We start from the raw sequence: 144,179 nt of genomic DNA on the forward strand, positions 1-144,179 counted from the left end.
TTCTTTCAATATAATGCAGGATTCTAATATTTGGTGACAACAGCTTGAAACGTGATTCAGACTTCTATAGTGAACCAACACAAAATGCCAAAAAGACATTAATAACCCTTTTTAGCTAATGCTCCTTTGGAGTAATAGTAATAATAATAATAATAATAAATAAAAGAAAAATAATATAAAGAAGTAATAAAGTAAAGAAAACTAATTAAATTAAATTGAGAATAAAAGTTCGAAAACCAGAAATTATCTCTTTAGTCCGAAGAAGTTCAGAAAAAAGCGCTGCCGAAGATACAAATAAAATCTGTTGAAAACTGATCAACATTTATTCTGTGAAATTGTAGGAAAAAACTTTTGGTCCGTTGTGCTTCTCCATTTCTACTTTGTATTCTCAGATATACTGTGTATAGCACAGAAAACTATCCCTTATCAGCCAAAGCCTTCAGGAAACATTTGATGTTATAATATATGAGGTGCAAGAAGTGCTATGATAAATGACTCCTGCTCAGGGAACAAGGCGAATTTCATCAATCAGGACTGGTGACAAAAGAAATAAATTGCTTTTGTGATCTACTCTCCTTTTGTGATTAGTTTCAGTTGTTATCAAACTAATCTTTTGAAAATTAGTTTTGCTTCTAAATTATACAAATAGCATAAACATTAGCGGAAGAGAAATGCAATGATGTGCAATGTTCACCGAAGGTTCATCAATAGATTTTTGGGTTAATATAATAATAACGTGTTCACCATACAATAATAATATCCAAATAGAAATGGAAAGAATAATGTAGTTATCATGTGTCATGTAATGAATTATATATTAGAATGGTCTCACAGACACAAGAATAAGGAGCTCCATAGTAGTTACTGACAATCTTAAACCCGCAGTCCCATTTCGATAGAAAGAATTTCATTGCTACCAATTTTCAGAGGAATATACCTGGAAAACACCAATCAACAACAACAATATTAACTATTAACATTGAAATGCCAGACTTGTGATGAATTTCTGCTGCTGTTCATGAGTATGAAATAAGATACATCAGTACTGTCATACTGTATGGAACAGAGCTGGTACGTTGTCATTTACGCTTGCTGAATATTTATCAAAAATGCATAAACTATAGTAATAATATTGCAAAGAGAAAAGAAATTCAAATTTATATTTATTTTTTATCGAAAGTCTGATGTCTGTTACCTGCAATTTTGTTGGTTACACTTTATTATTCAAATTTACTGATAGCTAAACATTAGATTTTCAGATTGAAATTTTTGAAAATAGTTTTAACATCCTAGAGACATTAGGTTATTTTGGAAGCAGGAGAGAGGAAGAATGAGCAATGACCTCGCCAGAACTCGAGCCACGAACTTCTCGAATATGCGCCTAGCGTGCTGATCACTACACCACGAAGGCATACTAAGAAGGCGGGAGAAATACCCTATAACATGCGTGATTAATTATTGAATAATTTACTTTTATTTAAACTCAAAATAAATAAATTAAGAAAACTTTTAATTTTCCGGAAAACAGCTTTCCAAATGGAACAAAGCTTGAGTGTAAATAATGATAAAGTAGTCTCTTTGCCTTATTAAATATCTTTGTCTTTGAGGCATAAATAAAGATACATTTATGTGTACGTAAATGGTTAAAATGTTTTTATTTCTTACTACACATGACACTTACCTGGCTTCGATTCTGATAAAGCTGAAAATCTTGGCTAGGCCTTACTAGAAATTATCTTCTTTTTGAATTACAGAAGCCCCTCGGTCTTTCTCTAATTATTTATTAATTTAAGCTTATATATTTTTTAATAAATACCATTAAAAGTTAACAAAATATTTCTAAAAGATTTATATCAGAATGTAAATTAATTAGCTCACTTTATGGATTTTCTGCTGCAGTATTCATATTATTTTTAAATGATTATGAAAATAATGCCATTTCGGACTTTCAAGCAACTAAAATCTTGAAATCTTTGCAACATCGTGTTTGTAACAAATACATGTAATTGAAATACATTTACGAACCTCATAAACGTGCTTCTGGGGCCGCTAATTTTAAGCTGCTGTTATTCACAGAGCCTTATAACCACATTAGTTCTGTCTCAAAATATAGGGTGTTAAAAGGTTTTTTAAATGATTTGAAGGTAGTTTGAAACGCAAAAATTTATTATTTAAATGATCGGTTTCATCGATGTTTTTCCAGAATATGAATCGCCGTCGGGATTTCCACGGCAGAAAAGCTTTTATTTAAATTTTCATGTGTAATTGCTTTCAGTTTCTCTTTAAATACTTTACAGAATCCTTCAGTTGCTAATAAGCTTACGTTTGGCCGGACCAAAATCAAAATATATCGTAAGTAAAATATCAGAAAGCTTCGCAGGAATGTGTTGGAAAGGTTATACATAGAGGTTGTTCGCACATTGTTTAGACAAATTTCATTGAATTTACAGAAATATTTTGAGTAAACGTTTGTGCTTTAAATGTTCTGTTTTATAACACTTGCTTTTCATTATCTTTCTACGCCGTAATTTCCAAGACAATTAGCCCTCTGTAGTATCGGAAAAGGTATTTAATACCATTCCTCTTGAACAGCTTTCCAAAGTCCAAGAAGGATTGTAGGTTGACGTTTCAACAATCCGCTTTTTAAAAGTCCGAAAGAGCAAATTCCCTGGGTGATACATCAAGAGATTTAGCAGGGATATGAGTGAATGTCTTGGTACCCGTTTCTTGCGCCATTTTTTTCCAAAGTCCAAGAAGAACAGCTTTCCAAAGTCCAAGAAGGGTTGTAGGTCTACGTTTCGACAATCCGCTTTTTAAAAGACCGAAAGAGCAAATTCCATGTGTCATTCCATGGCCATAAGCAAATTCCATCAGGAGATTAAGCAGGGATATGAGTGAAGGTCTTGGTACCCGTTTCTTGCGCCATTTTTTTCCAAAGTCCAAGAAGGGTTCCAATCCGCTTTTTTAAAGTCCGAAAGAGCAAATTCCATAGGTCATTCCATGGGCCATGAGCAAATTCCATCACGAGATTTAGCAGGGATATGAGTGAAGGTCTTGAAACCGGTTTCTTGCGCCATTTTTTTCCAGGAAATTAACAGCGGATTTTAACGTGTGGCTGCTTGCTTTGTCTTGATGCAGTTCTACTGATTGATGGTACTGTGGGTAAGGAGAAGTTATTTCATATTTGAAAACTGGGCATGAAATATGTTATTGATAATATGCAGAGTTGGTCTTAATATTCTCTCCACTCTCTTTATTTTTAATTTGCAGTATCGGAATAAAAGCATTTCTCTTCGGAAAAGAAAAAATATGTTTCATCTGTAGCTTATTTACATGCAGTATTTAAGAAAAATAAATTTCAAGGTAGGAGACGATATGGTTTTCATTTTAAATCATAAGTTGTTGCCAGACGTTCTTATTTCACAATATTTACAATTAATTAATATGTTATCGGAAAGTTTTCTAAAAATGAGTTAACATTCTCTACATTCCCCAGATTCGAAATTCATTTCTTCTTAATGTAACAAAGTTATTAAAAGAATATCATATTATAAGATTTCAACATGTGTCCCAAAATCAACTACCAATCCCAAGTTAATTTCGTGGTACTTCAGTTTAAAACTGCGAAGATAATATTTGGCATGACTGTACAACTGAATAAAGTAAATTGATATTTAATGTGCAGGAATGATTTGTAAAATTTATCGGAAACAAGTGAATATTCTTCATACCTTATATAAATCTTGATCTCTTCACTTATTCAAAGAGTAGATAGGTCGACTTATAGGTGACAGGCAGGTGATTCATATGTAATAGATAAGTGATTTGCAGGTCTACTCAATCCAGTTTCTGAAAATTTTTCTGCAAATATAATTTGATCGTTATTTTAATACATTAAGTATTCGTTATCTGTAAGAAGTTAATAAAAGTTAACTTCCTTTCTTTTCTACAACAGAGAACTGTTAATAGACAGGGTGTTTCTTATTGAATGGGACAAAAAGAAAGCATGCGTTTGAAAGCTGCCATTATTTTCTCTTGACAAATCTGGAGAGGAAAGCCGCTCAAAGCGCCTCTTGGCAAATGCCACTGCTAATCCATTTTTCAAAGATGAAAAAAGGACCAAAATCACTGCTGTTAGAAATATCTCAGAAAAACGTTTACTTTTGGAGACTCACGTTCATGTTCCATGACACCATGTGGACTTTTTACGTCCCCAAATTATAATTTATGGTGATTAACTTTGTCAGAAACGTGAAACGTGGCTTCATCCGTTAAACACAAGCCTGTCTTCGAAACCACCTAACCTTCGGCTTATTTTACAGAAAGTTTCACTCAACGGTTTTCGAAATATTGTAACGCCTGAAACCATCTGAAAAGTATATGGCCGGAAGTGTAGACGATTCCGTAACACATGCCAGCTGTTACATGAGGCACAATGAGTTTAAAACTCGCACGACGTGTTTTGTGAGACTTCGTAAATATCTTTCACGAACTTTTTCCAACCACTTCAGTTTTGTCTTTTGTTTATCCTGGGCTGGTTTTCTTACACAAGTAGCCCCGTGTCCTGAAGCTGATTCACCCACTGTTCGATGTTGTCAGGATATGGTGGTACTTTACTAAATTTTGTACGTAAACTTCTTTGAACTACAATAAACGAACTACAGTAAACGAAAATGTCTTTGGCGACAATTTTGGCGTAAACTTAGTACGCTTTCTCGTGCATGAGTCACGCCATTTTGATTAAATGTGCCTTTATCTGCGATTTGGTAACCGAATTTTTGCTGTTGCTAAGTAAAACGTATATGATTATAGTTTCAGAACTAATTTGTATCGGCTTACTGAATCAATTACAGAATTTGTACTATGCTATTGGTTTTGTCCTATTCAATATGAAACATCCTGTATATCTGCCTCTTCGATTGCAGGGCAGAGGGCTGTTTGCATACGCGTTTTCGTGAATTTCCACATATGTAATGTGTATATGGGCCAGTTTACATTGAAACTTCACCCATGAACGCATCCTTGCCCTTAGGAAGATAGCTCTAGTGTTCTTTGTCATAATCAAATAACCCGAACAAAACGGTTATGGAAAGCATCGAAAACACGGCTACTGACTACCCAATATTTATAAGATGGTATCACTTTGAAATGAAGGAAGTTTCTTAGCAGATAAAATAAAAACAAATTGCATTTTATGTTATGAAGTTTTTAAATTTTGAATAATTTCACGGAATTATTCAAATATTTTACTAAATGAATGCATAGACGAATTGATATGCTGCAGTTGTGATTACAGCTGCTGACTTACAGCCAACAGCCATAATCCATTTTATAACCGGATGACAATTGAGATGTAGATTTTTATTGTAGAGTTATAACAACATTTCAGTAAATGCAGGAAACGAGCTATAAAATGGAGTACAATGTAGCAATGATATTTACTGTAATATTTCGGTCATTGCAGAGGTAACACATGTGCAGAATAGACATAGGCAAAACCGCTCTTTTATAGGATCACATCAGAACCGTTAGGTCATTGATCTGGATCAATTTCATTTTATGACTTAGCGCTCACTAATAATAACCTTGATGGGAAGGATCGGGAAGGAGGAGTGAATGAAGAGCGGTTACCAAGGATGAAGTGAACAGAGGAAAGGGAGGAAGAACCAGTGAGATCGAGAACGATTAGCCACTTTGTAGTGAAGATCGAAAAAAAATCGAACGTGATCAGAAGAATCAATGCAATTGTAACAGCTTTAAATAGTATTAAAACCTTGTAGTTTAAATAATTTAAATAGATGAACATTAAGGTATTTGTGAATGGCAATATTTGAAACCAGACTCGAGTGCCACATGCGACTCTCGCACGAAGAATGTAATTTATTTTTAAATGTTAGAATTCTTTTTTTCCTTGTTTTGTATCTCGCCATTTGAGTGCTAAATAAAGTTCTTTTCTGTGTTCCATCATTGGAGTTGCTTCATTTGCTAAAGAAGTATCACAGTCATATTGTTTTGGAGGCACCGACCGAGATCGAATATTCGTGCGTATTTTTATTTTAATAGTTCATCACTGAACATAATATTAGTGATACATAATATTGAATTGCTTTATTTTATTAGTTCATCACTGAACGCAATATTAGCGATACCAGATTATTACCTCCTGTTAATATTGAATTGCTTTATGTTATTAGTTCATCATTGAACGCAATATTAGCGATACCAGATTATTACTTCCTGTTAATATTGAATTGTCTTATTTTATTACCGTATTCGATATTATTTTTAATATTCATTTTAGTTGTCCAGACGGTAGATATATATATTGCTCTATGTTGTTTTTCTTATTTTATTCATAATTAATGTGGTAGAGAGAATGAACTTCATATAATTTAAATACTATTTCACTTTTTGAAGTACACGTATTTAACAGATAGCATTTAATTTCGTGATTCTTGACTGCATTAATTAATTAAAGTAATTCAATTGAGCTATTTTGAGGAACAGTATTCGTTAATTTTAAACATAGAAACAATGTCTTACTTAGGAGGAGCTCGTAAGGAAGATTTGCAAAATCTCGTGGCTGAACTGGGAGTTCATGTGGTTGCAGATTTGAAAATAGTCGATTTAAAACAGAAAATTGTTGAAAGTAGAGATTATGATGAAGTAGTCGTCAATACCAGATTATTACCTCCTGTTAATATTGAATTGCTTTATGTTATTAGTTCATCATTGAACGCAATATTAGCGATACCAGATTATTACTTCCTGTTAATATTGAATTGTCTTATTTTATTACCGTATTCGATATTATTTTTAATATTCATTTTAGTTGTCCAGACGGTAGATATATATATTGCTCTATGTTGTTTTTCTTATTTTATTCACAATTAATGTGGTAGAGAGAATGAACTTCATATAATTTAAATACGATTTCACTTTTTGAAGTACACGTATTTAACAGATAGCATTTAATTCCGTGATTCTTGACTGCATTAATTAATTAAAGTAATTCAATTGAGCTATTTTGAGGAACAGTATTCGTTAATTTTAAACATAGAAACAATGTCTTACTTAGGAGGAGCTCGTAAGGAAGATTTGCAAAATCTCGTGGCTGAACTGGGAGTTCATGTGGTTGCAGATTTGAAAATAGTCGATTTAAAACAGAAAATTGTTGAAAGTAGAGATTATGATGAAGTAGTCGTCAAAGGAGTCTTAGACACAATAATAGAAGAACGGAAAGAGAGGAAGGAAAGAGAAGAATGTAGAAGACAGGAAGAAGCGGAAGGGCGGAGAAGGAAAAAAACAGTATGAATTAGAGAGATTAATACTTGAAGCAGAGACAAAGTCTCAAAATACCGGACAGATCCGGCCGAAAACGGAGCTGCGTCACCTTATGCAGAAATTCGATGACAAGAAAGGAGATATCAGTCTATATTTGCTATTGTTTGAAAGGCAAGCAGAATGGGCTAAAATTGATAAAGAAGAATTTGTATCTCATTTACTAGGACTACTTCCTTTCGAAGTAACCCAGTTAATAGCTAGAGAACCCTCCGACAAAGCTACAGACTATGAACACGTGAAGAATTTATTGTTAAGACGGTTTAAACTAAGCCCGGAAAAGTTTAGGCAGAAATTTATGAAACATCAAAAGAGTACCGAATCCACATGGGTGGATTTCAATTATGAAATAGAAAATTATTGCAAGGAATGGGTGACTGGTCTAGGAGTTAAGACTTTTGATCAGTTGCTAGATTTGATGGTGATTGACCAACTTAAGCGTCGAGTTCCTCCTGAAATTCGAGATCATTTTCTTGATGAGTGGGTAGAGATGATTTCATCTAAAAAATTAACTGAAAAACTTGATGCCTATGAAAACGTTTGCGGAAACTTTAAAAAAAAGCCTGTAGTGGATCGGCAGAAAGAAAGGTACAATGCACTAACTCAAGGTAAATTGAGTTCAGATAATAAAAATAAAACAAAAAAAAAATTGTCATCAGGACTTAATTCGCAAAGCTGGTTTCATAGACCTAGACGTCCACGTGCAGATGATAAATATGAAAAACGAAAGACACCACAATGCTATCAGTGTGGATCCTATCAACATTTAGGACCCCAATGTCCAAAACTTAAGAATAGTACTGAATCTCCTGCTAATCTTAACAGAATTAGTGCAAAACCAGAGGATAAATTTCTATTACCTTTTCTAGTATGGGTTACGTAAATGGTCATAAAATTCCTATATTAAGGGATTCAGGTGCTAGTATTGATATAGTTTGTCGCAAATACATCACGCCGGAAATGCTGACAGGTGAAAATGTGTGGGTGCAACAGCCATTAGATTTGAATCCAACATATTAACAATTAGCTGAGGTCGAAGTAAATTGCGATCTTGGGCGAGTAGTAACTAAAGCTGCAATTATTAGAAATGAACTCGGCAAATGAAGGTATTTATTAGGCAATCTAACTTTTGCACTGTTGAATAAACAAAGAAAGGAACCTGATAGTCATCCTCACCAGCGTCCAACAAGAACTCCTAGTAAACTGTAAAAGAGTCACCAGTCCATTTTCTGGAATCAACTATTCTATCTTATAGTAAAGTAATCGGTTCTTTGAATCAGTTCCGGAGTGTGTCTTCCAAATGCAATGCAGAGCACAAAGCGTAACCTAAAACAATTCTTACTTGAGGTATTATGTATGTTACATAAAACAATAATGATGCTGTCAGAGAACAACATACCAGAAATTACAACAAAACCTGTTTATTTTTCAATAAGTTTCATTTCATAGATAAGTACTTAAGATTTACTATCACACTGCATGTCGCAAAATGGAACCTTTAACGATGATAGGTTTAAAAACAGCTTTCAGCAAAACAACAGCAACAAAAATACTTGGAGGCATTATGACCCACATGAAATGTGAAGAAAGGAGCAAAAATACTCCCTCGAGTCTTACAATATTGGGTTTAAAGTAGGTTCCCTTAACTTGTGATCAAATTTCAGGATAGATAACAGGCATTTTATCTCTCAATTCGTACGTGCGATAAAGACTTAAATGTCCTAATAATACACTCACTACAAAATCCCTCCAGGTTCTTTATCTTCAGTTTTTTAACGAAGGATAAAAGTGTCATTCAGCGTCCCTGTGGAATATCCAGGCACTGAAGAAGTAGGATTCTTATCTCCCTCTCACTTGTCTCGGATATCGAAAGCACAGGAAAAAAATACTTCACCCAAACAAAAACTAAATGCTTCAGCTGATCCATCCAGCTATTCTTCCCCGTATACATTTAATTCCCCACAACATGGCCTGCCCCTCCCCGCTATCTTTCATATTACCTTCTTCCTTCTTCCGCAGACAAAGGACGGCTTTCAATCTTTTGTCTGGAGCAGAGACGAGGAAGAGTAAAAAAGGATAAAAACAAAAGTTTTTCTTTTTCTTTTTTTACGGAAAGCAAGGAATCGGAACTAATTGGGTTAGAGCGCAGGCGTCCGAGAAAACAGAAGGGATTCTGTTTGCAACTAAATCTCTCTGCTCATTAGGCCATCCATCGCTTATTTCCCACTTCTGTAGTAGCGTTATCGTAAAAAAAGCTGAATAAATGTTGTAACAGCTTTGAAGGTAAATATATTTTTGAGATGACTGAAAATTGCAGTTTAAAATGCAAGCAAACCAGCAGAAATGTCTTTGCCTTTTTAGGTTAGAAATTATTATTTTCTATAAAATGAATAATGTATCATGTTTACTGTATTTCCTAGTATAATTTCCTCCACGTATATCCCCCCACTAGCTTTTTAGCGTCAGGTTCTGAAAATGTTTTAAAATACTTGCATAATTATCCTTTTCTTCAGTGTGTGGAAAGAGAAAGCTCCGTTAAGTTTTAAAATGGATTCGTGCACGTATGTTTGTTTTTGTCATACTAATGAATAAAAACTGTCGCAAACTGCATGCGAAGGTGACACCGAAGCTTTCCTGTCAAACTATTTTAACTTTATGCTATTCTAATACAAGAACAGACACATCACAGCGAAGCGAACACAAACTGACATTTGTTCTATGATTTTGCTTATCTGGTTGCACACTTATCTTCTCTAATTATTTATGGATAAATTAAGGCACAAAGAGTAGAAGAAACGAAAGCAAGAACGTACAAGATTCGAGTTATGGAGAAATAGAAATAAAGATATCTTATTAGATACTGTAGCATTAATATTATTACGCAGTGTTACTGGAATTTTTATTTTCCAATAAGAATAAAAACTTTCCATTTTTGCAAACATTTGCTGATATTCCTATTGGAATGTTAATATTATTGTACATTATTATTGGAGATTTCTTTTTAAAGAAAAATATTATTATAATTATGTGTAGTTTATCCATGACAACGTTTCATTTGTATGTTCATCGAAAATTAAATTATTGGCCTAATTTTCCCCTTCCGAGTTTCGTACGACAAACTTAGTGAAAAAAAAAGGTTAAAAAAAGCGAAGAAATAGAGTATTTAATATTGTTAATCGTTTTAAACTAGAATATGTTTTCCCACTTTGAATTCTTAAATGCATATGCAATCATTGTTAAAATTGCGCAAAATAATGAAGATAGGGGAATAAACTTTATTGACAGGTATAAACATAATTTCTTAGCGTTTTTGTTAGTAGTGTTTCCAAGAGGCTCACCGATGTTCGTTTTTTGCGCTGCAGAAGATGGACTCTTTCAGCATATTTCCACCCTAACATCAAAAGGCATTAATCCAAACTTAAATTGTGTTTCTGACTTTTAATTATAGAAAGAATAAGCCTATACATTATAGAAAAGGAACGGAGACGTTTATCACAGTTTGTTTACATTTTAATCGCCTGCGAATGATCAGTTCAGTTCAGTTCCTTTGAGAAAGTCCTCAACTCGCTTTATTTCGTGGCTGAGACATTTATTTATTACTAATCATTTATGTGGCTAGCTGTCTAAAATACCTATCATAAAAAGACAAATATGTATAATAATTTTAATAAGTTCAAATAATGCAATATCAAGGTCTAGTTAATTAATAATAATGCTTATGAGAAACTGATTTTAAATCACTTAGATCAAACGTTCTAAAACTTTATTGTCGCCTAGACACTTGCCGATTTTCCTCTATCTGTCGTAAACCCCTTTCTAGGGATCGTTCCCAAACCTGTTAGGCATTTTAAACTACAAACTTACTTATAATCGAGCGTTCCAAACAGAGTGAAACCCTGAGTAAATTTTCACAAAAGATAGTCTAAACATTCAGGTGAAAGCAAAACACACGGCACGTGCCCAGTGCGAAATTTACCTAACAGGGTGAAAACTTACCTGACAGTGACAGCTGTCAGACTTTGTCAAGGGCTGAAATTTTACACCAAGTGGTTTGGAAACGCAGCCCTAATACTGAATTTTTTAAATTTCGTCAACTTCAAACGCATTTTTGACAGCTGACACAGATCAACTCTCTTTGATAAGGTTTAATGTAGAAAGAATTCAATATTTAAAAATTAAAAAACTTGCAAAAATTTTATTCATACACTGCTCGACATTGAAAATGCAACACCAAGAAGGAGTGGCCAGAAAGTGATGAAATTTGGAAAAAAGACAGAGACAGCAAGCAGCAATAAGTGATCTTTATTTCAAAATGATAGTCAGAATACAGAGCGAGAACGGCGTCGGCTCAGTAGGATTCCATTCCATTGACGGAAGACGCGAGCACTGTACCTTTACCATAGGGTGAATCAGTTCAGCACCGCGCCCCCCTAAGATCTAGAGCAGCCAAAGAGGCCACACGTGAGACGCGCACAGAGAGACCAAGCCCAACGCCGGACCACCGCAGACAGCGATGCAAGATGAAACATGTCTAGGCATAGAGTCAATAAGAGTGCGGATGGTGTCCTGAGGGATGGCTCTCCATTCCCTTTCAAGCATTTGCCAGAGTTCGTCTTCTGAACGAGGCAGGGGCAGAGTCTGCAAACGGCGTCCAATAACATCCCACACATGTTCGATTGGTGACAGATCAGGAGAGTACGGTGGCCAGGGAAACATCTGTATACCTTGCAGAGCATGTTGGCAGATGCGAGCACAGTGCGGTCGGGCTTTATCCTGGTGAAAAATTGCATTAGGCAGCCCGAAGGTAAAGGATTGGCCACCGGCCACAGTACATTATCCAAGTATCGTTGGGCTGTCATAGTGCCCTGAATACAAACTAGAGGTGACCTGGAATCGTAAGCAATAGCGCCCCAAACCATTATGCCACGTTGTCGCGCAGTGGCGCGTTCCACAGTTACTGCCGGATTAGATCTGCCTCCATGTCGAAGCCACACACGTATGTGGTGACTGTCACTGGATAAACAGAAGCGTGACTCATCTGAGAACACGACGTTTTGCCATTCTGTTATCCACATCGCTCCAGTCCGGCACCATTCTAAACGTTGGCGTCTTTGCTGTGGGGTCAATGGCAGTCTTCTTAACGGATGCTGTGAGTGCAACGAATCGACCAGAAATGGTTCCGGTCGACACGGGAACATCCAGGCTATCTTGCACATGCTGCAGAATCGCGGTACAAGTGACTTGCGGGACCGATATGCGTACTGAAGTCACTCTGGCTGCACCTGCACTCCTCCTTCTTCTCACATTTCCTTGTTCCAACCATGTTCGCCATAGCCGATGCACCGTGCTCGCATCCATGTGGGTATCAGCTGCGATTTGACGTAAGAACAAACCCGCCCTTCTTCCGATCACCATACCCCTCGTAAAATCGTATATCTGATGGAAGTGCCTTCGTTGATGGCGGCCTGGCATTCTCTCCTATTACACGTATTCTCCGGGACAAAAATCAACTATCTTCGATAATTCTTCTGGCAGAAATAAAGACACGAATATTGCCCATTCTGCACGTTCCTTGCCTTATATCTTACTTCACGTGCATCGGAGAGCTGCGCCTTTTACATCATTCGCATAACTCAGTGACGTGCGTCTACTCTAAAATTTGCATAAATTTCTGACCACTCCTTCTTGGTGTTGCATTTTCAATCTCTAGCAGTGTATACCTTTATTAACCTAAACGGCACAAAAGGCAAAACTAGTAATATTCTTACATAAAATAAGTACACAAAAGTAATCAGTTCTTTGAATGGGAGCAATGAACCAGATGCTTGAATCGCAAATTTTTAAATACTTGGCTTCAAATTAATCAGGCTTAACCTTAAATCCCCTCGGCGAGTGATTTCCAATCTCTTTCTCTTCTTCGTAAGGTGACTGGCAACCATCTGATACCCCTTTCTACGAGGTACAATGACGAAAAAGCTATAAAAAACGTTTCTGCGATAGTTTATAATGCAAGATAACTTACAGTTATGCTTCTCTGAAGTCAGAACTGCTGATATTTCTTTTTAACATGCAACTAAGTTCTTCGTTAGAAGAACTTACTCCAGTCAGCTCTTGTAACATGACATCCGATTATTCATTGTCACCGTATGGATTGATAATCCGCTGTGGTATTCCCAAAGTAAAACAAATGTCTGAGTAAAGGACATTTGACCGTAGGCAGAAACGTCATCATCCTAACTGTTCGATTGTTGTAACGAATTGGGAAACTAAGAAAATTCCTGCCCTCCAGTGTTTTGCTTCATTAGGTTAATTCTGACAAGACTGCAATAGCAGACTTGGTTTTTATTAAATTTAGGTTGTTATCTTATAACTGCAAACTAACTTTATTATATTTAGTCAACAAATAGGTTAAATAAGCGATGTCTGGATTCGATTTCATTAAGCTTTCTTTAAAAATGAGATATTTATGATTCAAAAATTCTAAAAGAGTACCAAATATGGTTTAAAAGATCTTGTCCAAAATAAACCTTTTTACAGCCAATATACTTCAGTATGAAGAAGTACTCGGCGAAAGTTCTCGTTGTTGTCTTCATACAACTGCGTAAATAAACAAGAATTCGATGCGTTGTTCCGAATTTTGTTTCGCGGAATTTTATTTACTGCTTTTAGGAGATTGATGAAGAAATAAAGATGGAGATTGATTTGAAGAGATTGATGTCACACAGATTTTTAGCAACTAAATGTTGTAGCAGTGAATTTCAAACACTCGGATACATTTTGTTTTAAATGGCTTATAAGCTACGAGAGTTCACAAACATGGCAGGTGCTCCCTCTGCTGCTGCTAACATCACATTTGATGAACAGATCGCTTTTTCCATAGAATGATCTCTCAAAATACTAAATATTGATTCGCCTTTAGTGTCTGTTGCCGAAATTCATGGATTTCTTGATCTGCAACATCACGAACATATGCTTTGCAGGCATTTCAGGAGCATTTAAGCATTCCAGGATTCACAGTAGCTATCTCTTTAGTGAACAGAGTTTCAATTCTTCGATGCTGCGAATATCTGCAGCATAAAGTCAGTTCTTCAGGTATCCCCCCAAAAAAAAGAAGACGAGTGGTTTTACGCCCTGAGAACGGGGTACGTCTACTAATCCAAAAATCTGGGAATGTTTCATCAAGGAAATGACTCACATGTATAGCCCATTAACAGGAAGTCTCATCCTGTTGAGAAAAAAAATTGTTGGTTAAGTTCCTTCCGAACGACTCGATCCTTAAGTTTGGCTTGTTGAGAAATCTTAAATTATTCAGAGTCATTTATACCGTACATGAACAACTTAATGAACAGTCGACCTGAGAACCCCTGTTTGCAACCTGGTTAGCGAAAGGATATACTGGGACTGAGCATAAACTCATTTCGAACAGTGTACATATTTTTCTCACCGACACTTCTGTTGTACTGATCTTTGATCAAAAATAGATGTTAAGTTGAAGTTGTGCAGTAAAATGTGTAACTATCCAAAATCAATTAAGTATCAAATTCCAGAGTGTGCCCAATAAACAAATGTTCCTTAAACAGAAATTAATACATTTCGAAGTGTTTAGCGAATAAGCAAATTTTAAATTCGAAAGAAAAAAAATCCTTTTCAACACTTATTGTTATAAAACTGAAAGAAAATTATACTAATTCTGTATAGTGTCACAATAAAAAAGTACCATTTTCACATGTGGTTATTTTATTTTTCTAGTAGCTACTGATATATTCTGGATTATGTAAACGAACTTAACAAGGTAAACGCGTTTCACCATTACTACTGGAATTCATGATCTCCGACGGACACTCATGTCAGCACTCAACAATCTTTAACCATCCACACGAATAACTTTTTCATCAAATAATAATCTAGGCAACATTTGTTGCGATGACACAACTTTGCTTAAACGCTGTTTATTTTTGGTAAGTATGGAGAAAACACGACACTCATATTGAAGCTTGATAGACAACAACAAGAGACAAAGGTTACCAGAACGGCAAGGTGCATTTTCTTGAATGAAAACGTTATTCGGAGAACACACTCACAGGCTTGCTGAGGATTACTTGAGCTCATGAAGTATGTCGAATTTCAGGCTTATTCTTGATGGACGGAAAAATGACATGATGCTTTCTTTACTTGCTTGCACCACGTACTATTACACCATTCCAGTTACGTGCATGAAAAGTTTATTTGCGAAACAAAATCACATGAATACATATTAAAGTTTACTTGCTCTTATGGTGTTATTTATTTTTCTACATTTAGAAGTAGACACCACGATAATTAGCGAGATAATCCAACGCGAAAAGAGCGAGACCGAAGCCCCATCTCACGTAGTAGCGTCTGTCTAAATTAGAGCAAAAGAAATTCTTTGAACTGAAGATTATATCGATATAAATTATTAAATTATGTCCGATTACTTCGGCAAATTACGCTTCAGTTTAATTTTGTTACTCCATGATTAAATTATGGGCACATTGTGTATATTGCATAATCGTATTCAGTTGTTTGATTAACGCAGGCGCATTTTAGTAGCGTTGTTTTGCAACCATGGAAAATGCGAAGAGCAATCATTTTCCTTTCGTGGAAAGAGGATGAGAAACTTCAGTATCTACGAAAAATTTTATATTCCCACATCAGTTCCCAAATTTGAAAAAACTTGATAGGGTATTATGCTTGAGGATTTAATCATGCCATAAATAGGTGGATTGGGCAGACACCAAAACGGTTCTTTGAGGAAGACGAAAAAAATAGTATTGGAATAAGTGTATTCAATTAAATGGGAATTATATTGAAAACTGCATTGTAATATTGATGAAACTTGAAAGAAATAGAAAACTTATACCTAAATTACTAGAACTTTAGAAACACCCTACGTGTGCAGGCATATATTTGTTATCTTAGTGCTATGATTTAGTTTTTAAGGAGAAATGTGTTTGAAAAGGAATATGATTGGACAGAAAAAAAAAAAAAACTCAATCTAAAAATTGCGACCAGATTTTGTTTTCTGAATGCAAAAGAAGTTTAACTTCAAAGAAACTAATTCGGAATCTCAAGCTCAGATAACTAAAGATGAACGAAAAAGAAAAAAAAAAGACATGTTACTAGTCAGTATGCGGAAAGGATTTGGGTTGGTTTGGTTTATTTGATTATGGTAAAGCATTCGAGATCAGTATGCAGAAATCTTGAGAGAAAATATCGAATTATCTGATAAAATAGCAGCTATTAGTAGAGAGAAGATATATCAAGGCCTTCTCAGGTATATTTTGAAAACCAAAATAACAGCAATCATGATACAGAAAATGTTAAGTTCGAAATTTACGACCAGGTTTTGTAAATGATGAATTTAAATCATTATGGATAGAAATTTTACCTACCGATAAATGTTTATAGCAAGTCATTTCCTACAATATATTATTTTAAAGCGATATCAAATATTTCAAACCAAAATTGAAGCTCTAAGTTTGCATAGTTTACAGGGAAGCTCAAAATTCATTATTTATTTTTGTTCCATATCGTTTTTCTTTTTAATTTGAGATAAATCTTTTTGGTATGTATAACTGGTTTTAGTATTTAGTAATATTTCATATCTAATTTTAAACATGGACCTTCGGTTCGCCATATTACTCCCTTTACCGCTTATCGAAGATTACTAAAGAGACTTAATTTGCATTCCATTATTAATGAAACCCATAATACTAATGCAACTACAGGTGACAGGTGACGGAGGACGGGGACGCCTGATGTTTAACAGAGGTAAACAGGCATATGTCCCGCGCCCTCCCCTATCTAGTGGCAGCAACTCCCAGGAGCCTCATGAGGCCACCTTGGGAGTTTATTGAAGAATTTTACGTAATTGTACATGGCCATACAGATTCGTCTTAGGAATACATTAGTTTTGATCGATAGGCGGATGATTTGTTACATCTTGGTTTTTAGACACTGTTAGACACTAATTACAGCATATACATACACATACAAGTACATACAATTGCACATATAAAGATACATACAAAACACTTGTAAAACACATATAAAAGCACATATATAACACATATAAAACATGTAAGCACATTATATAAAAATAGAAATTAGATACTAGTTTGCACACACTTATACAAGTAAAACACATACTTATAATGAAACATATTTAAGCTAATATATAGTATACACTTACACTAAAGACACATTTAGATCATTTAGACACATTTAGATCACATATCACATGTAAAATGCGCAAATAAACATACATAAAGCATGCAGGCACACTGTAGAATATTAAATTTTGTTATTAGATGATATAGTAATTACAGATGAAACTTTACTCTGGAGAATACATTATGCAATACATTATATCAGGTACACAATACTTATTTAATTTGAATAGATATGCAGCGCTTTTATATACATAATGCTTACAGAATTGATACACAATGTAAAAACAGATACACTATGCTTGTAAAGCATTAGATATTAGAATTTATACTGCGCACAATTGTACAAACGAAATAAAACACTATACTACTATATACAACACAGTTATGGTGTACAATTATGCAAACACAATTATACTAACGTATTAAAACGCAGATTAAATATGCACCTCATTCTGCACTGAATTTGTCAAATTCTGCACAGTATCTGCTGTATATAAAGCATATAATTACTATGCAACTATCTACATTGCGTGTGCATTACCTGCAATACCTTACAACCTGTTGTGTATCTGACTTTGCACTGTGCATTTGTTCTGTGAGCAATGTGTATATAAAAAGTACTGTGTACCTACTTTAATCCAATAAACACTGTGCATCTAATATAATATAAAATAAGCTCAGCGCATTCTATAACATAGTGTCTCCACTACAGTTATTGCCTGCACATCATATCTGTATTACTCAAACTATCTGTATTATATCTGCACTGTATCTGACATATGCATAATGTATAATTCATCTATATCTATCAATATTGTATCTGAATTACCTGTATAATCTCATAGCTTCGCATAGAAATATATAGTTTGGCAACATAGCATGCATGGTGCTGCGTACTATAATTGTGTGTATACAATAGTATAGATTTTTTTTTAATGTGTAAGTATAATGCAACTGCAGAAACAATCCCTAATTAGGTTGTTGGTTTGGTTTGGTTTCGTTTATTTAATTACGGCAAAGCCCTCGAAGGGCTTAGCTGCCTAAGCGGATGCCTTCGTGGAGTATTTTCTAACGGATACTGGCTAGTGTGTACTTTACACATCGGGAAAAACCACTATAGAAATGAAATTAAAAGTTCAAACACCTTTTTTCACATAAATCTCAATATGAAATTATTGAGACATAAAACAATAAAAACCTTCATGAAGTTAACGTTGACATAAAAACAGTTATTTATATTTTATAGTACAGAAAAGGATCGTACACTCTGAAAATAAAGGGAGGGGTCAGTTATATATCTCCCATTCTAATGAGCGAGTGACGAAATTTAACTGGCGTTTTTCCTGTCTCGAAAGCTCTACTTAGGATATATATTAGATTTATACATAGCACCATTCTAACATAGGTATTCTGACACAAAATTGGACTTTTTCTGAAATGATATGCCAATTTTTTTTCAATATTTCGATTTTTCGACTCAAATTATGCCCAAATATTAAATTTTGTAAAATTTGGTGAGAAGTTTACGGAGAAATTCAAAAGTTTATCTTGGCGTATTTTTCTCAGTTTTCGCCAAGAAAAATTTACTTGGTAAACTTCTTAATTTATAGCAACCTATTTACCTTTTCTCCTTTTCACTGTAGACGAGGGGAAAAAGTCATCGTTCATACTTTCAAATAAATTTAACAAAGTGCGTAAATCACATTTGGCATTATTATCACTAAAAAAAAAGATGACAAATTTCAAAACGCTTGAATATGTAAATTCATGTATATCTTAGAAAATGTTGAATAAAACACTAATTTTCTGCAGGTGTGCCTACAAATACGTCTACTTTAAGACGATATTAAGAATTTCATAGGTTATATAATACAAAACGTTTTTCGAAAACTTTATAAAAAATATTAAAAAATACAAATTTTAAAAATAAATCACAAAATATGTGCGAATTAAATCTAAATTTCGAATTCTGGAAGAAGGAATCAAGTAAGTTTAATAAAAAAAGAGATATTAATATATATGTATATCAAATTCAATTAACATTGAAGAGCTAAAATTTTGAGAACTAACTTTTCAAAAAATACTCGTGCGGTTTTTATAAAAGCAAAGATTTATAGAGCAGGCAGTTTAGAGTCGAAGAATCGTATAATGGAAAAATTTTGGCATGTCATTTCAGAAAGAGTCCGATTTTGTGTCAAAATACCTATATTAGAACAACGTTATATTTAAATCTAATACGTATCCTAAGTCGCGCTTTCGAGACATGAAGAACGCAAGTTGAATTTACTCAGTCGGCTCAGTAGAACAGGAGACATAGGATCTGTTACATTTTTTTCCTTTTTGCGCAGTGTACCATCATGGGATTTTGGGCTTCTGGTCCCTTAAAAAAACGTATTTTCTAAACTTCGAACTAAAACCCTCCTTTAGACTTTGGAAAACTGTTCAAGAGGAATAGGATAAAGTACCTCATCCAATACTATAAAAGGTCTTGGAAATTACGGTGTAAAAAGTTATTGAAGAATAAGGGTTATTAAATGGAAAATTTAAAGTGCAAAAAGTTTAGGTAAAATATTTTTGTAAATACAATGAAAATCGTCTAAAAGGTGTGCAAACAGCTGTGTACTTATCGCATATCTGGCTACCTCTAATTGGAAGTAAGGACTTCTTACCGCATATCAGGTTACCTCTAATTGGAAGTAATGACTTTTTACTGTATATCTGACTACCTCTAATTGAAATAATAACTTCTTGGTGTATTGTGATGAATGCTGAATGCTTTTTCCTTTTCTCTCTATAATTTTGTTTATAAATAGGAGAGCAAAATAAAGATATCACTTGGGTCGTACAGAAATAACCTCTTCCTGCTCTATGAACTGAACCAAAAGAAACAGTCACTCAATGGCCATATAGTGTTTGGCTTAGTAACTTGGTAACATTAAGATAGCTGCAGATGCATTTGGCAGTGTTCCAGTGATAGATATTTTGGATTTAAGCGATTAAGATTGGAGATGAAGTGTAACATATTTTAAACTAACTCGATTTGATTACCACTATCAGTTCAGTTTGTTTGGAATGATTAAAGAAGCCTTCATTTCTTATCGTTAGAGGCTTAAGTCTAGAAGGTTCACTGTTGGATGAGTATCTACTATCGATACATTTATTTTACTGTTGGATCATGTGGGATGAGATTAAAGTTTCGTGACATCAGTAAGCCTAGTATCATGTAGAGTGCGATTATGACCATGCCATTACCCAGAAACAATAACCATCTTTTGTTCGACAGTTTGATTAGATGGCTTTATATCTGTGGCGTTTAAAATCCTACTCCAGTAGACCACTTTTTGAATTAATTTGTAACTAAAGCCCTGCTGCACACCATTATTGGTAAATGATTATCTTTTGTAATACCAACATTCTTTCTTATCTGCCTCTGAGTTGGATGTCGGAATGGATAGCTATAGTGAAATACTTAATCTTAACTTGCGAAAGTGTGTAATTAATTTTAATCTTTCATTTTAACTAACACATTAACAGTTTTTTATTTGTACCACTTTGTTTATGAAAAAAATACCTTTTTGCTTTAATAAAATGCAAAACAAAATATTATTTTATCATTAACGACAAAATGTAACTGAAAATAAATAATGTATTTAAATGTGTTAAAGAAAAGTTACGTACCATTTGGCTTTGCTTGCATAATGATCGTCTGACAATAAAGAATGCACATGCCTTAGCAAGCATTTGTTCAAAATTGCAGCTCATACGGCATTTTACTAATGACACGGTTTTTGTGCGGTTTTAATAAAATTTCTAAATGAATCTATCGCAATTATCGTGTTTTGCTCAATTTTTAAAACTCCTTCACATAAAGAATCATTTCAGAGTTTTTCGTGCAACCATGTTCTAACACTTTTCAAATTCACCGTTATTTGTACCAAAGATATTAGTATCTAAACTGTAGTAAGTTAACGACACATTACATTCAATATATATGGGATTAAAAATTATTATTTCTTTTCCCTTTCCATTCTTTTTGGCATTTATAAGCAGTTCTTTCTAATTTGATTTCTACAATGTTCCTGTGTCATGAACAATTTGCATTTTCCTTTTGTTCTAGAAAATACGTAAACTTTGTTTCATCTGAGTGGTTTAATTGAATTTTATGAAACAATTCATAAAGTAAAATACTTCCCTTATGAAGTTTAAAAATATGCATTAATTTAGATGTTTATAGAATTTATACAGCATTACATATGCCTTTTAAATATAAGTTTCTCTTGAAATTTGTTACAGTAACTCGGCCCATATTTAACATAAAATATCTTCATAATCATTCTGTATGCTGCTTATCATTTTCTTGCTAATTAAATTATTACAAAACTTCTAGTTCCCGAGAAATTCTTAAATTATTTTCATAGTAAATTATCATTCATAATATGATCCCATATTTATAAACTTTATTTATATTGACGTTTATTTATATTAACGTTTTAGAATAGAGGCTCTCAACCAGAGAGAAATTTCATAGTTTCAGGTGGAAATGCGGTCAGCCTTTCATCTATCTGTTAAATATTTTTTAGTTAATAAATATAAAAAATCTGATGTGTTTACCACATGACCTTCCTTGTTCGGCCTATTAAATTATGCACATTATTTGCTGCATTTCATTTAAACATATTTCCCCGAATTTCAATACACATATATTTCTCATTCAATCAATTCAGTCACTTCGCAGCAAGGAAAAACAACATAGAAACGCAAAACATCTTCATTAAAAATTTTAAAATACAGAAAAACCTAAAACACTAAATAGAGTTTAAAAAATTAAAATTAAAATTACAGTTTAAATTAGTTAAAATTAGGAAGAAAGACAGATTTTTTGGAAGAAAGACAGAACGTTTGGCCACCAGTCGGCAAAAAGACACTGAAGCTGGTGTAAAAATTGACTTAATTCACTATGCTACTAAGATTCAAATTTAAACAAATGGCGGCATCGTTAAGCTCAGCAGAACTTAAACAATTTTTAAATTGTTGATAAATCTACAACTATTGAATGCAGGTTAACTAAAGGCATAAAAACCTCAACCGGAATATAAGAACAATATAATTCAATCACGTTTAAAGCAAAAAATGCATAATTTACCAACATATAAGAATAAAAACTTTATCTCATCGAGCCGGGTAACAGAGTGGATATATATATATTAGGTGGATTCGAAGATCATTGTGCCTTTCCCCTGAAGATTAAGGAGATTCGAATTAGGTTAATTTACGATTTACCGCTTCTTTGTATTTTTACTTGTGTCTTAAATAACTTTTGTTTTTATGTTAAAATGTTTTAGGATTGTTTAAACTTTAATCAACATATTTTAACATTCAAATTTGATTTGAGTTTTACATTCACTTTTTATTTGTCAGTTTTCTTGTTATAATTTCATTCTTTTGTATTAAACTTTTAATTGCAATTTCTTTTAACTTATTAAATCCACAAAAAAAGTAAAAAATTATCCACGGGAATCCCAGTATCACATTTGCTTTAAAGCAATAGCATGAAGAATTTCCTTTTTACCTTAATTTCTAATTTTGCAGCTCAATGCGCAAAATTCTTGACCGCACAGGTCTTTTTTAGTTTGTTCTCCTTTCTTAAATTATATATATATATATATATATATATATATATATATATATTGTAATCGCAAAAAATTCGGGATATGCAATTACCTACATATATTTATATACTTTTAATGCGGCCGCAATCAAAAAGGAGTTATGCGAAATATATGTATATATACGTACGTACAGACGTCACCAAAACGTCTCTTTGGAATCTATTTTAAATCTATTTCACAATCCGTCTTGTGAAAACGTGTCCTTTATTCTGTCCGTAAGTACAGATGTAACGCAAAAACATCGTTCAAGCAGAATCGAGAAGGGTCAAAATGAAGATTTTCGTTGAAATACGATACCCGAATTTTTCGCGATTACAATACATCCTTTACTTGGTACAAGGAAATAGAAACTACCTAGGTATTTAACAAATTTTGGTATTTATCATCATTTTCTATATTTTTGTCGTCTAATTTATAAAACACGTCAAGAAAAAATCTAAACAATTGTACATGTATTTTTCGAGTTTTGAGGGAAAAAAGGGGAGAGAAGGCTCTTCTACCAATGGTAGAAGGGGTGCATGGAGCAAAAAGGCTGATAACCACTGTTTTAGAATAATTATTACTTTAATAATATTGTGTTTAGTGTAATTATTATTTAATTGTAATAGTAATTAAGCAATAATTATAAGCTATTGCTATGACTACTTTTACTAGTAATTCACCATTTTAGTCGCTCATATGCTATTTCAGTTCCGAACGTATTTTAACAACGTTTATTCACAAAAATACGTTTCCATTCTTATAAATGATCAATTATTTTATTTATTTAGTTTGTTAAGTCATGGGTAAATGACTGTATGTTTTGTTCGTCTAACTGTTGCACTAAGCTGTGCACCTTTATTTCACTGGCCATCTATATTCATATATAAAGTGCTATTCAGGCTATATATTTTCATATAACTATACCCTTAAATCTCTCTTCGGGGAATCATTACAGTCCCTATTGCTTCATCATTGGAATGGGAGGTACTTTCACTAGCTAGACCAGTCATTACATTCTTATCCTATTTCCCAGTCTGATTATTTGAGACATCTATTCCGATCAGCACAATTTATTTGCCCCATTACACTTCTTAAATCTGAGTACGTCTTTCTTCAGCAAATTAGTGGATCTAAAAGTATAAGGGCATAATGCGCAGATGTCAGTGGAATTCATGCCAAGGAAGATATTAAATTTAACACAGTGTGATGACTTTAAGCATGGTTCTCTCATATTAGGAGTGTTTTTACGATTTTCAGTTATAAAATATTTCTTTATATTTAACGACGTATTTGTTTGATTTCTTACACTCGTAAGGTAAAGGAAGTAAAGGTATAATTCATTAGCTTTTCTTATATATATATATATATATATATATATATACAGAGAGTAATTAGTTTTTTCCAGTTTTAGGCATTATGTTGTTGTCGTGTTCAGGGCAAGAACTAAAGAGAGATAGAGAGAAGTGGGGACATATGGAGAAGTAGGAAGTCAAATAAGGGCCAAAGGCATGAAGCTCTGCCCTGGTCACATCCTCGACTCTGTCCGTGAAAAGAATGTCTCTGTTTCAGTTTGGGGGTGTTTTTGGTCACTATTGTGGGAGTGACTCTCAGGTTACCCTGTGTTGAGTGGCTACAGGTAACGTATCTGACTCCTTATAATGATTGGGTAAAGTTGCGAAGTTGCGTATTCCTACTGCATTTAAACTGAAATATATTTATTATTATTACCAGAACTCTTTACACACATATACAGAAGCTGTTCGCACATTTTTTAGACGATTTTGGTAAGCGGCAATAAAAATTCGTTTGCTGCAAAAGAAGTAATTGCAATTGTACTATGTTTTCAAAAGTCAAAATTATCGTCTGTGGCTTGAAAGTTTTGTTTTTATTCAAAATGGAGAATTTAAAAAGCAGTGGTTCGAAAGCTACATTTACGTTCTTTCCGAAGAGAAATATGTATACTCCGTTATCCGAAATCATGGTTTTGTGATATCTCAAGCGTCGATAGGTAATATCATCAACAAGAAAGAAAAAAACGTCAAATTGGAGCCTCAAGTGAGACAAAAATTCCAAACAAGTATCCAAGGATAAAACGGACATCTTCGACTATTGCAAAGGTACGTTGTTTAATGTTAAAAGAAAATCCCCCTAGTTGCAAAATCATTAAAATGCTCAGTGTCCACTGTAAGAAAAATTATAAACGTTGATTTAAATCTTAAGAAAGCGAAAAAACTCAATGTGCATCGTCTTCTTCCAAAGCATATTGCTCAACGCAGGACACGCTGCAGAATTCTATATGAGAAATACTTATCCAAAGCAAAATGGAAAACAATTGTCACAATAGATGAAGCATGGGTGTATTTAAATGATTGTAACAAAAAAGAGCCATTTATTATCATAAAAGGGGAGAAAAAATTTAAGTACATGGTTCAAAGAATCGAAAGAAAGTTTTTCTAAGGGATTCATGATTGTTGCTGGTTTTTCTTATAATCGCAAGTTAAAAATAAAGAGACTGCAAACAAATGTCAAGATTAACTCCAAATACTATCGGGAACATATTTTATCGCCAATGTTTCTGAATGAAATACCATCGCTTTACTCACAGTGCTATCCATCTGTGAGACTTCAGGACAAAGCTAGCAGTCACACATCAAAATCCACTGTAAATTTCCTAAAAGAAATGGAACAAAAAACTGGTATCCCTACTAAATCTCCCGATGTGTCACATATGGATTTTTGTACTTTCGGGCTTTTAAAAACTGCATTGTCCAAACATTGTCCAAAAACCCTAACAGGACTCTGGAAAGCTGTTCGGGAGGAATGGGATAGGACTTCAAAAGGCATTATTATCCTGGAAATTGCGGTGTCGGAAGGTAGTTCAGAATAAGGGATGTCAAATAGAACATTTAAAACACAAGAATTTTATGTAATTTAGTTTTGTGAATACAATATACATCGTCTAAAAAATGTGGGAACAGCCTCTGTATATATAACTCATAGATAGCATAGATAGGTATTATACATGAATTATAGTCCTCGTAGTGTGAAGAGTCTGCTAACGAAGTTCTCTCTAGTCGAGAGCTCAAGAGCATTGTAGGTCTCTCTAGTCGAGAGTTCAGGAGCGTTCTTCTGATGTTACTCCAATGGTTACTCCAACCTTCAGACTGAATCAGCCCCGCCTCCTTAATTTTACAGTAGCATTTTACATCCTCTGATTCGTTATATCTGGAACGATATCAGAGGAAAAATCAGATCATTGGTTCGTCGCCCCTCCTAAAACCGAGAGGCTTTGACGACAGATACGGTGCAGAACGTTAAAATCTCCTGACACTAGGCATGAAGTTATGTCTCTGCGGTGACAAAAACATGTCGTGTGGCACATCGTAAAGACTGAGAGCAGTGATTTGCAGGGACCTCACACACAATTTACTTATCTCTGTGTGATCCGCCGCAAGTCATTGTCAATTTGGAAGAGGGCCACTGCGACGACAGAACAGGCTAGGAGATGTCCAGGGTCCAAATGCCTTTTCGGGCAGGGCATACAATCCGTGCATATGCTGGTGCCATCAGGTAAGATCTTTATGCCCCTCAAGTGCGACGTTCTTATTCTTGCGATTGTGGTTGCGACATCTCGGGTGTATGGTAAATTTTCAGTACCTGAGTTAAACTGACTGAAAATTTTGGCCAGGGATGCGCAGAAAGCTTCCGCGTCAGAAAGCGGAGGCAGAAAGCCTCCGTTTTCTGATCTCCCGAATTTTGGAGATCAGAAAGTGTGGTGGACAGGATGGCGAGTGCGACTGTTCTGCCTTCCTTGGCGAGAGAGTCATCTTGCTTATTCCAGTCGATTTTCACGTGGTCTGGGATCCATCGAAGTGTGCATGATTTTTTATCCGCAATTGAGTACACTATTGCACAAATAACGCAAAAAACAACGCTTGTTTCTCTAAAAATCTGTATTTTCCCTCTCGCTGTGCATCCCGCGATTTTCACTGGCAACATAATAGTAGCAAAACTTGCGAAACCCGCGATTTCCGCGGGGATGAATTTTTGCCGTCTATTTAACTGTGCAACCCGCTCTTTCCCCGTTCGCGTAATGGCAGACCGCACATTGAGTTGAACAATGTTAAGCAAATTTCGCTTACTGCGCATGCTTGATGGTGTACCTTTGGCGCGGGGAGAAATATTGGCGACTAAGCAACCCTACGCTAGCTTATTCGTGATCATCATGGCTGTCGAGTGTGTTCGAATGATGTTTACAACTGTAATGTTGTGGAACTTTGCTTATTAGTTATTTTTAACGTCCATACTGATTGCACTTGCTTATTTTTCTAATATATATTTCATTGTAATTTGTCAATAACACTGCATTTAATATTTGTTAACATATGTTCGTAATAATTCGTTATTTAAATGTAATTTGTTTACATGTTATAATTCAGTAATTGTAAACTGGTGTATCTCGCTTAGTTTGTTAGCGTATATTTGCGCTTTTATTTTCTCATTTCAAAGAATTTAATTACTAGCATTAAGGAATTGTAAAATTTCTTCAGTGTTATTTGCAAGCACTTGTTATATTCCTCAGTGTTTCTTTATGTATGTACGAATGGAACGTATGGTAAATCCTAAATTGTTTTATTGCTTAAAAGTATAATGAATAAATTTTCAACTAATATATCCTAAATTTCAGTCTTTTTCTGAACGAAAATTTGTACAGTTCCAAAGGAATGTGCAGAATTTCATAGGTATTATATTTTACATTTTGAATGAAAACACTGCTTCACATTACTTCGCAATAATTTCAGCTTTCTAGTTGTTTGAGCAGTACAGCAAAAAATAGTATTTTAACCCAGTGATTAATTTACATTTACATTATACTCTACGAAGATTTAAACGCCAAATTTGTTTACAAACAGATGGCGGTACATCTACCATATACCGTATTTATCTTCTTTTCAAATCGCGCCAACATAGTAATTACGCCAAATTGTTTTCTGGGCATGCGCAGTATGCGACATTCGTTTAACACTGTTTAACTCAATGTGCGGTCTCCATTACGCTCCCCGTTCAAGGTTTCCTTTCGGCTTTCCTGTGATGTTTAATTCTTTATTTAGATGAGGGCTAACAGATGGCGTTAGTTGTCCACAGTTCTGCCAAATATACAAGAATACGTAATGTAGCATTTTACGTGCGCTTTTCAGAGCTCCGACATGTCTGGCAGGAAGCGAAGCGATTCGCGAGTGATATAACTTGTATTACTGACGATATTTCCGACACTGATAGTAGTTCTGACTCTGTTTTCAAGTATATTTAAGATAGTTATAGCGAAATTGGTGAAACTTTCTCGGATTCCTCTGCAGATAATGCTGAATCTGAAAATTCAGTTTTTATTGAAAACGTTCGACAGTGGTGCAAAATTGATATGCAAAATATTACATTGTGCAAATATTTTCATTAATATATATGTTTTACCTTTGTATTTTAGGAAATAAATCGTAAGTTAACCAATATTAATTTTCAAAATTTTCCTTTTATATCATTTTTCTTCAATTTCAGTATTCTGACAACGTTTTTCTATGATCTAATTCTACATTGAAAAAAAATTCTTAAAAAAATTTTTTTTGTGTATTTTAACTCTAAAATATATGTAGATTTGAAATATATACAAAAATACGGAATTTTTTAACCTATTTTGGTAAAAAATAGTACGTAGTGAGGGGGTTATCAGTAGAACTGGAAGAAGTGAAACAAATGTAGTATAGCTATTATGAGCGTTTTACTTCCTTGTACAAAGTAAAGAACGTATTGTAATCAAATACAAATTTCCGATATCATTTCAGTGGAAATATAAATTTTGACAGTTACCAAATTCATTTTCACTATTTGGTTTTAGCTATATCTGTACATACGGACAGAAAAAAGGACTCTTTTTTTTTTTTTCCAAAACGCATTGCAAAACAAATTAAAAATAGCTTAAAATGGGATTTTTTTGTCACGTCTGTACGTACGATGACGTACAGTGGACAGTTTGTATATACGTACAGACTTTAAATACATATGTTTCTCGCATTAATCAAAAGTTAGTAACCGTAGAAATTTCAAAATTTGTATATGGGACTGCTACAACATCCAGTTATGCACCTCCCGTTTTCATTTCAGTAGGTATATATACATGTGTACAATGTGTCCCTTAAACATTTTAAAATCTTTACCTGGTCTTTATATTCTCAATCCTTAATCGCAGTCACATACTTCTAATTACAGAAATGCTTTAATTGACAAAAATGCTTTTGTTTTGTCAATGTTAAATTTTACAAAAGAAATTGATTTTAGACAAATATCAAAATTTAACTTTTAAGGCGATCTTCCGGGTCCTATAATTATATTAAGAAAAGCTTTATACTCGTAATGAAAAAATAAAATTACAAAGGCTTTTCGCACATTTTTTTATTCATTTCTTAAATAGAAACCATGTAGCATCAATCAACCATTCATGGCAAGTTGAGTCCGCAAAATAATCGGAATAGATTTCTTAATATTTAAAATAATAAAAGTGTTATTTAACACTAGAATTGTAAAATGTAACTGACGTAACAATAAATGATACTTACAAAAATTTATTAAAAGCTGAAATATGAGGTACTAACTAAAAAAGAAATGCAATAAAGCGAATATTTTAAAAGCTGCGTTTATGAAGCAAAATTCAAAGTATTATTGAAGGAAAACGTCTGCACTTCCAAATAATAAAGAGGCATCAAATTCAAAGGAAAATGGAAGGAAATGAGAGCAAATTCCCAAAACCATATGGCAGATACAGTCGAAAACTACTCGAGAGCTATCTAAAACCTACCAAAAGATGAAATCGTAAATCTGATAAAATAAAGCCACTTGAAACATTAATAGGATCTCATTTCTTCCAATTTTTATTGCCAAAAAATAAATCTTAACTTTCTTTAACGTTTTTAATCATTTTAATACTGAAATTACTGTCATGTAAAAATGTGTTTTGATTACTTTTATGTATGATAAAACATATTCTACGTCTTCTATCTCATGATATCGAATTTACAAAGAAATTTAGTAAATATATAAATATATTTCGTGATGTTCTTAGTAATCGTAACTTAATGTACATCCAAACTGAAGAAGCTAACTTTTGATATAGAATTTCAATAGTCCTCTGCAAAGCAAAGTCAGTAAATTAACCTCCATTTAATAAATAAAATAAATATTTGATTCAAAAACTGCACAATAAATTCCCTTGGCATAGAATTTAAGTTTAATTTGAGAAGGACCTATTGTAAGTTACTTTTGATCGTTTGCTTCGCCGAGAAATGGAGAAAGGAAAAAATAACTTCTTTCGAATTGTGAAACTACTTCGAATTGTTTTCTGAATCACAGTTATTTTATTCGATCGCCATTGCTTTGAAACAAGAGATAAATGTTTGTAAGGAAAAAATACTTCTCGTCATGATCGTTGACGTAATCTTTCAGCTGAACACATAATATAAATATTATTATGTTCTGTTTTCTACTTAAAAACACTAACTAGATAAAAAAAGCATATTTCATTCCATTTTATCAAGTACATTTTTCAGAAGCACTGGATTTTGCTTCCTGGATTATATGATTGGGAAAAACGGTGCAGTATGCAGTACAGTAATGCATTTTTCCCTGTTGTAAAATTGTTTTATGAGCTAGCGCTGTGAAACAGTTAAAGAAGATTTTTGGAGACCTAAGTGTAATGGGTTGACATAATGTAAATTTTATTTATGTTTTCATTGCTCAGAACTCTCAATATTTTGTAAAAATAGATACAAGTATTAGATAATGCATTTATAATTTCACAATATATTTGCGATCAACGGGTTCATGGATTTGGAAAAATTAATGATAACATTTGATGAAGAATTAAAGACGGTTTATTCTTTAGTATTACACAGGAAAGTTTCAAAGACACGTTTATTGTCTTCGAAAAACTATGATAAACATCCTGAATCAATCAGCAACATAAACTTCAGGTTGTAGCATTAAAGAGAGCTTCATGGCAAAGCACTAAAACGCAACTCCCGACTCGTTCGATCACTCTCAAGCTAATCTGTGAACTCAAGTCACTTCACACTACTACTACTTTCTCGCAGGACAGGCATGGTATATATGTCTTTAATCTAACTTGGAAAATATTCTTGAGGAAACTGCTAAGAATGTGTTATAGAATGTTTTGGTTCCGTCTATGGCATATCGCCATTTTTTAGCTTAAAATATCGCGAAATTGGCGATTTCGCGCCAAATCTGGCAACCTTGCCTTTTCCTGCCGATTTCTAGCAACCTTAAACTCCGCTTTGCAGGGACGCTATCTTACCGCAGCTGGGCATTTCGTAACAATATGTAATTCATTTCTATGTTAGAATAACACGGCGAATAACAATTGTTGGAAATGCTAAGGCAACAAGAATCAGCGTAATATTCACAAATAAGCAATTTAGACTAGTTTCAAAGGTTTAAATGTAGAGAAGTTTTCTTCAGTTACAGAAGTAAAGAAGAAGTTTTCTTTTATAAAGCACTATGCTGATACTTGCCTTATCACCTCTAATGAAAGTCGGTTCTTATTTCCCTCAACACCACAGTGGGAGAATACCCACTGGAAAGACGCTTTACACTGAATTCTCTCAAGCAGAGATCTACACTGCCGGACGCAAAGGCTTTCATTCTCCTGATTAGATAATAAAGCCTGAAGAAGCAGATGTTGAGTCGAAGAGGATCACAGCCCCTTTCCAAGGAATTCAGACGAACAGAAAGTTGCCGAAGCGTTACATAGATTGGTTCTAGCTCACCATCAAAATGGACGGTGAAATTTCCATTTGGCAGATGAAAATAAAAGTGCTCACAAAAGGGCGAGCCCCAGATCCTTGAATAAAATCCGGACGGGAAACAACTTAGATAAGAAGCTACTCATGAGTAGGATAGCGATCGTGGATAGTTTTCAGAGCATTCGCACAGATTTCTTCAAGATAGTAGCCTGACTTTTTTATTTTCTCTATTTAGGTCCAATCTTTCATCAGGGTCCATGCAGTCCAAGGGATTAACAAGAGAAAGTAATTCAACTAATGTATTGTTAAAATTCCTTTGAGTTTCAGGTTAAGTTCTTGATTGTGATTGTAGTCTCCCCAAAACGACTTATTAGAGAACCTAATTAACCTGTTGTAGAGAATTAGTTTCATCATTTTTAATCCCATTACTAAAATTTTTGAAAAGTCTCGAAGCCATTACCATCTCAGAAGCAAAAACCAGAAATTCATTACAATAGTTCAGGACCAGTTGAATATACATTTTGTAAGTTGTATTTAAAGTTTCTCTGTTACAGCCCCATTTAACCCGACTAGTCGTTTAAGAGTAAGAAGTCTTTTTTTCTGCTTTTAAGATAACATGTTCAGCATGTCCCCTCCAAGTGATCGTGTTACCAAAGATGCAGCCGAAGTAAGCTAAAAAATCATTAAGTTGTGCATGTCTAAGCAATGTTGTCTATAAAAGTTGTATATGTCAATGCAATGCTTTAATTATTAAAAATACTCCGTTCTGTGGTAATAAGCTTATGTATTCAAATTTAATGGAACCATTGTTAGGAAAAAAGAAAGTGTTCTCGCAAAGATTATATCAGATGCTTAGCTCAGTTACTAATAAAGGAGAATGTAATTATTGTTAATCAATATTCTATTACAACATAGTTAAATAATTAAGAGATATAATACGCCTATATATAGAAAAAATTTGTGTTTTCAGCTTTTGAAACGGGAGACTAAGGTGTCTAAAGAGCCTTATAAAATTGTTACGAAATGTCCAGGCGCGGTAAGATAGCTTCTCCGCAAAGCAATTTTAGGGTTACCATGAAATGGCAAAGGAAGGCAGGGTTGCCACATTTGGCGAGAAATCGCCCATTTGGAGATATTTGGCGTCAAAATTGGCGATATGCCATGGACGAATGGAGAAACTTCTGGAACGAATTCTTACCGGTTTAGCCCAGAATGTTCTCGAACACAAGCCAAAAACTATATAAACCCTGCTGGTACGCGAAGTGCGAGTCAGTATGTCTCGAATTAGTCAGTCCGCGCGGAGTTGCTCTACTTGACAGCCGGGCAGCGAGTGCCGAGTCGGTCGTCGAGTGCATCGAAGAGTCTCTTAGTGAATCGCGGTTAGTGCCTTGTCGAGAGAGTGTGTTAAGCTCCGGAAACGACTGAACCGAAGAGTCGGGAGCTGTGGTATGTGTGTCGTCGAATGTATCGCGAGTTGTAGCGTGGAGAGTATCGAGAGTACGTGGAGTTCCGAGAAAGACCGAGCAGAGTCAAGAGCTGTACTCTGGTGCTTTGCAGTGAAGCTGTTTCCACCGTTATTGCCTGACAGTGTGAAGGCTGGTGTCAGAAAACTAACGTAACAATATGTCATTTTTCAAAAGCTATAATTCAAGAAGATTAAGAAAGGAATTAAGAGACAGGTAGTTCTTATTAATTTGGCGAAATTAATGAATGATTTTTGAATGAAGTTCATACGTCGCGTAATGTGTATTTTTTATCAATATTTATATCTTGAATAGCTTATCTCCACCCGCACACAGCATCATTCATTAAAAAATACAGTTATCATTATTCACAAAATTTGCAGGTTATTTAAAAATGGATAATTAAGCTCCATTTCTCGTAGGAAAGCGAACAACATTTGAGAATGAAACATGAATAAATTTTAAAAAATAAAGTTTAATTTGAAATATCCTGTTTATGACATGAAGCAGTTATGTAGTAGCAGGCAACATCGAACTAAAAGGTTTTAAGATAACTTTAAACTCTTGACCCTTTGTGAAAAATAAAAAATTCCACGCATAATGAGTTAGACCCACCAGCGGCCGAGCAGTAAAGTCGCTGAACACTGGTAGTTCGAATCCCGCGAACGGGCTCGCTGCATGGGCGTTTTCGTGGTTTTCCCCATGTGTAACGTGTATACGAGTCAGTTTCCCTTAGAAAATCTCCATGAAGGCATCCCTACTCTTAGGCAGATAGCCATCGAGGCTTTGTCATAATCGCACACACACACACACTTAATGAGTTAATTTATCCTTAATGGCTATTAGTAATTTTAATGTGAAACAATTTTGTGTTTTAGCCCTCAGAAAAGTGTTTGGAAAATCGCTTATAAAACCGCATTAAAATTTTCTTTAAATTTTACAGTGGATGGACAAAAATATGGAAACACCTTGTGAAATGCATGTTTGAAAAGAAAGATTGATTTTAATGAAATATGTATGTGGCGCTGGCGTTTTTGACTACTGACGCCACCTATACAACTTCGTAAATCTGCTAAACAGTTCAGTTGTTGTCGGAGTACTGTTATGTGAGGTTGTCGTTGCAATATATCAGAGTTAGCAGACTTCGAACGGGGGCAAATTGTTGGAGCACGTATGGTAGGTGCTTCCGTAAGCAAGGTAGCCGAGGTGTTTAATGTTTCAAGAGGTACTGTATCGAAGATTTATTCCGCATATTTGAAAAGCGGAAAAACATCATCTGCTAAATCACAGCGCGGACGAAAGTGTGTCCTGAGTGATCGTGACAGACGATCATTAAGGGCAATTGTGACGAAAAATAAAAAGACCACAGCTGCAAAAGTTACTGTTGAAATGAATATTGTGTTACCGAACCCTGTGAGTACCAAAGCAATTAGAAGGGAGTTTCATAAACAGGGAATTGCTAGCAGTACTGCAATTGAGAAGCCACTCATCAGTGATGCTAATGCCCGTAACAGGAAAAGGTGGTGTTTAAGTCATAAATCCTGGACTATAGAGCAGTGGAAGCGAGTAATATGGTCTGACGAGTCTTCTTTCACATTGTTTCCCACTTCTGGCCGAGTTTACGTCTGGAGAACGCCACCTCAAGCCTATAATACAGACTGCTTGTTGCCAAGAGTGAAACATGGCGGGGGTTCTGCTATGGTTTGGGCAGCCATATCGTGGTTCTCTGTTAGCCATGATAACTGTGTCAGGGCACATGACTGCCATGACTTATGTGAACATTTTGGCCGATCAAGTTCATCCCATGGTATAAACTTTGTTCCCCGATGGTGATGGTGTCTTCCAAGACGACAAAGCCCCTGTTCACACAGCTCACATTGTCCAGGACTGGTTTTCTGAGCACGAGGATGAGCTGTCCCATCTCCCCTGGCCCTCACAGTCACCAGACCTGAATATTATCGAACCTTTGTGGTCTACATTGGAACGGAAAGTGCACTCTCGTTATCCACCGCCAACATCGTTATCTGAACTTGCCACCGTTTTGCAGGAAGAATGGTATAATATTCCCTTGGCAAACATACAGGAACTGTATTTATCCATTCCGAGAAGACTGCAAGCTGTTTTGGATGCCAACGGGTTTCCTACACCATATTAAGCAAAGAAACATGTTTTTTTAAAGTTGTTTCCATATTTTTGTCCAACCCCTGTATTTAAGAATTTAGGTATGCAAACATACTATTTTTGACAATGACAATAGAAACTAATACCTGTGATTCTATAAGTTACATGATATGATACATAATTATGGCATTCTTCTCTTAGATTATCTTCACTTTAAAGGGCTTCAATTGTTGTAGAGACATTAGGTATGTTTTGGAAGTAGGCAAGATGAAAAATTAGCAACGCCTTCGCTAGGAATCGAACCGCAGACCTCTCAACTACGCGCTGAGCGTGCAGACCACTATACCACGAAGGCTCGCTAAGAAGGCGGGAGAAATACCTTATACAATGATGCACTTCTTCAGATTTTCATAAAAAGGTTTTCTAGAGCTTAGGCTATAACTAGTAAGCCTTCGATTCAAATAAGCGAATTCGAATTACCTAATGCATGAAACTCGTTACGGTATGAATTACATGAGATGAAGAATTAAATTGTAGAGAATAAATCCAACTTTTAAGTTGTATATACACTGAGACACTTGGCGATAAGATTAAAAGAACTTAACAGTAAATAACGAATATTGTAACCAATCCCTTAACATAAACTGTTAGCCTAACTGTGACAACAAGGCTGTCCTCTGGTGAGTAGCCAGAGAAGTACTTCAGTAAAAGCCAAGCGTTCCACTTGATAAGTTGTATCAGACTCTTGCTCTGTAATTTTCTTAAAGTTAAATGTAATGTCCGTGAGTAACTTAAACCTGTTAATAAATACTTGTTACACTATACAGGACTCTTCTATGACCCTATCTACAACGACCCCCACACAATATTAAATGAATATTAAACGAAGGTAGATGAATTATTTTATTGTTTTATATTGTAGCATAACCCAAAGTTTGCATAACAATATGCAGGAAAGTTAAATAAATAAATCAACTCCTGAAATAAATCAAAAACACAGATATGTATCCATATTCGAAGGCTTTTCCAAAACAGCAGCAAATAAAGCATTCTTTTGGAGTGAGGGTTTACTTTCCTAGAGTGTCTTGTACCTTGTGAATGATAAAATAAAATAATTTCCTTATTTTAATTAAGCAGTGTAAATTTATAACAAAAGAATTCTACTTCGCGGGTAAAGAGGCTTTGTAAGGCCTCTTTACAAAGGGCTATTAAATGTAGAAAGTATTTATCCAAAACATTTGCTCAGCTCAAAATGTATGAAGACTTAAAACGCAATAACCCTTTGAAGGCTTCACATTCCATAAAAAAAGTGTCAACCACTAAATTTGCAGAGTTAGAGGATTTTACAAATTTATTATTTCGGGATTTATGAAGTATTTTGTAGGTTGTTCAGACTCCCTAACAGACGTGAAACAAATTATGGCTATGTCCGAAATAACTACAAATCTGGAGAAGATTTAAATAATCTTTTTATTTAACACTTTGACTGCCCATTTACCTGCATTCGAATAACGGCAAACATTTCGATTAGACCGCGTCCCCCGTTATTATTAAGGTGATAATTCTTTGATTACTTACAAGATAAAATAATTACATGAGAAAATTATTGTTGATTGTTGAAAGAGAGAAGCGAAAAGGATTGTTTTCGGCAGCTTAACTCCTTCCGTTTATTAAACTGAATTGTGCTTTCGTCGGTATCAACTTTCCTCTCTTCCTGAACAACCATTCTTGTAAAATATGATCAGTAGTATCATTTATTATCATTGCATTTATCAAGATTCGAATCAGAATCTTAAGATGTAATTTTGTTTATAAAAATTTCTTAAACATCTCAACTATTCCTCATCGTTACTATTCGAAATTTTGTTAGCCTCGCAACAGGTTGCTTCTTCACTGCTGTATGATTCACTTCAAAAATTACTCTTTCATTTTCCTTTTATACTTTGCAAGAAGTTGCGGGTAGCAGTTTTAACCCCAAAATTTTCAACCATTTGTCATTACAGAAAAATATTTGGAAAAGAGAAATAATTTTCGAATCTAGCACCCTTTCCTATAGATACTTCGTTCTTGAAGAAATATTTTAAACTGAATGCATTTTCCAAAATGTTCCAGTCTAGAGATTCTAAACTCTTACGATCGGAAACAATTGACGCATGGTGTAACAGACCTCGTGTTCTAAATGTGGTTTTCTTATAAACTCGCGTGGCAGTCAAAGTGTTAAACAAAATTTAGGTCAGCCCAAGCCCACGAAACTCCTCGTGGTAAGGAGCGCAAGATACGCTTGTCTTTGGGAACACCCTTGAGCAACTTACAAGTGCGTAGCTCAGTTTCGCCACAAATTTTAATGAGGGTCTCCCAGCCTTATTCTCCTACCATCAACCTCTCGAGAGGTCTTTCGGCACGATGCATATTTAGAGTACCGCCATGCCACACGGAAACTATACAGTTACAAACTTACATGCCTTCTCCGGGAAACCCGGGCCCTTCGGCACGGCAGTCAGCGACGCTAACCACTATATCGGTTGGGAGGCCAATGACTCTATTGTACTAACAATATTAACAACAATTTGTGGCAAAACTATGAGTAGCAGCCAAAGACTACACAATTTAATATTATACGGAGCTGTTTCATTACTTCTAACAGATAATAAAAATAAAAGTTTTGGCAGTGCAACAACGCAAGGCCGAATAATGTGTTACAAATCTATTAGAGCTAGCAGGAACTAAACGTAGCGTGCACATGCAACCCGGACACCCTCTGCCTTTAAAACTCCAAAACGTCACTCAAAATATTGCCTAATCATTTGCGTTCTGGTGAGGAAAACAAAAAGGAGAAGTTGTAGTAAAGACCGAAATTATATATAACTCGTTAATTTAAATAATTATCATGATGCAATTAATTTTGCCAACATTTCATCGTAGGTTTGGTATTAATGGAGATTTTTCTGACGTGTAAGAGATTGCGTGGAAATTCCTTGATGTGTCATACAAATACAAGCCAATTACTTCCGAGAATCCTTCGCAGAAACAACTATCTAAATATCTAACTCTCACCTACTTTGTCATAATAAATTACTTAACTCTCTTTTATTTAAAAGAACTGCTGGCTTCGTGCCATATTTTAAATTGACTTGAAGATAACAGAAGTGAAAGCAATTTAAAAAAGCTTTAAAAATTAATTTTAAAAATGTGAGGGTACTACTCAAAAATTCTGTTTTCGAAATTGCGTAGTTTTTCTTTCCAAGCCATTTCAGCACTTTCAAAGCAAATAAAGCATTATGATAGTAGTTCAGCAGAAAGATTACACGCTTGAGGAAGGTATCCCACATTGTGCTTGTATTAAAATTAAACGAATCTGGGCTGTAGAAATATAAATAATACGGGAAAAGATTGTAAGATAAAAATATTATATTTAATCTCCGAGAAGAATTTTGTAAAACTGATGTATTGCTGAAAACTATAACTGAATTATTATTTTATTTTCTAAGAAAATTTTATTTGAATTTTAAATAAAAAATAAATGCTATTTCTGAATACAGTATTATCAAATCAAAATAGCCATTTTAAGTTATGATGTAAATTTAATACACCCTAGCAGTATAAAGTTTCTAATGGCAATTTCTTTGAAAAATTTGCATTCTTTGCCGCTCGAAAACATTTACTTCTTATCCCCATTCATCTAAACATGATATCAATATACTTTGATGTTTTATATTGTTGTGTTTCTGTACGAGTTTGTGCATTTGGAGTGATTAACGACAATACTTGATGAAGAATATAGACAGAATTTATTAGCCGGTATTACTCAAGACAGCTCCAAAAACACTTTTAGAGTCGTTGAAGAACTACGACAAGCACGCTGAAATAATCAGGCTATCAGGCTATAACGGTGAAGACAGCTTCACATCAAAGCACTATAGTACAGCTCCCGACTCGGTTCGCACATTCTCGGAGCCCAACACACTCAAAATAAAACTCGACGAGGCACTAACTCGCGATCAAATCGATAGACTCGCGATCGACAACGAGACACTGGATAGACTCAGAGACTCTGGTGAGACACACGAGACTGACGATCAACTCGCTAGACTAAGCACTGACTGACTTTCCACGTACCGGAAGGGTTTATGTAGCTTTTGGTTCGCGTTCGAGAACATTCTGGGCCAAATCGGTGAGAATTCGTTCCAGAAGGCTCTCCATCCGTCTATAGCATAGCGCCAATTTTGTCGCCAAAGGGGCTATTTCGTATAAAACATGGCAACCTTGCTTTTTCTTGCCATTTTCTGGCAACCCTAAACACGCTTTGTGGGGAAGCTATCTTACCGCGGTTGGGCATTTCTTAACGATATCTTTCTATTTTTATTTCAAATTAAACTTTGAATGTTCAATTAAATTGTTAGTTACAGTTTCTCATTAGTATGTATGTGCCTAAACGTTTAATATTTTCCAGTGATTACATCTTAGTGGATAGTTATTAGTAAGTACAGAGAAACAAGAGAAAATGTTCGTAAACCGAAATACTTTTCCAATGGAATTAATGTAAAAATGACTAATTCATTCTTTGATTCTGTATTTAAATTTGACAAAAACAAGCCAATAGCACTCTGGGTAGAAATTCATAAACCAAAATCGCGGAAAATAATTAAGTATAAAAAAAAGTATTAAACAAATAAAATAGAAGAAAAGAAATTTTAATTTTACTATATTTTACGGAACCACTCGGACAGATTACTGACGAAATAGGGTGAACGAATATAAATCATGTAGTAGGGATTTTTTTCTGTTATGATTTCCCAGTTTATTTTTATTGCGTTCAAACACCACAGTTTAAGGAGGCAGAAAATTACGTTTATATGATCTAATATGTTAATCATCATCCGTAATTAACTGCTTGGTTACATCGTGTTTAATTTTGTGCATTTAGGCATTTATTTATAAATTGGAAAAATACGAATGTTTTGGAAGCTTAATTTTGCTCATATATCCTAATTTTATGATAAAGTGTAATAAATAAATATTATTGTATAATAATTGTTATTATAATTATTTAAATACTATATTTTATTCTATAATTTGCATTATAACAAGTTCTAACATAATAATTATTATAAATGATATAATAATTTTGCGAAAATAAATAATTATTAGAATAATACTAAAATTAATAATAATTATGTGCCCTTTTTATCTTTGACGTAAAATATATATACACCGATATGCGCTGAAAAAAAATTCTTAATAATTAGTTATAATAATTACAGCATAATAAATTATTATTACAGTTATATAATTTATTATAATAATTATAATAAATATTAATATAATAATTATAATAAATTTTTATTGTTAGTCCAAAGGGGCTGTGTCCCTGAAGGACTATTGTTTACGTTTTGTGATTTTGCCTTGAATCACTATAAATGTCTGTTTCACTTTTCAAACTGTAGCCACCGAATGTTGGAGTCCTGCATTCTATTTGAAGAAATTAAATAATGAAAAATCTGCGTAAAAGTATGTATATTTTTCGCATTGTGATAAAACAAAGGTACCTAGACCCATCTATTTTTGAATAACGTAACGTTTCCACTCAAATATGGGCATCTGGCAGCCGAATTTGGAATTTGTTTTATTATTTATTTCATAATTTGTAACACTCTAACGAATTTTTGATTATCAAGCTCAACGATTTCAAAGCAAGCAATGGCAACACTGTACGTTTTTTTTTTTTTTTTTTTTAAATACATTTTTATCTCCAACGCGCGAGACTGTGTTATTTAAATTTTAAAGTTATGCTCATTTTGAAATTATTTTGCGACATTGCTATTGAACTGGATTTTATGGTTTAAGTGCAAAGAACATGATATTTAATAAATAAAGATAACACAGAAAACGTTAAAAAATTTAGACCCTTTAGACGTAATTTAAAATCTGAAACCTTTCAGATTCTTTTCTTTTCTGTTTTATTTCATTTTTGATTTTTGTGCTAAAAACCTATATGTATCAACTATTACATAGTTGAAGTGGGGCTAAAAAAACCAAATTTGTTTGAGAAAAAAGAACTAAAATAACTATTGCATAAAAGATCACAATATTGGCATACGGACACATTACATCAGCTGCGATCAGGGAAGGACCCGCTCAAATGAGGTAGCCACCTGTTGACATTTTTTTAATTATGCAAAGAATGTTTCTGTTAAACAAGTAATATAAAAAATTCAATTCGATTCCTACTTAGGTTAGCAAAGCAACATTTTATTTTAGTTACTTTTTGCTATCATTAGTAACTATTTTTCGTTTAGGCTACATAATGGGACAATACATCCGCTTCACCCAACTCTATAAAACTACAATTCTTTAATTCCATACACTTTAAAAATCTTTAGAACTCTGTCTTACTATTGCCACTTATTTTTGTTGACTATTAGAATCCCATTTATCACAGTCATGTACTTTTATTTATAAGTTGTTCTAAAATTAATTTTTACAGCACCTGAGAATTCCTAATAAACGGTCATTATTTGTAAGTCTCATAATATAGTATTTGATAAAAACAGCATACCTTTAGTTCCGACAAACAGGAATAAATAAGTAGGAATTGACTTTTATATGTGAAAAAACTGTATTAACATCAAGTGTCATCTATTATAAGTTTAAAAAAATGTATTTGAATTTGAGTGGATGAACAAAAGGTATTTTATTAACGATTGAAAATTTTAACAAGATATAGAGAGAGTGTGAGCTAATAGTAGGAATTTTAAAAAGTATAGTTCTATTATTTTAGGAATCTTGTTTTTAAAAGTAAGCAATGAAATATGCATTGTTTACTTAAAATTCATATGTTATGTAAAAATGATGTTCAATATTTTTGGCTTCCGACGTCGCACATCAGTGCGAAACTTTGAGTTTAATTTACAAAATATGAACAACTGACAAAAACTACAATTGACGACAGGATGACATGATGACAAAGAGACTTTCCTCGTTCAGTAGTAAATTCCCTCTTTACGGAGAAGAGCGAACACTCGTGTGACCTCCTCATCCTGCGGCAAGTAATTAACATCCCTTCTGGACAGAAGCGGAACTATATTCACTTATAAGTGCATATAAAAAGAATATAAAAATTGTTATTATAGTATCAGTTGTTTAAAACAGGATACCTTACTTTAACTACACATTCTTAACTGATGCTCAAGAACATTAAGAAAGCGATTTAGATGGTCACAGTCAATTAAAGATCCATCTTTTTACTACTACATTTTTTTAAATAATTACCACCGAATGAACTATTATTTTCTGCCAGTTTTCAAATTTTTATTGTTACATTCAGAATCAGCATAACGAATGTTTCAAAGACAGGAATTTTACTAATATATCAAAAGAAATTAAATTAGGCAAAATAGCAAACTTAGAATGGTACAGAATTTTAAGTGGAACTCTAACGATTTCGAGAGAGTTCTGATGTGAGTCTCGCTTCTACAAAAGCAAAGCTTTTATCAATTAGCTCTCGAAGTGAATATAGTTTTATGGAAAATGTATACCTAGACTATTTTTGTATTTTTGCCAAATTTCCGATTTTGCTTTTCCCTGTTTTTATTCTTTTCTAATTACACCGAAAATTTTGTTGTGTATTATTAAAAGCACTGCTCAAAATTATGAAATTTTCATAATGAAATGCGAGATGTTTTCTTAAATTTAATGAACGAATATGTGAAGGTTAACATTTCGATAAGAAACATCTTGCATAAGAATATATGTGTGGATAAGAAACATTTTCATGCAAAGAATTATTTGAAAAGAATTTAAATATAAATACAGGTTATCATTCTATAAATAACTAACTGTTAATTCTTTCAAAAAGTAACAGTTCGGAAAGAAGTGAATCTATGTATTAATGAACAACATACAATAATTCATTTTTGTAAATTTTCAAACGTAAAATTATGTCATTCTCCCCAATTTAGCGATCAATAATACTCAAGCTTACATGGTGTACTCAACTCCTATAAGGTGATTTATAAGCCTAAGCCCTTAGGTAATATGCCTCAATAGTAATATTTAAAGCATTCCCATTGCGTTAATTTACGTAAACACGTAAAGAGCACTTCTGGGGCCAAATGCCAAAGTGGCTAAATTTTAAAACCGTCAAAATGAACCCGGAAATAGTGTAGTTGTAATTTATGACTGTCTGAGATTAAATTCAATTTGAAGGACCATTTCCACATTTAGGTTCCTTAAATTCTGAGGTGTTAATGTTTTAGTGTGAAACAGATTTCATTACGTTTAAGTATTTCATCCTAAAAGCAAGTACACTGGAATTTAAAATTGCCTTTACAAATATAGAACTAATGATATTTCGTGAAGTAACCAATTAACTGGACTTACATTTTCGTGAAATTAAATATAAAATGACTAAACCACAACCCATGTATCATAACACACTCCACTTTTGCCAAACTCTTTGGGATATTATAAAGTATTTTCTCCCTTCTTTCTGTATGCCTTCGTGGTGTATTGGTCAACACACTCGGCGCGTATTCGAGAGGTCCAGATTCCAGTCTCGGCAAGGGCATTGCTCATTTTTCATGTCTCCTACTTCAAAAATTCTAATGGCTCAAAGTGGCTCCCGAACTAAAGGCGGTAGGTTGGTAGGTGACGGAGGGCGGAGACGCCTGATGTATAACATAGGTAAACAGGCATGTGTCCCGCGTGAGACTCGCATGAGAAGTTTACATATTTATTTTAGGAACTTATGTTTTTGAGATTTATATGCATATATTTTACATTCAATATTAAAATATGGATTCAAATGTTTTCTACTATTTTTTCTCTATTTTAAGAAGCAATTGTTAAGAATAAATACTCTCCATCTTTGCAATAAAATAATTTCTTCGAAAAATGTTCATCAATAGCTCACAGAATACTTCGGAATTCGGACACTCGACATTTTTTAGATGCTTTGGAGGGCAATTTTTTCAGCCATTGTTCTTTTGTCTTTTTTTAAATAAAACTACATCCTAAAAATTACCGTCTTCGTTTGGAAATTACTAATTATTTAACAAAATATTTTAACAGATCCATATCCGAAGTGAATATGGCAAGACACTACAATTGAATGGCAATTTTGTTTTGAAATTTAACATCTTGCGTCTTTAAAAATGATAAAAATATTCAAAATACTCAAAACATCCTTGTTGCAAAGCGTTTCAACTACCTTTAATGTATTAAAACGACGTAAATTGCGGGGAACTTCCAAAAGGCACTAAAGTCTGGATCAGATTCTAAGCTAATACGAGAGAATCGGAGATTTACCCTACGAAAAATTCAGCAAAAGACAAAAATTAGTGCCATAAAACCTTGCAGCCAATGTAGAAGAACGGCTTGCAATAAAAGCTAACCCTGAAACTGTTAGAAGAGTCATTAGAACACATGGATGCAATTGGCGACCAGCAGAAGAAAATTCTTCGCGAAGCAAGAAAACATCTGAAAATACGCCTGGTATTTGCAAAATCCATAATAAGTAAAGATTTGTCATATTGAAGTAATGTTACATTTGATGCAAAAGCCAAATGAAGACTTGAATTCGAAATACTTTTGCTTATAGTTAAACATAATGGTTAGGGTATGTTTCGTTGCCTCTGAGAGGGGAAATTTACATTTTATTGAAAATAATATGGAATGGTATAAATATAAGTATTCTTAACAAAAACTTTAAAATATCTGTAAGAAATCTTGTAATGTAAAATACATTAAAGTTCTATGAGAATAACATATAGCCCTAAATGTTCGATTTGGGCTATTATCCAGTTTTCCTAAAGTTATCAGAACTCCTCCAGATTCTTCAGACTTAAATACTATGGAACATGTATGGAGCTTGAGAAAAGATTACGTAAACCTGAAATTTGTTCTAAAGCACTATTAAAAGTAATTCTTATGGAGGAATGGAGCAAAATGGAACATTTGTATTTGAAAATTATCAGTTTAATCTAAGCCAAAGAGTATTAAAAATATAATTTTAGCTAAAGACTATTTAACTAAGTATTGGATGTTCCATTGTTTTCATGTTTTACTTTTTATTTCATATTTTACCAAATATAAATTTGCTTGATCAAAGTGCCTGAATACTTTGAACAAGTTCATTTTCAGGAATTTCTGAATGAACTATTTTTAAATCCTAAAATGTTTCGAATAACTTTTCAAGAATAAGATTTTAAAAAAGATGAACAATAGAACATTTGTAAACATACATGTTACCGTGAAAGACCGAAATTAGAGAATGTTGACTTTTACTGGAGAATGTCAACATTCACCAAATACGTCGGTGAAAGATCGAATATTGCATTACATTCTTGTACATTCGGACCCTCACCGGTGCATGTCGACAGTCACCGATATGCTCTGGTGTAGGTCGAAAAGAGAGGAGTATATATACACGCTTGTCATAGCAAAAGGAAGTGTTCCACAAATAAATGCAGTTGTAAAAGCAAGGGCCTCTTGTGAAATTCAAAGTATCATAATAGTAGTTTACGTTGTTGCAATAAATAAGATTTGAATCACGTAATTTAGTAAGCTTTTAAATTCTGTTATTTTCCTTTCTCATTTTGAATGTACTGTGTGTTTTAAGTTCTTATATTCGTAAGTTTTTATTTTAAGTCTCAAGTACATTTTCTCGTGACTGAATGACGGAGAAGAAAATATAATACTATTTATATGTTCAACAGTTACTATTAGTACATGGTGAATGTCGACAATTACTGGTGTAAGTACGAAATAAGAGTATTTGGAAAATATTTCGGACATACACCAAACGACTATGTGAATGCTGACATTCACCGGTGAAAGTCGACATTCTCCAGATATCGGTGTTTCACCGTAACATACATCAATGAAAGAAAAATAGTCATTTCGATAATATATAGTAATTAATATTTGAAAATAATGGACACTGTGCGAAAACAACCTTAAATCCCTCTGTGTTTTGTACACTTGAAAGTGAAAAAATATATAAAATGCTTCTCTAAAAGTATTTAAGAGTTTTAATTAAATATATGATTAATTTATTGCATTTTTAATTAAATCAATCAGATTAAAAAGTAAAAAAATAATATTCTTAAGAACTATATATTGCGTTTTAAATAGCTTAGTTTCAGTATTGTTACGAATTTGGTATTTAAAAAGCTAATATTAGTTCAATTATAAATTAATTGGTTTTATTTCTCGCGCAGTGCAGCGCGTGACGAATATTAAAAGAAAGCTAAGCCGAAAAATTGAAAATACAAGAGCGCGTGCATTAAATAAATAAATATCTCTTTTTGATTTCGAGAAAGTACTGGAAAATTCTAGCGCGTGATTTTAAAATCTTATAAAAGGAGGAAAACATCTCAGTTTGTGGCAGTTGCTTAGTTTGTTGTTATTTAGAAAACTGCTCTTGTTGATTGTAGCGAATTCGCGGATTAGCGTTCTGTAGCTGTTTTGAATTACGTTCTATTGGACATTTGAGTAGTTAAAAGATAACTACTGTGAGATATTGTAATACTGCATGATAATTTGAGAAAATTTAAGCATTTTTGTTGTGATAATAATAAATTTTTGTTCATTTTTCATCGGACTTGTGCATTCATTTCATAACGAACCCGTACGCACGCAACAATTTTTGGTGTCAGAAGTGGGATTTGAATGCCAATAACAAGAGCGATGGAAGAGCAATTAAGGCAGTTAATATCAGCCTTTGCCTCATTTAAAGAAGAAATGAAATTGGGCCAGGAATCCGTTAAGGACGAAATGAAAGCCGTTCAAGCTGGTCAAGAAAAGATTGAAGCATGTCAAGAAGAAATGAAAAGAGAAATTACCTGCATAATAGAAAATAAATTTGAAGCTATGGAAGGCAGAATTGACACAGTTGAAAATAAAGTTGGACAAAGTGAAGAAAAAATTTCTTTCGTAAGAGATCAATTTGAAGAAAGAGTTTCTTCGGTGAAAGAAGAAATAGAAAAAAAAGTTTCTTCTGTAAAAGAACATATAGAAGGGAGAGTTTCGGCTGTGGAGGAACGAATTAAAGGAAGAGTTTGTGCCGTCCAACACCACGTCGAACAACAAATTGATGAGAGAGTTTCTGCAGTTGCCAAAGAAATGGAAACTTTAAAGAAATTCGTAGCGACGGCAGGGAGCAAGAATGATGATTTTAAATTCTTACCGATGCCTGCTCGTCCATTTCTGAAGCTATCCGCATATGATGGGAAGACATCCTGGCAAGTGTACAAGACCCAGTTTTCTATCGTTGCGGATGCGAATGGATGGGATTCCCAAGCTAAGGCCTGTCATCTCGCCGCTTCTTTAAGAGCCGACGCAGCGGATATCCTTCAGACTCTTCCCGAAAACAAAAGGTTAGATTTGAAAGCTCTGTCCGGCGCTTTGGAGCTGCGCTTTGGCGAGAAATGTTTAAAAGACTACAGCAGGCTTCAATTAAAATCCCGTCAACAGAAGCCCACTGAATCACTTCAGGAGCTCGCCACGGATGTTGAAAGGCTGTCACATCACGCCTTTTCGGAGTGCCCGACAGAAACAAGGGAAATCCTGTCCCTGCAATATTTCATCGATGGCATCCGGGATACTGAAATACAAAAAGCTCTACGAATGGCGGATGTAAAAGATTTAAAAAGCGCTCTAGTGTACGCCAGGAAATTCGAGGCAGCCCAGCAAGCCACTCGTCGAGACCGCCACCCAGTCAGAGCTGCTCAAGTCCAGGAGCCAGGGGATCAAGTCACCGCTCGTCTAGACGATTTAACTAGACAACTGAACGCCTTGAGACGGAATATTGGTGAGAAGAAACCGACCGTTAAGTGCTGGAACTGCGGTGCTGAAGGACACATACGACGAAACTGCAGAATACCCCAGGGTACGGATGTTAAGACCGCTTCTAACAAGCAGCAGGGAAACTAATTAGTGGCCATCTCGCGGGGCGAAGGTTGCCAGATAATGAAAAGCCCCAGTTTAAAGCGCTTCAGATTTCTGCAGTGAGAGGCGGCAGTAATGGACTTTTCATAATAGGACATATTAACGGAGTCCCCTGCAATATGACGATAGACACAGGAGCCAACGTTACCATCATCCGAAAAGATTTAGCTCAACAACTGGAAAGCAAACTTATCTGGACGCCGCCCTGCGTTACCCTACAGACTGTGTCCGGTGAGAAGATCGACATCAATGGGAAAGTAAATGTTAACATCACGTTTGGAAGTGCCGCTTACCATCACACGGCATATGTAGCAGAGATCACTGATTCTTGCATACTCGGATTGGACTTTCTAAGGAAATACAATTTTTCCTTGGACTTTAAAAATAACGAATTGCATTCTGCGTCTGAGGACATGACGTTGTTTGGAATTAATAATGAAGAAGTTAAATCTGTCCACAGAATCATAGCACAAGACAATATCACAATACCGGCAAGAACAGAAATTTTACTCCCTGGATCTATAGCCGAAAACAGAGATTTCCGCTACGGCATCATAGAATATCCCAATAACTGTAATAGCCCGAAAGGAGTACTAGTAGCCTCAACACTCGTCGACCTATCGAGAATGGTTATCCCGGTGAGAGTTGCCAATGTAACTGAGAAGGCGAGAGTTATTAAGAAAGGCGACGTGGTTGCAGCATGTACTCCAGTAACCAGCGTTGAAAGAAAGAGCAATATTCAAGAATCCGTGTCCTCATCAGAGAGCATTACATCGGAGTTATTGCAGAATGCGCAATTGAACGATGAAGAGAAGAATGCTGCCGATCGCGTCATCAAAGATCTTCAAGTTGTTTTCTCCCGCTCGTCTTCTGACGTGGGTCGAACTAGTTTGACACAACATAGAATAGATACCGGCGATCATCCCCCGATCAAGCAACATCCAAGACGTCTACCGTTTGCTAAACAGGAAGAGGTGCGAACACTGTTAAAAGATATGGAAGAAGGCGATGTCATCGAGCCTTCAGCGAGTCCATGGGCATCTCCCATCGTTCTCGTCAGAAAGAAAGACGGCTCAACAAGATTTTGCGTTGACTATCGCCGGTTGAATGAGGTTACGAAGAAAGACAGTTACCCTCTTCCTAGAATTGACGACATTCTAGACACTCTTTCTGGAAGCAAGTGGTTCTCAACACTTGATTTAAAGAGTGGGTATTGGCAGGTAGAAATACAGCCTGAAGACCGAGAAAAGACGGCATTTACTACGGGACAAGGGCTTTGGCAATTCAAGGTGATGCCGTTTGGACTGTGTAATGCGCCGGCAACATTCGAACGTCTTATGGAGACTGTTTTGAAAGGTCTTTCCTACGAAGCCTGCCTGATATACCTGGACGACATCATCATCGTCGGAAAGAGTTTTGAAGAACATTTAGAAAATCTTAGGAAGGTGCTTCAGAAACTGAAAGAAGCCAATCTGAAGCTGAGTCCCGCTAAATGCGAATTGTTCCGAAAGGAAGTGACTTACCTGGGACATGTCATCTCTGCAGAAGGTGTGATCACGGATCCTGAAAATGTATCAGCGGTTAAATCCTGGAAACGTCCTGAAAATGTCCATCAGCTGAGAAGCTTCCTAGGGCTTTGCACCTACTATAGGAGATTCGTGAAGGACTTATCTTCCATCGCAAGACCCCTTCACAAGCTGACAGAGAGCAAGCAAAGATTCTTGTGGACAAAAGAATGCGAGGATGCATTTAACAACTTAAAGGAGGCTTTAACATCTGCTCCAATCCTGACGTATCCTCAGCTCGACCGACCATTTATTCTTGACACCGACGCGAGCAATGAAAGTGTCGGTGCAGTTTTGTCCCAAGAAATAGACGGCCAAGAACGTGTAGTGGCGTACTGGAGCAAGTGCCTGTCTAAACCGGAGAGGAATTATTGTGTCACCAGGAAGGAGTTGCTCGCCATAGTCAAAGCCGTAGAACAGTTCCATCACTATCTATATGGCAGAAAATTCCTGCTCCGCACCGATCATGCATCATTGACCTGGCTTTTAAATTTCAAGAATCCTGAGGGTCAAATAGCCAGGTGGATACAGAGACTCCAAGAATACGACATCACTATCCGTCATCGTAAGGGATCATCACACGGAAACTCCGACGCCCTGTCTAGAAGACCTTGCCAAGAAAGCTGCCGATATTGTTCCAGGGTGGAAGCGAAATACGAGCTGCTGACTCCGGTCGCAAGACAAATTACAACATCAACATCGGCTGATCGAGAACCGTGGAGTGATGATGAAGTCAGGAAAGACCAGCTGGAAGACCGCGACATTAAACCGATAATTGATTTAATGGAGTCATCAACCAGAAAACCTGCCTGGCAGGACATTTCTATCTGTAGTCCTACAACCAAACAGTATTGGGCACTCTGGGATTCACTTCACATTCGAAACGGCGTCTTATACCGGAAATTTGAATCGGATGATGGGAAGACGTTCCGATGGCAGCTGATACTTCCAAGATCCCGCATTCCTGATGTCCTTAAAGAACTACATAACAGCCCTACGGGAGGTCACTTTGGAATAATGAAGACTTTACAGAGAGTTCGTGAGCGCTTTTACTGGAATAATGCAAAGGATGACGTGCAAAAGTGGTGCCGATCCTGCGATGCCTGTGCGGGTCGGAAAGGACCGAAGAGACGCAGCCGAGGCAAGCTGCAACGTTACAACGTAGGGGCGCCTTTTGAACGTATCGCCTTTGACATCTTAGGACCTCTGCCACGAACTGCTGATGGCAACAAATACATACTCGTTGTCATTGATTACTTCACCAAGTGGCCTGAAGCGTACCCTGTTCCTGATCAAGAGGCTGTCACAGTAGCTGAGGTAATGATACAGCACTGGATTTCCAGGTTCGGAGTGCCTCTTCAGTTACATTCCGATCAGGGAAGGAATTTTGCCTCGGCAGTAATTAAAGAACTATGCAAACTACTCGGCATTGACAAAACTCAAACGACGCCTTTGCATCCCCAGTCGGACGGCATGGTAGAGAGGTTCAATCGAACCATCCTTAATAACCTCTCATTAGTGGTTTCCAGAAACCAACAGGACTGGGACAAGAAATTACCACTCTTTTTACTGGCTTACCGCAATGCTGTCCACGAGACTACCGGCTATTCTCCATCACAAATGCTCTTCGGTCGTGATCTTCGTCTGCCTTGTGATCTATTGTTTGGCCGCCCTCCGGATGCCCCTTCATCGTCTGAGGAATATATTCAAGATCTCCAGGCCCGGTTTGAAGTGATGCACAACTTTGCACGAGAGCGAGTCAACTTGGCGACGGAGAAGATGAAGACCCGATACGACACAAGAGCTACTGAACATCAATTCCACGAAGGAGACAAGGTGTGGTTGTGGAATCCGACTCGACGGAAAGGACTTTGTCCGAAATTACAGTCACATTGGGATGGCCCGTACACAGTCCTAAACAGGCTGAATGACGTCGTGGTTCGGATTCGTAAGTCTTCGGACTCTAAACCTTAAGTCGTTCATTACGACAGGTTAGCACATTACTATGGCCATAGTACATAATGTAAATAATTGTAAATAGTATAAGACCATGGTCCATTTTGTTTTTAAATGTGTCTTTGATTTGATTTGTATTTAGTATTTGATTTGCATTTAGTATTTGATTTGAATTTGATAGCATTTGATTTGTTTTATGTATTGCATTTATTGTTCATGTTGTTTATTATTGTAATGTAATGCTTATTAATGCATTTATGCCACAGTTGTAAATTTAGCTTCCTGTCCAGGGATTGTAGTGCCCGGGACGTGCAGTCCTTGGGAAGGGGGCAGTGTTACGAATTTGGTATTTAAAAAGCTAATATTAGTTCAATTATAAATTAATTGGTTTTATTTCTCGCGCAGTGCAGCGCGTGACGAATATTAAAAGAAAGCTAAGCCGAAAAATTGAAAATACAAGAGCGCGTGCATTAAATAAATAAATATCTCTTTTTGATTTCGAGAAAGTACTGGAAAATTCTAGCGCGTGATTTTAAAATCTTATAAAAGGAGGAAAACATCTCAGTTTGTGGCAGTTGCTTAGTTTGTTGTTATTTAGAAAACTGCTCTTGTTGATTGTAGCGAATTCGCGGATTAGCGTTCTGTAGCTGTTTTGAATTACGTTCTATTGGACATTTGAGTAGTTAAAAGATAACTACTGTGAGATATTGTAATACTGCATGATAATTTGAGAAAATTTAAGCATTTTTGTTGTGATAATAATAAATTTTTGTTCATTTTTCATCGGACTTGTGCATTCATTTCATAACGAACCCGTACGCACGCAACAGTATTAATAATAGAGAGATTAAGTCAGAAAGATAAACATGCGAAATGGCAACTTACTTGGAAGAAAAGTGAAACAATGCTTATAAAGTGGACGCCATTTAAAAGGATTCAAAGCAAAATCGTGTTTCGAGACTAGTTGCCCTTTTAGCCAAAAAACATTAATGGGAACACACTTTAATGAAAATTCTAAACACATGTTGCTATTAAAAATTTCGTAATTTCGCTGCTGAATTTTGTGTAGGATAAGCGTTAATATAGTTGTGTTTAATAATAAAGTTGAAAAGACAAAAAAAAAAAAAAAAGTGCAGGTCATCTTGTTAAGAACAATGAACATTGACAACATGAACTGAGAAAAATAAAAAAAGTCCAGTAACACTATTGGAAATCTTAAAAATATGCTAATTTTAAAACGTTTGGGATTTTACTATTACATTTTATGTGGTGTAAATGCAAAAACTGTGATGCAATAAAGTTAAAATGACAAGAAAAGTTAATTCAAGAATGATAGATAAGCTGCGAATCGAAATCCTAAAAAACATCTGATTCAACGTAAAAATCTTAATTTTGCAGATTTTCTTTTCTTTTTTTTTTTTTTTTTTTCTATATTTTGTTTATTTCCTTCTTAATTATTATTATATTTGTCTGGTGTGAAGCCGGAGCCCTTACGAATAACAGGCATTGGTCATTTATCCGTTGGTTAAGCCGTCGGGGCATACAATGAATCGTCTTCAAGATGACGCTGACGATTCGGGAGGATTTAGGATACGATGAAAATGGTCGTCTTAAAGACGTGATGTTTAATATTTTTAGCCCAAAGGTCGTTAGTCCAGAAGGGCTAATAATTTCGTTTTAGCATTTTGCGTCAAATCACTATAAACGGCAAATAGTTGCCACCAAATAGTATCCCCCTGTATTATAAGTAATGAAGAATCTGCATAAATTTATATAGATTTCTCGAACTATGATAAAACAACGGTATCTACAACCACCAAATTTTGAATAACATAATCCACCACCTGAATATGAGCATCTGGGAGCCCAAACTTGGAATTTGGTATCTGTTTTATTACCTATTTCATATTTTATAAAGCATTTATGAGTTTTTGATTAAGTAACTGAACGATTTCAAAGTGAGCAATGGCAACACTGTACGGAAAAATAAAAATAAAGAAATGAAGTAATGAACTATGTAAGTATTAATGAGAAGTGTGCCTTAGTTTCGTTGTCACGTGACGAAGCATTGCAGAATTTTTTAAAAATATTTTTTAGAAAAAGATTCTGTTTGCGAATTAAGGAATAATATAACAGTGTTTGCTTAAAATTCACAATTTTAAATATATAAAAAGTAACATCTTACCTCTTTTTCAAATAATACTTATATAACAGTGTCTGCTGGAATATGTTAAAATAAAAAGCTTATAATTGACACTAATTTAACATAAATAATGACTGAACGAATTTCGAGAGTGATAAAGGACCTCTCTACCTAATAAAACTAATTATATGTACTTCATTATAATTTATCGCAGTTTAACTCTGTCTTATTTGTTTACGTTTGGCTTCGTATCTACGTCCTCGTGTATACGTTAACCATAAACACAGAGAATCATTATTTATGACAATTACGTGTGCTTTGACTCTTTGAAACGAGGAGTTTCCATCTCATCAAAGATTAGTCACTTTATAATATAATTAATCGAACGTAAATTATAACGTAAACAATTTAAAACTGACACTATTTTTGAATTTTCTGAAGATACTGCAGTCAAAGTAGGCATAGGAATTCAAGCGTATTTAAAAACAAAAAGATTATTTTCATCAATGAATTAATTATAAAACATCTTATTCTTTTATCTTTTATAAACTGCATTTCCCTTCTATAAAATTTCTTGAATGATGGCTTCTCAACATGGTTTGATTTGGTTTATAATAAATCGAATAAGCGAATGTGTGAAGTTCTTCCAAAATGCTGATGTCACTTCTAACGCTGGAACTAAGGTAACAGTAAGCAGACGTAGAGATTTATTTTGCTTTACTAATAGTTAATTTTTAGTTAAAGTAACTTCCCTTTCAGTCTCGTTTTCACCCACGCTTTCTTGCCAGAATGTTAATAAGTTAGCGTGCGTGCATTCAAATGAGGTAGAAAGAAGTGCTATTTAATGGAAGGTGATTTCAGAGTGTGTTATGCCTGCTTGAAGGCCACATTGCTATTTTGAGTTTCTAGAGATTAGATTGTTGTGGCATTGAGTGCTTCTAGCCATTAAGCTTGTTTCCGCCGACTTCTTGAAGTCAGAGCCTTCCTGCTCGTTAAATTATCCTGTGAGTCGTTAGGTTAAATTGATTACATTCTATTTTACGTTCGTGGTTACCTGCTTGAGTTAGGCCAGATGTGTTGGCTTTGTGTACGCCCAAGTTGGGCCATCTGGGTAATTATATTGAGTGACTAAAGCTTTCTTAGCACTTTTCTGACTTTCTGCTATTATTAAGACCTAGGGCTAATTCCTTACAGCTTGTTGGTTTATGCTTCAAAAGAGAATAAGATACTATACATTGGCTAAATCATACGATAACTAAAGGTAGGCAGCTGATGTCTTAGAGCTCATTCATCTGGTAGTATCTTAAAGCTAACATCAAAACAGTTCACAGAATGCAAATCGTAAAATAAGATCATGATAATAGAACTTATAACATCCTGTTGATTGAACTACTGAAATCTTAAAATTCACAATATATAAAAAGTAACATCTTACCTCTTTTTCAGATAATACTTATAAGGTTTATTTTACTTTACCTAACCAGCTATTCAAATCTGTACTATCATTTCTCGCTTTGCGTTTTTCCGCCAGAATGGAAATTAGTTGGAGTATTTAAGTCAGACTTTGAAATTACTCAGACAGAGCGTGTTCTGCCCTATGAAGACCACGTTACTAGTTTGCTATTCTCCTATAAGACAGCTTTTCTTCGGAGTTATTTTACTTTTGCCGATAGTGCTTTTACGTGAGAATGAACTTAAGACCCAACTTTAGTTAGTTTACTTTGTGTAGCCTTTGGCTATTGGATATTTAGATTTAATCTTAAATTTACTTAGGATTCCATTTTAAATTGCTTTATAAATAGTTACCATTCTCAGCTTAAAGCATTTAAACTTTCCAGTGTTTTCAAATATTGAGTTAATATTTTTTCATGTTAATAATCTTATAAATGTTTTAAGTAAACATGCCAGATGAGGGGAAAAAAACCCATAAATTTTTAACCTTTTTTTTTTTTTTTTTTTTTTTTTCAATTTCAAGCAACAGCAATTGGTAGATTGTCGAAAGTAGCCTAAGAAGAATGAAAATCAATACTCTTGGATATTTTATGAAATTGCTTTGTATAATGGAAATCGAGGAGCACACTTATAGTCCAGAAAATAGGCTATCATGTCAAAAATTTTAAAAATACCCTTCACCTTTTAAAATGAATAAAATGGTCCCCAAATAGTTCTAAAAATGTGTACACATTGTCTGCTGTAGGGTCTGAAGGACAATGAAATAATGTTCTAGATATAGCAGAAACCTGCAATTAAATCAAAGATATACTCTATCGGACTTTAAACATAGCATTTCGTGGTGAGTAACTCGTTAAAAGAAACAGCCATCTTATATATATGGCGTTTAAGTGTTTGTCGCCGATAGTTTAATGATTGCTTGCGTAACTGTAAATTGTTTTATTCCCCGTGCAGTGCAGCGCGTGACGAATATTATGAGAAAGCTAAGCCGGAAAATTAAAAATACAAGAGCACGTGCATTTAATATTTAATAAATAAATTTAACATCTATATAATAGAATTCGGAAATATACAACCGGCAGCGATGAAAAAACAAATAAAATGAAATAAATAAATATCTTTATTATATGCGGCTTAAGTGTCTGTTTGTCGCCGATAGTTTATTGGTTGCTTGCGTAACTGTACTAGCCAATGGGATGAAATTGCCACGGCACAGGGTTGCCGTTTCAATTGAGACGTACACAATTTCCTGTAAAACTTGCCTTTGCTATGACCATCAATAAGTCTCAGGGCTAAACGTTTAAGCATGTTAGCATTTTTTTACCTGAGCTTGCATTTGGACACGGTCAACTTTATGTTGCCTGTTCAAGAGTCCGTGAAAGAACGGACGTAAAATTAAAAATAATGGATGGTCCTCTGCAAGGCGAGCTTAAAAATGATGGAAAGATCTAGGCAAGAAATGTTGTGTACAAAGAGATCTTTGAATTAACATTTTATTATTTAAATCACCTTTATTTATTGAGCTAGCGGTGGCTCTTAAGAAATGTAAGAAATGTACCGCCAGTGGTTTCCTTGATTGCACTCTATTTTAAGCAATTAAGAAAGTAGAAAAAGAAACCCCGTGAGGCAGTAAGCAAAGGGTCGTCCTTGCCGCCTGCTCTGGGTAATTCAGTTTGAATAAGAAAACGCCTTTGCACAAATCATTTTAATTACAATTTATAATATCTAGAACAGCGGTCATTTCGTATGACCGCCGGGCTTTCTACTATTTTTATATTCGGTACCAGCACAACGCAGCAGCGAAGGTGCATAGCCATTTTGATTTCGGTTTGACGCTGAGGGAACACGCCAAAACGAAACCCTGCCGAGCGGTGTAGGTTTAACTGAGAAATATCAAAACAACTCCCAAATAACATAATATTATTTTCTAACACTTCTCCTGTCCTATAGGCATTTCTTTCTTGTATTTTCCGAAGACAAATTTTTGTTACCCTAAGACTTAGTGACAAGTCGTTTCATCTCTCCGCAATAATTTTTTTTTCTTTTCACGCAAAGTACGGTTAATAAGCAGTTCTGTTATTCCTAACCCAAGTAATCAAGAGTTAAATAATAAAGGTGATTTCTTTAACATGAATTCATCTTCATTCATTCAGATCTAAAATGCTATCTGTTATCATAAAAAGCTACAAATTAAAACAAAAACTCGCTTGCTTTCTGCCGCTACCTGTAAATGTGATAATATTTGTAATATTTATCTGCTTTCAGATGCATATATCGCGGCAAAAATTTCGTGGACAAAAACGTCGCAGAGAAAACAAATTAAGAGGAAAACGTCGTCGTGCAAAACATAGTGGATAAAAAAAATAAGAGGTAAACATCGCGGTAAATGATTAAGCGATGCAAAATCTTCACAATTTTAAATCATCGTCTTTCTCTATATTTCATATTTTAATAGTAACTAATAAATGTTTCCTGAAAAACTAAGAAAGAATTTTAAACATAAGTAAAATTTAATGCTACATTTCGAAATTATTTTTGAAATTTGAAACTTATGTTGTTAACAGTTAAAAGTAATTATTTAATTAACTTCTCCTATTAAGTTGTATTAGTAGATTTTCACGAAAAAAAATGTAGTGTAAAAAATTGACGGGAATTTCTCTCTTTTAGTTTAAAAAACCGTTTGTGTCTCATGCGTGGGATTACAGTCGGAAATGTGAGCATGTGATAGAAAAAATAAAACAAACAAAAGACTTTACATACACATATATTTTATATTTTATTAGTCCAAAGCGGCTTTTTCCCTGAAGGACTATTGTTTTCGTTTTGCGATTTTGCGTTGAATCACTATAAATATCCGTTTGACTTTTCAAACTGTTTCCACCCAATGTTAGAGTCCTGCATTATATTTTAAAAAGTTAAATAAGGAAAACTTTGCATAAATGTACGCATATAACTCGCATTGTGATAAAACAACGGTACATAGAACCATCGAATTTTGAATGACGTAATCCTCCTACGAATATGGACATGTGGAAGCCCAAATTTGAAATTTGGAATTTGTTTTATTATCGATTTTATATTTTGTGAAACTTTAACAAATTTTTGATTAACAAACTCAAGAATTTCAAAGCGAGCAATGGCAACACTCTACGGCGGAGGAAAAAACTTTCTATCTCCATCGGGCGCGGAACTGTATATCGGAAATTCTAAAGATATGCTCATTTTAAAATTTGTTTTGCAACATTGCTATTGAACTGAATTTTATGTTTTAAGTGCAATGAACATGATATTTAGTAAATAAAATTAACACACAAAACGCTAAAAAAAAGTCCCCTTTGGACGTAATTTAAAATCTGAAACCTTTCAGATTTTTTAATTTATTACATTTATTCATTCAAAATGATCCTGTGTAAAACTGGTCGATAATATGAGAAATATGAAGCATAATTTAAGATGTCTGCAGTTATATTCCTAGTAAATTTTGAATCTATACATGAATTGCCAAGTGAACTTGGATAGTTACTTGGCACCATACTGAGATTAAAATGATGTTTCATAAAATCAAATGTCTTTTCATTCACTTATGACTCATTCACTCACGACCTTGCCACCCACTCACTCGCACATGCAGACGGAACTTTGACGCCACCAAAATTTCGCTATTTTTGACACCTTCTGTGCGTTTACCCTTCTTTCAATTTTGTTTTAAAAATATTTTGTCATACTAACGTGCTCTTCCATATATCTAATGATGTGTTTAAATTGATTGTAAGATTTGTGGTTTGGAAGATATAAGTATTCGTGTACATCTCAAATATCACTTTAATTTTTGCTTTCCCATCAGGTTATTAAGAAAGGAAAATAATCCTACCTTAACATGATTAAATTGAGAAAGAATGAAGAATGTATTATAAGTATATATATCTATTAACTCTATTCATAGCATTAATTTTATTGATTAATATGAAAATACGGTAGCTAGAGGTAAAATTGTTGCATAGTTCTTCCTACGTTCATAAATCAACATGCAAAAATTTACTTCAATTTTTTTTTTCAGTCAGAGAAAACACATGTCTGCGAAGTTATCTTCATATAACAGTTCATAAAACATCTACAAACTGAAATATGAAGTATATAATAAATCTTCATATTTCAGTTTGCAGATGTTTTATTTCATTATCGCATTTACAATATAGGTAGAAGGGGCGGGGCACCAGACGTTCATCAGTAGTCTTACGTAACACAGGTCGTGGACCATTCCCAGTATACCTGGACAGATTCAGACTTAGGGATACTCCTTTCCTGTGAATGCGGAGAGGAAGGCGACACGGACCATTATTACTTCCATTGCGTACATACAAGAACCTGGCACTTGAAGAAACCAGAGGACTGTGCTTGGACAATGTGGACGTCTAACACACTCAAAAACAGAGTAGCCCTTGGTAAAATAGAGAAAATCTCAAGACACTGCCTAAGCAGAAACAACCGTGAATAATATTATGTTTCAAATGTTCAGAACCTAAAGCAGATAACCAGAATAACGCTTAGTGCCTCCAGTTATCAAACTGTAAACACTGTTATTAATATGTAATTTTCAATTTTGCTACTTTGGAATCTTCCCCGCTGTGATGGTATATAATTCCGTTTGATTCATGTACGTGGTCGGAAGCCATTATAGCGGTACACTCACCAGTAGTCTTACAAATCTGCAGCCGATGACTCCAGTAGATTGGAAAACCCAGTAAGTGTTCCGTAGTCCTATTTAAGAAAATCACGCTCAATAGCCTTTTACAAGAATGGCAGAAAAGAAGGGAGAGGGAAAGCACAGGGATGAAAACCTTCCCGAAAGTTACATGCTCGTGAATGTGGTGCGGTACATGATGCAGCTCACTTCCTCTTCAACTGCCCACAAACCGATAAACTACATTTAAAAATGCCAAGCAGTGAATACTGACCGCAATGGGCGGAGAATACCTGTGGCAACAAGCAGACGAAAAGTAAAATAGAGGAGGTGATCAGGCTATGCTCAGCAAGGTACTAAGAAATTCTCCACCTCCTTTGAGAATTGCATCTTCGCAGCATAATTTTAATAGCAATTCAAAATACTACAACAACTTAAAATCAACACTAGAAAAAGAGCTCACCCCGTAGAATAGTATCAGGACTGTAAGAGCAAAACTATTGTAATGTAAGCATATTATTATCCAGTTTGTATGTTACTTGATAAAAATAATATTGTAAAGCAGTTTAAATGATATTGAAATCCAGTCAATGTGTAAATAAATTAGAAGTTTACTTTGATTATCTCAGTAAAAGTATTGTAAATATGAATTCAGATAATGTTTGAATGTACACATAGCTGTCATGAATTTATGTAACTATCATATGTAACTTGTACAAGACAATGTTTGTAATCAACATATCTATGATTATGCACAGGCCTTGTATGCCCATGTAATATTTATATTTATATTTTTACAAGGAGCAATTATTCCTTTCTGCCAGGATGACTAGTAACACTGTAAGGCTTTTACAACAAAGTCAGGTCAGTGGTTATCTCAGGCGGCGCTCAGTAGTCTTACAAATATTATCGAGCCGCACTAGCATTTTTTCGCTCCAATTTTGAGGGCAACATAAGATCTCTCATGCCTTTTCCCTAATCTCTGGAAGAGGACTTTCTGCTCGCCGTATATTTTGAGTGCGCCTTGCCGCACAGAAATTATACGCTTATCAACATCTACGCTTTTTCCGGGATTCGAATCGGGGTAATAGGTATGGCAGTTAGCTTCACTAACCACTATATCGGCTGGGAGGCAATTTTGTTAACTACAGTATTTTGTAGGACGATGTTTCAAAACTGCGAAGTTTTTTCCTCGCTTTATTTTACACTACGATGTTTTTGTTAAGATGTTTTCTCTGGACACTGTTTGATACTTCTGTAAACTTCAAAAATAAAATTTCGAGGGAATTTTTTTTTTTGATTGTTATCAGAGCTGCGTCTGTACAATATCGCTCATTTTTTTATAAATGCAAGCAAATAATTATGTAATATTAAATTATTTTGTAAATTTTAAGAAACCAGGCAGACATTGTAAGTCGTCTGCTTTGCGTTTAATGTTCTCTAAACGTCTGAAGCAATAATAAATCAATTAACTTTTTTAACGTTATAACATTACTTATTTATACATCAGCCTAAAATTTTATGCACAGTATAATTCTCATAAAAAGAGATAGAGGGGGAAAAAGCAATTTCAATTTAGATACATTTAAACATGAGACGAAGTAAAAACATATGTAATGTACAGAAATGTCTGTTCAGCTGCATTCGCAATTTTGATTGCGTTACCATGGTGCTTCCTACAGTACAAAATGATCCAGGAAGCAATTGCACGTGGCGTGCCGTAAAGCAATAAATTATCCACTTCTCACTACTGATTCAGATCTGTGGCGTCGCACATTCTGCAAGAATCATTTGTTAAAGACTTTCGTGTTTTACAAATTACCTTGATAAAATGTTTCACATAAATTCCAAGGTTTTATTTCGGAAAGACTAATAAAACATATTGACATCGCCTTAAATTAAATTCCAAAATTATGTCTGTTAAAAATAATTTGAATTATTTACCCTTAAATAATGAGCTGTAATTAATTATATATTTCTTTTATTTGAAGTTGTATCTTAATAAATATTCATTTATATGGATATATGTTTCCTTTATTTGAAGTTATAGCTTATATTTGACTATTATTTGTTGTTTTATTTCATTTTTATGAGTTATTATTTCATATCTGTTGCAAGAAAGCAATTTCGGCTTTTCAGTGTAAAATAAAATTCAAGTATTTCTTTATAAAACATGAATTTTAAACAGTTAAATAGCTACCATTTAGTTCGCTGATCTTTTGCCATCTTTCGGATAACTTTGCGTTTGTACGCTTATAGAACTTCTGGTCTTTATCAGCAAAAACCTCAACTAAGTACGATTTTAGGTCATCGATATTACAGAAAATTTTACCAATTAAGAGGTTTAATAAACTTTGAATTAAATGAGAATCCGATAGTGCAAGGTCGAGACTATATGGGGGATGCGACATCACTTCCCAATCAAACTCCGGTAATTTCGTATACTAATAATGCTAATAATGTGTAAGGCCTCGCATTGTCGTGGTGGAACCTGACTCCTTTGTGATTTGCCAATCCTGGCCTTTTCGATTTGATTGCTTCTACTAGTTTCATAATTTGTTGCCAGTGAACATCTGCGTTGATAGTTTGATTGCTTGGAAGCAGCTCAAAATACACAATATCTTTGTAATCCTGCCAAATTGACAACACGATCTTTTACTGATAGAACTCAGCTTTCGATATGATTTGTGTTGATTCATCCTACTTGGACCATTAAGGTTTTTGATGAATGTAATTGTAGACGTACATGAACATTTGTTAACTTTCATTCTGTTGTGTCTTCAGCCTTCTGATGTGTCTATTTCTTCTGCTGCGTTTTTCATTTTCGCCCCAGTGTTCGAATTGTTCTTCTGGATTTCTTTCTCCGGTTGGATAATTAAGATATTTGCTTGCTTAGTGTGCAGAAGAGCAGCTCTTCATAACAGTGCACCGAAACTTCTAGAAGTTCTGGCTGCAATTCTACGACTGCAAACGGAACGTCAGACAGTTATGTTATCGACACAGTTGTTAAAACAGGTTGTCATTGACTAATGCTCATTTGTCTGACTTCATAGTCAGCCCAAGCCCACGAAATTCCTAGTTACAAGCAGCGCAAGATTACGTCTGTCTTTGGCAACAGCTGTGAGCACCTTACAGGTGACATTACGATTTAGCTCAGTTCCGCCCCCAATTTTGATGGAGAGCACCTCGGAGGGACGGGTCCGAGGGTCTCCCAGCCCTTTTCTCCTAGCTTCAAGTTTTCGAGAGGCCTTTCGTGTCCCCGCATATTTAAAGTGTCCCCATGCCGCACGGACAATATACATTTACAAACAACCATGCCTTCTCGGGGATTCGAAACACGGCCTATGGCACGGCAGTCAGGAATGCTAACTACTGTAGTTAAGGCAGTTAAGAGTAAATGAATGAATTTAGTTCGATTATTAGGTTATGGAAAAGCACACAGAGCTATTTGCCTAAACGAAAGGATGCCTTCGCTGAGAAGTTTCTAAAGGGAACTATGTCGTATTCCCGTTAGATGTGGGAAACACCACGAAAACGTTCACGCAGCCAGCACTTCGTTCGAGATTTGAGCCTAGAGCGAATTACCAGTCTTTACTGGTCTTACGCACAGTCGCAGATGATCTGTCAGGTAAGTTGGCTTAAAGTTGAGGAAAAGGAAAAATATATGTTATAAAAGATAAAAGTCTTCACTTAATCTGGGTTTTAAAAAACCCATTTATTTAGTAAAAGCTAGAAGATTAGCCAGTTAATAAATTTACAAAATAGTAAAATGATATTATAAAGAATAATTGAAAGGGAAAAGGAACAAGATCATTATATATAATTACATTAAATTTCTTATCATAGTCATCCAAATATTACCTCCTCTTAAGGTTAAAGTAACAATTATCATATCACTTTAGATGAGAACTTTAAAAAAGGAAGTTAATACCAGCTTTCTTTAGAGTTATATAAACTTTGAACAGAAGTGTATTATTCTCTAAGAGAATTTTGACTACGTTAATGATTTCTTCTTGTAGGTATTCGACTTTGTTGGAAATATTTTTCATTCTAATGAGTATGTAAGGTATTAAGCATTACTCGTTTGGAGATATTGGAGTGCCAATGGGTAAGTTTTGTCGTAGGGAAATCAAACTCTCGTTTTTGTCGTAAATTTTGACATTTTTAAAATTGATTATTTGCAAATCTAGGTAATTAATATCTCTTTGTTAAAAGTTAATTTTATTGAGTTTCAGGCGTGAAGGATAAATGCGATCGTATTCTATTTTACTGAAATTGTTTATTGAAAGAAATATCATCCATGTATTTGTAAGAGTAGTATGAACGTTGTAACTTAAGATAATAGTTGTTGGAAAAGAAATTCCCTGGTGAAATAGTATAAATTACAAATCGCTGAACTCATGCTAGTGCCCTTTGGGATACCGTTGATTTGTTTAGAAAAAAACATTATTAAATGCAATGTAATTATTAAAAGGAATACTTTTTAAATAATAAAGCTGTCATTCATCTTTGGAAATAACCGTAATAATATGTGGAAATAAATCAGGTAGAGTAAGAAAACTGTCAAAGAATTCTTGTAACGGAAGAGCCGTGTATAAATTCTCAAAGTCGTAACAGAAAATATTTTTAATTTTTAAAATGCGAAGGGCTTCAAGTATTGGTACATTATTACTTTTTATCCAGTTGAAATTGTGGTTTTGCATCTATGCATCTTTAATCAAGTAGAGAACGTTTTCAAGGATTTTAGTAAAACAGTACTCTATATCTTTCATATAATTTCTAGTCCCGTTAGCTACGAATCTAAATTTGACAAGCGTTTTATGAAATTTAGGCAATGCATAATGATTGGAAAATTTATTGTAATATAAATTTATATTTATTTTAAGTCATCGATGAATTGCAGTGAAACGTCTTTGCAGGATATTCGCCGTAGTTTTAATTTTTTGATAAGTAACTGCGATATGGAGTTCTTTTTTTAATCGGATTATAATAGAACGCCTTTGAAATGATACTTACTGGCTTTGTCTATTGTCGTAATCGTGAAAAGATCCTTTAATATTTTAGATTTCTTGTCTAAATCTTGCTTATTAATGTGTGCCATTTAGTACGTGTTCTTTGATACATCTTTGAAGTTGCTCAGCATTTCTTCTTTCCATTCTAGGTACGTCGTAGTGGGTAGGTTAGTCTTGTAGCTGGAGCATACTATGAAAGTTTCTAGATCTTTTTCGAATTGTTGGATGCAGAATTTTTTACCGACTTTGAAAGTGGGTCGAAATTTGGGCCCGAGATTGATTAATTTCCTTAAATGTCCGTCTTCTATAATTTCTAAATTTCCCGTAATAATATATTGGTGAGTTGATCTACATAAGGGCTATATTCTAGTAGTTTGTTGTTGCAGGTATCTCGAAAATCTTCGATCTCATGGTGGTTAATTAATAAGCTACCTAATGTTCTTTCATATCGATAACTCGGTATTGCTTGTACTTTGTCAGGAGACAGATACTGGTGTAGTTTAAAGATCTTATTTTTAATTGGTCTTAAACGGGATTGTTGAAGCGAATAGTACAGAGATGTTTACTTTCAAATGATTTGTTTCTATGTAGTTTCTACTTACAAAAACGTCTATTAAAATGTATTTTAATAGTTGGAGGCCATCATACTTAAATTTTCAATTTAAGTATATTTTATAGCTCTCTATAATAGTGTATAGCAATTGCTTAGGGATTTTGTGTTTGAAGGAGTGGAGTAAATTGATAGTGCTTTTGGTGAAAAAATGTTTTTGAAAAAAATTATGAAATTTAGTAATAAATTTTTCGAAATCTAAAGCCAAAAAATGTCTTTTTCTATCTCCTCCTCTTGTTTCTCGTACTGATTTTGTACAACATCTTCCAAATTGACTATAAACTGAATTGTCTTCATCACTTAAATTATTCTGTAGATAAGAATTGAGTCCGTAAGGGTACAGAGTTTTATTTTGTAATATGAAATTGGATTCCTTAAAATACCTTGTTTTGGTGTTGGGAATAATATCCAAAATAGAAATACGTATTTGTTCAAAATCGTGCTTTTGAAAAATGTTCAAGAATCTCAGTATTGTTATCAGCATCTTTCTTTTGCTTATGAGGAAAAAAGTTTTAATTTTTTAATGTGAGCTCGGTGGTTATTAAACCTAATGTTGCATTTGCTCTTATTTTGTCCAGTATAGCTTAAGTTACATTTATTTCAAGTGATTACATATATATATATATTATAAGAAAAGTTGTGAGAACAATACAAAAAAGACCAATTTTGGTCAAAATTGTTTTGCGCAATGTGCTGCAAAATTAAGGAAATGAGAAGATAAATTGTTGTAATCTCGCCAAAAAGTTACCAAAAGCTGTGGCTCCAAGAAAACTCTAACATAAGCATATTCAGTAGTTATGAATAGTGTGAAAAGGAAAAAAAATCATATTTACAAGTTCGAATAAAAAACTATATGCTAAATATTTTCGGAAATTTTAACACAGTATAACGTTGCGCGCCTCCAACTTGCACGCAACCAAGAGGTGACTGTGAAAACTTGTATAAAAGATAGAGCCTTGTGAAGGGTTTAAGTCCCTTTTTATTCAACGTAATAAATTACAATTGCGCTCACAGACTGTGCCAACCTGGCAGTCAAATAAAAATAATAACCTGAAAAGAAAGTAAAGACAAGATTCTAACTACGAGGCTCTCTAAAATAACTAACTCACCGCGTTTTACAATACCGCTGCTAATTCAGCAGACTTGAAGCTCACTGGAACGATTACCACTACTTCCCGCCAAGCACATAGGCCGCAACGCGGGGTTCTTCAATTCTCGCTAACTACCTCCGCGCTCGTGCAGTAAGAATATCACACACCGAACTTGTTTCCTCTCTATTTAAATCATACTACTTCCGCTGATAATTTGAATCCTTGCGCGTTCTACTCAAATTTACATATTCTGGCATTGGCAGTTCCAGGGGAAAGTAAGGCTTGACAGGAAAGATAGTTTAAACTTAAAATAAATGTTAGTTAAAATAAATATAAACCCTACATTTGCCGCTGCCAGAATTTGGAAAACTTGGAAGCAGGTCCTACAAACGACCTGTTGTAAGTTTCTCTAATTCTGAACTAATTGGCGAGAACTTCGTTTACACAAAAAAATCTTATGTAACAAATTGTATTCTGTTGCTCGTTTTAACTCTCTCTTCTTACAGCAAATTTTCCTGGACTTCATCAATCAATCTTGGTCTTTCCTTCCAGCATCTGGAAGGAATAAGTATCAGTATCTTTCTAAATACATTATAATTTACACTTTCTTGACACAATAAATTTTTGTTTTTAAACGATTCGTTTTTCTTAGTTATTGCTTACTTCACATTCATTCAATTTTTCAAGCATTAATTTAACTTTACCCTGGCTCTCCACCGTGTGTGGTGTCAAACGGGAATAGTCGTGTTTTAGTCTTACAACACTTACCCTAACCACCATGATTTGTTAGAATTCAACGACCAAATAGACACACCTTACTCGACATTCTACAACTCAATGAGCTACTTTAATAGTCTTAAAAATTCAAATGTAGGTGGAGAACCCTACAAAACACATTCATTCTAACTTCCCGCTCATTCATCTTTAAACATGCAGGCTTTCGCTCTAAAGCATGACTTTACAGTTTAATACTTAAATTTTGACTTCATTGCTTTTAAGCATTCACTTTTAGCATCTACAATTTTATGCTTCTAGACTAAATTCTACTTTTACATAACCTTCAAGTATTTACATACATTTACAAAAGTTTACTACATATGCTTTTTACAATTTACCATAAAATGAATAAGAGAAAATAAATTTTTACTTTACTCATTCTTCGCCAAGCTGGCGGCACTGAAACTAAAATTCTTATTAGTACAAGAATACGAAGTTATTTTTATCTCCGGCCAAATTTTGGCTTTAACATAACAGAATTAGTCTTTCGACCAACAGAAAATGCTTGTTTTTAGCTTTTACACTTAAAGAAAATAATACTTTTGCCTTAGCTAAATAAAGTAAAACAAAACTAAGTCTCAACCGAGACATATTGACTTTCGTCAAAACATAGAACTTCGTACTTATGCATAACATTTCGGAACAAAAGAGAAAAAAAAAATTATAGAAGGTTTTAACTTATCTTTGAGTTTTCGATGCTTGAAACTCCGTCATTCGTTTTTGGCAGAATTGGTCCCAAGTTAGAGGTGTCATGGATGTCAATCTTCTCCTTGTTGATCTCCGCGTGTCGTCCCCGTTGATCTTTCCTTTGCGTCCTCTACATGCTGGCCTCTTGACGGAGTAATCGTCTGGTTGTTGTCCTTTGCATTTCTGCCTGGGACGGCTGGTCTTGACGTCCTCCGGTCTGGAGTCCTTCTTGAATTTCTTCTGTTCCTCGTATTTTGTGCCTCCTGTTGGCGTTTCAGTTTCCGGAACGGCGGCCTTGCTGGCACCTGACTCTGTGGCCGTGTGCGCGTTCTCCTTGATGTGTAATTTCTCCTGCTATCCTTTGTAGGTGGTAGTTTTCTCTTTACCATGGTTTCTTTACCCGGTGCATCTGTATTTTTGTTTTTCTTAAACGCTGGAGTTTGAAAATTATTTTTTCTTTTTGATACCGACGTCCGGGTTGTAGAAGTGCTAGGTCTCTCTTCAGTTCTCTGTTGCTTGGGTGTTGGAATAGTTATTGTAGTCTCTGGACCTTCTATTTCGTTTAGCCTTGAGTCCTGCAAGAAATTTTAAGGATTTCAAAATCATTTGGATTATAGTATTTTTTCACCTGGTCGGGACATGCTTTACAGATTTCCCCTCTCTCGTTCTTAAGATATAAGACTACTCCTTTGATTTCCTGAATTACATAGGGGACTTCAAATTTTGGAGCTAGCTTTGCCATAAAATTGTCTGGGGCACTTGATAAAGAAAATTTCCGCTTCAATACTTTATCCCCAACTTTAAAATCTGCTTCACGGCGTTTTCTATCGTAATATAGTTTCTGCCTATTTCTTGCCGTATCCGAGGTTTTAAGCGCCTGATCAATGAGCTTTTGCACATCTTTTTGTTTAAACTCCTATTCTCTTTGTTGCACAAAGAATAATTTATCTAAAGGCGTAATTAATTTTCGGCCTAAGAATAATTCTGCTGGAGTTTTTCCCGTAGTATCATGATGTGCCGTTCTTAAAGCATAAGCTAATTCATTTATGTAGCCATCCCAGCGCTTGTGATGTGTGCTCACGTAACTGCGAATTATTTTTACAATGTTTTTATTAACTCTTTCTGCTATGTTAGCCTGTGGTCTATACAGAACCTTTTTGATATGGCGTATGCCAAGTTCATTGCATATGTTTTCAAATATTTGACTAATGAATTGTTTTCCGTTATCGCTAATGACTTTTATCGGTGCACCGTATTTTAAAATGTATCTGTGTAAGAATGCATCTGCGACTGTTTTGGCTGACGCGCGTTTAAGTGGAACAATTTCTATCCATTTTGAAAAATGATCTACTATTACTAAAAGAAAACGATTTTTATTTAACTCGCTCTGGGGGAAGGGACCAAGAAGATCTATGCCTAAAATTTCATTCGGAAATGTAGCGCGAATGCTATTTAAGTACCCGGCCGGGCTGTAATTAATATCATTTATTAACTGACATTGATTGCAGGACCTAACATATGCCGTTACTATTTTGTATAATTGCAGGAAATATACCGCCTCGCGTACCGTTTTTAAAGTCTTTCTGACCCCGAGGTGGCCCGCTCTTTTTTCTTCGTGCAACTCCTTCAAAATGCTTAATCGAAGCGAGGCTGGGATGACTGGCTTATACTCAAGATTTTCGTTTGTTGTTTTCGTTTAAAATAATAAATTATCTATTATTTCATAGTTTTGTGCTCTATTTCTTATCGCATCGATATCTGTATGCTCAAAGCTTTCGGGGTCTTTCAAATAAGCATAGATATTTCCAAATTCAGGATCAGCTTTCAGTTCAGTAATAACCGTATCTCTAGAATCTAAAATTTTTGAAGTCAACACAGCGCATTTGAGTTCATTTCCTTCATAGTCCAATTTTATACGAGAAAGTGCGTCAGCTACATTGTTTTCCTTACCCGGTTTATATTTTATTGTGATATTATATTCTTGGAGTTTTAAAGCCCATCTTATTAACCTGGGCGTTAGGTTTTTTCCCGAGTAAAGTCTACCAACAGCCGCATGATCCGAAAAACTGTTACTGGCGATTTGCCGAAATAAACTCGAAATTTGTGTACAGCCATTAATACGGCTAATGTTTCTCTTTCTGTAGCTGTATAATTCCTTTGTGTCTGATTCAACGTTTTACTAAAAAATGCCAGCGGATGGTTATTTTGCATAAGAATCGCACCCACCGCATAGTCTGACGCATCTGCCGCAATTTCCAGGTTTTCGTCCCCCTCAGGGAATTTTAAAACAGGGGCATTAATAAGCGCTTCTTTTAATCTTTCAAAAGCTGTGTTAGCTTCCGCTGTCCACGTAAACTTAGCCCTTTTTCTTTTGATTACTAAGAGTGGTTCAACAATATTAGCGAAATCTTTTATGAAAGATCGATAGTAAGAACATAATCCAAGGATAAGCGCTTCTTTTAATCTTTCAAAAGCTGTGTTAGCTTCCGCTGTCCACGTAAACTTAGCCCTTTTTCTTTTGATTACTAAGAGTGGTTCAACAATATTAGCGAAATCTTTTATGAAAGATCGATAGTAAGAACATAATCCAAGGAAAGATGAAAGTTTCTTGGCGGTGTTGGGCGGTGGAAAATTCTTAATAGCTTTTATTTTTGAATCTTGCGCTTCTATACCCTTTTGCGAAATTTTATAACCGAGATATTTAAGTTCTTTAGTTGAGAACTTGCATTTTGAGGCGTTAATTGTAAGACCGGCCTCTTTTAATAATTTAAAAACTTGTTCGAGGTCATTAATGTGTTGTTCCAACGTACTACTCGTTATAATTATATCATCTAGATAAATTAAAGTTGATTTTCCTAGGACAGGCTTTAGAACAATGTCCATAGCTCTCTGGAATGTTGATGGGGCCCCACACAACCCAAAGGGCATGCGTAAAAATGCATAAGTGCCCGATTTTGTTATAAACGCGGTTTTATGTATATCTTCGGGTCTCATAGCTATTTGATAGTAGCCAGACGTTAAGTCCAAAGTAGACATATATCTTGTCGATTTGATCTGTCTAATGATCTCATGTATAACCGGCAAAGGGTAAACTGGAAATTTAGTAATACTATTTAGTTTTCTGTAATCGATAGCACACCTCCAAGCCCTTTTATCCGAAGGAGGAAACTCGTTCTTTTTCCTACATAGTACGACTGGACTCGCGTACTCACTATTTATGGGCGTTATTATTTTATTCTTTAACATCTCCTGAATATGTTCTTCGATGATTAGGTCTTTTTGTTTATCATAACGATACGGTTTAGTCCTACAAGGTTTTTCGGCATTTAATTGAATCTTGTGAGTTACTATCTGGCAGTTTCCTGGTTTTTCTGAAAACAAATGAGAAAAATTACTCACCACTTGCTGTATTGCTTTACTTTCATGGTCATTCAGATGGCTAAGGTCCACTTCAGGTGTCTCCACAGGTTCCACCACACTCTGGTCCATCTCCAACACCACGGAACTATCTTGAAAATTTAATTTGGCCCTCGCGGCCCTTAGAAAGTCCATACCTAAAATTAGAGAGTGTTGCAGGTCTTTCACCACAAAAATTAATACTTTGAGATTTTCCTCTTTTACCTGTAAGTTTAATGATAATTTCCCGATGCAGTGACATGTTTTTCCTTGCGCCGCTATAATTTCCGTATTTCTGGTTTTAAATAATCGTATCCTATAAAAATTCTTTTTGAAGAAATTTTCACTCATAAAATTTCCTTCTGCTCCTGTATCGATGAGGGCTTCTACTGGTACATCGCCAACCAGGACTTGTATAATTGGTAGCTGTGAGTTTTTTACGATGACCGTGTTTAAATGTGTATTTGAGGGTTTTTTTAAAACTTCCGGGGTCTGGACCCTCCCTTTCACAGGCCCATCTACTCGTTTAAAGCTTTCCTTTCAATCTGTGTCTTCTGGGTACGCGGATGTTTATTTTCAAATTTTCTTTTTGGGCCTTGACCTTCGAGTTTCGATGCGTTAGCTTGATAGTTCTTTCCCCCATAAGAGCGATTTCCATTTCTGGTTTCCTCCTTCTTTCGTGTACTTTGAGAATATGTTTCCCCTCTCGCTTTTTCCGCTATTCTGCGATTTTTAAACTTCACCGCCAATTCGAAAAGTTCCTGCAATGTGCTTGGGTTTCTAATTTCAAAGTAGTCTTGGACAGCGGGTAACAATCTTGGTAATAATTTTTCAATAATCTCCGCATCGGGTTTCTTTCCATACAGCATATCCGTTAGCTTGATTTTTCGTAGAATAAAGTCCGTCAATTGTGCTGTATCCCGTTGATAGAAACTATATAGCTCGGCTTCCAGCCGTGCGCGATCTTTCACTATGGGGAAGGCCTTTACTAACGATTTTTTGAAATTTTCAAAAGTATACGTCGGGCTTCCAAATTCACCTAGAAGAAATTTGCCTATATTTTTCCACCATAGCGCGGCCTGTCCTCTTAGTGCTGATGTGGCAATAGCAACTTTTTGTCTTTCAGGCACAGGATAGAGCTGAAAGTGGTTTTCTATACCTTCGAGAAATACCGCCACCGAATTTTTTCCGTCGAAATAGACGTTTGGCTTGATTGATGCTCTCAAAGTCTGGACCAGGTATCCAAATCCTTCTAACTGAGTTGTCATTTCTTGGTGTTGTCCAGCGGCTTCCATCCAGTTTTCGGCCATTTCAGTTCGATAAGTGTTCGGGCGCCAATATAACGTTGCGCGCCTCCAACTTGCACGCAACCAAGAGGTGACTGTGAAAACTTGTATAAAAGATAGCGCCTTGTGAAGGGTTTAAGTCCCTTTTTATTCAACGTAATAAATTACAATTGCGTGCTCTTGACGCTCACAGACTGTGCCAACTTGGCAGTCAAATAAAAATAATAACCTGAAAAGAAAGTAAAGACAAGATTCTAACTACGAGGCTCTCTAAAATAACTAACTCACCGCGTTTTACAATACCGCTGCTAATTCAGCAGACTTGAAGCTCACTGGAACGATTAACACTACTTCCCGCCAAGCACATAGGCCGCAACGCGGGGTTCTTCAATTCTCGCTAACTACCTCCGCGCTCGTGCAGTAAGAATATCACACACCGAACTTGTTTCCTCTCTATTTAAATCATACTACTTCCGCTGATAATTTGAATCCTTGCGCGTTCTACTCAAATTTACATATTCTGGCATTGGCAGTTCCAGCGGAAAGTAAGGCTTGACAGGAAAGATAGTTTAAACTTAAAATAAATGTTAGTTAAAATAAATATAAACCCTACAACAGTATTAAAAATAAATCAATTGAATGAGGTAATATATTAGGCTATATGCAATATATATATATATATATATATTAACGTTTAATATATACGTATATAATATATACATATATTTTCAGTGTAACGGATTGCAATCAAAAACAGAGATGCACAACTACATGTTATAGCAGTTCCATATCCAAAATTTCAACGTCCCGAGGCTACTTATTTCAGAGTTATGCGAGACATATGTACGTATAGATGTCTCGTAAAAATTCTCTTCCGAGTCCATTTTTTTGCAATCCGTTTTGGAAAAAGGTGTCGTTTATTCTGTCCAAACGTTCAAATGCCACTTAAAAACATCGTTCATGTGGATTTAAAAGCGATCAAAATTGATATTTTTGTTAAAATAAAATATGATACTCGAAATTTTTCGGATTACAATACTTCTTTTACTTCGTGCATGGAAGTAAAAAAGGAGTGTTTATGATTAACACTCAATCTTAAAATTTGCAAACAAATTAAATTTTATATACACACGATCAACCGAAAGTGATAGTTTACTTCACGCTAATTGCTATTCCTTAATTCCATGTCTTCATATACTAGCCATATCAGATTTTTAATTATGTAAGCAAAATAACTAAAATTTATTTAGCATCTACAGTGTGAGATTACTTTTACTCATTGAGACTGACGAAATTAAGGAGATAAATTAAGAGCTAACTCTAATAATGTAAATAAAGTTAATTTTAATTACGAACTTTAATTAAGCAGTATTAAATGCATAAAGTAATAAACAAAAGTCAGACATGCATTTAGAAATATATACATTAAAAATAAATAAAAAAGATCCTTAAGTACATAAAAACATGTAGCTAATATAAAAAATAACTTGTAAAAGATGAAAATTAAGATCATTCTGTCTGTCACTATTCCGGATTTAAATACACGCTTTGATATAGTTACGAGTAAAATTTAAGATATAAGCATTTACCTATACATAGTTTAGTTTAAAAGCGGATTTGTTACTGACGTGGAAAATCTCTGAAGCAATTTCTTTAATCAAGCGCTTCAAGCGAAGATAACGTGGATGCACTTCATTAAGAAAATTTGTCACGGGAATAAATAGTTTAAGCAAATATTGTGAGTTCTAAACATTTTAATTGAGTTCTCGCATTACAATCTAAATTATTTATTTTGCTTGCCTATATTTCTTCGTTTTAAACTGCAGTAAATTAATAACATTTCGAACAGACATTTTAACATGCGAGTATTAAAGTTGCATTCTGATTAAATTTTTGAAAAATCTTCTTTTTTCAATATCTATGTTCTTTCGGAAAGACTACCAGCTACCAAATGTATCAATTACTTGACTTTTAAAGTGACATAACGTAAAAACACTGATTTTACTAGCACATTTTAAAATTAGAATATCATAAGAACACAACTACTTGTTACTAAAAGGATTAATTTTAGTAACAAGTAGTTGTGTTCTTATGATATCCTCGATAATCCCTCGAGTCCTTTTAGACTCGAGGGAGTATTTTTCGAGGTATCTATTGTTTTCAATTGGCAAATTTCGTATTCTAAATAGAAAGAAAGGGAGAAACAATAAGCCGCCCAACCGGGAGAGTGGTTAGTGACTCTGACTACTGTACCAAAGGGCCTCGTTCGAATTCACGGAGAAGGCATGGATGTGTGTAAAATGTCTCTCCGGCATGGGGACACGCAAAAGATGCGGCGAGCCGAAAGCCCTCTCCAAAGGTTGCTGGCAGGGTAAGAGGGGTGAAAGACCCTCGGACACGTGTCACGAGGAACTAAGCAACATCGTACTGTTACTTGTATTGTGCCAAAGGTGAAGGCGCAAACTTACCTTCTTGCCACGACGAATTCCGTGGGCGTGCTCTGATATCAGACAAGTGAGATTAATCACAACTACAATAAGCAGAATGGAAATATTTGTTGCCAGCTTCGTGCACTAGCAATGAGGAGATATACATGCACGGATACCACTTGAATAACTAAAACTTTTCCTAATTAAATAAATGTATAAATGTCATATTTTAGGAATTTGAGGTAGAACAATATTGAGTCATTCCAAAATTCTGCTGTTTTCAAATCGGAGCTCTTTTTTTCTAGTTATTTTGATATTGTCGATACGAAATGATCTAGACGAAGCAAATGTTTAAATAGGGTCTTTTTTGATCATGTTCCATGATTCTAGCATGGGATCTGATATAATTTCTGTTTTAAGACAGTACTAAGAACAGAATATTTATATTCGTCTTATTATCTCTTTTTGTTTCCTTAAAAAAAGAAAAAAAAAAGAAAAGAAGAAGAAGGGGAGAATGTGCTAGTCAGACTAGTTTGTAAAATTTGCGCTATATTTGGGTTTTTGGTTTGGTAGATTATAGCAAAGACATTAGAACTATCTGCCTAAGGGAAGGAATGCCTTCGTGGAGGACTTTTTAAAGAAAACAGCCTTGTATACACGTTACACATGAGGGGGGGAACTGCGGAAGTGTTCATGCAGCCAGCCCATTCATCTGTAATCGAACCCAGATTGGATCAAGCGGTAAATTCGAAGACGACTTTACCGCTTGGCCGCTGGTGGGTGCTATATTTGGGCAAAGTATTGTTTCTGATAGCGCAGTTTTAAGAAGGTTTGAGGATTAGTTTGAAAGTTTCAGCCTCAAGAATGATGCCCGCTTTGGAGAATTAGGACCTCAACTATCAGACACAATTCTTATTTAAAAAAAAAAGATACAGTATATGAACATTTGAAGACGATTGAGTATTTAAGATGTCACGATGTATGAATATCATACATTTAACAGGAAGGAATATGATCGTTTGAGTTACTATGTGACTTTCTGCTGGATAAATATAAAGAAGCTCCTTTTTTGAAACGGACCACTACTAGAAATGCAAATTGGTTGTTAATGTTACAACAAAAAGACCACGAGGTAAGCCGAAGATCTTTCTTTAGTAACATCAAGAAGTGGCTGCATCCCTGTAAAATAATGCTTTGTGTAGAGTGGACTACAAAGGAATTGTATGCTATGAATTGTTGCCAACAAATCAGACAATAAATTTGAATAACTACTATTCCCAAACGGCAGTTTTAAAAGCTAAAATCGAAGCAAAGCGCCCAGAACTGATCTGTATTCTAAATGTTGTTTTGCATCTTGATTATGCTCGGCCACATTTCGATGAATGGCAGACAAAAAGTCATTGAGTAAAGTTGACATACTTTGTGTCTCCTTCCATATTCACTACACTTAGATTTCTTGCTTTCTCGGATTTTAATCTCTTCAGGTAACTTCAAAATTCTCGAAATGTCTTGGAGTTGACTTTTGTGGAAACTGTCAAACAGTACGTCGATAACATTCTTACGAATATACCTAAGGACTTTCTTAAAAAAGAAACTTCCTGAGAGATGGTAAAAAGGTCACAGAATAAAATGGCACTTATATGCAATTCGATATTATACATCTTATATTGTTACCAAATGCCCAACTACGGTACGATAACTTCCCCTCGCCCATTTCGCGACAAAATTTCCGATATTCTATAGTCAAAGCGAGAACTTTCTAGAAAGAATTCTTAGCGGTTTGCCCTAGAATGTTCTCGAAAGCACGTCAAAAGCTATATAAACCCTGCCTGTACCCGGAAAAGTAGTGTATCGGGCAGTGTACCTTGAGAGTGTGGAGCTCCGATTGCAAACGACCAAGTCGTGTATTTAGTGGCCGAGCGGTATTTTAGCGGCCGAGTGGTAAAGTCACTGAACACTGGTAGTTCGGCCCGAGGTTCGAATCCCGCGAACGGGCTGTCTGCATGGGTGTTTTCGTGGTTTTCCCCATGTGTAACGTATATGCGAGCCAGTTTCCCTTAGAAAGTCCTCCACGAAGGCATCCCTCCCCTTAGGCAGATAGCTCTAGTGTGCTTTGCCATAATTAAATACATCAACATCAACATCAACCTGCTTTCAAAAAAAAAAAATACTTAATGTCTCTACAGTGGCGCCCGAACTAAAAAAGTGGTGGATGATGTTTCTTCCCACCCAGGATTTGGCGATTGTCCCTTAAAAACCCCAGTCGCCTTTTAAAAGGGGGAGTATATAAGGTATTTCTCCCGCCTTCTTGGCATGCCTTCGTGATGTGGTGGTCTCTACGCTGAGCGTGTATTCCAGAAGTCCGTGGTTCGATTCCTCCCGGCGAGGGCGATGCTCATTTTTCATCTTTCCTGCTTTCAAAAAAAGAAAAAAAAGGAAACCTAATGTATCTACAGGCTAATCGTAAATATTTAATTTAAAATCTTTTAAGGTGCTATACTGAAATTTGTATAGTTGATTGTTTTGTGCTAAACTGAAACATACAATTTCTTTTTAATCTTATGATTTTTACGACAGTTCAATAAAAATCGTAAGATTAAAAAGAAAGTGTAGGATACAGATAAATTAATATTTATTGTAACAGAAATTAATTTATATACATTTATGGAGAGTAATGCCCCAAAAGGCGACCAAATGGACAAAGACAAAATAAAAATAAAAAAAAATACGTTTAAAAACGGTGTAATTAAAAGCGGAAATGATTCTGCTGGAAAGAAAAATTGAAAATTGTTTTTACTTTGTGCAATTGCAAAACTAATTCAATAAACATGAAAGTTGAAAAAATAATTAGTTACTTTAGAAAAACTTCGAAAAATAAAACTGTTGTGAAGAATTGAACTGGAGTGTACTAGGGTTGAAACAATAACAGTAAATAAATAAAGAGAGAAAACAAAACAAAACTGGGATTTTTTTTATTGCTGAAGCGGTTAAAATGGAACAGTTTTCTCCTATTTTAATTTATTTGTCCGCTGAAGGAAATTTTCAGCTGCACTATAATTAGCTTTATATAAATGGGACTTCTTCTGCGATTATTTTCTTGTAAAATGATTATTATTTGGTAGTTAAATCATGCAGGATTCCAGGAAAGGACCAATGTTGGTGCCCATACTGTGTTCACTTCTGTTACAGTAAATGTTTTTTGAAATTTTCCAGGCCCCACCATCGGCCGAGTGGTAAAGTCGCTGAATACTGGTAGTTCCGACCTGGGTTCGCATTAAGCGAAAGGGCTGGTTGCATAGGTATTTTTGTGATTTTCTAAGTGTTTAACGTGTATACGAGCTAGTTTCTCATGAAGACATCTCTCATTTTAAGCAGATAGCCCTTGCGTGCTTTGTCATAATTAAACAAAACAAAAAAATATCCGTGATTGTTTAGCATATTTGCTTCACAAAAACTTCTTTTAATTTATCCTTACACTTTTTTTTTTCAAGTTAGGTTATTGGAATATGGGTAGGAAAGCAAATTAGGGCCTTCGTGCAGACTTAGGAACCTGGAAGGAAGCTTTCGGAAAGGACTTTCTAAGGAAACCTGAATGGTATTCGTGTTACACGCGAGTAAAACTGCAGAACCTAATTACGCAGCTACCTCACCTGGATTCGAGCAAGGATCGAACTACTAGTATGTAGTAATTTTACTGCTAAGGATCGAACTACTAGTATGCAGCAGCTTTAAAATTGCTTGGCTATTGGTGAAATACATTTTTTCACAGAATCGCCTTTTTGTGATTTTTATAATATTTATTTACTTTAAGTTATATCCTTGCACAAGGTTTTCAAATACCTTTTTTCATACGTCTAAATTTTCAATGCATCTAACTACATGTATTTAATTATTGTAAAAATTTCAATTTTGTCAAACCATATCGAAATTTTAGTTACGAATTGGCCATATACACATTGTTTTTCTTATTCAGAATCATAAAATTTGATTTTGTAAGGTTTATTTTTTTTATAGTATGGTTGTAATGTCGTTTTCGAATTATTTAAATTCTGGGTGGGGCGATTGTCGGGTTTTATAGTTAGTTAACTCAGTTATCTTATTATCTCCGTTTTATTGTAACTTCTTTCAACAAAACCCAGCAGAAGGCAAATTCTTTAAAGTACATATAAAAAAACAAGATTTAAAACACGCCTCTTGGTAAACTTTGCTGATCGTTCCACTTAGTACGCCTCCCTCCTTGAAATGATTTCGTTTAAGCTGTTTTTGCTTTGTGAATATTTTTAGGGCAGAGTTAGAAAAATTAATTTTTTTAATTTGAAATTTTTAAAACATGGATATTTTCGTCATTTAAAAGATTTCTGTAACTAGAAGTGTAAATCTGTGATTAACCCATTGTGAAAACAAAAGCCGGCTTTACTTCCTTTACTTTACTTCGGCTTTACTTTAAGGAAGTAAAAATTATTCCCAGAGTTTATTGCTTGGATTCGGATCGTTAGCTTAATTTATCGTTAGTTTTGGCTAGAATTTTAGAATTATATAATGGAAATTTAGAATGTAATGAAATATGTACTTCACAGAAACAAATTAGCTATAAAGAATTGTTATAGAAACTAATCCTTGTGACGCTGAGTCTAATGATGCGACACAATATTACTGCTGCTAGAAGGTTAGCTTAAATGACACTGAATCTAAGAAATCACATTAATTATTTAGTTGAAGAAGGAATGTGGTTGAGAAAAAGAACTCACGGATTTTAAAATCTTTCTAAAGTAATCAAACAATATATTAACTGGTAAATAATTCCTGTTAATTTACATTCTCAAACCCAGAATATTCTAGATGTTTTAAAAAGCAACTATATAGGTTGATAGGTTTGATAATCCATTGCAAGTTCTGTTAGATTTAGAAGTTCTATGCGAAGACTTGTTTGCAGTTCATAAATGATAGCTGATTCTTAGTAAACTTGTGAGATTTCAGCCAAGACTCTTATAATCAAGTATATTACTTTTTTATATATTTTATCCCTTGAGGAATATTCAACATTTTCTAATTACCTCTTATTTATCCAAGAAAAACAAGAAGCCTTAAAGCTAACGCCGTTGAATTGTAGTAGTTTTTTCTCCGACTCATTCTTCGGTTAGCTACAGGGAGGATTTCGTGATATTTCCATGAGTAATGTAAATATGTAAATATTTCCTAACAAAAAGATTACGAAAAAGCGCAAAAATGCATGATTTTTCTAAATAGATAATTCTTGCATGCTTTACGATGACTGCTAAATAAATAATAAGCTAAATTTGCATATCTAAACGTCGCTTTACCACACTATATGATCTCTTCTTTTTAATTTTTAAGGAACTAAATATTAGAAGAAATGCATTGTTAACATGTACACTGCTAAAAAAATATGGAACAGTTCTATATCTTCCGTCCTACTGGACCGATTCACGAAATTCAACTTTCGTTTTTCATGTATCGAAAGCGAGACTTAGGATATGTATTAGATTTATGTATAGAATTGTTCTAATATAGTTATTTTGACACAAAATCGAATTTGTTCTGAAATGACATGCCATTTTTTTCCATATTTCGGTTCTACTACTCCATTTATGTCAAACTACAAAGTTTTGTAAAAATCGCACGAGTAGTTTTTAAAAATTAGCCTTCAAAACTTTAGCTTCTCAATAGCTTTAGCTTCTCTTAAAGTGAGGGTAAGTCTCCACAGGGGTTAGACCGAAATTACATCCTCAAAAGGATTTAACTACAGATGTCTAAGCTTTCTTGGATATTTGATTCTAGGCCCAATGACATGAAAGCTGTATCTGGTAATCACAATATCAATCAGAAATCACAATGAAATAAAACGAGCGTTATTTAGAGGTAGACAAAAAAGCAACCTTTATTTAATATATGTGTCGCTTCTGCTTACAATGAAAAAATATTTTGCAAAACTGGGTAAAGCGACGACAATTTTATACGTAATCAACAGACATAACTAACTGAAAATAACGTAATGTCATCTCTCGAGAAAAATAGCAAAGAAACATGTCTGGAAGTCTTCAAAGAGATCCATTTCGCAATCTGAAGAAGTTTTACGGATATTATTGAGAAACCAATGTCAGATTATTTTGACGATTTAAGAAAAATTTTGAATGGATGGAATTTTATTAGATTCTACACTTGTATTAGTACATTAGGTAGTTTTTGGGACAGGAAGAAGTATAAAATGAGCAACTCGATGAATCGATCCACGAACGTCTGGAATACGTGCCCAGTGTGCAGACCACTACACTACGAAGCCATGCTAAGAAGGCAGGAGAAATACCTTACATACTCCGCCTTTTAAAGGGTGAAACTGGTTTTTAGAGGACCCAGTCGCCAAATCCTGGGTGAGGAGAATCATCGTCCACCACTCTTTTAGTTCGGGCACCACTTGTAGAGACATTAAGTATCTTTTGGAAGCAGGAGTCATGAAAAATTAGCAACGTCTTCGCAGAGAATCGAACCACGGACCTCTGGAATACGCGCCCAGCGTACAGACCACCACATCACGAAGGCATGCCAAGAAGGCGGGAGAAATACCTTATAAATTCACTTGGCGAAATTAATTTATGCTAACCAACTTTCCTTTCCCTTTCATTATGTGCATGCGGAAAAAAAGATGTGTTGTTCATTCTTATAAACAATTTTTATATTTTATTTTTTAATCATAGCTGTTCTTGGATCCTTAAAACACATTTGGTGCTGTTATTGCTTAAAACAAAGATGATAAATTTCAAAACCCACCAATATGTAAATTCACGTATATCTTAGGAAATATTCAAGAAAAAACCTCTACTTTTTGCAGGTATGCTTGGGACTACATCTACTTCCGGTTATAGTTAAAAACATTTTTCGAAAAATTTATAAAAATTACTAAAAAATACAAGTTTTAAAAATAAATCAGAAAATATCAGGGAATTTTATTTAGATTGAACGTAAATTTTGAATGCTTAAAGAAACTATGTACGTTTAATAACAAATAGATATTAATAAATTTCTACCGAGTTAAATTAGCAGTGAGCAGTTAATATTTTGAGAAATAGTTTTTAAAAACTGCTCATGCAATTTTTACAAAACTTGGCATTTTGTAATAGTTTGAGTCGTAGAATAGAAATATCGAAAGCGATTGGCAGGTCATTTCAGAGAAAGCCCAATTTTGTTTCAAAATATCTATGTTAGAACAATGCTGTATATGAATCCAATAGAAATCGTAAGGATTGCTTTTGAGACAAATGTAAATTAAATTTCGTGGACAGGCCCAGTAGAACGGGAGATTTAGAACTGTCCCATTTTATTTTTTGTGCAGAGTGTATATAAATGTGAATATTTCTTGTTATGCCCGTGGAGTTAGAAGTTAATAAATTTTTAGTTTTCAATCAAAAACACATTTTGAAAGAAACTTAGCGATATAATTCTGTGTAATTACAGAATATGGTATGCATTTGCTTGCATATCTTCTTAGATTTACAACTTAGTTTGTAAACTACTCGTATAAACCTGAGAATATCATTGGGAGTGCTATGTCACAAGATTTAGTTATGATTAATCTCTTCGTGACGTAATTCTCTCGTAACATACGGATCACATCCAAACAGTGAGGATTTCCTACCATTCAATTAGAAGCTACTGATTAAATTTCTCATTAATTTATATACCACATTTGGAAACGCTGGATAAGCTTATCTTATCAAATATCTGATAGAGATATGTCATAAGAATGTCATTTATTAAATTTTGTAATAAGTTCAATCACTCGGCAGCAACGGCCTTAGGCGAGATAGCCCTCGAGGCTTTGCTGGAAATTAAATTAACCTAACCTAATAAAATAAAAATAAAAAAAAAAAAAAAATCAGAAATGTTTCAGATTTTAAATTACGTCCAAAGGGACCTTTTTTTAATGTTTTGTATGTTAACTTTATTTATTAAATATCATGTTCTTTGCACTTAAAACATAAAATTTAGTTCAATAGCAATGTAGCAAAATAATTTTAAAATGAGCCTATCTTTAGAATTTCCGATACACAGCTCCGCGCGGCTGGAGATAAAAAGGCTTTCTTTCCCCGTAGAGTTTTGCCATTGCTCGCTTTGAAATACTTGAGTTGTTACTCAAGAATTCGTTAAGTTTTACAAAATATGAAATCGATAATAAAACAAATTCCAAATTTCAAATTTGATCTTCCACATGCACATATTCGTAGGAGGATTACCTCATTCAAAATTCGATGGCTCTATGTGCCGTTGTTTTATCACAATGCGAGAAATATGCGTACTTTATGCAGATTTTTCATTATTTAATTTCTTCAAATATAATGCAGGACTCTAACATTGGGTGGCAACAGTTTGAAAAGTGAAACGGACATTTATAGTGATTCAACGCAAAATGGCAAAACGAAAACAATAGTCTTTCAGGGACAAAGCCCCTTTGGATTAAAAAGTTAACTACAGATATTTTATATTTTTCTTATGAATCGTTACGATACTCCTGACCTATCTCCATAAAATTTTTAAGGTTTTATAAAAATTAAATAACATTAAAAGTTAATTTTAAAATATCTGATGTGGACACCATGTGACTTCCTTGTATGGGCTATTAAACTATGCACATTTTTTCCTGCATTTTATTTAAACACATTTCCTCGAATTTCATTAGTGATATATTTCTCATTCAATTAATTCAGTTCTCACTTCACGACAAGACAAAAATACATAAAAACTCAAAATATCTTCATTAAAAATTAAAAGATATAGAAAAACATGAAACACCAAGTGTAGTTAAAACAGTTAAAAATACAAGTTTTACAATTAAAATTACAGTTTCTACGAAAAAACAAGCAATTTGGCCAGCAGACAGATTTTGCAATGCACAAAACTAAAAGTTTCCTTCCACTCGGCAAAAAGACACTGACGGTGCAGATAGACTTAATTCACTATTCTGCTAATTTCAAATGCAAACAAATATGGTTGCTATGGTAAACAAAATTAGGCTTAGCCACACTTAAATAACTCTTAAAGTGTTGAAAATTCTACAACTAGTGCATGCAGATTAACTAAAGGCATAAAAACCTTAACCGGAAAATAAGAATAATATAATTCAATCATTTTTAAAGATGTTAAAAATGCACTGTTTACCAACATATAAGAATAAAAAACTCAGTTCACTGCGTAGTATTTTACTCTGCAGAACAACTTCATAAAAAACATTTATTACGCATAACAAAATTACAATGAAATAAGCAATATTAATTATCCTAATAAATAAATTAACCAACTTCCCTTTGCAAAATCTTAAGAACTCGAATGGTATAAAGGAGGTTAAGAACTTCGTTTCCTAAAAAAATCACTCAAAATTTTTCAATATCTTAAAAACAGTGAAATGAGCAAATAAATAACATAAAATAATACAAAAAACAAAAAATTCTGAAAAGCAAAGTATAATTAATGATATTTTATCTTATATTTTCAAGAGAAAAAAGTTACAATGAAATAACCTATATCCCTTAATACAAATATTAATTATCCTAATAAAAAATGAACCAACTTTCCTTTGAAGAAAAAAAAAATGATGCAAAACTTTTCAATATCTTACAAACAGTGAAATAAGCAAAAAATAACACGAAAGCAACTCAAAAACCGTAAAATTCCGCACAGAATTTTACTCTGCAGAACAACTTTATTAAAAAAAATCAATAAAAATGTATTATATAAATGTAAAAATGACAATGAAATTATACCAATCTCTTAAAAACAGTGACATAAGAAACACGATGAAACATTGTTGCCAAACCCATATTTCTAAAAGAATAAAACTATTGAAAATAATGCGATCTCATCAAAAATCTATCAACAACAATAAGATAGGAAAATTATCGCCAAAATCACATTTTTAAAGATGTGAGAAGTGTACTCGGAAGCTCCATTTAAAAAAAATTTTAAAAATACAAAATATTATCATTTTTCCAAAATTCTTTTTGTAAAAGCAGTCGCAAGAATGAAAGTTTAACGTGTCCAAAAAATCAAAGAAAAATAAACTGTACATTTTTAAAAATAAACTTTTTTAGAAGAAACCCCGTTGAAAAGGTGTTAAGATCCCTTTGTTAAATAAATTCGTATTCAATCGATTTATTGAAACACGAAATTTATTTTTTAAGTACGTAAAATAGCTAAGTGCCTACGTTTCGTGACGATGTGAAAATCTATCAACAACAATAAGAGAGGAAAATTGTTGCCAAAATCACATTTTTAAAGATGTGAGATGCGAGAAGTGTACTCGGAAGCTTCATTAAATTCTTTTTTTTGTTTTAAAAAAATACAAAATATTATCATTTTTCCAAATTTTTTTTTTTGTAAAAGCAGTCGCAAGGATAAAAGTTTAACGTGTCCAAAAATCAAAGAAAAATGAACTGTACATTTTTAAAAATAACATTTTTAGAAAAAATCCCGTTGAGAAGGTGTTAAGCTCCCTTTGTTAAATAAATTTGTATTTAATCGATTTATTGAAACACGAAATTTATTTTAAGCTCGTAAAATAGCTAAGTGCCTACGTTTCATGACGATGTGAAAATGGAGTGCGTAGAGTAAAATCTCGCTTTCCTATAGCCCATTATGTCTCAAAATGACGCGATTTCGTCACAAAACATAAAATAAAAAAAATTCGAATTCGAATTTTGAAAAAAATCGCTTCGAGGTGCACTGGCTTTTTTCTAGATGCACCTATGTACCAAATTTCGTAGCCGTAGGTCTATTAGCTTATGCGCAGCGCGAACAAAAGACACACACACACCATCAGACTCTTTCTTTTATTATATGTAGAGATTTCAATGTTCTGAAGAGCTATTCGTTTTTGAGTTATGCGAGATACTTACATAGGAGCATACCTACAGACGCCACGAAAAATTCTCTTTTGAATCCATTTTAAATCAGTTTTATAATTCATTTGGGGAAAAAGAATCCTTTATTCTGTCCTTATGTACAATATCACTCAAAAACATCGTTAAATTGCATTCGATAGCGGTCAAAATGGATATTTTCGTTAAAATATGATACCCGGAATTTTTCGGGATTACAATACTTCGTACAAGGAAGTATAAATCGGTAACCTTAAAGGCAAACAAATAGCTAGTTTTTGCGTGTTCATATTAGAAATAAAGCATATTTTTCTTCTTGAATTCTAGCAATGTTTAAACCTTATTTTCAAGACAATATATTAACTGTTCTTCATAGACATTTTTATCAACTTGTAGAGCTATTGGGTATTTTTTGAAAGCAAAAGAGAGGAAAGATGAGCAACGCCCTCGCCGGGAATCGAACCACGAAGGCGGAAGAAATACCTTATATACTTCCCTTTTTAAAGGGAGACAGCGGTTTCAGGGGACCCAATCGCCAAATCCTGGGTGTGGAGAATCATCATCCACCAACCTTTTAGTTCGGGCGCCACTGTAGAGCTATTAGGTATTTTATCGAAAGCAGGAGAGATGAAAAATGAGCAACGCCTTAGCCGGGAAGCGAAACACGAACCTCTGGAATACGCGCTCAGCGTGTTGACCACTACACTACAAAGGCATGCTAAGAAGGCGGGAGAAATACCTTATAAAATCTTAGAAAATATGAAAGAAAATTGACAGCGCAAGAGCGAATTAAAGCCCTTAACAATAAAGAAAACTTTGTTTCCATATCATGCAATCTTGAAAAATCAGTAATAAGTTTCGGACATAATTCAATGTTAAGAAGATTTTTATCTGCTTAATATCTTAACTTGTTTTAAATATTAAACTTGTCCTTTTTCTGTGTTCCCGTTGATACATTTTATGACTTACTAGCATAATGATTCATTTCTTGTTCCTTGAAGGATAAATCCAAAAGCCTAATTTAAATTTTTACATGCAGATTATGTGCGAAACCCATGCAATTCACGTCCATAAGCACAGAAAGAATTCTTAAGTAGGTAATTTTTCAAGTAAAACACTTTGGAGATAATTTTGACGTGTTACCTCTAGGATTAGTTACACAAAGCGTGTTAGGATTAAGGTAACTTGTTACAATTACGCGAAACTAGAATTATAATTATATTTATTCTTCTTAACCAAATTTTGGTTTTTAATAATTTCCAGATACCTGCTTAAATTTCAAGTGCTGTCTTAGTTCCATTTTATAAACGAAGAAAAGATTCTAATACTCGAATTGATTAAAATATAGTTTGATTTCACGCAATATTTGTCTTTAATTTCATATTCGAGAAGTAATTCTATTAGTTTCTATTAGCGCTATTATTAATTCTATTAGCGCTTTTCATTAATATTTAATTACGTTTTATCTTAGAATGTTAATATAACAATCATCCTTGATAATCGTGATTTTAAGTATTTATATTAAATATTACATAGTATTAAGCAGAACATAGTATAATGCATTTCTGATTGCGTAGCTACTAATTTAACAAAAGCAGAAGTAGAAAATAATCTTCCGAGTTACATAAGTAGTACGCTCCGTAAATCCTTACCTAAATCGAATTTGTAATCTGTAGTATGTATTAAATAGTATGCATTGATCTATAGGCCTTTATTATAGTACGTATGAATTATAGTACACCAGTATATATTTACACAGTATTGTTTTATATATAAAACATCATGCAGTACTATGGAGTCGGATATAGGCCCACCAGCGACCAAGCGGTAAAGTCGCTGAACACTAGTAGTTCAGTCCGAGGTTCGAACCCTGCGAACGGAATGGTTGCGTGGGACTTTTTGTGTTTTTTTCTATGTGTAAAGTATATTTGAGCCAGTTCTCTTAGAACGTCCTCCACGAAGGCATGAGTCCTTGAGGCATCAGCTCATGAGACTTTGCCGTAATCAAATAAATCAAACTAGTCTAGTTCAAAACATAAAGTTATGAAAAAATCCAAAATAATATGAAAACAGATTGATATAACACTTTTATTTTAAAAGTGTTTTGACTATTAATTTGGTTCCGGCTTTAGTGGAAGAACTGGTGCTGGAAGGGGAAGTTATGAAGAGAACTGTTATTCACTGGCGTTTTTCTACTACTTTATTTGGTGAAGTCTTTAGGTCTTCGGTGTCGCTTACGTTGCCATCTTTGTGTTGGTGTGAGTTGCATCTCGTCAATACGTCTAAAATCCATTATGTGGTGCCATGCCTTTTTTGCTCTTTGGCCTTTTAGTTAGACTTATCAGAATGGATAAGTTGCTAATATTCTTGAATCGCTAACTCTTCTGATGCTTGCCTTCTCTTCTAGTTCTTTATGTAAAGACCTAGCCTTATTCACTTCTGTATCATATCCTCTAACCAGTGGAACAGCAAATTTCCGATTTCTTAAATCAGGCCCAGCCTCTTCCATTGGTAATGTTTGTGTATGTCAACGTTATCGCACCTTTCCTGCTTTCAGCAATGTGACGTTTACTTTTCACTGTCATATTCTTATAATATGAGTTATTGTTGATATAAGTTTCCGTCTTCAAACATCTAAGTTGTTTTTTGCAACTTAAGCAGAGACTTCCAACATTTTCTCTCTCGCGTACTCCTTAATAAGACTGTATAATACCACCGATTTCAGTTTGGAGGAGAACTTAGCGACAAGAGAGAGAATCCATTAACGGAAGTACAACAACGATAACATCACATAGGTGATGGACAGATTTCGTGAACGTTTCGTAATGGGTCACCAAGTCGTCAGATACTGACCACGTGGGAGAAGAAAGCTTTTCTTTTGGGAAGTGTTTTGTATACCCCATTCTCGCTCTGGTCATTGACCAAACCGAAAAGAAACACATGCTGAAGTTAGTGCATCAATGTTGCATTCACCTCTCTAGTCGACCAGAAAGCGTTCTGAGGAGCTTGGAATTAAAAGGAGCACAATGAAAGTCCACATGAAATGAACTTAGGCCTGCAAACACACCGGCCAGTGGCCATCAACGAGCTAACGGACGACGGCATAAACCGCCGGCAGGGAGCATATAGCATCCTGTTGGAGGAATTTCTCACCATTCCAGCTCGGAAGGGCATTCTTTTTTCTTATGAGTGCGCTATTTATCTGGATTTGAGGGATATGAAATCTTCATACGGACAAAAGAAAATCCATATCCTTACCAGGAAATTGAAAATAATCCTCCGTACGTCATGCTTTGGACGGGGATGACGGAAAAATGCATTTTTGGTCCGTACCTCTTTGAGAGTTTTGATATAAGGTATTTATTCTCTCTCTTTCTAGAATGTGTTCGTTGTGTAACGGTAGCACACTCGGCGCGTATTCGAAAGTTCCAGATGCTAATCCTGGCGAGAACACAGCATATTTTTCACCTTCCCTGCTTCAAAAAAATCCTATTGTCTTTCCAAATTCCTCTCAAACTAAAAATGTAGTTGACAATAATTCATAATCACTAGGATTTGGTAGCGGGCTTCCCTAATCCCTAGTTGATTAGGGAAGTAATCCTCGTTATTAGTAGTTATCGTTAAAAGGTGGAGTACATATGGTATTTTCCTCCTGTTTTCTAGCATGCCTTCGTGATGTAACGATAGCGCACTCGGCGCGTATTCGAGAGGTGCAGAGTTCGAATCCCAACGAGGGAACATCACATTTTTTACCTCTCCTGCTTCAAAAAAACTTATACACGAGATCCAGGTTACTTATCTGGAGATGTTGAATGACTGGCTTTTTCCACAGCTACAAAATTTGAGCATCAACGGCACGGTTATTTATGAACGCGACAAAGCTCCCGTGCACCTCTCCCTTCCTGTTCGTGAACACCTGAATGAACTAGTCCCTGGCCGGTGGATAGGACGTGGGTCCCCAAATTCATCAGTCCTTTATCCTTGGACGCCTTATGACAAACATAACTCTGAAACTTATGACAAAACACAAGTTCTGTGGGAAACTATCAAGTCATGTCAGGAAGAAAAGCCACATGGACAATGATGCCTTATGAGCAAGTGGTGCCGGAAGCCTTCCAGCGTATGACACCGCAGCTGCTAAATTAAATGAATAGGATGCCATTCATTGGTACGTAACTGTGTAGGGATGAGGATGGTGCACATGGACAAATATCTGTATGTTTGGGACAAATATCTGTAAGTGTTATTAAAGTTACAATGAAATAATTGCTCTTGTAAAGGGATTTCTTGCCCACCCTGTACAGCACCCCTAATCTCCCTTTCAAAACTATGACTTCGCCCCAACATGTTAGAATATTCTCATAATATACATAACTACCGTATAATTTTATTACTATAAAATTATTAGATTGCAGTCAATGAGTTCAGAAAAATATAATAAAACAAAGACTGATTATTACATTTTTACTTCGTTGTATGAAGTAAAAAGGAAGTATTGTAATCGCGAAAAATTTCAGGTATCACATTTCAGCGAAAATATCCATTTTGACCTCTATCGAATGCAATTTAACGATGTTGTTCAGTGACATCAGTAGGTAAGGACAGAATAAAAGACTCTGTTCCACCAAAAACATTATAAAACTGATTTTAATTGAATTGTAAAGAGAACTTTGCGTGGCGTCTGTGCGTACGTACGTACGTACCTCGCATACCTCAAAAACGAGTAGACTCAGAACGTTGAAATTTTGTATATAGGACTGCTATAACATGTAGATGTGCATCTCGTATTTTGGTTGCAATCGGCCGCACCAAAAGTATATAAATACATATATCCATTCTGCTACTCGGCTCAGTGAGTTCAGTTCCTTTATTCTTATATGTTTGTAAATTGTGCATTTTTTGCTTTATTAATGATTGATTTTAATCTTATCTTCCGTTTAAGGTTTTTATGCCTGTAGTAAATTTTATAAGGTATTTCTCCCGCCTTCTTAGCGTTCTTTCGTGGTGTAGTGGTCTGCACGTTCGACGTGTATCCGACAGATCCTTGGTTCGATTCCCGGCTAAGGTGTTATTCATTTTTCATCCTTTCTGCTTTAAAAATAATCCTAGTGTCCCTACATTCTGTATGAGATATTTATAGAATTATCAACAAATTCAAAGTTGTTTAAGTGCCGCTACGCCTAATTATTTTTGCCATGGCAGCCATGTTTGTTTACATTTGAAACTTAGCAGAATAGTATAGTATATTAGTTGCCAATCTAGAGAACGTATGCTTCGCAACAACAAAGATAACGCCTTCTTTTATTATTGTGAATTAAATCATGTTTAATCCATTCTGGAATTTTTTCGAGGAAGTAAGTGTTTAAGATTTACTTCGTAATTAGATATTTTAAGTTTTTATGTATTTTTACCTTGTCGCGAAGCGAGAACTGAATAAATTGAATGAGAAGAGAAATGCAGAATCGCCTGTGATTTTTTTTTTTTTTTTTTTTTTGCTTAATTTGTTTTATACATCGTTTTAGGTTTATTGCAATATTTTAAAAGAACATGTGGCAACGATAACTCTTCAGATGATATAAATTTTGGCATTCTGAGTTATAAAATGAATGAAATGTAACGGCGTTAAATGAAACTAGCTCCAGAGTGTCACTATGATAAACAAATATAATGCATTTTAAAGAGTGTATTTATTCTGTTGCGATTTATGCGAAGAAGTACAAGTTAATATTCCATACAAGAAAGTCATGTGGTGTACTCATCAGATTTTTTATTTCAAATGAACCCGATGACAACGCATAACCAATTTATGTTATGAATGTATCATAATGATTTTGAATGAAAATTGTTTTAAATGGAAATGATAAAGTAAGTGTATGAGTATAGAACCGTTCTTTTAAACCTTCATGTGTTACATTACTTTAAGTTGATTTCAGTAATAAATTATGTTTTTGTTGAAGTTCTAGGTGTTTCCTAAAAAGATTCGAAGTCAATACTAATACGTTTTAAGAAGTTAAAATAAGAAGACAAATCTCAAAAGTTAACAGTCATAAATTTGACATTATTAATTAAAGTATGTTAAATAAAATACATTTATTAATTAAATTGAATAAATGTATATTTATAGTATATCAATTGTAATTCATATTAATATTTGCAGCCTTTTTGGAATGAATAAAAGATGTTTGTAATACCATATTCAAGTAAGTGAAATTGAAAATTTCTTAAAATTTAAGATCCTTTGGAGTATTAATATTTAAAAAATATTTTGCTGTTTCTAAGGACAAGTTCTTCTTTGAGGTTAAATTTAAGCATGATTACAACTTTCTAGTTTAATATTGCATACGAGTAATTTTCATGCATTGAATGTCATTTTTTCCCTAAAATTTACTCTATTATTATGCAGTTTTATTTACTCAAATGGTAAATTATTAGATCAGAATCTTATTATATAACAGCAAATTATTAGATTAGAATATTTCGCAAAATTTAATTTTCATTTGAATATACCAGTCATACACAACTTAGAGCCTTTAAAATTATGGAATATAATGGCCTTAAACATTATGTTCAGTATATAGCGTCATTTAAAATCATTATTTTATTATCTGCAGACTTCCGATAAACAAAGTTAAATTTTATCCAGATCATAATTTAATTCAAAACAATTATAAAGTGAAGGTACTCTTCCTCAACTTCAAACTTTTTTTTACCATTTTTCCTAAAAGCTTCGATCTTTGAGAGTCGGAAATTTTTTTCATAAACTTAATTTTACGGAAAAGATTCTAAAGATTTCTTAAGAAAATCTTCTTTGGAAGTTCTTCCGATATTCGACTGAAGAGCTTCGACCTCTTCAGTATGATAAGTTTTGAAAGATTAAGAATTTTTTTCGCAGTTATAAAGTAGAATTTTCCAAGACTTATCTTTCAACATTAATCTTGAAAAAAAAAATGTATTTGATCTTTTTCTGTACGGGAGCGTTTCCGCAATTTTTGCGTACTTATGCACTATATTTTCATTTTTGCACTCAGTATTGCTTCATATATTCGTAGCAAAATTTTAAATCACCATCTCTCGAAGTAGAATATAATTTTGAAACTCGAGTTTTCAACTGCTTAAATTTTTTCAAAAACAAGTACTCTATAAAAATGAGATTTGGTAAATTAGTAAATGGTAATAATGCGTAGATTGAATATAGTGTATTAATTTCTAAAGTTGGAAGCGATGTATTTTAAATATGTGTACGTCATTCGCGCTTTATATATTTATCTCATTAAAATACAGGTGGGACTTTGATGAACAACGTACTTGCTACAACGATTTGGTACTAAGCAAAAATGTTGAGCGACGACGCAGGCATTGCTTTATGACTCATCGTCGACTGATGGTGGATTTCACTAAAATATAAAGGAAAATACTCGATTATTGGCCTAAACGGCAGATAGGTTTTGAGAAAAATCACATTTAATTTCGTAAAGTATTTCTTCTACGTCCCCCAATTTATTTTTTTACACACAATTTGTATAAATGGTATGCATTCCCATTAACTGAATCCAATATTTATTTCATTTTATTTCAATACTGTCAGCTTCTTTGGTTTTGGAGAAAATTAACGCAATTACGGAAGATATTAGGGAGCACCTTACAGTGTGCAGGGTCAAATCGAGGCTTAAGATTACAGATCACGAGAAATTACAGGATTTTATTCGTGAGATCCTGAATTTAGCCTCACAGCGTAGCTAACCAAGAGGGACAAATTCTGGAACTAACAGGACATTTAAATTTGCAACGACAGTCTTCAGCATCGGTAGCAGCAACTTCACCAAAACTTCACCAGCAGGGGAGAGGCAGCTGCAGGAAGAAGCATCAGCACGAAGGCTTTACCATTGTGGTTAATAGACGCAGAAGACTAAAACAAGTTTCTCCAGCACAAAGCTTCCTCACCACGTACTCCTTATTAAAAGTAAAGACACGAATCGTACTACTGAAAGCGTTCAAAAGTGCTAGTCAGTAGTATTAAGCCTAACAAAGTGGGGATTAACATCGTCCAAGTAATGCGTACGCACTCGCAGGAACTACTCATCAGATGTAGAGAGGAGACAGATCTGGACAATCTCAGGACCGCCGTCAGTGAAATTCCGTAATTAGATAACTCATTAAGTGTAAGAGTGCCCAGACCACCTAGGCGTACTATAATAGTCTTTGGTGTGCCGAAAGGACAGTACAACTGCAGATATCACCAAGGCTTTCTCCAACTTGTTCCCAAGTAACACGAGAGAGTTTATATAGTTTATATTCCCTATTATTTCCTACCCAAAGGAGGATAACACCTGCCATTGGCTAGTGGGTGTTGCAAGGGATCGGGCTGATCAGTTATTAGAAAAGAAAAGAATCTACATTAAACTTTGCGCCTGCAATTTTAAAGAATATCTCCAAGTAAAACGGTGTTACAACTGCCAATAATGTGGGCACTATAGACGTTACTGCAAGACGGATACAGCTAGCTCAAGTGTGGCAAAGGACCCCTGATAGAAAAGTGAGACTCAATTACTGCCAACTGTGTCAAATGCAGCCTCTCGAACGAGAAGACAGGTAGCACCTTTGACACACAACATCTAGCAAGCGCATCGAAATGTCCATGTTACAGACAAGAATTGGCGAGAATGAGCTCAGCCAGGGAGTCCACTCAATTACAGAGAAAGTTTACAGCAGAGATTGGTCCAACATCAAAATTTTACAGTGCAATCTCCAAAGGGCAAAACCAGCCGCACTCAATTTCATGGAGGTTATGTTCTCCAGTACAGCAGACCTGGCACTCTTACAAGAACCTAACTTCAAGGAAGCCAGACTTCTTGGCCAACCTTCAACAAGTAAATCCTACGTCCCCAGTACGGGAAGGGCAGCCATTTTGTATAACGGCCCTCTAGGTCCATTGCTTCTGGATACGGCAGATTACACAGTAATAATCTTGATTGAATCCTCCAACATAAAAATAACAATCACTTGCGTTTACTTTCTCTCAAACATACAAATTGAATGCCTGCTGCAGGAATTAAATACATACACAGTCCAGTGCGCTGGAGATAATTTAAATTTTTTTTTCCCGTACAGTGTTGCCATTGTTCACGTTGAGTTTGTAAATCAAAAATTCTTTAAATCTTTACAAATTTGAAATAGATAACAAAACAAATTCAAAATTCAAAATTTGGGCTTCCAAGTGCTCATTTGCGTTATTCTACGTTATTCAAAACTTGATGGCTCTAGGTACCGTTGCTTTTTCAAAGTGCGAGAAACATGCATGCAGATTCTTGATTATTTAATTCCTTTAAACATAATACATGGCGATAATATTTGATATCAACAGTCTGAAAAGTGAACCAAAGCAGAAAGTGAAATGACGCAAAATACCATTTCGAGACTAATAGCCCTTTGGGCTAAAAATTAAAAAATTGTAATTTTTAAAAATTCTGCTTACACAGTAAACTATTATTCAGGCAATAAATCTCGCGGTAACGTCAGAATTTATTTAAAAAATTTCCTTTTCCAAGCCATTCTCAGCCACATTCTCAGCCACATTCTCAGCCAAACTCTGGAAATGCATTAAATGCTGTTATAAAATTTTGTAAATATTTATGTTTATGTTTTAACCTCCCACCGATCTATATATACATTAATAGGGAAGATAACGCTTTAGACCTCAACATCCGATAGTGAGCTTTCTGTGAATAAGCCCTAATTAGAGTTCCCCTCGTCACGTTTTGACCAGTGTTACAATGTTGTTTGCGTGTCTGGGCGAACAACGAGTGTTTTGTACACCGACTATCAATAAGTATTTGGACACCTATGCAAATGACGATATCTGCGGTCCTAAGGTACGTCACGGACTCCGTCGGTATATATCGTGTAGGAAACAGCATCGGCTTTAGTTGCATGCAAGATGTCTCGCAGTTCGGAGCTCACTGATTTCGAGAAAGGTATAATTATCGGGTATCACAAATGTGGCCGATCCTTAAGGGACATATCTAGCCATCTGAAGTACCCAAAATCGACAGTGGCTTATGTGATTAAGAAGTGGAAGGTGAGCGGTGATTGTCGAAATGTGCCCCGAGTCGGCAGACCAACAAAACTGGGAGATAGAGACCGACGAGTGCTGTCCAGAGAAATTCGGAAGAACCGCACCCAACCGATGGCCCTCATCCGCGAGGAGTTTCAACAGGCATCCGGGAGTATCGTTCAATGAATACCATCCGTAAGGAAGCACATCTGCTTGGTTTTCATAGTCGTGCTGCTGCCAATAAGCCTTTGATCACAAATTCCAACCGCGCTGCTCTGTTAATGTGGTGCAAAGCAAATCGAAATTGGACAGTAGAGATCAGTGGAAACGGGTTCTTTGGAGTGACGAATCAAGGTTCATCCTTTATCATTCGGATGGCAGCGTCTGGGTCTGGCGTCTACCTGGAAAACGTCTCCTGCCAGAATGCATTGTGCCAACAGTCAAGTTCGGCGGAGGTGGAATTATGGTCTGGGGGTGTTTCTCCTGGTATGGGCTGGGACCCTTGGTCCCCATTCATGGTAAGGTCAACTCAGATACCTACTGCACTATTTTGGATGACAATGTGCTTCCTACGTTTTGGCAGTTTTACGGGTTGGACAACTGTTACTTTCAGGACGACAATGCCAGTTGTCATGTTTCGACGTTAACCAAGGCTTGGTATGAGGCCAATGGAGTTCATCGAATGGACTGGCCTGCCCAGAGTCCAGACCTGAACCCTATCGAGAACCTCTGGGACGAGTTGCATCCCCGAATTCAGGGGTGCACTACCCGTGCAAAATCGGTGAAGGAACTTTTATGTCTTCTCCAAGCCGAGTGGAAGCAAATACCACTAGCCGTCATAGAAAGACTTGTGGAAAGTATGCCCCGGAGGGTCCACGCTGTAATTACCTCTCGTGGAGGCTGTACCAACTATTGATTTTGAATAAAGTTAGTTTTTCTTTTCTATCACAGGTGTCCAAATACTTATTGGTAGTCAGTGTATAGCAAAGTGTTAATATGCAATGTAGTTAGGAGAATGTATAATTATAAAGCTTTTTTTGTGTGTGTATTCAAAGTATGGTGAAATGTATAGGATAATGAGCTTTTAGCATAATGGTCTTCAATCGGAAGTAATATGGAATGTATGTCCATAACCTGAAAACTGCCAGATTCAAAATTGTATTAAATATTTTGATAATATCCCTTTTTCTGTCGTGCCTTTTTCCTATTGAATACATAGCGCCCAGTTACGCCTCTCATTTAAAAGCTGCTGTTTAGAAAAGATACTTTATAGTGTTAGAAACTGTTTTGTTCGAAGAACTTTCTGGTATTTATCTTTTAAAGGAAATAGTTTTAAAGGAAAACCCATCCAATTCTGAGAACTGTATATGAAATAAGCTTTTGAAAGATCTTTTATCAGTTCCAATAATGCTATAAATGTTCTTAAAATTATCGATTCGGAATACTATTATAAGGTAAATGTGTTTTCAATTATATTAATCAAATAATTTAGATACTGCAAAAAGAAGACTTTAAGACTTTTCTAATTGTTTTCAGATTTTAAGGCATTTTATTTTGCTTATGACGTGCTCCTACCTTAGGCGCTACAAGGGAAGGGAGGGATTACGTGGACGTCTTTTTAAGGGCTAGTGGCTTGTATCCACGTTACACAAGGTGAAAATCCCAAAAACGCCCATGCAGCCAAGCCCGTTCGCCGGGACGCCTATTGGCAAACCGCACATTGACCGCACATTGAATTGATCAATGTTATGGAATTTCGCTTTTTGCGCATGCTCAGTGGTGTACCGTTGTAGCGGTACAAAAGTCGAAATTGTGCCAAATTCTTTCTGGGCATGCGCAGTATGAGAAATTCTTTAACATTGATTAACTGAATGTGCAGTTTGCCATTACGCCGCCGGGACTCGAATCCTGGACCGAACTACCAGTGTTCAGCGCCATTTACCTCTCAGCCGCTGGTGGTCCTTAACAAATGTTTAAATAAAGTTTTATGACCTAAAGAAGGAATGATGAGTATTTTTAATTAACTAATCAGCACATAAAAGAAACGTTAGCATTCAAAAACTGAAAATGATTAGAAAATTAATGCTAAGTACATTAATTAACAGTTAAATGTCATCATTTGATTAATCTCTTTTGTAAAGTTGAATTACTTGTAATCTTGGATTGGTAATGCAAAATGGAATTCCACTCCAGGGAACCGCCTTCCCGGTTTCTCGGGAAATCGTAAGATTTTCATAATGTTTTATATTCTCAAGCATTATACTTAATACCCGAGAACACATGGTAGATAACTCGAAATTATGACCCGTAATAAAATTAAATGATTATATATCTTTAAAAGTTCTAGTGATGTTGTAAAACTTATTTCTGATCACATAAATGAAATTTCATCAACGTTAAATGCAGGTTGACGTTTGATGAGTATACATTGTTTAAAAAGATATTTAAGATAAAGATATAAGATTTAAGATAAAGGTATACATTGTTAAAAGATATATTTAAGATATAAGATTTAAGATTATGATTTAAGATGTGTTTCAAAATGCAAAAGAGCGTAAAAGTCACGATTATTGCATTTCGAAGAAAGTTATATTTCAAAGGCGAAAAGTCATTCATTAGTTCAGTTCAGTGATGTCAATTCATTAAAGTCATGCGGACACCACATCATTTCCTTGTATGGCCTATAAAATTATACACTGTTTTGCTTCATTTCATTTAAGTTTAATTCCTTGAATTATTGTAAAATTAACGGATGTTCAATGCAAGTTCAAAACGACATCAAAAATTGCAAATTTTTAAATTAAATATCCGATTAATTTTTATGCTACGGGAGTCAAAATTATTTTTATTTTTTCGTAATGAATATAAAATATTCCCAAATATAAGTATAGGAATCGAAAAAAGGCGTTAAAAGTTAGATTCTGTTATTTGGCTATTTGTTTCCGAATTTGATCTCTTTCAAACAATATTATTTTTGTCATTAAAAATACTTCTGTTAACTACAAGCAATGACTACGACAAACGATTGTGAAACTAAAGCCTGGGTAAAGATTCGTAAGCCATGTAAGGCTGAATATTATAAGGTTCCCACCTTCTCGGCGTGCCTTCGTGGTGTGATAATCTGCACACTGGGGCGGTATTACAGAGGTCTGTAGGTCGAGTCCCGGAGAAGGCTTTGTTAATTTTTCATCTTTCCAAAAAATACCTAATGTCTCTACAGTGGCGCCCGAACTATAAAAGGGTTTTGGATGATGATTTTCCTCACCCATGATTTGGCGATTGGGTACCCTAAAAACCCTAGTCGCTCTTTAAAAGGGGGAATATATAAGGTATTTCTCACACCTTCTTGGCATGCCTTCGTGGTGTGGTGGTCTGCACACTGGGCCGGTATTCCAGACGTCCGTAGTTCGATTCCCTGCAAAGGTGTTGTTAATTTTTCAACTTTCCTGCTTCCAATTATACCTAATGTCTCTACAAAATAAAGCTTATATATACGGTTGGCTCTGCGGATTACTCTAAGAAAGAGATGTGCACATTTAGATCGTACGACAGTCCCATATACAAAACTTCAACGTTCTACGGCTAACCGTATTTGAGTTATGCGAGATACGTAGTTACATACATACGTACGTACGTAGAGATATTAGGAGAAAATCCCTTTTCAATCCATTATTAATAAATTTTATAATTCGTTTCGGAAAAAAGACAGTCGTTTTCTTTTTTGCCCATACATATGAGCATCATTCAAAATAATCGTCGAAATGAATTCGTGAAAGATCAAAATGAATACTTTTTTTTGAAATGTGATACCCGAATTTTTTTGCGATTACAATTTTTCCTTTAATTGCAAAGAAATAAAAATGACCAACCCAACGCATCCTCAGACTTTTCGAAAGCGATTAATTATAAAGTCTCTGATTCTAAGAGAAAATTCAATGACTTTAAGATCCATTGGATCCGAGTTAGAAATATCTTCTGGCACTGTAAGTAAAATCATTTACAAAAATTAGAAAACTAAATATGTTTAAACCTGAAATTCAACTCTTTTGCTAAAACATATTGCAGAAAGAAAAACAAAATGTAGAAAATTATATGAAAATCGTTTAGCTGCTCAAAATGGAAATTTGTTTTAATACTGGATGAGGCATGGGTATACTTAAGTGAAGGTAATAAAAATAAGGTAAGCAATCTATTACTCAGCTTACAGAAATGGCTGAGAGAAACAGATTCTTCAATGTTCAGCAACAGCGAACTGAAGTGTTCTCTACGAAATTCACAACAGTTTGAGGATTTTGCTACAACGGTAAATTAAAATTAAAAAATCTGATGTGTACACCACATGACTTCCTTGTACTAAAAATTAAATTATACGCATTTTTTCTTGCATTTCGTTTAAACTTATTAGATTGAATTAAATCTATTTCGCTGACAGCTCATAAACCACAATAGAATAAATGCATTCTTTAAAATTCACTCTATTTGTTTACCATAGCGACACTCTGGCGCTAGGTTCAATTAACAGTTTTATATTTCGTTCATAACTCAGAATGCAAAAACTTATATCATTCAAAGAATTATCTAATCATTGCCACATGTTCTATTCAAATACTACAATAAAGCTAGAACGATGTATAAAAGAAATTAAGCAAACAAAACAAAAAAGAAAATTTTCACAGATGATTGAGTATTTCTCATTCAATTAATTCAGTTGTCACTTCGCGACAGGGCAAAAATACATAACTCAAAATATCTGTATTAAAATTAGGAAGTAAATCTTAAACGCTTATTTCCTCGAAAACATTCCAGAAAGGATTAAGCATGACTTAATTTGCAATAATAAATGAAGACGTTATCTTTGTTGTTGCGAAGCTAAGTTTCTCTAGATTGGCAAAAAATCCACTATTCTGCTGTTTCAAATGTAAACAAGCAATGGCCGCCATCAAAAAAAATTATTAGGCTTAGCGACACTTAAACAACTTTAAAATTGTTGATAATTCTAAAAATACTGCATACAGATTTACTAAAGACAATACAACCTTAACCGGATGATAAGAACAACATTATTCAATCATTTTTAAAGCAAAAAATGTACAATTTACAAACATATAAGAGTAAAGAAACTGAGATCACTTAGCCGGGTAACAGAGTGGATATATGTATAAATATATTTTTATACGTTTGGTGCGGCCGATTGCAACCAAAATACGAGGTGTACATCTACATGTTATAGCAGTCCTATATACAAAATTTCAACGTTCTGAAGCTACTCGTTTTTGAGTTATGCGAGATAAATATATACGTACGTACGTACAGATGCCACGAAAAGGATTCTTCAGAATTCATTTTAAAGCAGTTTTATAATTTTTTGGAAGAAAAGAGTCTTTTATTCTGTCCTTACATACAGATATCACGGAAATACATCGTTAAATTGCATTCGATAGCGGTCAAAATGGATATTTTCGTTGAAATATGCTGCCTGAATCTTTTCGCGATTACAATACTTCCTTTTTACTTCGTACAAGGAAGTAAAAATATCTCAAGTAAGCTTAAACTTAATTCACTATATTTCCTGCAGAATATTTTAGAACCAATGTAAATTACGTATGTTAACTAACCAGTTATTATGATTTTGATGTTTACTTTAACTCTTTCTTTCCTTATTCCTAACGAAGCTACAAAGAAGCTCTTAGTATACATAGCCTGAAAGTTTTTAGATCTGAGAGAGAGGGAGTTTCCGGCTCTCGTATCTCGCAGTTAGATTTTCCAAGTTCTCTCTAAACATAATTATCTCTGTACTTGCATTCTCTCTCAGCGGATTGATTTCAACATACACTCCGATAAAGTTCATTCAGTCAGTTTGTAGTTTATGCCCGAAGGGTTATTAGTCTCAAAACAGCATTTTGCGTAGAATCACTATAAACGGCTGTATCGCTTTTCAAGTTGTCGCCACAAAATATTATCACCCTGTATTATATTTAAAGAAATCAAATAATGAAGAACGTGCATGAATGTTTCTCGCATTGTGGGAAAAAAAACGGTATTTAGAACCGTGAGATTTTGAGCAACATACTCCTCCCCCCCCCCCAAATATGGGCACCTGAAAGGCTCTAATTTGGAATTTGTTTTATTGTCTGTTTCATATTTTGTAAATCTTTGATGAATATTTGATTAAAAACTCAATAATTTCAAAGCGAGCAATGGCAACTGTATGGAAAAGGAAATTTATCTCAGCGCGCAGGACTGTTACTCAGAAATTCTAAAGACATGCTGTTTTTAAATATTATTAGCCTAAATTAGATATTAGCCTAAATGCTTTCGAAACTTGTATGTGTGTGCAAAGGAAACAAGCGCCTCTTTGGCGTAATATAAAATCTGAGAGCTTTCAGATTTTTTTGACTGTGTAGTCAATGTTTAAATTTAAGTATCTGTTATACTTGCAGATTAAACTACATTGTCAAAGCTAATGATTTGTTTTTAGCACAAAGTCATGCTTTCTCTGTTAAAATTTCAGGTTAATAAGAGATCGTTTAAGCATTCACAATTCTTTGTCATATTATTTCAGATATAGCAATAATTCGCTATTTATCTAGTAAGGTTGAAAACTTTAAATTTAAGGATCAGCTCAATTGCAATCTTACACCAATTTAGAGAAGAAATTTCAGCCATATGGAAAGGACATCACTATAATTGAGTTTCATATAAACAAATCCTCTAGTCACCCGCCTAAGTGAACTGCCGCTTATTTAACAAAGAATTAAATGTATCCCATTTAATGAAAAAGCTGTAACTGTAACTTTCAAATAGTTGAGTTTCTTAATCAAAAATTTCTTAATGTCTGACAAAATATTAATTCGATAATAAAACAAATTCCAAATTCCAAAGTAGGATTTCCAGATGCCCATATTCGGGGGAGGATTACGTTATTCAAAATTGGATGGTTCTAGGTAATACCGTTTTATCACAATGCGAGAAACATACATACATTTATTCAGATTCTTCGTTATTTAATTTCCTTAAATATAATTCAGGGCTCTTATATTTGGTGGCAACAGTATGGAAATTGAACCAACGCAAAAGGCCAAAACGAAATTAATAGTCCTTCTGGGTTAAGGTCCTTTGGGCTAAAGAGAGTTCTTTATACTCTTTAAGAATCCATCGCTAAAAAATACAAAAATCATGTAAAACTAGGCATGGCCATCCTAATGAGGTTTCAATATATATGTCGCATTCCATTTCTCAATAGAAAATATTTCTTTTATACCTTAATTTTCTTTTCTTGGAGTATATCTTAGCAACGCGTCTTCTGTATCATTTACTGTGCATTTCTCTTTACCTTACGAAAAATATCCATTCACGTAAGCGGGTTATGGATCATGGTTAGAGATCTTAAGGATAAACCATCTGATTTATCAGTTTCTTCTGGCGGAAATGTATTGTTAGAGCCCTGTTAAAGCTACCCTGTCTTCAAACATCTAAATTCCTTTAATGGTCTCTCGAATCACTTCTACGCTTTCTCTTAAAACGTTGATTGGTTGATAACTTCCAAAGATAGGACCTTTCATAAATTATATGAGTTGACCTACAAAGAAAGTAAAAAGGATAACATTAGATTATTGATTTTATATAAAACGGACGCTTGAAAGTCCATTAAAAAATTCTTATGGACGTCTCTCAAAGCTCTTTGTTGATACATTTTTTTTTCTCATGGTCAGATTTTTTACATGATTTAATTTAACTTGATCTCATTGTTTGGTTTCTGGCTTATTCGGAGAAAATTCTTTTTGATTGCCTTTTGTGAATTCGATTCTCTTGAAATTTCTCACACATATGTATTTTCGATTGCAATACTGCGCAGAAATTGTTCCGAATTCCTGTAAAGATACTTTTCATTATTATAAAATTTTCTCACAAATGCTTCTTCACTGGGCTAACTGATCATTTCAAAATTTTGAATTTCAAATAGATAGAAAACTATTCCTACAAATGAATTCTATTTCTGGAGTATTTAAAAAGCTTTGCAGAATTTTGAAGCTTTACAAGAAATCATCTTTCGATATTTTAGCTATTTTGTAGTTTCTAAAAATAACGACCACCTCATAAAATTCCTTTATGTCAGTATAATATTAATACTTTAAAACAGGATTTACTAAACTGTGGATCGCGACCCCCAAGGGGGTCGCCAAAAATTTTGGCGGTTTTGATATTTCTTTAAATTATTATAATAATTTTACAATTACCAAATATTTTACACAATGTATCTGAAAATAGATAAAGTTAAGACAATACAGACAAAGAACAAACGAAAACGTTTCAAGGCATTCTTTTTATAATATAAAAATTCGTTTTCCTTGCTTTGCACGTGACGCTTCCATTCCGTCTGTTACTTATTTAAAATTTTCACATTGTTCTATGTCTTAAAATTAAAATTAAAGTTAATGACCTAAAACTGCAATAGTATATTACGGTATAAGTGAAAAAATGGACAGTTTCACTCACGGATGAGTCGGATTTGCGCAATACTCATGGGATCTCACAAAATTTTTACAAATATTATGGGGTCCTGGGGGAGGCGCCAAAAAAAATCTCAGGGATAAAAAGGGATCGCGACTGAAAAATTTTAAGAAAATCTGCTTTAAAATAATATAGTTGTTAAAAATATATAAGTTAACTAAGTAGCTAATAATTATATAAGTTATATATATAGTTCCTTATATAATATATAAGTTAACTAAGTTTGTTTTAAAATATATAGGTTACGTTTGACTTAGGTTGACTTAACAAAGCCTAACAGGCGTAACAATAATCCAAAATGACCAAGGGGCGTACTAGCCAGATTGAAAAGAAACGTGCGCTGGCTAGCAGAAACTCGCTCTGCATAAACTCAGAGATTCACCCGTTTAAATACTCAATTCACTTAACTTTAAATTTACATCCTGGTGAGAAAATGCGAGAGGAAGTTGAGGAGTTCAAGAAAGGTATGAAACTTAAAATAATTTGTTATGCAAAATAAGGGAAACCCTATAGAGGGACTTTAATGAGATTTAGCTTGTCAGACTCAGCTGAAACTTGTAATCTTGTAGGAGCACTGTTGTTGTTGCCAGTTAATTAAGATAGTGGTTAGTGACGCTGACTGGTACCGAAGGACTCGGGTTCGAATCTCGGAGAAGAATGAATGATTGTAAACGTACAGTATCGTTGCTACTAGGAGTTACTCAAAATACATAGCGAACCAAAATCATTTCGAGGTTAGTGGTAGAGAAGAGGGATGGGAGTCTCTTAGAATGCAACTCAAGGTGTTCTCCTTCGGGATTCCATTCCAGGCGCATACTCGAAAAGATATGTGTAGTAAGCACTAATATAAGCGCCGTGATGTATACTCAATGAGGCGGATTTTCAATATCTTATGTAAACAGTGACCTTCCTCTCGTTTTAAGGTCAACAATGCAAAATATTATCAAATTGTAGATTGGTAGCTTTATATATATAAGCGGCTAACGTGTGTGTCGCCGATAGTTTATTGTTGCCACTCGAAAAAATGAGTACGGAAATTAACGTTTCCGCAGTTTTTAATTAATATCTCGGCCGGTTAAAGTCGTACGAAGATGAGAACGGTATCGATGGATTCGGAGAATTTTTTGGAATCCGAGGATACGCGTCTCATTTCAACTCGGCGCCGTTCCGTAGATATTTGAGTAAAAGAATTTGGCACGTATCCAAATCCCTCTAATAAGGAAAACCCAAGAAAGAAAGTAGAAATGTAAGGAAAACGTAGGGGAAAATTAGTTTTTAATTAATATCTCGGCTAATTAAAGTCCCAAGAAGACGCGAATGGTCAAAATGGCGTGCCACGGACCTGCGGAATCCAACGGTGTGCTTCGCTAAAGGCCAGTTTACATCTGTCAGAGCAGCTCATAGCTAGCCGCTCGTCCGGGCGTTTTGAACCGAGTGAACGGACCTGTACTCTGATAGATTGTTTACACTAATCAGAATGGACTGACAACTCGCCTCCATTTGTTTACGAAATGGATACCGACGTGGCAGCTGCAGGAAAGAATATGCATTGAACTACATAGATGTTCTTTGGCTGCAGTGCATGAAGTCTCCGAAGCAGTTTCAAACGAATTAATTTCTGCTCTTGGGAGGGGGAAAAAAAGAAGAAAAGGAAATGGGTACGTGATTGGGTAGCTTGCCGCGATGAATTAGGAGTATCAAATGAACTATTAAATGAATTTCGGACGAGAATGTCCAAAGTTACAAAAACGTTATTACATATCAGATACAAGAATTTAAAAGAAACTCAGTTTGAGAGAAGTTATTTAGTCAACTGCGGTTATTGAAATTCAAATTAACAAAGTTTTTCTACTATATACAACTGTTTATTTACACCTATTTAATCATTTACAAAATAATGTAAAAGTAATCATGTGTTTTATTATTTATTAATAGAGAGAATATATTTATTCATCCAGAATCCACAGAATCAGTAGATCTCTGTGCATGTAATTAATTATGCAGAGTTCTAACTGGAACTGTGTTATATCTAGAGAAGAATGCAAAATTAATTATATTATTCAAAGCTACCATTAACACGACAGAAGTAAACTCTATAATATCTACCTAATTATTCAGAAAATCTTAAATAAATAAGAAGTAGCAAAAACCTTTTGAGCATTACATATATTACCACAGGTGTAAAAGAATATATATATTATAACATAGTTCCAACAGGAAGATATTTATCGCAAATTGTTACTTCCGGATCCTACTGAAATTGTGTTTCTGGACAACACACAAAGTGATATCAACAAAATTAATAATGTTTAAATATAGTGATCATACTTTACTTTTAAAATGATAAAACGGATAGTTTAAGAAGATTAGAATTAATCTAGCATAATTTGTATAAACCTTAATACACCTTCAGTACTTGCACTCACACATCCAAGCTGAATCGTAACGAATTATAGCCCAGAATGTGTTTATACAAAACAAGAAATTTAAATATCCCCAATAAAACAGATCTACATATTTTTTTCATAATTCCATTTTTATTTTTATAGTTTATAATATCATATATTTATTGCATCCTCATGTAGGGATGCTTGTAGAAAAATGCATATAAGCCCACATAATTATAGAAAATCTTAATGAAGCAGTGAAGTGTTCCCTAAAGCATTTCATAAGATGCGTATGCATTAAAAATGCCATGGTTTGGCTATCGCTTAATCTCGGCATTATAGAACTCACTGTCACGACGTCCCTGCTCGGAGTAACTGCCCGGATTGATTTTTCAACAGATTCAAAGTAGAAATGGAAGCTCTGACTCATCTCCCCTACGTTTCTACTCCGTCGAAGTGAGAGTTTACATTGTCAAAGTAATCGTAACCAGCGACTCGCTCCGAGCCGCTCTGACAGGTGTAAACTGACCTTAAGCCCGGGAGCCAGCCGTTTCGGAGGAAATGATTTTACTTCACCCCATATATATATACGGCTTAAGTGTTTGTTTGTCGCCGATAGTTTATTGGTTGCTTGCGTAACTATACTACCCTATGGGGTGAAGTTGCCACGGCACGATGTTGCCGTTTTAATTGAGACGTAGCAATTTCCTGTAAAACTTGCCTTTGCTCTGACCATCAATAAGTTTCAGGGCCAAACGCTTAAGCGTGTTGGCATTTTTTACCTGGACCTGAATTTGGACACGGTCAACTTTATGTTGCCTGTTCAAGAGTTCGTGAAAGAATGGACGTAAAATTAAAAATAATGGATGCTTCTCTGCAAGGCGAGCTTAAAAATGATGGAAAGATCTACACAAGAAATGTTGTGTACAATGAGATCTTTGACATGTGAATTAACATTTTATTATGTAAATCACCTTTATTTATTGAGCTAGCGGTGGCTCTTAAGAAATGTACTGCCAGTGGTTTCCTTCATTGCACTCTACTTTAAGCAATTAAGCAAGTAGAAGGGGGAAACCCCATGGGGCAGGAAGCAAAGGGGCGTCTTTGCCGCCTGCCCTGGGTAATTCAGTTTAAATTAGCAGACACCTTTGCACAAATCATTTTAATTAAAATTTTTAATATCTAGAAGAGCGGTCATTTCGTATGAACGCCGGACTTTCTAGTAGATTATACGCCCACAAACAAACAAGCGGAAACTTATTTATATATGCAGATATTTTCCATGAATTCAGCTAGTGTAAGTCCTCGTTTCATTTAGCAATTAATAATAACTGAAATGTATCTGAGTTTACTGCTTTTAAACACTTGCTTTGCTTTTTAATAACGGAATTTAATTTTAAATTTAAATTGTATGTATCTTAAGCTTTCTTGAACCACAACATACTGATGCCTGGAAGATTAAAATATTTTAATTCGTTAAATAACAAAAAATTTCCCTTAAATCGCTGAATTTGTTTATTAAATTGAAAAGAGAAATGAATTATGTTTTCTAGATTGGTAATACATTTCTTTTACATCGTCGCTTTTTCAGATTAAATGTGAAATATAAATATCTCACGCTTTGTAGAGTGTCATCACAAATCCTTTAAATCTCAGACGCTTTAATGAAAAATTCGTTAAATTAAAGTAAAATATATGTATATAAAGAGTGCGAACCACGTGAGATATGATTTAAGAAGTATTATATAGATAGTTACCTTTCTCTTGTTTTAAAGGTCAAGAGCGCTAAATTTCACCAACATCGGAATAAAGGAATAAATTTTTATGAATTATACACAAGCAAAGGGATGCTCTTCGTTTTATATATAGATGATGTTAATGGATTCCACTAATGTCATTTCACGGGCCAAGTTAGCAATTAATAATAATATAAATGAATTTTCAACTATTGCCTTTAAATCGCTTAATTTGTCAATAAACAACAGAAAAAGTTTGAAAAACAATTAAATATCTTACGCTTTGTTGAACGACAAAACACTGCCGCGTGCAAGATACAAATATTTTAATTCGTTCCGTGATAAACATTTCTTTTAAACATTGCAACAAGTTATCTAAATAACTAAACCATTATAAAGCAACAGACGAGCGTATCAATAACTTAAAGTTCTTAATATGTATTTTTAACATATCTCTTACATTGTATATTATAATACATCTAACTCATGTCATTTATGATTTTTATAAACATTTTAACCGTTATTATAATTCATTCAAATGTTTCTACTGCCATATATTACATGTCTCGATATAAAATAATAATTTGCAAATATTCTAAAAATTAGATTTCATAATCTTTCTTCAGAAAATATATATTCATTTAGTTAACGCAAGGAAACATTCCAAATTGAAGAACTTGGAAATTTGTAAGTATTCCGTAACTAAAAATGTGTCTTTGTAACAATAAGGGCAGCAGAAACAAATGTCCAGAGCCAGGTTTTTCTCTAATCTCCAGAGGGCCATCCATAATTATATTAATCGAGCCTGAAACTCCCTTTTTTATCCCCTTTACTTGAGTGACAACCGTTGTAATGTTGCAATTGAAACAGTACCTTGTGTTGAAAGGATAGTAAAGAAACGAAAGCTGCGGTATAGTCTTGATGCTATTATACAGATCTAAACAGGACTTCTGTCGTTGCGGAAAACACTGCAGGATTTTTTGCACATTCAGAATTCATAATAAAGTATAATGTCTTCAAGATTTACGACAGATAACAAATTGAATAACCTTTGGTCTTCCTGGATCGACCCCTTTTAAAGGAATGGCTTTCTTCATCTACTTCCTTATATTTTTCTGTAAAATATTCTACAGTATACAACATAATCATGATACAGAGAATTTCACGTAAATAAATTAAAGATAACAATTAGATTACGAATACAAACAAAAGCTTTGAAAAAAGAGTTTATTGGATTTCTCTTATTAATTCTTTTCTGTATTATTATCATATTAATGTTACAGAAATAGGTTTTCAGATGTAAATCAAAGACTTTCTAAATTCTACTATCTCTTCAAAATTCTACAGAATTTCTATTTTAATTATTAAAGCAATGGCTGCGTTTGATGTATTCATGCAGTTTTTCTAATATTTTCTATAAAATTGCTTAATTTGATTTTTAAATCACTTAGTTCTAAAAATGTTCAAGTTGTTCTTTGTTTTCCATTCTAGTTTTGAGATGATACATTTTTTTACAGTGCTTTCTTGTGTTCTTGCGTTTACTTTATTCATATTCATATACTATATATAATTTGTATACTTAAACGCATATTATTTATTTTTAAACGCATATTAAATAACTTTAATGTAGTTTTTGCTTATGTCATTTTATTTGATTTCTTTTTTACTACATGATACCAGCAAATAATTAATTATCGATTTTATTAACAAACCTTTTTTTAATGAACGTGATCCTGAATTTGCCGATCAATTGCCGGTGTATATTCGGCTATCGATCTTTTGATATTGACTTACTACCTTTAATATGTCATTTACCCCACAGGGGTCGATACAGGCCCCGTTGAGAACTTGGTATAGATGAAAGTGATGACCTAGATCTAGAGTATTTTCTGTAGTGCCAATATAGAAAATATAAATAAATACTTTTTTCCTATGATCATCTTTTTGTAAATCAAAATTAAAATCATCTTTTTGTAAATCAAAAATATGACAATTTTAGACTAAGTTTGTTTCATGCAGGGCTCATGATGACAAACAGCACATAAAAATGTTTTGAAACTGTACATCATTGCATATAAATGTCTTCTAGTATAAGGTATATAAATGTCTTCTCATATGTGTTGCACATTGTTTAAGGGCCCACCAGCGGCCGAGCGGTAAAGTCGCTGAACACTGGTAGTTCGGTCCGAGGTTCGAATCCCGCGAACGGGCTGGCTGCATGGGCGTTTTCGTGGTTTTCCCCATGTGTAACGTGTATACGAGCCAGTTTCCCTTAGAAAGTCCTCCACGAAGGCACCCCTCCTCTTAGGCAGATAGCCCTCGAGGCTTTGCCATAATCACACACACACACACGCACATTGGTTAATTCTTTAATTTTCTATAATTCGTATTGCAATTATATCTTGAACAACGTTTCTAATATATTGTTACGAAATGTCAAGGCGCGGTGAGATGGCTTCCCCGCAAAGCAGTTTTAGGATTGCCATAATATGGCAAGGGAAGGCACGGTTGCCCCATTTGGGGAGAAATAGCCCATTTGGCGACATTCCATATATTGATGGGGAACATTCTGGAACGAATTCTTACCGGTTTAGCCCAGAATGTTCTTGAACACAAGCCGAAAGCTATACAAACCCTGCTGGTCCGCAGTCAGTTAGTATCGAGAGTAAGTGCCTCTTCGAGAGGGAGAGTGCCTCCTCGAGTGCGAGATAGTCAGTATTAAGTTGGTGTCTCGTCTAGCGAGTCAATCCCTGCGGTGTCGATCCCCCCAAGTTGACAGTCGGGCAGCGAGTGCCCAGTGGGTCGTAGAGTTCACCGAAGGAGTATCTTAGTGTATCGCGGTTAGAGCATCGTCGAGAGAGCGTGTTGAGCTCCGGGAACGACTGAACCGAAGAGTCGGAAGCCGTGCTCTGTGTGTCGTCAAGTGCATCGCGAGTTGTAGCGTGGAGAGTCTCGATAGTACGTGGAGTTCCGAGAACGATCGAGCAAAGTCGGGAGCTGTACTCTGGTGCTTTGCAGTGAAGCTCTGTCCACCGTGATAGCCTGATAACCGAAAGGCTGTGTCGATGATCTTGTCAGCGTGTTTATAGTAGTTTATCAACGACTGTAAAACGTGTTTTGGAGGTGCCCTGAGAATATTGGTAAATAAAGTGTGTTTCGATACTTTATCAAGTGTCGTCGTTATTGACTCCAAATCCACACGAACCCCGTACGAACTTGAAGGAAGAAAATAACGCAACAATATATTTAGTTCGCAATCTTATGTGAAATTGACAATTGAATATTGTGTTTAATCTATAGTCGCAAGAATATATATAGAGTCCTCAATCAAAATTTATACAGAATCCACACTTTCAAAACTCACAGAACTCTGCTACTGAACTTGTAAGGAATTTTCTTTTTACCTTACCACGGGCCTTCGTAGTGTAATTGGGAAATACGTCTAACTACCAATTGGAAAATCCGGAGTTTGATTCCCGTCAACGGAATTATTAATTTTGCATGTTTCCGAATGTTTTCAAATGTTCCTTTCATGTTTTCAAAAAAATTCCAAGCATCTGAATAACTTTTGCACGAATTAAAATGTGCTCAACGAAAATGTTTCGCTTTCAGTATTTGGCAACTGAGACCTCTCCTTCCTAAATAACCCTTTTTGCGGAAGTGAATGCAAGGAATTTTCTCCTTTTTTACTGTGTGCCTTCGTGGTGTAATTGGGAATCGCGTCCGGATAGTAATCGGAAAGTCCGGAGTCCGAATTCTGGTGATAGCATCGCTTGCATTTCCTGTTCTTCATTAGACATAAGGAAAACCAATGTTTCAAGCGATTTGATCAGAACCGTTCGCTCACTAAACTGAATCGATTCTTTTTTAAGACTCACCACTTATTAATAATAAGCTTGATGAAAGCAATCGGAAAAGAAGAGTGAATCAAGAGCGATTTGCGAAGAAGTAGCGAAGCACGTAAAGACTGGAATTAGCAGTGGAATCGGGAAAGGTTAGAGAGGTTAATTGAAGAGCAAAAATAATCGAACAAGCAGTGGGATCGGACAAATCGAATCAGCCAAATGTTAATTCTCTGAATATATTTGTTTAGATAATCATCAGTGTCCATTCGCTCAATAAACTGATCATGCGATTCTTTAAAACAGTTCCGGAGCGAATCTATTTCTGCTCCAGAATAAAGTGGGATGAGTCTTACAAACCATATTTCAACTGCTTACCGAAAGGTACTTCAAGTGGAATTATTTCTTTAAGGACAGAGAGTTATCGCTCTGCGTAATCAATTTGTACACACACGTATATTTAAAATTCAATAAACTTTTATTTATCCAGGGCCTGGGGATAACAGTTAATACTGGAAAATACAACTAAAATGGTCGACTACTTTTCGAATCACGTCGTTTTATGTTTAACACTTAAACGACTAGCCCTGGAATATTTCATTTATTACTGTATTATTTTCTCATGCAATAGATCATCTGATTTCCCCTGTCTATAAAGACACCACAAAGGCACTTACCAACATGGAGGGGTAAAGGGAATCGCTGCAATCTCCCATAATTATAATCTCTTTCAAAACGCTAAAGTGCAGATACTCACAGCAACTACGATGGGTTTCTGTTCCGCAAGTCGTAAGTTGCAGTTGATCTAAAGAATTCTTAAATCCGCTCTCAAGTGCCCTTAGATTGCATAGCCTTCTGGTGCGAGATATTATATATAATATGAATCAAAGAGGTGATAGAACAGTGTTTAAATTAATAGTAATTGTTGGTAAAATTTTAATGATTTATCGGCCCACCTGCGGCTGAGCGTCTGAAGTCTCTGAACACGGGTAGTTCGATCCGGGGTTTAAATCTGGGAGAACGGGTTGGTTGCTTAGACTTTAATGATTTTCCCTGTGTATAACATGTACACAAACAATTTCCCGGAGAACGTTCTCCACGCATGCATCATTATCATTAGGCAGATACCGCTGATAGGGCATTATTCCGTTTGGTAACTACCTTAAGTCGGAAGCCCGCTCGGCGGTTAAAATAAAATAAAAAATAGGCCCATAGCCCTCGTTTTGCCATAATCAAACAGACCACTAAACGATTTATCAGATAAATCGGGAGATTTAGTATGATATATTACGCATTACTCCGTCCCTGAAATTTCCTTAACTTCTTATTATAATTATAATTTATGTGATAGACCTCGTTAAAGAGGCCAAGAAATTAAATTGGCTTTATTTCATATTTTTAAAGTCCTTATTGTTAGTTATCAAAAACAACTTTTCTTTTCTTAATATAATGATTAGAACTGGAGATATATGAATTGATCTGAGGAACTATAAACGGGAAGAAATTGTCTATTACTATAATTATTAGAAGTCGAAGTTTGAAGGGCAAATCAAAGGTGCTTTTTTAATCTTTTTCTATGATGCTTTTAAACTAAATAGGTTTGAGCGTATCAATATATTTGGAGAATCCGACCAAATATTTTCGTTATGTATTTTCTCATTTTCGTTTAGTAACAAAGTATCGAACTTATTGTTTTGTTTACATCCAGCTATCGATCATTCTGTTTTGTGCACAGTTTGCTTAATCGTTTTTATGTCATATGTTTGATAGCAACGATGATAACTCTAAGCCTTCATCACAGAATCGTTTAAAACTCTGCACGCATATTTTGCACAATATTGTGTATGCTGTGAAATAGTAGTTAAGAAATTAGCTCTGTAAATATTTAATTACATCTTTTTTTCTTCAATGTGTATTTTTTAAACTTTTGACTGTTGATTAACATATTTTGTCATGTACATATTTGAATCAATATTTCCCAGTTATTCTAATTCAACTGTATCATTATGAACAACAATGTGAAAACAAAAAGCAATTACTTTTGAATGATGGTTGATATTTCTGTTTACGATTTACAATTTTCAGCATTTTGCAGTAATTTTTTTGAGGTCGATGGTTAGACTCTATACTAAAGACAACGTTACAACAACAACAACAATTTTATTTCGTGGAGTGTATCATAACCAAAAATCTAAATCGAAAATGATAAATTCCCGACCATACGGGATCAAAACATGTATGCTACGCTAGGAGTTCGATGTATGCTACGCTAGGAATCTTAACTAACTGAAAATGTGCAGAAACAATGCTCTGTACATAACTTTGAAGTTGCGCAGAAACAATGTGCTGTACATAACTTATATTGCTGCGTAGGAGGCAACATACCGCCCCACGTTGCAATATCTATGATATGCAAACTAAATCTAAGTATACAATTCAATATCAAATGCTAACAATTCAGCTATTCATATTTTTAAGCAATAATAAAGACTTAAAGTTAGTAAATCATTTACAAAATGAAATAAATAATTAAGAAAATTTGATAAAGTTTGAACATTTGCAAATTTTTTCAATAATTATGGTAAGTACATCAACATTTCAAACAGTAAAAAATATTGACATTTTTCATCAAAATTACCAAACTATAAGTATAATAAAGAACAATGTATATTTTATTAACAATGAAACTTAATCCTTGAAGTTATCTAATCTTGAAGTTATCAATAGGCAATAAACAAATTTTTGATATTGGCCTTTTAATTGGAAAAAACTTTGTGTTAATGACGTATCTTACCATCTTTTCCAGGAATCGTCTGATCAATTCTTCCTAGTAACCATTTAAATGGAGGTAACTGATCATCTTTAATAATAACCATTGTATTTTTATTTATAATGTCCTTTGAAAAATACCATTTCTTTCGTTGTTGCAAGTGATTAAGATAGTCAGTTATCCATCGTTTCCATATAATCTGTATCATTTTAGTTAATTTTTGCCACCTTGACAATCTGCTTTCCGACAAATCTAAAATTTGAGGTTCTACAATTGAGTTTATGGGTCTACCTATTAAAAAGTGACTTGGCGTCAAGGGTTCGTAATCTGAAGGTTCAGACGATAAAGGAGAAAGAGGTCTCGAATTTAGTATTCCTTCAATTTGATCAATTACGGTTAAAAATTCTTCATAGGTTAATTTAGCATCGGAAATAGTTCTTTTAAGATGAAATTTAAAAGATTTGATTCCCGCCTCCCAAATTCCACCAAAATTGGGGGCACGAGTAGGAATAAATTTCCAAGAGATATTTTCAGATGCCAAATACTTACCCAAAACTTCATCAGGGACAGTAACTAAAGAAGTAAGTTTCTTTAACTCTTTGTGAGCTCTTACAAAATTAGTTGCATTGTCACTAAACAGACATCAGCTTTTACCTCTGCGCGAGAAAAGTCGTTTTAAACATGCAATAAAGGCTTCAGATGTTAAGTCAAATACTATTTCTAAATGAATCGCTTTTGTAACTAAGCAAACAAAGATTGCTATATAAACTTTATGTAAACTACCTTTCCTTTGATTTCTATATTTGATTAGAAAAGGGCCTGCAAAATCTATCCCTGTGTTATGAAAGGTTAGATTTGGATTTACACGTTCAGGAGGTAAATCGGCCATTAATTGATCTGAAATGATAGGTTTATGACGAAAACAAATTACACATTCATGAACTGTTTTTCTAGCTTAGTCCTTGCCACCAATGGGCCAAAACCTTTCCCTAACAAAATGTAATAGTGCTTGAGGACCAGCATGAAAATTTTTCAAATGATAATGAATAAATATTAGCTTGGTAAGCTTATGATTTTTTGGCAATAAAATTTGATGTTTAGAATCATAATTAATTGTGGCATGAGTTAAGCGACCGCCCACACGTAATATATCTTTTCCATCTAAAAATGGATTTAAAGTTTTACCTGACTTTTGATTACTCTCTGATCTTGAAGTGATTTAATCTCCTCTGCAAATTCTATTACCTGAACCATTTTTATCAAGTGCATTTCCGCATCTTTATATTCAGTGCTACTAATGGGGCCTGTTTTCTTCACTGGACCTTTCAGATTGGACAGAAACCTGAAAATAAGACTTAAAATTCTAATTAGTTTAAGATAATTATTTGTTAATTCAAAAAAGGTATTCCGAAACAAGTTTAAATTGCAGTTCAAATTAACGTCTAAAAGTTTTTTAAGTTCATCCTGATCAGCAGGAGAATCTATGAGAGTCTTGTCAATTTCAAATAAAGAAGCATGACTAAGTTCTTTCTGTTCAGGACCATTCCACCACAAAGAAGATGTCACGAGTTCATGAGGATAAGCACCACGAGAAATCAGATCTGCCAGTTTATTTGCTGATGACACATGCTTCCATTGTCGTGGCTCTACTAGTCTTTGGATTTTGGAGACTCTATTTGCAACAAAGGTCTTCAAAAGGTGAGGAGAAGTCTTCAACCATGACAGTGCTATCGTTGAATCAGTGCACAGAATGATGTCATCTAAAAGCATCTTCAATGAGTTGCTAACTTTCGAAATCAGATGAGCCAATAACAAACATGCACAAAGTTCCAATCTTGGAATAGATAAAGTTTTCAATGGAGCCACACGAGATTTGCTGGCTAGTAGATGAGATGACGAACCGTGATCTTCATCGACACAAATTAAGTAGACAACTGCACCATAAGCGGCTTCCGAAGCATCTGCATATCCAATTAGTGAAATCTTACTTGGATGATTGGAGAGGATGCAACGATTAATTTTAATGTTTTCAACAGCCTTTAAATTTGAAACTATCTGTTGCCATTCGTGAACAATAGCTGCGAAAAGTGGTTCATCCCCATTCAGTTTTTGAACCCATAATTTATGTAAAAATATCTTGGCTTTGGTGATTACCATATGAATCAGCCCTAAAGGATCATAAAGTCTGGCAATTGTTGATAAAATGTCTCTTTTAGTATATGATGATTTCTCCTTGATTGATACTTTAAAGCTGAATTCATCCTTCTGAGAATTCCATGTAATGCCTAAAGCTTTAACCACATTATCACTTTTGGAGGAGAGTGAAAGCTCGAGCTTGTAGAAGGGCTATCCAACAGTTCAGGAGAATTAGAGTTCCATTTGTGCAAAGTCATTCCACAACAATGAAAAAGCTGTATAAGCTGATTTTTCAATTCCCTTGCTAAGTTTGATGAACCAGAGATGACATCATCAACATAGCAGTCTGACAAGACAGCTTTGGCAGCTTCAGGATATTTATGCATTTCGTCATATGTAACTTGCTTTATGCATCTAATGGCTAAAAATGGAGCACTTTTAGTACCATAAGTCACCGTTTTGAGTCTATATGTCACAGGTGAGTCGCCAAGGTTTCTCTTCCATAAGATTCGAAGTAAGTCTCTTTGGGATTCATCAACTAAAATTTGCCGGTACACTTTTTGTATGTCCACAGTAACTGCAACTTGATGTTTTCTAAATCTCATAAGTATATCAAAAGTATCTTCTTGGACTGCTCCCGCTAAAAGTAAATCATTCAAACTTAAGCCATTTGAACTTGGGGCACTAGCATTAAACACAACTTTTAATTTTGTACTTGACTTCTCTGGTCTATATACTCCATGATGGGGGAGGTAATATTCAAGTTCCGGTTTTGAATTATCATCGATCCTTTCCATATGGTCCAAGTTTTCATATTCTGTTATGAAATCTTGATATAAATGTTGCAATGTAACGTTTTTGCTAAGACGTTTAACTAATTGATTGAGTCTAATGTTGGCTAAGTGCTTTGAATCTCCTAATTGTTCGTCTTTCATAGGCATTTTTACGATAAATCTGCCATCTTCATTTCGTCTATAAGTGTCTTTGAAATGTTGTTCACAGAATTCTTCTTCTTGGCTAAGCATTGGCTTTTCTTTACCAATATTTTCCACTAAGCAAAATTTTTCTACCAATCTATCAATATTATCAACATTACCGATAAGTCCACAATAATTCTGACAATTTTCAAAGGATGTTTTCAAAGAACCGGTAGCTATATAACCAAACACAGAATTTCTGAAAACGAGTGATTTCGTAGAAGTACTTGGCCATTAATAAAAATGTCATAAAATATTTCTGCTCCTAAAAGCAGATCTATACTAGATGGAGTTGCAAATTCTGGATCAGCCAAACTTGATGTATTAGGAATATCTATATTTTCAATATTTAATTTTGTAGAAGGTACTAAATCTGTGATTTTATTTACAACTAAAAAATTTAATGAAGCCGAGAACGAATTATTTCCATTAAAAATAGAAGCAAAAGTACGAGATTTAATGTTTGAAATTTGCCCATTTAAACTAGAAACGGGAATATTTATTCTTTCCTTTTTTAAATTTGCACGCTCACAGAATTCATTTGTAGCAAAATTTGACATCGAGCCTGAGTCAAAAATTGCCCTTGCTTTAACTAATTGGCCATAAATATTTCTAGCCCAAACAATCGCAGTTGAAATGAGAACAGTTTTATTTTTCGAAAAAAGACACGCCGATAAGGCTTTTTCTGTTGATTTATTGCTATTCAAAACAGCCTCATTTTTGCAGTTCTCTGGGGAGTTGCAGTCTCTGAGGATTTTTGCCGTTTCACTTTGCTTTCCCCCACTTGTTGCAGACGACATGAAAGCTTCATTCCGATGAAAAGTGAATAATGTTTTAATTTGCAAACCGAACAAAAATGTTTAGACTGACAGGAAGTTACTTTATGGTTTGAATGTAAACAATTAATGCACAAAGAAAGCTTTTTAATCATTTCGAATCGTTCCATTGGATTTAATACTAGAAAGGTTTCGCATTTAAAAATTGCGTGATTATCTTTGCAAACCAGGACACATAAATTTATTATTATTATTTCTTTTTGTCACTAACGATCGAACTTTGTTTGGAGGAATGTTTTGTTTTGTTTTTGCAACAGTTTTGTTTTGCATGTTTTCTAACATCTGGCATCGCTTTTGAAGAGATGTCATGAAAGAATCCCATTCACATAAATCATTACTATTTAATGACATTTCAAATTGCTTACGTGATTCTTTATCTATTTTATTGAGAATAATATTAATCAGCAAAGCTTCGCTTAATTTATCCATATTTAATTCCATAACTTTTAATGCTCTTAAATGTTTCTGAACTTTATCAATTAATGAGCGTAAATCTTTAGGATTTTCATGAACTATTTTTTCAATAGAAAGTAATTCATTGATATGAGAATTTACAACCAGTCTCTTATTATCATATCTTTCTTCAAGTGCCTTAAATAAGGAAGAAAATGTATCATCTATTGTTTGTATCTGCTTTGAATGACCAATCAAACAAGATTGTAAATAACACAATTTCTGAGAATCTGTTAATTGTCTATTAGATGCAATTAAAGCTACAAATTGGTTTTTAAATAAATTCCAGTCTTCGAAATTGCCAGAAAATTTAGGTAATGTTATTTCAGGCAATTTATAATTCAATGAATTACTTCTTGTTTCTGTGATACTATTATTTGCATACTCATTATTTGCATTCTTACTACATAATGAAGTATAAAGACATTTCAGGCTTACCTGAACATTGGTAATATCCATCTCGATTTCTTCAAAAGTAGATTCGATGTCTGATATTTCTTCATCTTTTGCACACTTTGTAAATAATCCAAGCGAAGTTCATCAATTTGTTTATTTAACTTGTGCACTTTTTCTTGCAATACTTCTATTTGTTCGAAACCGAAATCATCACTTTTTCCACTGACAGACGACTTTAATTTCGTTATTTGTGATTTAATTCCACCACGTTTTCTGTTCAACGTAGTTATGTTTTCATTAGCCAGTTTTTATTCTAATTAGCTCGGGCTCGACATTGACCAATGTTTTGAGGTCGCTGGTTAGACTCTATACTAAAGACAACGTTACAACAACAACAATTTTATTTCGTGGACTGTATCATAACGAAAAATCTAAATCGAAAATGATAAATTCCCGACCATACGGGTTCAAAACATGTATGCTACGCTGGGAGTTCGAATCTTAACTAACTGAAATTGCGCAGAAACAATGCGCTGTACATAACTTTGAAGTTGCCCAGAAACAATGCGCTGTACATAACTTATATTGCCGCGTAGGAGGCAACAGTAATTTCTCAAACTAGTGAATTTTTATTCCATTTATGAATGACTATATTTTAGTATACTTCATCAGAAAAATGACTTAAATTAAGAAATATAAAAACATTTTTGGAACTCCCCTTCGAACGAAGTTGGTTACCTTTTATGTTTCTTAAGGCTTTTTATGTAAACGCTATTCCATGTAAAATTAGTGTTACTGACAATATACACCACCGCAATATTCAGCATAAAATTGTGTTCTATAAGTGTAACAGATGAGTCATTCTTTAAACGGAGCTTCTGTTGTAGATCACGTGATGCGAGATTCGACCAGAATATAAACATTACTTTTTTTACAGTTCATGTGACACAACGAACGTTGGTTAGGACTTGAAACGCTTCGCGCGAACTATGTAGCTTAAAAACTCTCTCGCTTTTCTATTATTTCTTATTATTTCTTTTGTACTGAATCTCTACATATAATAAAATAAAGAGTCTGTCTATGTGTGTGTGTGTGTGTGTTTCGTTCGCGCTGCGCATAAGCTAATAGACCTACGGCTACGAAATTTGGTACATAGGTGCATCTAGAAAAATGCCAGTGCACCTCGAAGCGATTTTTTCAAAATTCGAATTCGAATTTTTTTTATTTTATGTTTTGTGACGAAATCGCGTCATTTTGAGACATAAAGGGCTATAGGAAAGCGAGATTTTACTCTACACACTCCATTCTCACACCGTCATGAAACGTACGCACTTAGCTATTTTACGAACTTAAAATAAATTTCGTGTTTCAATAAATCGATTGAATACTAATTTGTTTAACAAAGGGAGCTTAACACCTTTTCAAAGGGATTTTTTCTAAAAAAGCTTATTTCTAAAAATGTACGGTTTATTTCTCTTTGATTTTTGGACACGTTAAACTTTCATCCTTGCAACTGCTTTTACAAAACGAATTTTGGAAAAATGATAATATTTTGTATTTTTAAAAGAATTTTTAAATAAAGCTTCCGAGTACACTTCTCACATCTCACATCTTTAAAAATGTGATTTTGGCAAACATTTTCCCGTCTTATTTTTGTTGATAGATTTTTGATGAAATCGCATTGTTTTGAATAGTTTCATTCTTTTAGAAATATGGGTTTGGCAACAATTTTTCATCGTGTTTCTTATGTCACTGTTTTTAAGAGATTGGCATATTTCATTGTCATTTTTTTATATATATAATACATTTTTACAGATTTTTTTGATTAAGTTGTTCTGTAGAGTAAACTTCTGCGCAGAATTTTATGTTTTTTCAGTTGCTTTCATGTTATTTTTGGCTTATTTCACTGTTTGTAAGATATTGAAAAGTTTTGCATGATTTTTTTTCTTCAAGGGAAAGTTGGTTAATTTTTTTATTAGGATAATTAATATTTGTATTAAGGGATATGGCTTATTTCATTGTAATTTTTTCTCTTGGAAAATATAAGATAAAATATCATTAATTATACTTTCCTGTTCAGAATTTTTTGTTTTTTGTATTCTTTTATGTTTTTTATTGCTTATTTCACTGTTTTTAAGATATTGAAAAGTTTTGAGTGATTTTTTTAAGAAACAAAGTTCTTAACCTCCTTTATACCATTTGAGTTCTTACGAGTTTGCAAAGGGAAGTTGGTTAATTTATTTATTAAAATATAATTAATATTTGTATTAAGGGATATTGTTTATTTCATTGTAATTTTGTTATACGTAATAACTTTTTTATGAAGTTGTTCTGCAGAGTATAATTCTACGAAGTTTTTAAATTTAACGTTTGGTGTTTCCTTCAGCCATTTTTCCGGTACATTTAAAAGCCAGACAAAGGCTGTCAACGAAGCTGCTAGTTCCAAAATAAAATGGTGTTCGTCATACTTAATTGTCTAATTATTAGCCCCGAGATTCTGTAATAATATAGGTGTAAAGAAATATGTGTTATATAAGAATTTTATACGACGAAACTTTATTGCCTCGTATATTTTTATGGTGGTATAATTAAAGAAAGTATCTAGTGATAATAAGCACTTGAAACTTACTTTCACATTTTCCATTAATAACATTTTTTTTAAGAAAATGTTTCAAAGTTAAATACTGTACGCCATATCCATACCTAACAGCATCGCACACGTATTTTCGTGTCAAAAATACAACATGTAGCTACACACTAATACATTTTACATTTAATATTCATGAGAGAAATATGAAGAGCTCTCTAAATCTGCATAATTTTTTGGACTTCTGCGTTACTTTAAATTCAAATTTGATTTTCTTCGTGATGACAGAAATCAAAGTTCGTCTGCATTTTATATCAAAGTGTAGGAGTTGGAATAAAAATAAAAACCTGATCTCTTGAATTTTTATGACATATTTCCATGAATTTAATCGTAAAAATTTCGTTTTTTTGGGGGGTGCTAAACTTGATATTAAAAATATCGAATGTTCTTATGTTGCATTTTGAAGTGATTACGTATGACTGGAAATGAAAATTTTTTAAATTATTAAACTGGGTGCAAAATAATGATAATAAGAATTAAATATGCAATAAATATAATATTAATATAAAATTATATCTATAATATGGAAGATCTGCAGTAATAATATATAATATTACAAACCTGAAATCGTGTGTGAACGTATTAAAATTAAAACGTGTTTTAAAGACAGAGCTTTCAATATCATAATGAAAAGTTACATAAGTTTTTTAAAGAGCTTAAACAAATTTTTAAGCCAATGTATATTTTCCTTTAAGAGATACAAGAGTCTTTAAAGTCTATATCATGGTCATATGACATTTTCCAGCATTAAAAATATAGACACTGGAAATTGAAAATGTTTAGAAGTGTCTAAGAATTCGTTCGATTCCATTCGCAGTGGAGCACTAAATCCTTAGTACGCATGAGCGTTTCAAAGCACGTGGAATAAATATCTTAGTTCTCTCCATTTCTTCGTATATACGGCATTCAAATATCTTAAGAATAGATGCATGATTAGAGTTTATCCAGTTTAGTTCTAGAAAAGAAAGGAAGAATTATCTATCACAAATTTTAATTCAACCGTCAGATATAAAGAACAGAAGGTGTTTATGAGCTAGAAATTCAATGGAACCTCCGCTCACGAAAGTGCCACTTCACATTTGATTCATTATTATTCGAAGTCAGAACGCCTCGGATGATAAACATCGTCTCGAGGTACGAAGACTCAGGTTGGCAACATGTGATTTTCAAAGAGGATTTATTGTAACTCTATGCCACATAATTAACACTCTGAGACTTCTAGAAAAATCATTTTAATATTTATCATTTCTTCAATCTCATTATCCAAACGACTCAGAGGATCATGATTTCGGTCTGGAAGAAATTATGACCAGATTGGGTTGCAGTCAGAGTTTGATGATCACTTAGAGAATTTTTTTAAATCTGTGATATTGCATCTCTAGGTAAACTCATGGGCTAGAAATTAAAGAATAAAGACGTACAGAACTTATTAGAGAACCATAAAAATGAGCTGAACAAGAACTTAATATGTAACAACTTCAAAAGCAGCAACAAAAGGCGACCGTGAAAGAAATGTCTTTAAAGGAAGAAAGAAATAGCTTAGTTTTCTGATCCTTAACATTTTTGCAAAATGGGGTAAAATGTAAAAGTTTTCAAATATTGGTATCCCTTTAAAATATGTAACAAACTTCATCATAAGCAGTTTCAATGGAAATGCCGTATCTCACTTTAAAAACAGTTTAAAACGCAGGCAACACGAAATCACATGAAAGGACTTTTGAGTTAGACAGAAGCCTAGCGAATCTAAAGCAGAAACAAATCGTACTTAAAGACAAAAAAACGATGAAAAAGGAATTCGCCTAAAGAGGATTATCTGATGTTTCCTCGGAAGGAATTTTCGCATCCAAACAATATTGTTCAAACAATTTTCGACTTATACCATATTCTTCGTAAACTCTCATTTTTACAGGTACAGTAAAATTAAATCCATGTGTTCCTTTATTTTATCAGTTTAATGTAGCATTTCAATTTTTTTTATACTCAGTTATTTTCATCGGGTCTGTGTTCTAAACTTATGCACAAATTGCTATTGTAGAGTTTAAATAAGCAATCATCTCTGGTCCAGGAACGTGCTGCTTTGTTTTACATAAATTTATATGAGGAAAAAGTTTCGGATTATGAACATTGCAATTGCCTAACTGCTTGCAGGAAAGAATTAAGTTCGTGAATAAAGGTTTGATTGTAATTTAAAATATATTTTTTTACCTTACTTATGACCGACAGTAGGATTTTCGGTATGCCAGACCTGTAAGCAAAACATTGTTCTACTAAAAGCTAAAGAAGAATGTGAAAGAAATGTATCTACAAGAGCTTTTTATGTCTACGAAATAATTTTTTTAATTTTAAAAGTAAATAATTTCTTATTATTTATTTCAAAATCCTTTCAATATTTTTTAGAAACCAATATTCTTATTGCGATAAGAAGCTAATCATTGCACTACAAAAGCACAAGAAAGAATATAGAAGGAATATATCTATTCCTTCAAGTATTATTTTTATTTTTACGAAAGCTTTTAATTTTCAGAATTAAATAATTTCGTGACATTTACTTCAAGCTACTTTCTTTTTTTTTACTGCACCTAAGACAAAACTGCGGGAAACCTTGCTTTTTTTTAAAATATAAACTTTTCTATTTGACACTTACACACTTTTTATTCATCATGCATTATGCTGCAAATACAAATATACAATACACTAATCGTAATAAAATAATTCTCAGTATTAACAGAATATGGACATTCGTTGGAAAGAAAATGTAATCAGAGTACATTTTCAATAATCTACACTAAATCTTTAGAATTTTATTGTAACATTTCCATAAGGAATCGGATAAGAAAACACTTTTGTAATTTAATTAGTATATAAGTCTATAACATTTATAATAACTAAATTAATGACGTCAGTAAACTCTCCAAATTACACATGATTTAGAAATACATTCCTGGCATCCACCAAAATGAATAATAAATTCAACAGCTCTGAAACTGTTTTTGTAGTAATTAAATATGTTAAACATCATATCCTGAATATCGTCATATAATTAAAAATTTTTAATATTTCTATTTTATTTTGTTATCAGCCATTAAAGTATACTATAATGATGCTATTGTTAAGAGGAAGAAAGTAAGTCTTGTTTAGAATAGTGATCGTTTGTCATGTTCAGATAGAATAAAGACGGCATTTTATTCTTTATTCAAAACTAAATTTAAACAATAATATAACAGTAATTTCATTAGTGTACATGTTATACATTCCACTAGCTCATTTATTCTCATTTCCATGACAACGAGAAGTATTCTTCTATCCTATTTTCTTTGCGTAAGACACCTTTAATTAGTTTATAATTTAAACAGACTCTATGTAAAAAAGTGGCAAAACATAATTTAAGGTTGTTCCTATTCTTTAACAATAATGTTTTCGAAATTAAAATTCGTAAATAGATAATTATTCATCTCCTTGAGTAATTTAAAGATCAGTTAACGTGTCGATATTCTAAAAAGAATACCTGTAATGATACCTGTAAATACGTGTTTACTGCTGATGTCTTTATTCTGCAAAATTGCAAACTATACAGGCTGAATTTTCATTTGTAGAAGCTAATGCAAACATGATATTCTGATCTTCGTAAGAGCTTTTGTTAATTTACATGAATTTTGTGCAAGGACTTTAAAACGCAATGTAATTTAAATTTGTGAAGTAATAATACATTATTAGATAGAGAAATTAAGAAAAGAAACGTTAGAATTAGGGAGAGCTAGATTCACTGAAAACTCATATATACAAAGAAAATAAGATAATCACCTTGGTATATATATATATATATATAATGTGCAGACATCTTTTTCGTGATTAATCTAAACCTTTACATAGAAAAAACTGCTTTTAAATTGCTTAATAATTTTAGTATTCAGGAAATGTAAAACTAAAATTTATGAAAAGAATTACATGCTTTCATTCTAAGCAGTAAAACCTCAAGGGAAGAAATATACTTTTGCGACATTTTTACTAATCAAAAGACTCTTTTTAATCGAACAAAATTTTATTATAACAAAGAAAATAAAAAAAAATGAAAGTTCTAGCAGACTATTTGAAATAGCAATAGTTTTTCTGAGCTACTTATTATGTAGTCTTACGAATTTTGTACGTAGATAGATGATTTTAGTGCAGTTATATGGGAAACTGTTGCATTTTTCTGTGAATGCAACATGAACAATCTAGAGAGACGAACTATGCTGGAAAAGTAAGAATATAGAGGAAAGTCTAATATTGAGTAAATAGGTACAGTAATTTGGCGAGATATCGCCAAGCTGGTAACGGTTTTGGCGACTAATTTTTGTGGACAAATTTGGCTAGGATTCTCCAAAAGTGGCTAAGCTTAATGTCCATTTGGCGACATTTGGGCCCGGTCCCTTTATCACCGTAATAGGTATTGTAGTTGAATAAAGGTAATTGATCAATATATTCGCTGTAACCGTAATTCAATCCCTTTATTGCCTTTCAGTAATTTCGAGAAGCAGAAAGTACTAAAAATATATCGTCGGCCGGATGAAATCTATATAAAGCCGGAGAGAGCATCATGTTCTCAGTTATTGTTGTTACCTGATAGCCCAGCCTGAGTTACGAATACTATTTCCGGTTTAGCTTCGCTCTTTGGCTGCGCCTTGCATTGCAATGTGTTTAACGTTCATAGTACTTTGAAGTGTCATTACTGATTGTATTCTGTGATACTGTGAAGATTAATAAGAGTATTTTTGTGGAAAGGTCAGGAACTTTAAAGTGTTTTTTTTTTGATAAATTAAATTTTATTAAAAATTTTATACAAGTTTGATCAACCTATCATTAAATCTCTGTGCATTCATATGGTTCTCAAACAAGGGGATTTCTCTTAGAGGCAATTTCTTAGCTTCAGCGAGGTGTTTGCGGTTAGACTTAGTTGATAAGTATTAAATTTTATTCTGTAAATATAAAAAACTACTTTCATACAAATTTTGGAATTTATCAATATATTTTATACTTTTTATTACTTAATTTATAAAACACATTAACAAAATATAAATTGCGTTCATAGAGGTTCGAAATGGATTGAAAGCGCGCAGAACCGATGATAGTATGATAAAATTTATTTAAAAAAAGAAACACTTTACAGTTCTAGAACATTCCTGAACTAAAAACTAGGAACTGATACTGTCTCCGGTCCTATATAGTTTCCTCTTCGCCACAGAGAAATCTGTAGTACTTTCCATTCCTCAAAACTACTGGAAAGCATATACGTTAAAAATTATATATAAGCCCGGATGCTGTTACACTTACATATAAGGATCAGTTACAGTACCAATAGCAGCTATACAGGGATCGGATCAAATTGTCGCCAATGTAGCGATATCTCACCAATGCAGAGAGATATCTATTTACATCAATGTCCCTTAGAAAGTTCTCCACGAAGGCATCCCTCCCTTTAGGCAGATAGCCCTCGAGTGCTTTGCCATAACTGAATAATCCAATCCTTATTAACAAACTCAAAGCGAGTGTTGGCAACACTTGTGAGGAATAAAATATTTATATTTTCAACTTGAGAAATTGTCTATCGAAATTCTAAAGATATGCTGTTTTAAAATGATTTTGCTAATAAATTGAATTTGATGTGACGTAAACGTTAAGACCGTGACATTTAATAGATAGAGTAAACACACTAAACGTTAATGATAGAAAGATAAAAAAATGTAAAGCCATCTTAGCAAAAAACTGAACATTGATATGATGAACTGAGAAAGATTGAAAAAAAAACAGAAAATTATATGCCAACACTTAACTCTGCATCAGGAATTTTAAACATATACTGCTATGCTGCTGGTAAAATTTGTGTAATTTTGCTGTTGAATTATATATTGTATAAGTGCAGTAAAATGATGCTTAGTAATAAAGCTAAAAAATTATTTAATAGGAGTTAGTGTAACCTCAAACTGGTAAACTGCAAGCTCAGCAAGAACGTAATAACCTTAACAAACCTTTTGGCCGACTTTGGAAGTTTTTCTTCAGGTTAGGGATCTAGTTCCTATCAGTCAATGAGCCAGAAGTATGTCAGTTTCTGTGAGTCAAAGAATTGTCCTAGAATAATGCACATAAATTATAAAGTCAACAGACTTTTGTGAATGGAGACATGAAAAAATCACCTGAGCCTTCACCAGAACTCAAATCACTAATCTTCTAATAATAGGGCGACCGGAAAGTAATGTCGCTTTCTTACATTAAATTCAAACAAATGCATTTTTAACAAGTTTTTATTTTTAATCAATAACATAATCACCCCGTTATCAACAAACTTTTGCCATCTAATATGCAGATTTTCAATCCCGGACCGATAAAAATCAATTGGTTTTTGAGTAAAATATCTCGAGAGGACATTTTGTACATTATCCAAATTTTCAAACTTTTTGCTACTAAGAAAATGTTGTAGGGGTTTGAATAAATGGAAATCCAATGCTGCAATGTCGGCCGAGTATGGTGGGTGAGTATGGCAGTACCTCCCACCCCAGTTCATTAATTTTTCCCAGTTTTCGTCTTTCACAGTGCGGTCGTGCATTGTCGTGTTGCAGAATGACGCCTTTCCTGTTGAAAATTGATATATTTCGATTAAAGATTGGTTCACTCCATCCAATTGTTCACAATAAAGGTCTGTATTAACAGTTTGTCCAGGTTTCAGCAATTCAAAATGAACAATTCCGCGAATACTCCATCAAACACCCAGAAGCGCTTTTTCGGGATGTAAAAAAGACCCTTTGTAACTACTATTAAAACTGCCTTTTGAGCTTTGGATTATCGTATAGGACTCATTTTATTGTCTCCACTAATCAAACGATCAAAAAACGGTTCTGTGTGGTTGACTTTGTTATTTTCTGGCAGATTATGGGGCACTCAAGCACCTGCTTTGCTTATTTTTCCATTCTGCTTTAGATATTCTTGGATGGTCGACCAAGGTTAGTTAAGAGTGTTTGACATGAATTTGCTTCCACGTCTGTCCTTAGCATGTTGTTGTCGACATGCGCAGAAACGGCATTACTTTCCGGTCCCCCTATTAGTTAGTCGTAGGTAAGAGTATGCACCAGGGAATACGATGATTCCTTTTATTTTCTCAGTTTAAAGAGTGATTGGGGAGAGACGCGACACTTCGTCGACCAAATGTAATTAGTGAAGAGTTAATGTCAGATATATTTTTAGTTCGGATCTTGTTAGGATTCGAGCAATGTGATTTTATACTACACACTAGGTGTGTTAACACCTAACGTACTTGAGCACGCACGTAAAAATGCGATATATCTTTATAAAATAAGTCCAAAACCAGTTAGCATTTAGTACCCACATCTTACTTCAGCGAAAAGTTAAAATTCTGTAGTTGCCTGATTTTATATTTTTCCAGTAGTATATTGGGTTGTTTTTAGCATGTACTTTTGAATGCTCTCAACTCTGACAGTTTCGGATTTATTGCCTAGTTAGGTAATTAGCTTCTGATAACTCAACAATATTAGCAGAAATGTGTGGAAGGCATTTCGCACGTAATAAAAACGAACAATTAAAAATCATCATTTGAAACACTCATCATCATTTTGGCAGTAAATGTATTCAAACTATACCAGAAGAGCATAACCAACGCAAAATTTATTTCCAAAGTTCTTCCAAGCTTAAGAATCTCGTTCATATTTTATATTTAATACGTGTACTCTTTTTCCGGTGGTGTAGATGAAAGTACAATAGAAGTGGAGGACGTATTTTACATACGAAATAACTTACTAATTAAAATAAACCTTCTAACAATTCCATTTAACTTTACACTAAATTTTGTTTTTCTTTACCATTGTAGTAAAGATTATTAGTATATACAACAATTATTAGTATTTACAAAAAAAAGGTATATTATTATTATAGTATTTACAACAAAAGGTATTTTTGATTTAGAAATATGAAACAAAAACCAAAATGCGTTGGGCAAGCTTTACATCATCAAATATAACAATCGTTGGTCTTCCAAAGGTATGTGTATTCTATTCTTTGCCCTTAACTCATGTTTTGGCACTCGCTGATAAAAGTAGGTAAAAGAAAAAGAGAATTCCAATATCCCTCCTGGCAGTTGCTCAAGGAGGAACTGGAAAAAAAAATTAAATTGACGTAATGCGCGTCGTCGAAGGGTTTTCTTCGCTGAAGAAGTATCCAATGGGAGTCACTGCGATTTGAACAAATAAAGCTGAAGCCTGCTGACAAATATTTGAATACGGAGTTATTATCTGTGATTAAACAAGATTGTGTTCCAGTTTTTTTTATTTGAGAATAATCCCTTTCTTTATTCTGCTATAATAAATCTTAAAAGGGCGAAATTTTTATCTGCAAAGAATATGAGTTTTCATCTCAATTAAGAAATTTCATTTTGCTAAGCTAATTATTGCCTTTGATTAAGCAATTCTGTAAATCTAATACTTCTAATAAATGGATAAAAATACGTATGGAAGAAGATGTATAATAACGATTTGCAATTAAAAGTGCTTTTAAAAAATGTTCTTACATTGACGGAATGCGAAATACTTTAATTGTGTGATTTCAACGATAAATAAGTAATTAATGATCGGAGGGTGTTAGTTAAGTGCTTGGTGCTTCTACAAGCAGAAGAAATGGCTGCAGGAGTAAATAACTTTGGAAATGATTAATTTTTCTACTTGAATTTTAATTAAATTCGTTAATTCTGCCTTATGATTTAAATATTTTATGTTTAATACTGCTAATGGATTATATTCAATTTTGTTTTCTACATTTCATGTCTATTGGCAAAGAGCGCCAAGATTTTAATTTTTATCTCTCTTTTCCCATTTCCGTTTCTTATAATTTTATTAATAGGCAAACGGTAACAAAGTCCGTTACATAATTGCTAAGAGATATAGAAATAGTGCGAATTTAATAGATTTGTTTGATAGAATTTTAACGAACGTAAACTGTGCTTAGGCATAAATAAAAATATATAAATCTTATATGGTATTTTCTCCCTTTTTACTTTCTTGTCCGAAGTAAAAAGGAAGTATTGTAATCGCAAAAAATTTCATGTATCATATTTCAACGAAAATATCCATTTTGACCGCTCTCCAATGCAATTTAATGATGCTTTTGCGTGACATCCGCAAGTAAGGACAGAATAAAGGACTTTTTTCCACCCAAAAAATTATAAAACTGATTTAAAATGAATTCTGAAGATAATTTTTCGTGGCGTCTGTGCGTACGTACGTACGTATCTCGCATAACTCAAAAACAAGTAGCCTCAGAACGTTGAAATTTTGTATGTAGAACTGCTATAATATGTAAATGTGCACCTCGTATTTTGGTTGCAATCGGCAGCACCAAAAGTATACAAATATATGTATATATATTTTCAACAATTTAAAAGTTGTTTATGTGCAGCTAAGCCTAATGAATTTTGCGATGGCGGACATAATTGGCGGACATTTCAAACGTGGCAAAATAGCGGATTTGTTGCCAATCTAAAGAAACTAAGCTTCGCAAGAACAAAGATAACGCCTTCTTTTATTATTGCGAATTAAATCATGCTTAATCCATTCTGGAATTTATTCGAGGAAAAAGTGTTTCAGATTTACCTCGTAATTTTTAATACAGACATCTTGAGTTTTAATGTTTTTTTGCCTTGTCGCGAAGTGATAACTGAAATAGTTGAATGAGAAATACTGAACGTCTGTGAAAAACTGGTTTTTTTGTTTCTTTTTGTTGTTGTTCTTTGCTTAATTTCTTTTATACATCGTTCAATTTATCATAGTATTTGAATAGAACATGTGGCAAAGACTAGATAATTCTTAAGATAATATAAGATTTGTACATTCTGAATTAAAAAATGAATGAAATGTAACGCTGTTAAGTGAACCTAGCGCCAGAGTGTCGCTATGGTAAACAAATGTAATGAATTTTAAAGAGTGCATTTATCCTATTGCATTTTATGCGCTATCGACGAAGTAAATTTAATTCAATAAGTTTAAATGAAATGCAAGAAAAAATGGGTATAATTTTATATTCCGTACGAGGAAGTCATGTGGTGCACACATCAGATTTTTTTTTCAATTGTCATACCTTAATTTTTCTCAGACCGTTAAAACAAGAAGAGGACAAATAACAAAGTACTTGGTTTTGAAAATCCAAATGCTCATGAGAAAATAAATATTGAATAATTAAAGTACAAGAAATAGTGTAAAAGTCACTACACTGATTGCAATCAGTGAAGTGCTACAAGCATATTTTTTTATTTCCGAATTAGAAAAAACTCGAAGGTTGCCATTCCAGACAAGAAATGCTATCAAATTGCAGGTGATAGGGGTAGCTTCGTTTGGTGCATAATCATTGAGCATTTGGTGCATAATCACTGAGTGTTATCTTGCGTTGCACCATATGGTGAATATCGGCATTTACGTAACTGTGGATGTTTTTGTGGATAATTTATACAAAATTATTTCGATAACTACCGATCCTAATGCGTACTTCCAATTACAAAGTTTCTCCAGTTCAGGTTACAGTCATTATATTCATAAATAGGCTCAAATTTTGGATAGCTGCGCCTTGTGAGCTAAACTAATTAGAAGTCCAGGATAGCGGAGTTGGTATCACAGTCTAGAGCGGAACGTAACTATCATTTTTTAATTGAAATACAGGGTGCGGCAACGTTTATAGCGTAATTTGACTTGCATAGTACAATAAAGTACTGCATGAATGCGCGCCAGCTCGTTCCACATTCGTGTACTAATGAGCTGCTCTTTCGAGTGGGACAGTGATATGGATCGGTGGAGTGCACAGCAAAACGGTAAATTACGGTAAACCTTCTTTGCTATCATACAGTTAGTGTGATCTTAGTGGGAAACCTGACGACTTCCAGCAGAAGCGTGAACAATACCAGCACAGAAGAAGGGTTAAAAAAAAACACTTAATTATCATTCGTCAAACTTTTGAGAAAAGTACACGTACTTCGTGCTCACGATAACATCGACATGCCGTGGGAACTTGAGAATAATTAACAATAAATTCAAAGATAAGTAGTAGTGCTGGACTAACAATTTAGTTTAAGGCTAACCAGGCTGAGTCAAAAATCTAACTGACGATAGACTTATTAAATGGTCAAACGGCGTATCAGCAACTCAGCGTAACAGCAGCAAGCTGTGAATAAACTGCAAGTTTCGTCTGTTTCGATTCTCTCTTAACTTTGCATCCTGGCGAGGAAATGCGAGGGGAAGTTGAGGAGTTCAGAAACAATTAGAATAATTGGTTATTTAAGCTAAGGAAATCCCCAAACGCTTCAGCAAGAAGTATATCTCTCAATAATATCTTTATAAAATTCTTGCACGCGTATTTATGTGCATTCTTTTGTATTGAAATTTAGTAACGAATAACAGTATAGTCCGATATTTAAGGAAAGAGCTGGAAAGAACAAACCTAAAGTGCCAGTGCATGGCAGAAACATGCTGTTTGTCTTACGATCCTCAGTCCTCAGTTTATAATAAAGACTGGTTATAAAAAACTGGCTAATTTAAGTAATGATAAACGTACTTTAGCGAATGAGATTTGCAATAAATGTTCCCATCACGTGGCAATACTTTTTACTTTGAAAGCATATGAAAACCGCTTAAAAATAAACACCTCTTAAAATTAAAAAAAATCAAGAATATGTTTCCTTAATATAGTCTAATACTACAACAAATGGTTTCATGGAAAGTTTTATTTTTATCTGAGCACATAAATAGTTAAGTAAAACGTCTTAATCAAAATAAGAGCAGTTGAAAATGTTAAACCTCATATTAAAAGTTTTCATTAAATATTTATTCTGAACCTTTCACTCAGCCAATCACTTTTAATACCGTAAGTTTTTTTTTTTTCGAAATACATTAAGGAAGTAAAGTAATAGCTATGGTTACAAACAAAATATGCCAATTGTGCGGGAAAAAACATCGCGTACTTTTATTTCTCCTCCTTCTTAAATGAATTTAACCGTAACTATTACTTTGCACGCGAATATATAATAAACCTGAGTTTGCGATCTTTATAAACCTACCTACCTGCTGATTTCATTACGGTGTAAAGGCATGCTTTTGAATCAATAAAATGTCAAATCAATTTTGAAAGGCACTCGAGTTTTGTGCCTTAAAAATATATTAGAGAATGCACGATTTGTTGTTTAGTGAAAATAAAGGGAATTTTAATCTAATGATATATAAGATCAATTTGAAATGAAATTTTTAATAATGGATGTTTTTGTTTTTGCATGCTTAATATAAAAATATTTTTCCTCCTAAATCAGCTTATTTGAAAGCTATTGCACAAAATAATGGTTTTAATTCACGTGCAAGCTAAAGTATACTCACATACTTACAATGTAAGTAATTGCAAATGAAAACGTAATAAGACTTTCAGTTTTATGATTATGTTAATTTGAATGGGATGCCTTTCAAATGATGCCCCCTCTGCACAACACATTCATCTAGGCGGCGTCGGAAGCTTGGCATAACTCGGCGTAACGTATTCCCTGGGACATTGGCGACGGCAGTTCGGATGCGATCCTTCAACTCAGGAATGGTGGTACAACGTGTTCGGAAAAATTCATGCTTCAGGTGGCCCCAAACGAAAAAGTCTGCACATGAAAGATCAAGTGAGCGAGGCGGCCAGGAAATGCCAGCAAAACGGTAAATTACTCTACCTGGAAATGTCTGTCGCAATGGTCCGTCCATCTGGAACTTTCCCATGGCGTCCCAATTTGAAATGTTGGACGCTAGGAAGCAATAACAGAATAGTTATTTTTTAGATAACTTTCAACAGCAAAGGTGTAGGTGAAAAGGCATGCTTTTGAATCAATAAAATGTCAAACTTATCTTTGAATTTATTGTTAATTATTCTCAAGTTCCCACCGCATGTCGATGTTATCGTGAGCACGAAGTACATGTACTTTTCTCAAAAGTTTGACGAATGATAATTAAGTGTTTTTTTTAACCCTTCTTCTGTGCTGGTATTGTTCACGCTTCTGCTGGAAGTCGTCAGGTTTCCCACTAAGATCACACTAACTGTATGATAGCAAAGAAGGTTAGGTCTTACAGCGTATATTATAGTCTGTTACTTTAAAACAGACACGTCAAGATATTTATGATCCTCTTCCCGTTTCCAAACGCATCGCATGGTTGTCATCAAAGCACTCCTTTTCTCGACTTCATTTCAGACTGCAGTTTAAGGTTAGCTTTTATTCATTCACTTTTTACGAAGAGTAAATGGAATAAAGTGGGGAAAAACAATTAGAGGGTGCGATGATTTGCCGCAGCTGTCATTACCAGACTACAAGTTAAGCCGGGAGAGTCAAAATGACCTTGAAGTGCCTATTCTAAAGTAACAGATTGTAGCCAGCAGAATAAAGGATAAACACGTTTTAAATATCTAAATCATCAAAAGTAAACATATAAACAAAAGGACTTCTTATTTCTTTGCTCTAATAAATTAACTTACTGGTCGAAACATTTTATGGGTTTTAGAAAAGTTCAGTATTTAGTAATTTATAAATTTCAGCTTCTGAATTTTCATAGGGAGAACAAATTTCGAAGCTAATATTCAACATCAGAAAAAAAATTATTGGTGCTGAAGTAATTCAGTAATTTCACTTTTTGAACTTACATTATTTTCTACATGCTTAGAATGCAAGGTATCTTTAGAAAGTAAAAACTGCACTCAGATTAATTTGAACAATTTTAAGATTAACTCCTTGTTTATGATAAAGAGTTATATGTAGAAACGTACTTTTATGAATATCTCAAAAAATTTATAATAAGAGTACATGATAAAGTTATTTCACTTAAATTAATTTTCGTATAATATTTATATTTTTAGAGTAAGCTTATCAATGATTATTTATTTTAACTAACTGTAAATGATGCATATGGAATAATATTTTCCTTAGATAGCTTTTGAGCCTTCTAAAAGCAATATTAATTAATCTCTTGCAAAGATTATATGTAAAAATCAAATTTTAAACAAAATTTATTACAGAATGCTTTTTCTTACATTGATGCGTTATCATTAATAATCGGGAATTAATATGACAGTTTATACCGCTTAGATGGGAACGTGGTTAGCGAATCTGACTGCTATACTGAAGGATCCGGTTTCGAATCTCGGAGAAGGCATGGATGTAAATTGCGTGTCCCTTCAGAGGAGCCAATGATCGTTCAAATGTTACGTGCCTCCATTACAAAGTGACCATCGCTTCCGGCCTTAGCAGTCGCCAACGCTCGTCATTGGGGAAATATTGAAGGTTTGTAAATAATCATGAATCATACCAAAGCTTAAATGACTCCCATGGGCATTAGTAAGTAGGGTAAGAAGATACTCTATCTTTGGCCTTAAATATTGGGCATCAATGATAAGTACTACGGCTTAAATCAGTTATATTTACTTCTGTCAGAAATATTATGGATGATGGAAAATAAAGATCGCATACTTTTCATGATTCTCTTTGGATAACCTTCGGGTCAATGGAATTTAAGTCCTTTTTTCTCTGAAAAGACGGTAACTCTGAAAGATGTACTCAAAAGTAATTATGTTTCTTTACATGCCTGAGTATACAGTAACAGATTGAGAGTTAGTGTTATTTTTTTACGTTTTAGGGCATAATAAGCCCTTAGATAGGCCTAATAAGCCTTAAAATGTACTTAAATGTAAAGAGTAAGAAAATTAAGCATATCAGATCTGTGAAACACAAAACGCTCATGCAGTTTAGTGAAAATCGATTACTATTAAACAGGTTTAAAAAAATTACACATTTCATGAAAACAACATCTATTTCATCAGCTCTTGATAAAACGCTTCTCTTTCATTTTGTAATAACCCTAATATCTATTTCGTGAGTTTGAAAACAGCTTTGCCTATACAACTGAGATCACACATCCAACGTAAATCCCCAAAGTTTGCTTTGGAATTATATTGTCATCATGCTCTGGGACGTGATTAAGAGAAGAGGGAGAAAGATATTCTGAACACAGCTGAACTATTTCATGATAAGACAATTAAATGTCTATGAAAATGCTTTATTAGAAAGAATCTATTAATTAGCTTAGCATACTTCATTCGCAAGGATTTGATATATTTTACTTAATCCGACTACATTTAGTTTCAGTTGTTGCTTTTATGTCATTATATATCAGGTAAAATACTGACTAAACAGTAAACAATTAAGCGGAGAATTCAGTATTTTATTATAAAGTTAGCTTTTTGGATAAATTATTTGTGTAGTAATGACATCACGGTCTCTTAATTTGAATTACCAAAGCTGTCAGCGTAATTTGACAATCAGTTCTTAAAAATAGTGCTGTATATCTGATACTGACTGTAGAGGTAATACAATATGCAATGGATGTAATACAATATACAATAATACAAAGTGCAATAATAAACACATATTATGCTGTACTCATATGCACAATTGATACTAGACGCAGTACACAGATACATGGGATGCAGTACGTAGGACACAGGATGCAATGCAACATGCAGCGGAGGTAATATAATATACAGTAATACAGTAATAATCACATATAGTGCAGAATTCATATGCATATAATTTACATAACGCAATACACAAATACACAGAACACTTTACGCAGGACACATATGTAATAATCGGAGATATTAGCATATTACGCGCACAGTGCAGTAGCACTAATAGTGTACAACCAGTGCAGCCATAGAGGAAATACGATGTGCAATAGAAGTAATGCAATATACAATGATATAAAGTGCAATAATAAGCAAATGTAATGCAATACTCATAAGCACAAAAGATACAAAAGGTACAAAACGCAGGAAATGATATGCATGACGCATAAGTAATAAATTAATGCATTAGCATTTACGCGCGCAGTACAGCAGCAATAGTAGTGTACGAGCAATGCCGCCATAGAGGCAAGTACTTGTACAGGGTATACATATGATGCGATACGTATTAGACATACATAAAATACAATATGCTGTGATAAGCATATGTAAAGCAAGACTCATGCACAATTGATACAAATCGCAATACACAGATGCGCAAAACGCGTGTGCTTAATATACAAAACACTATACACCGACACATAAAATACTATACCCATTGCACATAAGTAACAGAGATATAAACATGTTACATACATTGCACATTAAAACACATTACGCAAATTTCATTATACTCATAATTAAACATTACATCAACATAATTAAAACACCCAAGTAAACATAATTACACATAATTAAACATTACAATGTACACATTACCTATTAAAATCAAATATAAGCATTTTCCGCGCACAGTGTTGTTGCAATAGCATAATTACAAATGAAATGGCAATTTCCAAAGTTTGGTTATTTAGTACACAGGCGCACATTTTAATCTGGCAATAAATTGCAGTCTGGCAATTATTGCAATCTTGCAATTTACAATAATAATTACATATGCACATATACTGTAGTGCAGCACTCATATGCGCAAAATATACAAAAGGTACAAGAAGCAAAATGCAGATATGCAGGAGACGATATGCGTGACACATAAGTTATAATTCGGAGACATGAGTATATTACGAGCGCAGTACAGAAGCAATAGTAATGTACATTCAGTGCTGCCATTGAGGCAAATACTTATTCAGTGACAGATGCATATAGTGCGATACACATTGGACATACACATAAAATAAATATGCTGTGATAAACACATATAACGCAATGCTGAAAACAAAATACACAGATGAACAAAACGCATGCGCTTAAGATACAAAACACTATACCCCAACACTTAAATTACTATACATAGTGCACATATGTAATAAACAGGGATATAAACATGCATGATATATATCATGCTTAAAAAATTTTAACATATGATGCGCTATGTCCGTTATGCACGTTTGTTGCACAGATTATAGCACAATTAGCGTAGCTCAGTTAGCACAGGCACTCAGTATACTGCGATTGAGGACTTCTGTGAAGAACGGCGATGGACGTTTTAAGTCGGGTGACAGAAGTCTTGACCCTGTGTGGCTAGGTAGTTAACCATTTGGCAAATTTTATTCACCACTGCACGGTTTTTAACCGAGAAACGGAGAAAGGCATCGAGATCGGTGGTAGGCGCTGGAAGGTGCATGGCCGAGGTAAGAAGGCATGCGAACAGGTAGTGGTTAGGGTTGCCTTCTTGTCCGCATATGCAGATGTCTATGGTAGATATGCCATGTCTGTGATAGTACGTGGGAAAGGGCCCATGCCCTGTTATAAACCTGGTAAGCGGCGGTATGGAGCAGAGTCGGCTAGTTGAGACTTTTGGTAGAAAAATGTGAGCGCGACGCCCCGTGTCGCAGCTGTCCCAGTCGCGTTGCCAGGCTGTAATGGTTGCTCGTGTGAGCTGAGACTTGAGGTAGGAAGATGGAGCTGGTAGGTTCACTTCTATGGCCTCATGGTTGGTGGCTGCCTCGTTGGCTAGGGCATCTGCAGCTTCATTGCCAGCAAGGCCCACATGGGCCTTCACCCATATGAGTCTTGCTGGGTTGGAACAATGCTGCTGCAGTAGACTTTGAATGTCTTTGATGATTGGTGATGTATGTCTGTGATTTTTTATGGCATGTAGTGTTGACTGGCTGTCAGTGCAGATTATGGGTGAGCGGTAGTTGAAGCGTGCAGCGTGTGCTATGGCCTTCAGGATGGCGAGTGCCTCAGCTTGGAAGATGCTATTATGTGGTTGGAGATGGCCCTTCCAGCTTGTGATGACTTCATTATGGTGGGTAAGAAGGAAGGCGCTGCCGACTCCTGCGTCCTGCTTAGAGCCGTCCGTATAGTAGACAGGATGAGCGCTTGTGATATTTGAAGAGGGAGCTTTTGGGATGCTGATGATGACTCCTTTTCCTTTGTCACCTGGATGTTGTCTGCTGTGATGCCTTAGGTGTTCGTAGGAAGTGGGGCTGAAGGTGTGTCCATTAAAGGTGGCATCTTGTCTGAGCTGTAGTATCCTGGTGGTCGCTTCTTCCTGCGTGGCTCTGTGATAAAGGGGAGGGATGCCGGCTAGTGTTAGTGCTGCGGATGTCGCAGTGGTTCGAAATCCTTTGCATATCATAAGCGCGAAAGGACGCTGGATAGTGAGTAGCTGTTTTTGCTTTCTGCCCTGCATTGGATTTGCCCAGATTGTTGCGGCATACAAGCTGATGCGTTCTATGATGGTTGTGTACGGGATTTTGTTGATATGAGGATTCTGACCCCAGTTGATTCCTTGGAAAAATTTGGCTTTTCTGGCTATTGCGATTGTTTTGCTGCGTATGTAGTGAAGATGGGGGATCCACGTCAGGCCTCGATCCCAGATAATCCCGAGGTATTTGAGCTCAGAAACGATCTTGATATTGGTTTGCTGTAGCTTGATACAGGGTTTCCGTGTTGGGTTGGTGCCTGGCTTTGGAATAATTAGTGCTGCGGATTTATCGATGGAGAGTGTGAGTTTGAGTTTGGTGCATAAGGTGTTGAAAATTTCACATGCGGCTTTACCTCTTTCTTCTAACTCATTTCCCGTACGTCCTTGGATGATGATAGCCGCGTCATCCGCGTAGGCAGTGATCTTTGCATAGGGCGGCCATGCATAGGTGAGGACTGTGTTGAACGTAAGGTTCCAGAGGAGAGGGCCGGCACATGAGCCTTGTGGGCAGCCTCTCTCCTGGACCTTGACTGTAATGCCTTGGTTGTGTGGCACCATCAGCTTTCGATTGCTTAGATAGTCGCTGAAAGTATTGAAGAGATTTTGTGGGCAGCGAGCTGTTCTGAGGGCTTGTCTAATGGCAGGCCACCAAAGTGTATCAAAGGCGCTGCGCAGATCGAGAGAGATGAAGGCAGTGTGAAGTTGTTGTTTCCTGTTGCTGTGGGTGCTGGACTAACAATTTTTCATAAATTTTGCCCATGGCTGGGAGCAGGCATATCGGTCTTAAGGAACGGGGGTCTTGTGGGTCTTTATTCTTTTTGGCAAAAAAGACAACATGACCTGTTTTAAAGGCAGTTGGAAAGATTTGAAGTTTAAATAGGCCATTGAATAGATGCAAGAAGAAGGCAGGTTGTGCGGCGAAAGCTGTTTTGAGAATATTGTAGTCCAGGCCGTCAGGCCCTGGCGCTTTCTTTGTTGAGAGGATTCTAAAGATTTCTGAGATTTCTTGCATGCTGAAGTCCATGTCATTTGCCGTGTCAGGGCAGGTGGTGTTCTGTCTGATGCTGCGTTGTTCAGCTGTGTCTGTGGTTGGATCATCGGGAGGAAAGATCGCGTCCATCGTGATGGTGGCCGTGGCGGATGTAAGGTTATTGTCCTGTGAGCCTGCGGCTTGTTGAAGATGAAGTTGATGTGGGCGAAAGACTTTATTGGTGCAGATTTTGTGCAGGATGCCAAAGGGGTTTGCATTTGTAGTGCAGAAGCGTTTCCAGCTGGTAGTTTTAGCGGTAAGGATATTTCTTTTGTAAGATGCTCTCTCCATTCTGTAGAGGGCTAGATAATGTGCCTTTTCTTCATCTCCTATGACTTTGTTGATCTTGCGTCGTAAGGCACGGCATTTTTGCCGTTGTGTTCGTAGGCTCTTGGTCCACCATATGTGATCCCATCGAGTTTTTTGGCAGTGCGAATGGGAAGGACTGCATCGCAGCAGTTTTGGATTTCTTTGGTTATGCTAGTTGTGAAGTTGTCAAGGTCCTCAGCGTTATTATAGCTGTGAATTGTTGTGATGGCGTCTGTGAGGAGGGTTTTGAGTTGATTCTTGAGCCTGTTTATTTTACTGCCTGGGAGTCTGTATCCTTTGAGTATTGAGATGGTTGCATTGTGTGTCAGCTGGAAGTGTATGAATTTGTGGTCTGACAGGCTTTCTGTGTCTACCACTTCCCAGTTTTGCAGGAGATTAGTTGCGTTGCTGCTAGAGAGGGTTAAGTCAGGCCAGCCCTTGTGATAATTGTTGTCAAAGGTAGGTGGTGCTTCTAACGAGTTGTGGAGATGTAGGTTTTGCGTGGCAATGTAGTCCTCTAGACTCCGTCCCTTTGGGCTTGTGTCCGGGTATCCCCAATGCGTGTGGTGGGCATTAAAATCCCCACCAATGATGTGCGGAGTGTGTGGACACTTCTGCTTGATTGTGTCTAAAGCTATTGTAGCATCTTGTATAGAGTCCGTGGGCGGGGAGTAAAGTGAGGTAATGGCAAGAGCAAGATTGTTTGTTTCCAATAGGATGGAGATACAGTCGCGCTGTGTGAGAATGTTGATGGAGGACCAGGCTGGATTACATATGATAATTGCAGCGCGCGGTGGAGAATCCGAAGAGACATTCTGCTTTTGGATGATCCTCCAAGTTAGTGGGAAGCCTGCTATTTGCCCTCCTTTGCAGTATGGCTCTTGAATAAGGATAAGGTCAATGTTTTGTTGAATTGCGTGTGTTGTGGCCTGTGTTGCTGCGGCTTTAGCTCGTTGTAGGTTAATCTGTAGACAGCACAGAAGACTGGTTAGCTGCAGTGAGGTGCTGTTGTTGGTGGTCAAATTGGCACTGTGCGCTACTTGCGGGCTACCTTGCTGGCTGGAGGTCATCGTAAATAGTACGGAGTAATAGTACGTCGTAAATAGTATCGTCGTAAATTCTGCGGACGCGGTCCACGTAGTTGCTGTAGGAAGGGCAGGTGGTATGGTATGCTGGGTGGTCGCATGGGATGTTACTTCTTGTCCTGTGGTTGTAATCAGCACAGTTGATACAGGCTGGTCTTTTGGCAGTGCAGATTTTGACGTTATGCTCACCTGAGCAGAACGCACAGTATTCCTTATTGCGACATTCGTGCTGCAGGTGTCCAAACTCCTAACATCGGTAGCAGTGTTTTGTGCTGAAGTGTTCCGTGATACGGTGGGCTGTCCAGCCAAT

This window comes from Stegodyphus dumicola, chromosome 3 (genome assembly GCF_044657685.1).
Source record: "Stegodyphus dumicola isolate Sdum_Otavi_A_Nest chromosome 3, ASM4465768v1".
Classification (NCBI taxonomy): Eukaryota; Metazoa; Arthropoda; class Arachnida; order Araneae; family Eresidae; genus Stegodyphus; species Stegodyphus dumicola.